We start from the raw sequence: 144,179 nt of genomic DNA, 5'->3' as shown, positions 1-144,179 counted from the left end.
CTAGAATCGGGACTGCAGTTTACCACTGAGGCAAGTGGTCGGACTAAGGATAGTTGGTCCCCTGGAATGGGGAAAAGGACTGACTGGGGCACAACCAGAGGGCTGTGTCCAGAAGAGGATGATGTGGTACAGGGAGCAACGTGGGTCCTGGAGGTGGGGACAGATGAGACACCACATGAGAAGGGTGTACTGGCAACAGCTGAGCTAATTCCTAGGGCAGCCAGCAGGAGGCACCATGGTGGTGAGTCAGATGCTCCATCACATGGAGTAACAGTAGTGAATCAGGCCCATTGTTTGAACAAATTCTTCAGTGTTCAAGTGGTACATAAATATCTCCATTGTGTCACATGGGCCCAGTCTCTTGTCATCTTAAGAGAATGTCCATCATGGGTTTGGGCCTTATAGTCACATAAAAACCTTAACTGTATATAGGGGACTACTGAGACAAGGTGTGGAATGCTCAGAGCCCGGGCATTATTTGGACATGAGGAAATAAAGAGAGAAGCAGCAAGTTATACCAAACTAATGAAAATTAGAGAAGGCAAAGCTCTATTTGCGCATCTTATACTGATCACAGTGCTGGGTTTACAGTGGTGCCATGGAGCCGGGCCCATGCTCAGAAGGGGCCCCGACCTGCTCCGCTTGCACTGTGCCCTGAAATCCCGCCAACCACTTGCTCCTCTCAGCCTGCCCACTGGCTTGCTGTGGGCTCCTCTCCATCCCTGCTCCCACCCCCCTGCTCCTCTCTGCCCCCTGGCTGGACCCCAGTGCACCTCTGGCTCCAGGCAGTCTCTGCTTCCCACCACCTGTGGGACCCCACCTGTCTCCCCAGAGCTGAACTGCCTGGGACTGGTGCAGAAGCTTAGCCAGTCTCAGGTCTCAGCCGATGGGGATGATAGTGGGGAGGGGGAGGAGGCTTGGCTGGGCCTCTCAAGGCAAGTGGGTCCTCAGAGAGCCCAGCTGGGGCAGGCCTGGGCCTGGCTGATTGCACCATTCCCAAGGGGCCAGAGCGATTCCCTGCCCCGGGACTAGCCCTGGCTGCGCTGCCAGCTCAGCCTGGCAGACAGTCGCCTCTCAGCAGGGCCGGTGAGTGTGGCCAGGAGGCAGGCTGTGGGGGAGTGGGTCTCTTAGGGATCTGGGTGGGTGCTGGGCTGTGAGGGGGTGGGGAAGATGTGTGTGTGTTGGGGCACTAGAGAGTGGGGGTTCTGTGGGGGGTGCTGGGCAGTTGTGGTGGGGTTGTGGGCAGAGGAGCACTGGGCAGGGTTGGTATTGTGCAGGGCGCTGTGCATTTGTGGAGGGGTCTGGGGTGGTGCTGGACATAAAGGGTCCGGGGGGCTCTGGCCATAGGGAGTTGGGGTGTTGGGCTGTGTGGCGCAACATGGGCCCACCCCCCCCCCCGAGGGGAAGGGGCATGCTGGCAGCACAGGGCCAGGCGGGCCATGGTGTGTCTGGCAACTGCCGATTTGTAAATAGTGGCCTCGCACTGGGCTGGGCGGAGTGGGACAGCCCCTGCCATGCCATGCCATGCCATGCCCCATTGCTCCTGGCTGGCCCCTTGCTCTGGGGACTGACCTCCCGTGCCATACTCCATTGCCTCCAGGGGGCCCACAAATATGCTTGGCGCTGAGCCCACAAAAGGTTAATCCGGCCCTGACTGATCATCCTGGATGATGGATAAGATTACTCCCTAGAGCAGTGGTTCTCAACCTCCGGCCCAATCAGCATAGAGCTGCGGCCCATGTGACATCCTCAGGGTCATAAGAACATAAGAAAGGCTGTACCGGGTCAGACCAAAGGTCCATCTAGCCCAGTATCCTGTCTACCGACAGTGGCCAATGCCAGGTGCCCCAGAGGGAGTGAACCTAACAGGCAATGATCAAGTGATCTCTCTCCTGCCATCCATCTCCATCCTCTGACAGACAGAGGCTAGGGACACCATTCCTTACCCGTCCTGGCTAATAGCCATTAATGGACTTAACCACCATGAATTTATCCAGTTCTCTTTTAAACTCTGTTATAGTCCTAGCTTTCACAACCTTCTCAGGTAAGGAGTTCCACAAGTTGACTGTGCGCTGCGTGAAGGAGAACTTCCTTTTATTTGTTTTAAACTTGCTGCCTATTAATTTCATTTGATGACCCGTAGTTCTTGTATTATGGGAATAAGTAAATAACTTTTCCTTATCCACTTTCTCCACATCACTCATGATTTTATATACCTCTATCATATCCCCCCTTAGTCTCCTCTTTTCCAAGCTGAAGAGTCCTAGCCTCTTTAATCTCTCCTCATATGGGACCCATTCCAAACCCTTAATCATTTTAGTTGCCCTTTTCTGAACATTTTCTAGTGCCAGTATATCTTTTTTGAGATGAGGAGACTACATCTGTACGCAGTATTCGAGATGAGGGCGTACCATTGATTTATATAAGGGCAATAATATATTCTCAGTCTTAGTCTCTATCCCCTTTTTAATGATTCCTAACATCCTGTTTGCTTTTTTGACCGCCTCTGCACACTGCGTGGACATTTTCAGAGACTTGTTGTAGCTAAATTAGCCCCCATCATATGGTATGTATAGTTGGGGTTATTTTTTCCAATGTGCATTACTTTACATTTATCCACATTAAATTTCATTTGCCATTTTGTTGCCCAATCACTTAGTTTTGTGAGATCTTTTTGAAGTTCTTCACAGTCTGCTTTGGTCTTAACTATCTTGAGCAGTTTAGTATCATCTGCAAACTTTGCCACCTCACTGTTTACCCCTTTCTCCAGATCATTTATGAATAAGTTGAATAGGATCGGTCCGAGGACTGACCCTTGGGGAACACCACTAGTTACCCCTCTCCATTCTGAGAATTTACCATTTATTCCTACCCTTTGTTCCCTCTCTTTTAACCAGTTCTCAATCCATGAAAGGACCTTCCCTTTTATCCCATGGCAGCTTAATTTACATAAGAGCCTTTGGTGAGGGACCTTGTCAAAGGCTTTCTGGAAATCTAAGTACACTGTGTCCACTGGATCCCCCTTGTCCACATGTTTGTTGACTCCTTCAAAGAATTCTAATAGATTAGTAAGACACGATTTCCCTTTACAGAAACCATGTTGACTATTGCTCAACAGTTTGTTTTTCTATGTGTCGGACAATTTTATTCTTAACTATTGTTTCGACTAATTTGCCCGTTAGACTTACCGGTCTGTAATTGCCGGGATCACCTCTAGAGCCCTTTTTAAATATTGTCGTTACGTTAGCTAACTTCCAGTCATTGGGTACAGAAGCCGATTTAAAGGACAGGTTACAAACCTTAGTTAACAGTTCCGCAACTTCACATTTGACTTCTTTCAGAACTCTTGGGTGAATGCCATCTGGTCCCGGTGACTTGTTAATGTTAAGTTTATCAATTAATTCCAAAACCTCCTCTCGTGACACTTCAATCCGTGACAGTTCCTCAGATTTGTCACCTACAAAAGCCAGCTCAGGTTTGGGAATCTCCCTAACATCCTCAGCCGTGAAGACTGAAGCAAAGAATCCATTTAGTTTCTCCGCAATGACTTTATCGTCTTTAAGCGCTCCTTTTGTATCTCGATCATCAAGGGGCCCCACTGGTTGTTTAGCAGGCTTCCTGCTTCTGATGTACTTAAACATTTTGTTATTACCTTTGGAGTTTTTGGCTAGCCGTTCTTCAAACTCCTCTTTGGCTTTTCTTATTACATTCTTGCACTTAATTTGGCAGCGTTTATGCTCCTTTCTATTTGTCTCACTAGGATTTGACTTCCACTTTTTAAAGGAAGTCTTTTTATCTCTCACTGCTTCTTTTACATAGTTGTTAAGCCACGGTGGCTCTCTTTTAGTTCTTTTACTGTGTTTCTTAATTTGGGAGATACATTGAAGTTGGGCCTCTATTATGGTGTCTTTAAAAAGCGCCCATGCAGCTTGCAGGGATTTCACTTTAGTCACTGTACCTTTTAACTTTTGTTTAACTAACCCCCTCATTTGCCAGACACCTGCAGGAATTAAATGCCACAGTGTTGGGCTGTTGAGATGGTCTTCCTACCACAGGGATGTTGAACGCTATTGTATTATGGTCACTATTTCCAAGCGGTCCTGCTATAGTTAGCTCTTGGACCAGCTCCTGCGCTCCACTCAGGACTAAATCTAGAGTTGCCTCTCCCCTTGTGGGTTCCCGTACCAGCTGCTCCATGAAGCAGTCATTTAAAGTATCGAGAAATTTTATCTCTGCATTTCGTCCTGAAGTGAAATGTTCCCAGTCAATATGGGGATAATTGAAATCCCCCACTATTATTGAGTTCTTAATTTTGATAGCCTCTCTAATTTCCCTTAGCATTTCATCATAGAGGTAGTATTGGATGCGGCCCACATAACACATTGTGCGCCACATATGTGGCCTACAATGGTAAATAGGTTGAGAACCACTGCCCTAGAGTGTATTCTCCAATGCTTGGGACTAGTATAATTGTACATGACCCAAGCAACGGAGAGTCTGTATTTCCCTTGGCCAATATATAATTCTTGTTGTCAAGAAGTTTCTTGACCTTCAGTCTAATTTTTTTGTTTTACTTATTATCCTAATACTCCTGCTAAAGAACCTGGGGTCACCACATTTCTCTGCGAATATGCTGCTAGATAAGTTAGTACACCATCCCCTTCCCTATCTTTGCCAGTGAATTCAGGGGACCCTCGGGTCACCCAGAAATCTAATGTGTGATTCCAAGTGTATGCACAGGATTATTCTGGCCAAACAAAGGAACTTGTGCATGGATCTCTTATAGACTAAGTATATGTGTGTTCAAAAATCCTGGCAGTAGTGAGGTGCTGTGCTTTGTCCTACTATAAGCAGTCATTGGGGATCAGAGAGACATGTGCCAGACACCTGCAGGAATTGGTAGAGATATAATTTAAATATCCCATTGATTTTCCTACCAATGGGATAGAACATGGAACCCCCACAATCTGCCTCTGAGGAAAGCACAACAGTCCCTTCTGTACATTGTGGCCTAATAGAATATACAGGGACTCTGACCTGTTACCAGGTTAACGCTATGCCTCTGGGCTGGTCAGTGGTAGTAGCAGGGACAGAACCCTGGACCTCTGCATCTTAGACGCACGCCCCTCTGCTACCTGAGGTAGGACACCCAGCTCTGAATCATGCTCCTCTATGTGGCCCAGCCACCATTAGCAGGGGCAAAGCACCACACTGTGGTAATCGGAGTATCTCTGAATTGTGTAACCTATGTTTGTATAGTTCCAGATAGACACTTCCTTCCTTTTAAAGAGCATGGCTAAATGGAGCAGAATAACTTATCTGTGTGAGGAATTGTAAGGGTATATTTTTAAATGTCTTCATAGGCTTTTCTATGGCATTCACTACTGTAGAATCCAAGAAGCTCACAAAAATTAATAATGTGCCCCCAACATCCCTGTGGAATGGGAAAGAGCATTACATCAGTACTTCTGGGAAACTGAGGCATCAAGGGACTCACCCAAGGTCATTCAGTGAAGCACAGACCTGAACAGAACACAGATTTCCTGAGTGTGTCTAGTGCAGGGTTCTCAAACTGGGGGTTGGGACCCCTCAGGGGGGTCATGAGGTTATTACATGGGGGGTTGTGAGCTGTCAGCCTCCACCCCAAACCCTGCTTTGCCTCCAGCATTTATAATGGGGTTAAATATGTAAAAGTGTTTGATGTATAAGGAGGGTCGCACACAGAGGCTTGCTATGTGAAAGGGGTCACTAGTACAAAAGTTTGAGAACTGCTGGTCTAGTGCTTGACCCACAAGACCATCCTGCCTATATCTTTATATAGAAGCTTATATTTAATTGTCTACACTAGCCTTAGCTTCATTTTTGAGCTAAGAAGGGAGCTTAGGACAATCCATGTTCCTGGTGGGCCACAACTCTGCTCCCATCGAAACAAAACTAATGGCCATAATTTAATCCCATTACTCCAGGCTATAAACCTTGGAGAGCCTACTCAGTCTCTGGATTTGCAGTTGTTGGGTATTTGGAAACCCCATGCATGTAGTTAAGAATACATGCAGGAGAAGGAGTGGATGGATGCCCTGATGATCTTGCACTGAAGGCAGTAGCATCACCTGGTTTTTAAACTCTTCTGGAGAAAAGTCTGTGTTGTTCCAACATACTGCGCTCCCCCAGAACTCTCCCTACCATGTAGCAAAGATAGACTGTGAATGCCTCCATGGTGCCCCCTCTGGCTCGTCCAGGCATCAATTACCCAGCAGCTGGTTTCTGCTGGCAGGTCGTCATCTCTTGCAAGGTCTGAGGTACAGTGCTTTAGCCATCAGTCAAGAGATGCTTCAGCCCTACCCCTTCCAGGGTGCGATGGTCCAAAAGAAACCAGGAACAGAACACCACAACTCACATGGTTGTCTGCTTAACCTTCAGTGGGACCTTGCCCTTCTGTTCAGCGCTTGTCTCTACATAGTCCATATTTCAGCCAGGCCCCCAGGGTCTGGTGTCCCTTCTAGCAGGAGACTAGTCTGACCGACAAGCCGGCTCTGTCTCTGGGCTGCAGCCAGGCGTCTCTCACATCAGGAGAAGCAGTGCTCCGTTTTCCTTCCTGGGATTCCCTGCACTGGGCTAGGTCTCCTTTTAACTTCTGTTTCCATGTCTGTGACCTGTAGCAGGACAAGACCAGTTGGGGCCACAGGCTCTCATTAACCCTCTAGTTGCCAATATGAGATCTGTCCAACCTATCACATGGGCATGCTCCAAGCCACTTCAATTCCTTCTCCCTGTAGTCCAAACCAGTCCACCTCTATCCATAATTAGGTGGCTCCTAGAATTTGAGAAACTTTTACCAAACTCTGAAGTGTTCCCTCTGCTTAGCTATGTACTCAGATGCTTGACAATGTTTGCAACCATAATTCTCTATCACTGCTTGCCACACTGAAAACCTCTTTGTATATGGGCCAGTTTCTAAACAAATTTAGGGCCTAGTCTTGCTCCAGTGAAGCCCATAGAATCATAGAATATCAGGGTTGGAAGGGACCTCATGAGGTCATCTAGTCCAATCCCCTGCTCAAAGCAGGACCAATTCCCAACTAAATCATCCCAGCCAGGGCTTTGTCAAGCCGGGCCTTAAAAATCTCCAAGGAAGGAGACTCCACCACCTCCCTAGGTAACGCATTCCAGTGTTTCACCACCCTCCTAGTGAAATAGTGTTTCCTAATATCCAACCTGGACCTCCCCCACTGCAACTTGAGACTATTGCTCCTTGTTCTGTCATCTGCCACCACTGAGAACAGCCGAGCTCCATCCTCTTTGGAACCCCTCTTCAGGTAGTTGAAGGCTGCTATCAAATCCCCACTCATTCTTCTCTTCTGGAAACTAAACAATCCTAGTTCTCTCAGCCTCTCCTCATAAGTCATGTGCTCCAGCCCCCTAATCATTTTTGTTGCCCTCCGTTGGACTCTTTCCAATTTTTCCACATCCTTCTTGTAATGTGGGGCCCAAAACTGGACACAGTATTCCAGATGAGGCCTCACCAATGTCGAATAAAGGGGAACGATCACGTTCCTCTATCTGCTGGCAATGCCCCTACTTATACAGCCCAAAATGCCAATAGCCTTCTTGGCAACAAGAGCACACTGTTGACTCATATCCAGCTTCTCGTCCACTGTGACCCCTAGGTCCTTTTCTGCAGAACTGCTACCTAGCCATTCGGTCCCTAGTCTGTAGCAGTGCATGGGATTCTTCCGTCCTAAGTGCAGGACTCTGCACTTGTCCTTGTTGAACCTCATCAGGTTTTTTTTGGCCCAATCCTCTAATATGTCTAGGTCCCTCTGCATCCGATCCCTACCCTCTAGTGTATCTACCACGCCTCCTAGTTTAGTGTCATCTGCAAACTTGCTGAGAGCGCAGTCCACACCCTCCTCCAGATCATTAATAAAGATATTAAACAAAACCGGCCCCAGGACCGACCCTTGGGGCACTCCGCTTGAAACCGGCTGCCAACTAGACATGGAGCCATTGATCACTACCCGTTGAGCCCGACGATCTAGACAGCTTTCTATCCACCTTACAGTCCATTCATCCAGCCCATACTTCTTTAACTTGGCGGCAAGAATACTGTGGGAGACCGTATCAAAAGCTTCGCTAAAGTCAAGGAATAACACATCCACTGCTTTTCCCTCATCCACAGAGCCAGTTATCTCATCATAGAAGGCAATTAGGTTAGTCAGGCACGACTTCCCCTTCGTGAATCCATGCTGACTGTTCCTGATCACTTTCCTCTCCTCTAAATGTTTCATAATTGATTCCTTGAGGACCTGCTCCATGATTTTTCCAGGGACTGAGGTGAGGCTGACTGGCCTGTAGTTCCCCGGATCCTCCTTCTTCCCTTTTTTAAAGATGGGCACTACATTAGCCTTTTTCCAGTCATCTGGGACCTCCCCCGATCGCCATGAGTTTTCAAAAATAATGGCTAATGGCTCTGCAATCTCACCCGCCAACTCCTTTAGCACCCTCGGATGCAGCGCATCTGGCCCCATGGACTTGTGCACGTCCAGTTTTTCTAAATAGTCCCGAACCACTTCTTTCTCCACAGAGGACTGGTCACCTTCTCCCCATATTGTGCTGCCCAGTGCAGCAATCTGGGAGCTGACCTTGTTCGTGAAGAGAGAGGCAAAAAAAATCATTGAGCACATTAGCTTTTTCCACATCCTCGGTCACTAGGTTGCCTCCCTCATTCAGTAAGGGGCCCACACTTTCCTTGATTTTCTTCTTGTTGCTAACATACCTGAAGAAACCCTTCTTTTTACTCTTAACATCTCTTGCTAGCTGCAACTCCAAGTGTGATTTGGCCTTCCTGATTTCACTCCTGCATGCCTGAGCAATATTTTTATACTCCTCCCCGGTCATTTGTCCAATCTTCCACTTCTTGTAAGCTTCTTTTTTTGCCTTTAAGATCAGCAAGGATTTCACTGTTTAGCCAAGCTGGTCGCCTGCCATATTTACTATTCTTTCTACACATCGGGATGGTTTGTTCCTGCAACCGCAATAAGGATTCTTTAAAATACAGCCAGCTCTCCTGGACCCCTTTGCCCTTCATGTTATTCTCCCAGGGGATCCTGCCCATCTGTTCCCTGAGGGAGTCAAAGTCTGCTTTTCTGAAGTCCAGGGTCCATATTCTGCTGCTCTCCTTTCTTCCTTGTGTCAGGATCCTGAACTTGACCATCTTATGGTCACTGCCTCCCAGGTTCCCATCCACTTTTGCTTCCCCTACTAATTCTTCCCTGTTTGTGAGCAGCAGGTCAAGAAAAGCTCTGCCCCTAGTTGATTCCTCCAGCACTTGCACCAGGAAATTGTCCCCTACACTTTCCAAAAACTTCCTGGATTGTCTGTGCACCGCTGTATTGCTCTCCCAGCAGATATCAGGGTGATTAAAGTCTCCCATGAGAACCAGGGCCTGCGATCTAGCAACTTCTGCTAGTTGCCAGAAGAAAGCCTCGTCCACCTCATCCCCCTGGTCTGGTGGTCTATAGCAGACTCCAACCACGACATCACCCTTGTTGCTCACACTTCTCAACTTTATCCAGAGACTCTCAGGTTTTTCTGCAGTTTCATACCGGAGCTCTGAGCAGTCATACTCCTCTCTTACATACAACGCAACTCCCCCACCTTTTCTGCCCTGCCTGTCCTTCCTGAACAGTTTATATCCATCCATGACAGTACTCCAGTCATGTGAGTTATCCCACCAAGTCTCTGTTATTCCAATCGCATCATAGTTCCCTGACTGTGCCAGGACTTCCAGTTCTCCCTGCTTGTTTCCCAGGCTTCTTGCATTTGTGTATAGGCACTTAAGATAACTCATCGATCGTCCCTCTTTCTCAGCATGAGACAGGAGTCCTCCCCTCTTGCGCTCTCCTGCTTGTGCTTCCTCCCAGGATCCCATTTCCCCACTTACTTCAGGGCTTTGGTCTCCTTCCCCCGGTGAACCTAGTTTAAAGCCCTCCTCACTAGGTTAGCCAGCCTGCTGGCGAAGATGCTCTTCCCTTTCTTCGTTAGGTGGAGCCAGTCTCTGCCTAGCACTCCTCCTTCTTGGAACACCATCCCATGGTCGAAGAATCCAAAGCCTTCTCTCCAACACCACCTGCGTAGCCATTCGTTGACTTCCACGATTGGACGGTCTCTACCCAGGCCTTTTCCTTGCACAGGGAGGATGGACGAGAACACCACTTGCGCCTCAAACTCCTTTATCCTTCTTCCCAGAGCCACGTAGTCTGCAGTGATCTGCTCAAGGTCATTCTTGGCAGTATCATTGGTGCCCACGTGGAGAAGCAGGAAGGGGTAGCGATCCGAGGGCTTGATGAGTCTCGGCAGTCTCTCCGTCACATCGTGTATCCTAGCTCCTGGCAAGCAGCAGACCTCTCGGTTTTCCCGGTCGGGGCGGCAGATAGATGAGTCAGTCCCCCTGAGGAGGGTTTCTCATGGACTTCAATGAGAGCAGGCCAAGCCCAACATGACTGATTCACAGGAGTAGCATTAAAGCCAAGTCATGCTTTGTCCAGGCTGAACTTGAAATCACGGGATCCATTATCACATGGGATTCACTCTGAAGAGAAGGTTTAGTCTTAAGGGGCCAATTTTGCTCCTGTCTAGATGTGTAAATTCAGACTAATTTCAGTGACTACACTGGAGTTACTCCAGATTTTCACTGATGTAACTGGGAGCAGAGTGAGGCCCACGGTTTATTGAAACTGAGTACTGAACCCTTTAATTAAAACCAATTCATGAAGCAGTGAATCAGAATAGGGTTTCCCATTTGTACTTGATTTTTAATTAGTTAATTATGAATGTATCAATTAAAGTCCAAGAAGTCACATAAATTGGCATAATTTACATGAGAAATAACCCTAACTAATTAGTTCTAATTGATAGCTATTTTTCCTGGATAATTAAAGCCTCTCTGTTATAGGGCAAGCCAGAAATTCTAGGCCACTTTGGTAAACTGCCTATAGGTTCTTATCAATTTTATCTCACTGAATAGCCCAAAACTTCCTATATGTAAATTCACAGCCCTTCAAACAGGTTCAAAACTAGGGCTGGTAGAAAAATGTAAAAAATGAAATTGTTTTTTTCTTCAAAATTTGGAGGGGTTGCAACAAAACCCCCAAAAATGTTGTATGGAAACAAGATCTGGAAATTTCCTCTATTCAAAATGCCAAAGCATTATGCATTTGATGAATGTTTTAGGCCCATGTCTTTTAACTATTATTTTGCACAGCACTACATGGCTTCTGTATTGTTGTAGCCACGTATTTTACTAGAATAAAGTATTTTTAGGTTTGAAAAACCTGGACTGGAGTGTGCAAGATATTTTCAACATTTAAAATGCTCAACAGTGAAGAATTTTCACCTTTCCTTGCAGATTCTAAACTGGTCCCATCTTAGTGATTTTGTGTGTGGGGGGAGGGGGGGAGGAATGTAACCTTTTTTCCCTAATAGAATGGGGCCTATTGCTAAGTGTATTCTTTTTCTTGCCACAGAAGTGTGACTATCTGCAAAAGGAAATGGTGGGAATATTCACCAAAAAATTGCAATTTTATCCCACCAGATGCTAGAATGTCTTGAGACAAGTTATGTTCCTAGCAAAGTCCACTCATCCTTTCATGTAGATTTTTTTTTTAAGACCATTTAAAGGACCATTATTTTTAGGCTCAGAATGATTCAATGATTGGGAAATGTCAATTTCACCATACGCACAAGCCAACCAAAAAACAAACAAAAAAAAGACTTTCACTGATAATTGTTTAGGCGAAGAAAGAAAAATGCTGCCTGAGAACTTAGAATCAAAATCCAGTGAATTACACTTTTTAATTAGGCTTGTTTTTACTATTCATTTACTAGTCCATTTGTAACAAGTATGGTTTGTTAATTTAAGTATATTTTCACATGAGGCTGACAATTTCCATTTAAAAAGCTATAAAGCTTTAATTTTGAAGCTCAGTGTCTACTGTCATTAAATAATTGTCTGCCATCCCCCTCATAATTCCCTGCAACTGTGAAAATTTAAATTGATACAAATCTTTAAAAAAAAAAAAAATCAGTATCCATCAAAATTATAAGAGGCCAAAATAGAATTCTGCCAAACCTAGTCACCTTTCCAATAAATTGAGGGCCAAGCAGTTTACTCTGTGGGTATGTTTTGTTGGAAATCTTAGGCCTTGTCTACACTACGAGAGTAGTTCGATTTTACTTGCATCGAATTTTTGTAATCGATATTGCAAAGTCGAACGTGTGTGTCCACACTAAGGACAGTAATTCGACTTTGTGCGTCCACACTAACGGTGAAAGCGTCGACATTCGAAGCGGTGCACTGTGGTCAGCTATCCCACAGTTCCCGCAGTCCCCTCTGCCCATTGGAATTCTGGGTGTAGCCGGCAATGCCTTCTGGGTAACAAAATGAGTCGAGGGTGCTTTTGGGAAACTGTCGTCATCCGTCCATCACTACCGCCCTCCCTCCCTGAAAGCGCCGGCGGGAAAACAGTTCGCGCGCTTTTCCAGTCATTGACAGCGCGGACGCCACTGTACTCCGAGCATGGAGCCCGCTGCGACCATCGCTGCAGTTGTGGCCGCTCTCAACATCTCGCAGCTTATCATAAAGGTTTCCCTGAGGCAGATGCAGAAAAGTCAGGCGAGGAGGCTACGGCACCGCGGTGATGTCCTGAAGTCTGAGAGTAGCACAGACCTGTCAGAAAGCAGGCGACCCAGCGCCGAGGACATCACAGTGGCAATGGGTCATGTTGATGCCGTGGAACGGCGATTCTGGGCACGGGAAACAAGCACTGAGTGGTGGGACCGCATAGTGCTGCAGGTCTGGGATGAATCCCAGTGGCTGCGAAACTTTCGCATGCGGAAGGGAACTTTCCTGGAACTTTGAGTTGCTGTCCCCTGCCCTGAAGCGCAGTGACACCCGGTTGCGAGCTGCACAGAGTGTACAGAAGCGAGTGGCCATAGCCCTCTGGAAGCTTGCAACGCCAGACAGCTACCAGTCAGTCGCGAACCAGTTTGGGGTGGGCAAATCTACCGTGGGGGTTGTTGTGATGCAAGTAGCGAAGGCAATCGTTGATGTACTGCTGCCAAAGGTAGTGACCCTGGGAAACGTGGAGGCGATCATAGATGGCTTCGCAGCGATGGGATTCCCAAACTGCGGTGGGGCCATAGATGGAACTCACATCCCTATCCTGGCACCGGACCACCAGGCCACCCAGTACATTAACCGAAAGGGCTACTTTTCCATGGTGCTGCAAGCACTGGTGGACCACAGGGGACGTTTTACCAACATCTACGTGGGATGGCCGGGCAAGATTCATGACGCTCGTGTTTTCAGGAACTCTGGTCTGTTTAGACGGCTGCAACAAGGTATTTACTTCCCGGACCACAAAATAACTGTTGGGGATGTGGAGATGCCTATAGTCATCCTCGGGGACCCAGCCTACCCGCTAATGCCCTGGCTCATGAAGCCCTATACTGGCGCCCTGGACACTGAAAAAGAACTCTTCAACTACCGGCTGAGCAAGTGCAGAATGGTGGTGGAGTGTGCTTTTGGCCGTCTCAAGGGGAGATGGAGAAGCTTACTGACTCGCTGTGATCTCAGCGAAACCAATATCCCCATTGTTATAGCAGCTTGCTGTGTGCTCCACAATCTCTGTGAGAGCAAGGGGGAGACCTTTATGGCGGGGTGGGAGGTTGAGGAAAATAGCCTGGCTGGTGATTACTCACAGCCAGACAGCCGGGCGATTAGAAGAGACCAGCGGGAAGCGCTGTGCATCCGGGAGGCTTTGAAAGCAAAGTTCCTGAGTGAGCAGGGTAACCTGTGATTTTATAGTTTGTGTACTGAGAAGCTAAACCTGCCCCCGTTTCTTCACCCAGGTAATGTTGACTATCCTATCCAGTTACATACCCCCTTCACCCCCCCTCCAACACACGTGTCGAAATAAAAATAGTTCTACTTTGTTAAAGCACACCGTTTTCTTTAATACTGTTTTCGCGGGAATTTTTTAAAACTGGGACGCAGACTGTGGTGCGGAGCGGGTGTAGTGTTGTAACGCGAATGCAGCTTCTAAACTCAAGGATTGACAGGCTCCGCTGCGGTGGGATGCTTGTTTCAACGGAGCCTGTCAACCCTCCTGATCGGGACTGTGTATATGGGGGGTCTATTTGACTTTGTGGCAGGGGGAGGACGGTTACAGATCCCATGCTGTGTGGCTCTGTGATCCTGTCTAAGGACCGGCGCTTAAGATCTGTAACTGCCCTCCCCCGCCACAAAGTCACAGAGCAACCCCCCCCCAACATTACATCAAAACAACCTCCCAGACTAACCGGGGTAACTAGTCACTGCATCACTGCACTGTGTATGTGCCCTGCTGCTGTGCCTGCCCCCGACTATGTACCCTGCCAAAGGAGACTGTCCTGTCCAATTACCAACCCCCTTTCCCCTCCTCCTCCAAAAGAACATGATTGAAACAGTAGTTAACAGAAACGAATTTTTTATTATCAACTACACATGGCATTGGGAGGTGAAACTTGGACATGGGCTTCTGTCAGGCGGGAAGGAAAGAACTTTTCAAATTTTGGGAAATGAGAGCCTTCTGCTACTAGAGCTCTCTGCAGGGGTGGAGTGAGACTTAGCAGGGACTCTGCCGCCTCTCCTTCTTTGCACTTTGGGTGAGGTGGGTATGGGAGTTGGTGGCGGGGGAGGGCGGTTAGAGATGGACTGCAGCGGGGCTCTGTCCTCCTGCCTCCGTTCCTGCAGAACATCCACAAGGCGCCGGAGCGTGTCCGTTTGCTCCCTCAGTAGTCCAAGCAGCGTTTGAGTCGCCTGCTGGTCTTCCTGCCGCCACCTCTCCTCCCGATCCATGTTGGCTTGGTGCATTCGGGTCAAGTTCTCCCGCCACTGGGTCTGCTGTGCTGCCTGGGCTTGGGAAGAGGCCATAAGCTCAGAGAACATGTCCTCCGTGTCCTCTTCTTCCTACGCCTAATCCGCGCTAGCCTCTGGGAGTGTGATTCCAGGCTAGGTTGTGAGACAGTCGCAGACGGGGCTGTGGAAATGGGAAAAAGGGAGTGAATTCCTCAGAAAGATAAATGTAGTTGTGAACAAAGAACATAGTCTTTCTCTGTGAACAAGACCATGCACAGCACCTTTCACATGCGCACTCAGCACAAGGTCGAATTCTCGGCCTTCGCATTCAGTGCCTGGGGTCTTGAACAGCACATTTGAGAAGCGAGGCAGCACAACGGAATTTCTGTTGCAGGCAGACATGGTAAGCCGTACACTTGTGGCAGTTTAAAACTTTTATATTACCACTGGCCTCATTTCACATTTAAATCAATGTCAGTCCCTGCTGCCAGCAATCCGGCAAGCGGGAACTCTGCCCCTGTCCCACCCCCTCGCGGCTGTCCCCGGGAACGATCCCTTTCGGCTGCCCCTCTCCCGCCTCCACCGCGTGGCTGCAAACCAGCGGTTACAGTTCTGTAAAGGAACGGGAAAGCAGTCCCAACACTAACATTCCCCTACCTAATTAAAAGCAGGTCACCATGGCCGACATCACCCTGATGAGGATCTCCGAGAGCGACAAAGAGAGAATGCTCCGGGAAAGCCTCCAAAGACCAGGGCCGTATGCCGCCCTGCTGTGCAGAGCAATGATCCCAGAGTACTTGATAATCTCGTGGCGCGGCAACGTGTCGTACTTCGGAGGACCCAATAAGGCCGCTCTCCCCAAGAACCTCATGCAACGGCTTTCAAGTTACCTCCAGGAGAGCTTCATCGAGATGTCCCAGGAGGATTACTGCTCTATCCCCGGACACATAGACCGCATTTTACTGTAGCTGCAGTAGCAGGGAATAAACAGTAGAGCGGCTTGTGCAGGACAATCACTGAAAACCGGACATTGCTAGATTTCTTTTCAAAACTTGCACTGCCCCTTACTAAACCGTTAAGCGCCTAGGGCACACTAATCATGAACAACCCATTCTTTTAATTGTTAATATTCCTGTTTTGTTAAAAATAAATGTTTAGATGTTTACAACACTTACTGGCTGATCCTTCACCAGATTCTGTGTCCGGGGTAACGGCTGGGGACGCTTCGTAGGGGATCTCTGTAAGGGTGATGAAGAGATCCTGGCTGTCGGGGAAATCAGCGTTGTGAGAGCTGCCGACTGCCTCGCCCTCCTCATCTCCTTCCTCATCTTCCCCGTCCCCTAACATGTCCGAGGAACCGGCCGTGGACAGTATCCCATCCTCAGAGTCCACGGTCACTGGTGGGGTAGTGGTGGCGGCAGCACCGAGGATGGAATGCAGTGCCTCGTAGAAACGGGATGTCTGGGGATGGGATCCGGAGCGTCCGTTTGCCTCTTTGGTCTTCTGGTAGCCTTGTCTCAGCTCCTTGATTTTCACGCGGCACTGCGTTGCATCCCGGCTGTATCCTCTCTCTGCCATGTCTTTAGAGATCTTCTCGTAGATCTTTGCATTCCTTCTTTTGGATCGCAGCTCGGAAAGCACGGACTCATCGCCCCACACAGCGATGAGATCCAAGACTTCACGATCAGTCCATGCTGGGGCTCTCTTTCTATTCACAGACTGCACGGCCATCACTGCTGGAGAGCTCTGCATCGTTGCCAGTGCTGCTGTGCTCGCCACGATGTCCAGACAGGAAATGAGATTCAAGCTACGAAAGTGAGATCTTGGAAGAGTGTTGCCGTTTTCATAATGCAATAAAAATACTGTAATGATAAATAATAATTAATAATAGTGTATAATAAGCATGTCATAAAAACAAAATTTTATATTTCCAAGATCACTGCTTTTATAATTTATACTCAGGTAAAGGAGAAAATCCCTGGAAATATTCATTTTTAGGAGGGGGTTCACGAGACTTGACATTTTAGTGAAAGGGGTTCGCAGGTTGTTAAAGTGTGGGAACCACTGCTCTAGTGGAAGCTTACTGGAGGCATTAAACCCTATAGACCATCTGACGTGCAACGTCAGGTTCATCCCTGGTGCAACTGTCTTGACGTGGGTGGCCTCAGCCCAGGGCTCAGCTTGGCTCATTGTGCCGTGGAGGGACCGCTTCAGGGCACGATTAGGTCATCAGTGAAGTCAGCAGCCAGGACACTTACTGTGCCCAAGATCCTGTTTCATGCTTCACTGTCAAGCCAAGATTAATGCAGGGGCTTCAGGGGCTGCAGCCCAGGGCCTTGGGCTAAGGGGGACCCCTCAAAAATAAATCCATAATTATATATAATTCAGTGGTCACCAACCCATTGATTGCAATCAACTGGTCGATCCTGGAGCCTCTGCCAGTCGATCACGATCTCCAGGCTGCTAAAATCTAATAGCCCCAGCCCCACAGGAGAGTTAATCCAGCCCTGTTCACTGGGCTCACAGCAGTAGAGGGAGCAGGAAGAAGTCCAGAGCTGAGCAGGGGCAGGAGGAGAGCCACAGAAAGAACGGCAGAGAGGCAAGAGGAGCAAGGAATCCAGGTTACATCAGAGAGAGAAGAGCTAGGAAAGTGGCCATAGAGAAATAAGGTGGAGGACGTTCACCCCTTATTTATAAAGCTGCTCTATCGGGCCCGTTCTATAATCTTAGGCCTGGTCTACACTAGGCGTTTATGTCGAAGTTAGCGCCGTTAAATCGAATTAACCCTGCACCCGTCCACACTGCGATGCTATTTAGTTCGACATAGAGGTCTCTTTAATTCGACTTCTGTACTCCTCCCCGACGAGGGGAGTAGCGCTAAATTCGACATGGCCATGTCGAATTAGGCTAGGTGTGGATGGAAATCGACGCTAATAGCTCCGGGAGCTATCCCACAGTGCACCACTCTGTTGACGCTCTGGACAGCAGTGCGAGCTCGGATGCTCTGACCAGCCACACAGGAAAAGCCCCGGGAAAATTTGAATTTGAATTCCTTTTCCTGTCTGGCCAGTTTGAATCTCATTTCCTGTCTGGACATCGTGGCGAGCACAGCAGCACTGGCAACGATGCAGAGCTCTCCAGCAGTGATGGCCGTGCAGTCTGGGAATAGAAAGAGAGCCCCAGCATGGACTGATCGTGAAGTCTTGGATCTCATCGCTGTGTGGGGCGATGAGTCCGTGCTTTCCGAGCTGCGATCCAAAAGAAGGAATGCAAAGATCTACGAGAAGATCTCTAAAGACATGGCAGAGAGAGGATACAGCCGGGATGCAACGCAGTGCCGCGTGAAAATCAAGGAGCTGAGACAAGGCTACCAGAAGACCAAAGAGGCAAACGGACGCTCCGGATCCCATCCCCAGACATCCCGTTTCTACGAGGCACTGCATTCCATCCTCGGTGCTGCCGCCACCACTACCCCACCAGTGACCGTGGACTCTGAGGATGGGATACTGTCCACGGCCGGTTCCTCAGACATGTTAGGGGACGGGGAAGATGAGGAAGGAGATGAGGAGGGCGAGGCAGTTGGCAGCTCTCACAACGCTGATTTCCCCGACAGCCAGGATCTCTTCATCACCCTTACAGAGATCCCCTACGAAGCGTCCCCAGCCATTACCCCGGACACAGAATCTGGTGAAGGATCAGCCAGTAAGTGTTGTAAACATCTAAACATTTATTTTTAACAAAACAGGAATATTAACAATTAAAAGAATGGGTTGTTCATGATTAGTGTGCCCTAGGCGCTTAACGGTTTAGTAAGGGGCAGTGCAAGTTTTGAAAAGAAATCTAGCAATGTCCGGTTTTCAGTGATTGTCCTGCACAAGCCGCTCTACTGTGTATTCCCTGCTACTGCAGCTACAGTAAAATGCGGTCTATATGTGCGGGGATAGAGCAGTAATCCTCCTGGGACATCTCGATGAAGCTCTCCTGGAGGTAACTTGAAAGCCGTTGCATGAGGTTCTTGGGGAGAGCGGCCTTATTGGGTCCTCCGAAGTACGACACGTTGCCGCGCCACGAGATTATCAGGTACTCGGGGATCATTGCTCTGCACAGCAGGGCGGCATACGGCCCTGGTCTTTGGAGGCTTTCCCGGAGCATTCTCTCTTTGTCGCTCTCGGAGATCCTCATCAGGGTGATGTCGGCCATGGTGACCTGCTTTTAATTAGGTAGGGGAATGTTAGTGTTGGGACTGCTTTCCCGTTCCTTTACAGAACTGTCACCGCTGGTTTGCAGCCACGCGGTGGAGGCGGGAGAGGGGCAGCCGAAAGGGATCATTCCCGGGGACAGCCGCGAGGGGGTGGGACAGGGGCAGAGTTCCCGCTTGCCGGATTGCTGGCAGCAGGGACTGACATTGATTTAAATGTGAAATGAGGCCAGTGGTAATATAAAAGTTTTAAACTGCCACAAGTGTACGGCTTACCATGTCTGCCTGCAACAGAAATTCCGTTGTGCTGCCTCGCTTCTCAAATGTGCTGTTCAAGACCCCAGGCACAGAATGCGAAGGCCGAGAATTCGACCTTGTGCTGAGTGCGCATGTGAAAGGTGCTGTGCATGGTCTTGTTCACAGAGAAAGACTATGTTCTTTGTTCACAACTACATTTATCTTTCAGAGGAATTCACTCCCTTTTTCCCATTTCCACAGCCCCGTCTGCGACTGTCTCACAACCTAGCCTGGAATCACACTCCCAGAGGCTAGCGCGGATTAGGCGTAGGAAGAAGAGGACACGGGAGGACATGTTCTCTGAGCTTATGGCCTCTTCCCAAGCCCAGGCAGCACAGCAGACCCAGTGGCGGGAGAACTTGACCCGAATGCACCAAGCCAACATGGATCGGGAGGAGAGGTGGCGGCAGGAAGACCAGCAGGCGACTCAAACGCTGCTTGGACTACTGAGGGAGCAAACGGACACGCTCCGGCGCCTTGTGGATGTTCTGCAGGAACGGAGGCAGGAGGACAGAGCCCCGCTGCAGTCCATCTCTAACCGCCCTCCCCCGCCACCAAGTCCCATACCCACCTCACCCAAAGTGCAAAGAAGGAGAGGCGGCAGAGTCCCTGCTAACTCTCACTCCACCCCTGCAGAGAGCTCTAGTAGCAGAAGGCTCTCATTTCCCAAAATTTGAAAAGTTCTTTCCTTCCCGCCTGACACAAGCCCACGTCCAAGTTTCACCTCCCAATGCCATGTGTAGTTGATAATAAAAAATTCGTTTCTGTTAACTACTGTTTCAATCATGTTCTTTTGGAGGAGGAGGGGAAAGGGGGTTGGAAATTGGACAGGACAGTCTCCTTTGGCAGGGTACATAGTCGGGGGCAGGCACAGCAGCAGGGCACATACACAGTGCAGTGATGCAGTGACTAGTTGCCCCGGTTAGTCTGGGAGGTTGTTTTGATGTAATGTTGGGGGGGGTGGGTTGCTCTGTGACTTTGTGGCGGGGGAGGGCAGTTACAGATCTTAAGCGCCGGTCCTTAGACAGGATCACAGAGCCACACAGCATGGGATCTGTAACCGTCCTCCCCCTGCCACAAAGTCAAATAGACCTCCCATACACACAGTCCCGATCAGGAGGGGTGACAGGCTCCGTTGAAACAAGCATCCCACCGCAGCGGAGCCTGTCAATCCTTGAGTTTAGAAGCTGCATTCGCATCACAACACTAGACCCGCCCCGCACCACAGTCTGCGTCCCAGTTTTAAAAAATTCCCGCTAAAACAGTATTAAAGAAAACGGTGTGCTTTAACAAAGTAGAACTATTTTTATTTCGACACGTGTGTTGGAGGGGGGGTGAAGGGGGTATGTAACTGGATAGGATAGTCAACATTACCTGGGTAAAGAAACGGGGGCAGGTTTAGCTTCTCAGTACACAAACTATAAAATCACAGGTTACCCTGCTCACTCAGGAACTTTGCTTTCAAAGCCTCCCGGATGCACAGCGCTTCCCGCTGGTCTCTTCTAATCGCCCGGCTGTCTGGCTGTGAGTAATCACCAGCCAGGCTATTTTCCTCAACCTCCCACCCCGCCATAAAGGTCTCCCCCTTGCTCTCACAGAGATTGTGGAGCACACAGCAAGCTGCTATAACAATGGGGATATTGGTTTCGCTGAGATCACAGCGAGTCAGTAAGCTTCTCCATCTCCCCTTGAGACGGCCAAAAGCACACTCCACCACCATTCTGCACTTGCTCAGCCGGTAGTTGAAGAGTTCTTTTTCAGTGTCCAGGGCGCCAGTATAGGGCTTCATGAGCCAGGGCATTAGCGGGTAGGCTGGGTCCCCGAGGATGACTATAGGCATCTCCACATCCCCAACAGTTATTTTGTGGTCCGGGAAGTAAATACCTTGTTGCAGCCGTCTAAACAGACCAGAGTTCCTGAAAACACGAGCGTCATGAACCTTGCCCGGCCATCCCACGTAGATGTTGGTAAAACGTCCCCTGTGGTCCACCAGTGCTTGCAGCACCATGGAAAAGTATCCCTTTCGGTTAATGTACTGGGTGGCCTGGTGGTCCGGTGCCAGGATAGGGATGTGAGTTCCATCTATGGCCCCACCGCAGTTTGGGAATCCCATCGCTGCGAAGCCATCTATGATCGCCTCCACGTTTCCCAGGGTCACTACCTTTGGCAGCAGTACATCAACGATTGCCTTCGCTACTTGCATCACAACAACCCCCACGGTAGATTTGCCCACCCCAAACTGGTTCGCGACTGACCGGTAGCTGTCTGGCGTTGCAAGCTTCCACAGGGCTATGGCCACTCGCTTCTGTACACTCAGTGCAGCTCGCAACCGGGTGTCACTGCGCTTCAGGGCAGGGGACAGCAACTCACAAAGTTCCAGGAAAGTTCCCTTCCGCATGCGAAAGTTTCGCAGCCACTGGGATTCATCCCAGACCTGCAGCACTATGCGGTCCCACCACTCAGTGCTTGTCTCCCGTGCCCAGAATCGCCGTTCCACGGCATCAACATGACCCATTGCCACTGTGATGTCCTCGGCGCTGGGTCGCCTGCTTTCTGACAGGTCTGTGCTACTCTCAGACTTCAGGACATCACCGCGGTGCCGTAGCCTCCTTGCCTGACTTTTCTGCATCTGCCTCAGGGAAACCTTTATGATAAGCTGCGAGACGTTGAGAGCGGCCACAACTGCAGCGATGGTCGCAGCGGGCTCCATGCTCGGAGTACAGTGGCGTCCGCGCTGTCAATGACTGGAAAAGCGCGCGAACTGTTTTCCCGCCGGCGCTTTCAGGGAGGGAGGGCGGGAGTGATGGACGGATGACGACAGTTTCCCAAAAGCACCCTCGACTCATTTTGTTACCCAGAAGGCATTGCCGGCTACACCCAGAATTCCAATGGGCAGAGGGGACTGCGGGAACTGTGGGATAGCTGACCACAGTGCACCGCTTCGAATGTCGACGCTATCACCGTTAGTGTGGACGCACAAAGTCGAATTACTGTCCTTAGTGTGGACACACACGTTCGACTTTGCAATATCGATTACAAAAATTCGATGCAAGTAAAATCGAACTACTCTCGTAGTGTAGACAAGGCCTTAGATTCTGTCTGGTTGCTCTCTGGTGATCTGACCTGACCTTCCTGAACCCTACCTCATGCATCTCAGGTCGTCTATGCAAAATAATGCTGCCATGATCAACTTCCGGACCCATCAGTCAACCATGTAGCCCTCTGCAACCTGAGCCAAAACATCAGGTTCAGATCAGAGTCAGGCTGTGGTTTCAAGTCCGAACCAGGGCTGGAGTTTAGTTCCAATTCAACAGCACTGAAATATAACAAGCCATGCTTGTAAGACTGTAGCCACATCTGCACCACACTCAGAAAACAGGCCCCTTCTTGATTTGGATTCACACAAAACCAAAATGTAAAAGGGTGTGGCAATGAGGGTCTGATTTTAACTCCTGTCTAATGAAAACCTAAAAATACGTTTGTGTCTTTACTCTTGTAAGCAGAGTCAGGATGAGCTCTACCCTGACATCTGGTGGTGAATTATGGCGAGTGGGGAAAAGAACTCCAGGGGCTGATCTTGTTTGCATAGGCACACCCACTCGCCTGGCAGGAAACAACAGCAACTCAAAGTGGTTACTTTGGCTGGTGTGGGATCCCCAGTTTCTCTGTTATTGGGGCAGGAAGAATAAAGTTTTGTTACCCTGATTCTGTGAATCAAGGCCAGTGAACCTGTTGTATGACAGAAGGACTGAGTGAGTCCTTCACCATTACCTAAGTAGCACTTGCTTGACAAGGGGCATGGGTTACAAAATCCAGTGAATAGAAAGAGGATGGGGACAGGTATTTGTACCTGATGGTATGGGCCCCTCTCTGAGGGGTTGAAACACCAATTGCACTACCTCCTCTCTCCACTGTTGAATATCAGAGCTAACTTTGATTCCATTAGAAGTCTACTTACAGACTGCTGAGCTGAATTCACTTTGGGCCAATGGTGCACTAGCACTGGGGCTCCCCTACTATGAGCTGAAATCACAAAAGAGCTGAAATCACTGAGGCTGTGTTAACTAGTGGGGGAGCCTGAAGCTATATTGCTGAGCGGCTGGCGGAGCAGCTAGCAGAGTGGAGCCTCACGGGGACGGTTGGAGTGGAGCTGAGCGACTCACAGGTCAGTGAGCAGGACGGAGCGGCTGGAGAAGCAGCGAGCAGAGTGGAGCCTTGTGGGAGCGGCCCAAGGAACGGCTGAAGTGGAGCAGAGCTGAGCGGCTCACAGGTTGGTGAGCAGAGCGGAGCAGCTGCCAGAGCAGTTCGTGGACGGCGGGAGCGGCTCGCAGGACAGCTGGTGGAGTGGAGCGGCTCATGGAGAAGGCTGAGGCGGAACCCCACAGAGAGGCAGCCGGTCGGCCTCGGATCACGTAAGGTGCCCCTTAACACCCTGCGTGCCTCCCCCCCCCCTTGAACTCTGGGGCTGCACTGACCAGGGACAGAGACTTCGGGGGGTTATTGGACTTTGGGGACTTTGGTGATCCTTGGGTTGCTGGACCCAAGAGACTTTGGGGGGTTGTTGGACTTTTGGGACTTTGGTGATCCTTGGGTTGCTGGTTTCAAGAACCAAAGGGAAAGGACACAGCCCAATTTGCTGGGGTGAGTTTTTTGCTCATGAAGCCTGTTTGTGGTGTTTTTCCAATTTAATGCTGATGTCGTTTACCTCATGTTATTAAACATTTTCTGTTACACTCAGACTCCGTGCTTGCGAGAGGGGAAGTATTGCCTCTTAGAGGCGCCCAGGGGGTGGTATGTAATTGTCCCAGGTCACTGGGTGGGGGCTCGAGCCGGTTTTGCATTGCGTTATTGAAACGGAACCCCTAGATACAGAACCCGGCCCTTGTTGCTGCCAACTTAGATGGGCAGAAGGGTTACACTCTGAACATAAGAGCGGGCGTACTGGGTGAGACCAAAGGTCCACCTAGCCCAGTATCCGGTCCTCCAACAGTGGTCAATGCCAGGTGCCCCAGAGGGAATGAACAGAACAGGTAACCATCCAGTGATCCATCCCCTGTCGCCCATTCCCAGCTTCTGGCAAACAGAGGCTAGGGACACCATCCCTGCCCATCCTGGCTAATAGCCATTGATGGACCTATCCTGCATGAACTTATCTAGTTCTTCTTTGAACCCTGTTATAGGTTTGGCCTTCACAACATTCTCTGGCAAAGAGTTCCACAGGTTGACTGTGTGTTGTATGAAGAAATACTTCCTTTTGTTTTAAACCTGCTGCCTATTAATTTCACGTGGTGACCCCTTGTTCTTGTGTTATGAGAAGGAGTAAATAACACTTCCTGATATACTTTCTCTACACAAGTCATGATTTTATAGACCTCTATCATATCATACTCTGGTTCACAAAAACCCTGATATATTTAAAAAAAAAAATCCACTCCCAAACTGCATAAGTTCAGGGGCCTCTGTTTTTGCAGCTCTGGCACTTCTGCTAAGACATCTCCTACTTCGTGACATTTTAATTATTCAGAGCACCAGGGCTCTGCAAGTGGAACATGCTGTGTATTCTCCATTCACTCATTCATTAGTTTTAATTAAACCCTTTAATTTTATTTATGCTGTCACGGACTGATTAACAATTTGCCAGCACGAACCAGGAAGTCTTAAACAGCACCTTGAGAAATCTTCCTTGCTCTAAACAGAGATGTGCTGTAATAATCACAGATCTGCAGGAATACAGCCCAAAATGCTGAAGGAACTGTATCAGCAGCTTCCCCAATGCAATTTTCGTTTAACAACACGTTTCAAAAGCCTTAGATGAGACTCAGGCATGATGAGGCATCCCAGGGACGCAATGGAATTAAACTGCAGACAGACACCGGGAAAGTTCTTTCATTAGAAGGAGAATATGACTGAGTGGGAACAGTCTGATGCATAAGGGACAGCAGGGTAAGTCCCATGTTAGCCAGGGTACCTCAGGACATTTCCAGTCTTGCCAGAAGGACTGGGCACTGCCTATAGCACATTAGGGGCTAAAATCAGGTAGGAGTCTCAGTGACTCTGGACAGTAACTTAGACATTAGATCTTTCTTCCTAATTTCTAGTAATACCTGCCAGCTTTCTGTATAAGTTTGAATAACTTATACTTTAGCCAAAGTGTCTCTCCAGCTTCTTATCAGGCCCCAGTATAGCAGTTTCAGAACAGCTGGGCTCCTCAGCATGCATGTTGCACCACACTTAGATTCCCTCTAGACTCTTAGACAGACACACACACCTGGAGCCCATTTCAAGTTGTACATAACACATGGACACGCACAGTCCAGTCTCCTGGGGTGCCTGCACTTCTCAGGCTACAGCAGACGTGGAGTAGTCACAAAGGAGCTGGTGTGACTTAGAGTAGCCCTGGCACCTGACAATTTTCCAGCTGTGGAAACCCTCAAAGGGGCATACCAGACTACAGCTCACTCCGGCCACAGCTTTCCCACTTAGCTCACTCTGATACACCCCTGGCGACACACAAGGATTCCCCCTCCCCCCAAGGAACCTCCACCTCACTTTTAAAACTATTTTATGTCCCTTTTGCGCTTCCTAGGAATAGCCTATTTACAGCAATGGCATACTAGTTTAATATCTGCAACTGGGAGAAAGAAGTTGTTAAACCACTGACCTGTCACCTCTTTGACCCTAGGTTCTATTCAGACAGAGGTCACAAAGGAAATCGGTTTAAGGTGTCAGTCAGTAGTGAACTAAGACACCCCAAGTCTATTGTTCAGCGGAGCTTTCAAAATCTGTTCATCGATTAACTCAGCAGCGAGCTATTTACAGGGAGTGAATTACCTCCAGCCCCACTCAAAAAGATCTCCCAGGAGAAGATGGCTGGGCCAAAGCAGAGCAGCTCAGACTGAATCTTCCTGTCTCATCATTAAGATTCAATTTCTGTCCACCCACTTGCAGTTTGAAGCAAAAATGAGGCCTCCAAAACATGCTCCAGTAAAAACAAAGGCTTTCAAGAGAAATTACTGTTTCATTCTCTTCCAAGACAGGACTATTTAAAACTGGAATCTATTCCAAAGGCTTTTGATTTCTTTTGGACAATCATGCCCACTGGTGTTAAAGCAGACAGGTGGCAGATATCAGGCTAACAGAGCCAGACTTATCTTTTTGGAAATGAGAAGTTTTGGGTATGTCTACTCTGCAATTAAAAACCCACAGCTGGCCCGTGCCAGCTGACTCAGGGCTCAGGCTAAGAGGTGATTTAATTGCAGCGTAGATGTTCTGGCTCAGGCTGAAGCCTAGGCTCTAGGATCCTGTGAAATGGGAGGGTCCTGATTCCCAGAGGTCAGGCTGCAGCCTGAGCCCAAATGTCTACACTGCGATGAAACAGCCCCCAGCCCGAGTCAGCTGGCATGGGCCAGCTGTGGATTTTTAATTGCAGGTTAGACATACCTATTGATTCCTTGATTTACATTGTTCCTTTCCCAGGGCCGGCGCAACCCATTAGGCGACCTAGGCGGTTGCCTAGGGCGCTACAATTTGGGGGGCGGCGATCGCGGCGGTATTTCGGTGGCGGGACCTTCCGCCGCCTCGGTGGGGGGCGGCATTTCGGGGCGGGACCTTTCACCACCTAGGGCAGCAGAAAAGCTGGCGGCGCTCCTGTCCTTTCCTAGCAAGTGGGAATTCATGTTATATAGACTAGAACTTCTGGGTTCTACACTGTGCGGTTAATCTAAGTCAGACTCAAATGTGGTGCCCTGGTGCTGTGGGTATCAAACCACAAGCATCATTTTACTTAACTTTTTCATTGCTGAGGCCTGGTCCCCACTAAGTCCCCACTTCGGACTAAGGTACGCAAATTCAGCTACGTTAATAACGTAGCTGAATTCGAAGTACCTTAGTCCGAACTTACCGCGGGTCCAGACGCGGCACGGAGGCTCCCCCGTCAATGCCGCGTACTCCTCTTGCTGAGCTGGAGTACCGACGTCGACGGCGAGCACTTCCGGGATCGATCCGGGATCGATTTATCGCGTCTTAACCAGACGCGATAAATCGATCCCAGAACATCGATTGCCTGCTGCCGGACCCTCCCGTAAGTGAAGACGTACCCTAAGTGTTAAACCAAATATGGGACCTGACCTTGCAAGCTGCTGAGCCCCCAAGCAGCTCTCAGGAGGCACTCGGCACCTGGTAGGATAGAAAAGCACATGGCAAAGTTGAGCCAACTTCCTCCCTTCTTCTGTACAGAATGGTCCATTTCCAAAGCAATGGAAAGAAATGTAACAAATTGGCTTGCTTGTGACTAATCTTCTGAGACAGGAGTCTCAGTTTCCTGGATTTGTGAGCTGCTTTCCATTTTATCATATTCTGTAGAATCTTAATGTAAAATCTCGATATTAAAATTAATAGAGGTTGTACACACCAAGGAGACCGAGGGATTTTAGGATGGTATAAGGATTAAGGCTCCAATTCAGAAAGGCATCCCTCTTCAAGACAATTCTGAAGCATGTGTTGAGCTTTGAAATCATAGGACTTAAGCATGTAGCTTCCAGGACGTGCTTAAGTACTTTTCCTGCTTATAAGTTACATGCTTAATTGCTTTCCTGAATTGTACTCATCGGAAGAAGCAATGGGATGAAAATTAGAGGGACACTAAAGTAATTTACTTTTTTTTAATATATAAACAACTATGAAGCCAAGTAGTGGAAGATTAAACAACATTTTCGTGCTTCCATCCCCATGTCCAGAAAATCCCTAAGGTTTGAGGAGGGGAGGGGTTGGCTGATGGGTAGGCAGTCCTCCTGCCCCCTCTCCTCACCCAGTTCAGCAGGTTCCCTCTCTTGCTGCTGGATTGGACTGAGAGCAGGTCTACAAAAGCACTAAATCAGCAGAGCTGTGCCACTGTAGCGCGTCTGGTGAAGACGCTCTGTGCCAACAGGAGAGCACTCTTCTGTCAGCATCATTATTCCCCCTCTGCGAGAGGCAGAAGCTACATCGGCGGGAGAGTATGTCGGCCGGTGTGGCCAGCGCTTAGGTCACTGTATCTTGCCTCACTCAAGGGGGTGTCTTTCACATCTCTGAGCGACCTACGCTAGCTTGACTTAAGTGGTAGTGTAGACCTGCCTTGAGATGCCTGACATTTCCATGCCTGTGATGCCTTTGTTTCTCTAGTTTTCACGTAGCACACTGAGTAATAGACCACTGTATATGCAAGGATTATTTGAATGCAGCCACCTCTGGAGGGGAACAAATTAGCTCACCGCAACACTACAGCTTAGGTGAAAAATTATCCTGTTTCAAATTTGAAGTGCAGAAAGAATTTAGGTGGGCAGAGTTTCTTGGAGCTGGAATTTGACCAGGATGCCAGAGGTTAGTAGTCCTACTCTTGTGCTTAAAAAAAAAAAAAAATGCTGGAAGATCACTACCTACTGCAATACAAATAATGATCAAGAAAGCAAGGCCTTGATTTTGTGTATTAACTGAAGGATGGAACTTGACAGTACTTGCTAGGCTGCATCATCACTACTGACTCAGAGGGAAGAGTAACTCCTACTGAATTGTCAGCATCTTTCCTTGTAGTCCTCTGGGCTTTCACTGGCGGTCTCATCCCAAGGCAGGGTACCCGACCAAACACCCGGTGTAGATGGCACTATATTGATGGGAGGGCTTCTCCCATCGACATAGCTACCACCTCTCAGGGAGATGTAGTAACTATGCCGACGGAAGAAACTATCCCATCAGTGTAGGTAGTGTCTGCACTGAGCGCTACAGCAGCACAACCCCTGCAGATCTGTAAGTGTAGAAAAGCCCTTAGCTCAGGAGTAATTATTTTCTATGTGGATAAGCCACTAGAGGGGGATTTGACACAGATGTCCAGTGAGTTGCAATCTGTTCGTTAGATAGCAGTAGAATACTGAAGCTCAGGAATGCTGGTTGCTCTCCCTGAAGGCTAGAAATGCGCGGATTGGCTATCCTATTTGACATATTAAAATTTAAAAGGCTGTGTGGATCAGATTTAGGTCTCCTGCGCTAAAGAGCTAGATTCTGCTCCCAACCATACTGACCAACATCAGATTACATGTCGGGGAGAGTTGTGGTATTAACAGAGCCCTCTTCACGAACTGCTGGCTCTGTCCCTGCCAGAGGATGGGATTTCTATGTAAGCCTAGCAGCAGTGTTTTATATTAACTAAATGGTAGCGTGACTGGCATCAAGGCAAGAGCAGGAGGATTTTAGTAGTGAAAGAGTTTGGCAGTCCGGAAGAGAAAAGGTCAAATCTTAGAAATACTAAGTTTGCTGTTGGCTTCAGTAATTCCTCAATTTTGGGCCCACTCCTAACTGCCACTGCCTCCAATTATCCCCGAAAGGGTGACACCCTTTTTGCCACATCACAAATAAGGACGTGTTGACCTGAGAGAGCTTGTGTCTTATTTGTAGCTTATTTCTTATTAAACTGTGTGACCCCAATAACCACCTGTCTTCAACTAACATTTACACACACATACACACACACACCCCCCCCAGAGTGGGGAGGCATTGAGGCCACTGGCTACATAGCCGATGGAAGTGCAACTGTAACCTATGTGGGGAGGGCTGAAGTAGAAGAAAAGGCCTAATAAAAAAGCTACATAGCTCACGATCACAAGTGGAGCAACTTACACACACCCCCCTCCATTAATTCCCTCGCCCTCTCTTCAGTCTGAGAGACAATCCCACATTAGATCAGCAGTGTCTCCACTTTGATCTGGGGAATCGCTGAAGTGAGGTGTTGGGGACAGGAGGGTTGCAGAAAGCAGGCTTGTGTCTGTATGATGCGCGTACCACCACATGCCTAGTCTGAGCGGCGGAACAGGGTGTTGATTGACTCTCTCACTACACTATGGGATGAGTCTCCACCAATCCCCTTCTGGGGGAAAGGAAGAGAAACATTCAACATCCCCTCCCTGCACTTCTCCTAAATGTCTGCCCTCAGAATTATAGGGGCTGTCCATAAATTACATAACACATCTGTCAATTTTTCAGGTAGTCCTTCTGGCTGTGGAGCCGCTAGGGTACCAGCAATAGGCACCCAGGGTGGGGAGAGACTGGGAACAGCTGCCAGACCCAGTGAGGTGAGCAGAGCTTTATCCCACCCACTGGGCTCTCGGTCTCCCTAGCCATCAGCTCAGCTAGTACAGCCTTCTCCCGCTCCTGCTGCCACTGGCATCAGCAGACTAGCGTGGCAGGGGAGCGGGCTGCCCAACCACCTGCCTTACCTCCTGATGCTGCTGGCTTAGGCTCTGCCTCCTTCCCCCTCCTCAACCAGGCCCTGCTGTAGGTGCTGCCACCCTGCGTGCTGCCATGTCACAATGCCACTCTCACAAATTTGGCCATCATGACAGGAGCAGACAGCCCAAACCTGAGGAGTGCTGCGACCCTATGCACCATGCAGACTGACCTAGTCTCACAGAGTGGCATTTTTATGCAGGAGACTTGCTTATTGTACCAGGAGCTGGAAGTACTTTGGTTACCAACAGGAGACTCCCTGACATACCAGGAGCTTGGTCTGTCTGCTCCCAACTGTACCTGAAGTGACTTTGCACAACCTCTGTGTCAACATATTTGTTGAATTGGCTCATACTTGACTTCCTTCTAGAGTTGAGGCCTTGGTAAATGATGAGGGTTAGGAAACGCACAAACATAAATGGCACTCAGCAGGACTAACGATCTAACGATCCCAGTTCAACAAACATTCTCCTGGACACCAGAACATTTGCCTAGTGAGTCAGGCATTGTCTACACTGACAAATTTCTGCGCAGTAAAGCAGCTTTCTGCTTTCTAATTCCTGAGGTGTACACACTGCCAAGCCACTTAGTGCGCAGAAACTGCACAGTTGCAGTGCTGTAAAAAAACACCCTGATGAGAGGCGTACAGCTTTCTGTGCCGGGGCTACAGCACCGTGGTGCCAGTGCAGACATCCTGGTCGATTACAATGCTGCAATTGGCCTCCTGGAGGTGTCCCACAATGCCTGTTCTCGCCTCTGGTCATCGGTTTGAACTCTACTGCCCTGCCCTCAGGTGACCAACCGTGAGCCCCACCCCTTAAATTCCTTGGGAATTTTGAAAGTCCCCTTTCTGTTTGCTCGGTGACGCGTTTATGGTCTCAGCGCATCTTTCCAGGTAACCATGCCTGCTCCACGCACCAGGCGATCCTTCGCTTGGAGCAATGCCAAGCTGCTGGACCTCATCAGCAATTGGGGAGAGGAGGCTGTCCAGTCCCCGCAGTTCTCCAGCCATAGGAATTATACCTACTATGACAGACTCAGACCAGTGGGGTACAGGAGTCTGGTAGAGAGCAAATATACTGGTCACTGGATGAGTAGTTTTCTGTTCCCTGAGTGACCAGAGAAGGGGCTGCACTAGAGTAATCAGGAACCTGCTAGAATCAATTAAGGCAGGCTAATCAGGGCACCTGTGTTTTAAAAGGAGCTCACTTCAGTTTGTGGTGGGAGTGTGAGGAGCTGGGAGCAAGAGGCTCAAGGAGCTGAGAGGGAGAGGGTGTGCTGCTGGAGGACTGAGGAGCACAAGCGTTATCAGACACCAGGAGGAAGGTCCTGTGGTCAGAATAAGGAAGGTGTTTGGAGGAGGCCATGGGGAAGTAGTCCAGGGAGTTGTAGCTGTCATGCAGCTGTTACAGGAGGCACTATAGACAGCTGCAGTCCACAGGGCTCTGGGCTGGAACCCGGAGTAGAGGGCGGGCCCGGGTTCCCCCCAAACCTCCCAATTGACCTGGACTGTGGGTTCTTCCAGAGGGGAAGGTCTCTGGGCTGTTCCCCAACCCACATGGTGAATCTCTGAGGCAAGAAAATCCACCAATAAGCACAGGACCCACCAAGATAGAGGAGGAACTTTGTCACACTGGTGTCAGGAGTGGGATCTTGGGGTGCACAGCGCAGCGGAAAAAGGAGGGTGATTAAAAAAAAAAAGGAGGGTTTATTTTTTTCACCACAATGGATGACGTAGTGCGGGCACTGATACAAGCTACGGCGGCCCAGCAGGAGGCTACCCATGTCCAGGCAGCCGCCCAACAGGAGGCAGTGCGGCTGCAGCAAGAGACTAATCGCCTGCTGATGGACCAGGCTGCTCAAGACTGAGCTATGTTGCGGGAACTGGTAAACCAGGTAAAGTCCCTTACAGAGCTGAATCACGGCCATGATGGGACACTGCAGAAAATGACACGGGAGGATAATGTAGAGGCATACCTTCTGGCCTTTGAGAGGACAGCCCTACGGGAGGCTTGGCCTCGAGATCAGTGGTCTGGCATCCTTGCCCCATTCCTGTGTGGGGAGGCCCAGAAGGCCTACCATGATCTGCCTGAAGAGGCTGCAGCAGACTACCCCCAGCTGAAAGCAGAGATCCTGGCCAGATCTGGGGTAACGACAGCAGTGCGGGCCGAGCAGTATCACGGTTGGAGGTACCAGGAAGACAAAACCCCGCGGTCCCAATTGTATGTCCTCATCCATCTCACACAAAAGCGGCTGCAAACAGAGTCCCGGAGTCCGGAAGAGATACTAGCGGTTCTGGTCATCGACCGATACATGAGGGGACTACCACCAGACCTTTGTGCCTGGGTAAGCCAGAACGAACCCTCCACCTATGACGAGGTTGTCGCCCTGGTAGAGAGGCGAAGGACAGCGAGAGAGCTGACCCGACCAGTTAAGGAAGAGGCACCCCAGGTTAAACCAGCAGCACTAAGCCCTAAAGTTCGGATGATTGGGCCACAAGGAGGGCCCAGGTGGAAAAAGAGAGAGGGTGAAGGCTCATCAGAGGCCACAAAGAGTCGGAGCACTGAGGGAGAAGAGGATCGTGATGTTAGACTGCCCAAACCAAGAGACCGGGGAACGCCTAGGGCTCCATACAGATGTTATGCCTGCGGGGAGTGGGGGAGGAGGAGTGGGGGAGGAGCTCCAGACTGCCGGAGGCGATCTGCGAATGCAGGGAGGGAGGGAGTGAGCTCTGCTGCAGGGGGGAGGAGAGGCTCTCTCTGGCTGTCGGAGCCCCATGTAAGTGGCACCATCCAGCCGGCTGCCCTGTTAGCCGTGCGCGCTCTGCATGTGGGGGGGGGGGGAAGGCCGGACATTTACAGATTCCCCCCGGACGCTATTTTTAGCTCAAAAATCTGGACATGTCCAGGGGAATCCGGACCAATGGTAACCCTAAATACGTGTGAAGTGGATTTCCTAGGAAATACCTTGGGGTGATGGGAACACAAGTTCTCCCCTCCCACGCCAACCTTTTGAAGATTCTGTCCTGAGGGTGTGATCCATTGTATACTAATAATCTGCTGCTGGAAACTCCAGATAAAAGAGTCCTCATCTGTATAAAGAGGATGGGCTAAATTTGTCATGGATGTGCTTGTTCTGAGCAGAAACTGTGATGAAAAGGGATCGTCTGGATAATGCTTAATCCTGCCTGTGTGTGCGGGACTGGACTAGATGACCTATCGAGGTCCTATCCAGTCCTACATTTTATGATTCTATGAACTTGTAACCACAAGGAAGCACCTAGCGTGGGTTGATTAAAGACTGCTCTTGCCAGAGCCCATCCAGAGTGGGGATGAACTCTGGTAAGCTTATTAGTGTCCACGTAGGGATTTTTATTTGTTTATAATATGTTTTCTCTGTAATGTTTTTTACCTTAAGAATAGAATAGCTTCCTTGGACAGAACTGTGTGGTAACTCACATCTGTAGCTGTCACTCTGATCAGTCTCTGAAAAGAGCACAAACACAGTGAAGGCAGGGAACTGTTCAACCTGGACATACCCCAGACAGCAGGGAATAAGACGCAGGTCTCCACCCAAGAAAGGCAATGGCTGGGGAGCTGGAAGCCAAGAGTGGGTGCCCTTACTGAACCACTGAGGCCAAATACACATGCGGTTGCCCTGAACTGTGACAAACGTACAGTCCTGTAGATATATAGGATATGTAATATAGCCAAGTTAGTGTGGGGAAAATCTTAGCTTCTTGAATTTGCTCACATCTAAATCCTTGGTCTTCCACACTTAATGTTGCATTAGCACTAGATTTTTGCATTTAATTTCTTAGCTTTATTGTGGCAGGGAAAACAATTCTATTCCTCAGCAATATCTGGAGTAAGACATGCTGTCGCCTGCCAACTATACAAATTGTGTTCACATAATTAGCATCTCTCTCAGATTGATTACCCTGGCATGGCTCTGAGAGCTACTTGCCACTCGACTTCCTGGTACAGAGAGATTGAGAAGCTTTATTACTGTGGATAGAATTCCCATTTCTGCCAATGGTGCCAACATTCTATGCCCTCTTGAGAAGTAATGCATCAGCCTAAATCATTTCTCTATTTTCATCATAACGCTCTAGTTCTGGTGTTTTGTTTTAAAAGTGTCACTGTGACTCAGGGGGTAGCACTTCCCCTGCTGGGCCAGGAGCCTGCCAGGACTTAAATAAGGTCAGACCTAATGCTGATACTGCAAGGATGATGAAAGCTGGAGATGCTATACTTAAACTAAAATTCCTTCTGCCCAGCTCTGGTGGGCTTTGCAGGCTGAAGATCCTTAAAGGGACTGTTGGGTACTCAGCGCTTCCCAAAAGTTAGGGCACTTACTTAAATGTCTAAATATGGATTTTAAGACCCTAACTTTAGGCTCCTGTTTTTCTGAAAGCTAGAGAAAAGGCACAGATTTTTAACAGTGAGGGTAGTTAACCACTGGAATGATTTACCAAGGGAAGTGGTGGGTTCTCCATCACTTGAGATCTTCAAGTTAAAATGAGAGCTCTTTCTAAAAAGAGAGGCTCTAGCTCAACCACAAGATATGGGCTTGATGCAGAAACTCAGAAATTCTCTAGCCTGTGCTATGAAGGTCAGACTAGATGATCTAATGGTTCCTTCTATGAATAAATGAAAATATTTGCCCAAGCTTTTTAGGGCAAGAAATGTCTTTAGATATTTAGTAAAATGCTGCATCCACTGAGAATGCTATATAAATAATAACTGTTCTTTAGTAACAATCCTCTGCCTATCTCAAGGCCACCTCAACACATGTGGGGAGTCCCCGGGTTGCTCATTTCAGAAGTGTAGTAGAAAAGGGGGCCATTTTCTTAGGGCATGATTCCACAGTATTCATGGATGGGACCCCTTTCCAATCAGTGGAAACTCGGGAGCAGAATAGCTGCAGGACTCAATCCATAGAGACAGATTCCTAGTAATAGACCAAGTCCTGAAGTCTTCATTTGGCCTTTACTCTGTCAAAATTCTTATTAAACTCAATGGGGATTGGGTCTCAGTAAAAACCAAGCAAGGAATTCAGGATTTGACTTAATGTAAACAGAACATGACCCTAACGGCACAACCAAGCCACAGTTAATAACTCTCACCCACTTCCAAATACCACCAGCCAATGGCACACATGCCTGAAATAAGTCACGTTGCTAGAGGTGCAAGCCCAGGAGTGGGAAATACCTCTTCTTTGCCCCTCACACCTTATCCTCGGTCTCAGTTTTAAGGACAATATTTTATTGTACGAAACAGAATAGAGAGGCTGCTGTCCCTTTAAGTCTTGTCACTGACAGGGAAGTCTAGTATCAGCCTTTTCATTAAAGATTTCAAAGGCAAAGCATCAAGTTGTTTCCTTTCCAAGTTATCTTATTTGAGCTTCCTCCTAGACCTCTGTTTGTGCAGTGCCTCCACAGCCATCCAGAATGCACAGCTGAGCTCCAAGCAGTTGCTTTAGACACTCTGCCAGTAATCCCACATGGAAGAGGGAATGGGAGGAAGCCCCCAGAATTTAATTTCCCAGTATCATTAGTTCAGATCAAAGAGCATAATTACTCTCGCAAAAGCTGCCTGGGTCATCTCCAGCAAGAATGAAGTGTCATCTTAAATGCTCACAGATTAGGGCAAGCCATGGGGAGAGCACTTCAGCTACATTGAAAAGACAACAATAAAAGACACAAACATAATCCACCCTGTCCAGAGAACTATTTTTTTCTGATTTAATAAACTAAACACACTGTAGGCAGCCTTGCCAACTAGCCATAAAGGTACTGACAGCAAAGATAGGGACACTGTATTTACCTTCACTTTCTATCCTCCAGCAATAGAATACCGATAGTTACACCCATGTAACACCACCACTGGCTCCAAAGAAATTGCATGAATGCCACTGTAACAGGGTCAGCCATCTCCTAAGCATCTCCTCACAGCCTGGGGATGTCTGCAGCACCTGCCTCAGTTTCCTCTTTTGCTCAGAGCCCTTTAAAAGCAGCCCACACAATCCGAATACTTAAAACGTTCCCCTTGCTGGAATCCAAAATAATCAAAACTTATCCAGAGTCTTTCAGAAACAGAACACAAGAAATAGAGTTTCCACCCCACTGCCAAGCTGGGCACAGCCACTCCTTCTTGAAGATTTCTCTTCCCTTCGGAGTTCACCTACTCTCCTCTCTTCTCGGTTCCCCTCCCACCACTGGGCTCAGTTCCCTTCCTTGCCGCAGGAGCTAGTCTTGCTCCTTACAGCACACACCTGCAGTTGCTTCCTCAGCACAGTTGTATCTTCTCAGACTTCTGTCCTATGTGGCACTCCTAGCCCTGCTTAGGTAAAGTTCAGCTTTCCCAAGGGGCTGTCCTTTCCTCCCTTATCTCTTCCCTGGCTGCCTGGTGTGAATTAATCACATGGTCTCATTACTTATTACCCACCTGGGAAGGTGAGTGGATCTTGTCACAAGTAGGCTTAGGCCCCATTTCTCCTTAATGGGGCCAGCCACCCTATGATGGTCACCGAGAGCAGAATTTGGCGCTAATGCCTCTACATCTTTAGATCTGGGGGTTGTGTGTGTGTGTGTGAAGGATATCAGTCTACCCCATGAAAACAACCACACGGGATGCAGCTTCAAACTGATTCTCTTGTACACCATAGACAATAACTAACGGTATTTCTACAGTCTCTGAAATGTGCAGTCCACGATTGTGGCATGCAATGGAAGCATGTTTAAACGATGATTAGGTCCCAGCTATTTACAAGACAGAACCATGTTTTAACCCCACGGAGGATAATGATGTTGTAAATTCACCCCTGGATAAGGCTGGGGATTTTGTACTGCAGATGGCTCACCTGTGAACAAGCTTTGGGTGGCAGGGGTCTTTTTTTTATAATCTATCTATAATACACTTCAGTGGAGCTACAGCAATTGCCGCCTCCCTTAGTAGTAATAATATTTAATATTTAATGTGGGGCCATGGCCCCTTACTGTTGGACTGACATCTGACCATCTTTCCAATAGTAGCCCTCCATTAACTCATTTTCTTCTCAAGCTTGTGAAGGAAGGATCTTTTCATTTGAAAGCTCCTCTTTTGGCAACTCATACAAAGCTCTGTATGTTTTTTCCAGGATATCTTTGCTTATAGTTTGCTCCTCATTAATCAGCTTCTGGAAAACAGAGACTGCCCCTCCGTGCAGCAGTTTAGCTTTGACAACAGCTTCATGCTGCTCTGTCTTTAAACGCTCCCTGGTCACACTCTTTCTCACTCTGCACAAAGGCTGTGTGCTCCACCCTTTAGATTTGTTGTAGCAATTATTAAAAAGCTTCATTCCTTGTACTTAGAAGATGGCAACATAGGTGAAAAGTAAGCACCTCCATCCTAGCCAGTGAGCAAAAGATATTTGTATTAGTAGCGAATCTTCTGAGCAAGAAAGACAGGCAAATGTACATCACACAGATGCTATACACTCTGCCCTGGTACCTCAGCCAATTTTGGATATATCTCAAGTTGCTAATATTTATGGCCCTTAAAGGGCTAGAAGCCAGGCAGTCTTGAGACTTCGGGGGGGCGGGGGGGAAAGAGTGTTCTCTGCACCATTGGTTGTTGATCAGAATAAGCTCAATCCTCATCATTTTCAGAGCTAGTCACAAAAGCCTTCCCCCAATGAGAGTTAAAGAAAACTCAGTATCATTTCTCATGGCCAGGTGACTATGAGGAGGAGATGGGAGAAGATAAAAATATCTCTAAGTAACAGCAGCTGGTCCTTGATGAACAAATGCACTGAAACTCTTAATAATATGTCTGGTACAGAAAGACCACAGTAGTGGGCATGTGAGAAATACTATAGATTAGGCAAAAGAATCACACCAATGTTTTAAATGCTTGGGGCATCACTAGAGCTCACTTAAGCTACTCTCTTGTTAACTGCAGCCCTGTGGGCTCTGTGGTCATGCCATAGAGACAACACTGAAAAGGGCTGTCAGATAAATTGCACTGGAGAGATTGTTGCAATCTGTATATTCCCAAGGCTGAGCTGGGGGCTACAAGAGTGAGGATGTGGGCGGGGCATACATAGCTTCACATCTGCATGAGAGCTGGGGGGAGCAGAAAGAAGCAGCTCTCAGATGGGATCAACTGGAGAAGGGTTTGACAGCTGATTGCCCCATTAAAACTCCATTTGTGGAGAAAGGGTGAGAGGCATGAAGATGAAAGACGTTATCTTTGGCTAGCATGAATAGGAAGACAGAGGATTAGTAGCCATATGCAAGCAAGTTAATTGCTTGAACTCTGCTATCCACCTACCACACATCTCTCTAATAGTGAACAAAATGTTCTGTATGCAGCCTGTCCAATCAGTAAAGTGATTTGGGATAAAGCGTGCACTATAAATGTGTCCTCATTATTAGAGATAATTTCTTCCTGTTTCTGTGGCACTTCACTGAAGCAAACTGTGGAACAGGCAGGCCCACTGACAGCAATTCCAGGCCCCAGGGCAGAACAGTCAATGGGCCCCAACGCACGCACAAGTTCCGCCCGCGTGGACGCAGTCCGCCTGACATTTGGGCGGTGCTGCGCCTGCGCTGGCTGGTGCCCAGCAAGCTGCTAGCACAGTCAGGGCTTCCACCTGCTCACCCGGTAGGGTTGCCGACTGTCTAATCGCGCAAACCCAAATACCTTTGCCCCGCCCCTTGTCCTGCCCCTTCCCTGAGTCCACGCCTCTGTCCCATCACTTCTACGAGGCCCTGCCCCCTGCTCACTCCATCCCCCCTCCCTCCGTCGCTGGTTCTCCCCCACCCTCACTCACTTTCACCAGGCTGGGGCAGGAGGTTGGGCTGCGGGAGTGGGTGCGGGGTGCAGGCTCTGGGAGGGAGTTTGGGTGTGGGAGGGGGTGAGGGGTGCAGGCTCTAGGAGGGTGTTTGGGTGCGGGTGGGGGTGTGGGGTTGGGCTCTGGGAGGGAGTTTGGTTGCGGGGTGTGGACTCTACACTGGGGCAGGGGATTGGGGTGAAGGAGGGAGTCAGGGGGTCGGCACTCACCTCGGGCGGCTCCCGAAAGCGACTGGCATACCCCTCTGGCAGTGACTCCTAGACGGGGACCCATGAGGTCTCCGCACGCCGCGGCCTGCAGGCATCATCCCTGCAGCTCCTATTGGCTGCAGTTCCTGGCCAATGGGAGCTGCGTAGTCGGTGCTTGGGGTGGGGGCAGCATGTGGAGACCCCCTCCCCAGGGGCCACAGGGACGTAACAGCAGCTTCCAGGTGCGGTGCGCAGCAGCAGAGCGAGGGCAAGCAGGAAGCCTGCCTTAGCTCCGCTGCGCTGCTGGCGGCGACGGCCGAGGGCCACCCCAGGCCTTTTTAAATCGTCTGGGCTCCTGGGCAATTGCCCCCTTTCCCGCCCCCTCCTCCCCCTGTCAGCAGGCCTGGGAATAGGTGAGATATTGTTACCTTGTTATAAGCAACAGAGGGTCCTGTGGCACCTCTGTTAGTCTTAAAGGTGCCACAGGACCCTCTGTTTCTTTTTACAGATTCAGACTAACACGGCTACCCCTCTGATACTTGTTACCTTGTTATATATACTTTATTTTCCATTATCCTCACTGATCAATAAAGTGCTTTAAAATAACCCATTTTTTAAAATCTGCAGCTAGTCTCAAAACACCCACACATTTTCCCCTACAAAACCATGTACAGCATGGGCAGAGAAAAATCTGTTCTACAAGGGAACAACTCTACAGTCTAAACTGGCTTTAAATATACAAACTCTCTAGAGTCAAAGGTTCAAAACCATCTATCTAAGATGGCCTCATCACTGTAGTATCTGAGCAACTCCCAATCTTTACTGTATTTATCCTCACAACATCCCTGCAGTAGGCCAGCACTATTATCCCCATTGTACAGGGGGAGAACCGGGGCACAGTCAGACTAAGGGATTTGCCTTAGGTCACACAGGGAGTCTGTGGCAGAGGTGGGAGCTGAAACAGATTTGCCAAGTCCCAGGCTATTAAGAAGTCCTCCTCAACTCTTTATGTTTCTGAAATAGATACACTGAGGGTACGTCTATACTAGGAATGCTACAGTGGCACAGCAGCAGCTGCGTCACTGTAGCATCCACACTTTCTACAGTGATGGAAGGGGTTCTTCTGTCGCTGTAGTAAATCCACCTCCCCAAGAGGCAGTAGCTAGGTCGATGGAAGAATTCTGTCGGCCAAGCAGTGTCTACACCAGGGTGGAGGTCAGCTTAATTACACTGCACAGGGCATGAGGGTTTTTTCATAGTGCTGATTGATGTAGGTAAGCCAATCTAACTTTCTAGTGTCGACCCAACCTGCTGAGTTCCATGCATGGTGGCTCTGTCTCAAATAACCCTTAGAAGCAATTCTGTCACTTCTCCAAGTGGCCAACAAAGACCCAGTGGCACTTTTTGCAGGAGCAGGCTTTTGCCCTAGGGTTCTTGGTCTACAATTAATTCCCTCCCCTCCTACAGCGTGCTCTGTTTGTGCAGTGGGCAGGTGCTTTCCACAGCGGCAGCTACATATATAACAAGTGGCGCACTCTGGGCGGCCCAAAAAGGAGCCATACAAGGTGTTTATCTAAAATATGTTTATATGTAAAACTGTTTTAAAGGATTGAAATGGAAACAAAACATTTCCACGGCCCTGTCTCTCATTTTTGGAGGGGAATTTCATCTCACACTTTTTTTTTTAATTTTGGCTCTTTGGTTCCGATCCCCGATTAATTTCAGTTGAACATCTCCACATTTTCCCTGTGACGGAAAATCCACGCTGTCCATGCTGGCTGGGGTACCCGTGGCGGTGGAGGACGGAGCAGACGCCGAGATCGAAAACGTGGCACATCATCCTGCTAGGGGCTTATAGTGAGCCAGGGGGAGGCACATGCGCAGCCCTACCCCTGTATCCAGGACAGCCAAGAGAAGGCAGCGCATGCGCTCTTGTCTCCTGCTCGGGAGGGAGGAGGGCGAGGTAGTGGCGCCTTGCGCGCTCTCTATGCGCCGAGCGCGTGCAGGGGAAGGGTTGTTTCTACGCATGCGCCACATGCGCAGTGTGTCATCCCGGTCGCGGCGAGTTCGTCGCGCTGAGGTGAGTGGGTCTCGGCGCTCGGGGCCGGCGGAGCTGAGGGGGGCGGACACCTCGGACTCGGCTGCCTCCGTCTCCGGGGCCCGCCCTGTCACTGCGGCGCGGCTCCCCAGCCTGGCCTGCCCTGGCGCCCTGCCTGCGAGAGCGCGGCTCCCGCTGGGCCCCGGCCCGCCCGCCTGGGCCCATCGCCCCGCGGGGCCGTGCTCGCGCCGAGGATGCCCACCGAGTCAGCGCGCCCGCCGGGCGGGTCCCACGAGCGGAGCCCTGGGGCCGCTGCGAGCGATCCGGGTCCGAACAGCGCTGGGGAAGCGGGGACTGCCCAAGGGACGGGCCTGTGTGACAGCGACCTGGAGGGCAGCCCTGGAGCGCCGGCCTCCGAGAATGGCCCCTGCGGCTCCCCCGGGGTTCCTCCGCGGGAGCCCCCCCGGACGGGACAGCCGCTGTTACACATTGACAGGCAGCAGATCCAGTCCGTGGCGCCCAGTGCCCAGATTGCTGAGCTGAAAGGTCTGGGGGTTGACGTGTACGACCAGGATGTGCTGGAGCAAGGAGTCCTCCAGCAGGTAGACAATGCAATCAATGACGCGAACAAGGCGACAAAATTAGCCAATGCAGAGGCAGAATACCAATCGGTGCTGGACGATTTAAGGTAAGTTTACTACTTTAAAACACATGTGGTACCCAGTAATAAAAATTTGTTGAATCATAGAAGTAAGAGATGGAAATGATTATGTATCGCTCACTTCACCATCAGATCTCAAAACAGTTGTTAGTTGAATCCTTATTTCCATTATACAGGTGGAGAACATGAAACACATACAGGTATATGTTAAATGATTTACCTGAGGTCGTCTACCTAATCAGTGGCAGAGTAAGGGAATAGAACCCTGGTTTCCTGATTTCAAATCTGGTGTCTTGTCCACTAGCCCATACTGCCTCCCACCAAGTCATCTTTTCCCTCTTCTGACGAGCCAGTGCAGGATTATCCTATGCAATATGTTGCAAGGTTTACTGTAAATCTAAGTGGAGTTATGCGTGGAGAAGTGACCCTGTAAAAACAGCACCATGTTATGAGCTTCATATGGTCTGTATGATCCCATAACTGGTGGATCACAGAACAAAGCATCTTGTCACAAGCTCTTGTAACAATATTTAGGAAATCCGCCCTATAAAAAACAGAAACTAAAGTGGTATGTAATCAGTAAGGTCTAGAGCAGTGGTTCTCAAAGCCGGTCCACCACTTGTTCAGGGAAAGTCCCTGGCGGGTCGGGCCGGTTTGTTTACCTGTCGCGTCCGCAGGTTCTGCCGATCGTGGCTCCCACTGGCCGCGGTTCGCCACTCCAGGGATGTGCTGGCCGCCCTTCCCGCAGCCCCCATTGGCCTATAGCGGCGAACTGTGGCCAGTGGGAGCCGCGATCGGCCAAACCTGCGGACGCGGCAGGTAAACAAACCGGCCCGGCCTGCCAGGGACTTTCCCTGAACAAGTGGTGGACTGGCTTTGAGAACCACTGATCTAGAGGAATGGCACTAAAGCTTGATATACATTAGCACTTTTGTTGGTCAGAGGTGTGGGAAAAAAACAAACCCTGACCAACATGAGTTTCCCCAACAAAAGTGCTGTAGTGGACAGCGCTGTGTCGGCAGGAGATGTTCTCCTGCCGATGTAGCTACCACCAGTCTTTTGGGGATGGTTTAATTATGCTGGCAGGAGAGATCTTTCCCGTCAGCATAGAGCGGCCACACAGGAGACCTTACAGCTGCGCGTACCACTGTAAGGTCTGTAGTGTAGACATGCCCTAAGAGGCATGAACTCCTGAACTTTAATCCTAGCTTGCTTCACGCTGTCCAACTCAGCCATTGACTTACTGCGTGATCTTGGACATCTCATTTAACCTCTTAATTCTTTAGTTTCTCTGTTTTTTGCATTGTTGTTGTTTTACAGTGCCCGAGAATTGTTCCTTTACAGTGCGTCACAATACGTATGAGACAGCTCTCAAAGAGCTTAGAAAACTTTATGCACCTGACTCATCCTTTTGACATCAGTGAATCTATTCATACATGAAGTTAAGAGGATGCATAAGAGTTCACTGAAATTAGGCCCTAATCTTTCAGTGATGGAGCAAAAGGTGGTAGTGGGTACATGGGGATTGACACAGGAAGAGTGAGGCAAAATCAATAAGATAATGCATTTACTCTTTCAAGTCTGGTGCACAGCATGGGGAATAAACTTTTCATAGAAATGTAGGGATGGAAGGAATTCGTTACGTCATCTAGTCCAGCCCCCTGTGCTGTGGCAGGACCTAGTATACCAACACCATCCCTGACAGGTGTTTGCTTAAACTGTTCTTAAAAACTCCAGTGATGGGAATTCTACAACCTCCCTTGGAAGCCTGTTCCAATGCTTAACTTTCCTCATAGTTGGGAAGTTTTTCCCAATATCTAACCATAATCTCCCTTGCTGCAGATTAAGCCCATTACTTCGTGTTCTACCTTCAGTGAACCTGGAGAACCACTGATCATTGTCTTTATAACAGTCCTTAACATATCTGAAGACTGTATCAGGTCTCCCCCCCCCCCCCCCCGGTCTTCTTTTCTCAAGACTAAACATGCCCACTTTTTTTTACCCATTCCTCATAGGTCAGGTTTTTTAAACCTTTTATCATTTTTATTGCTCTCCTCAAGACTCTCTCTATCCTATGTGTCCACGTTTCTTAAAGTGTGGTGGTGCCCAAAACTGGACACAGTACTACTACAGCTGAGGCCTCACTAATGCTGAGTAGAGCAGGACAGTAACTGTCTCCTGTAACCGTCTCCAGTTACACCCCAGAATATTAGTCTTTTTGCAATTGCATCACATTGATGACTCATTCAATTTGGGATCCACTATTTTTTCTTAGTTGCACGTGCATGTCACAGAAGAAATGGTCTTTAAGAGGGATTTAAATGAGGGAAGATGAGTAGTCTTTTCAGACTAGTTAACAAAGAGTGTTTTACATGTGTGAAGCAGCTTGCAAGACAATGTGATGATAGCTGTGGAGAAAGTAAGCAAATGGGACATGAAGTCTTGTACCACTGGCAAACTGGAAGGGTCAGGGACAATGAGAGACGAGATGCATGTAAGCAGAGAGGGAGAGAGTTGGTCAAGGTCCTGGAAAGTTAAAAAATAAATGTTAAACTTGGTGTGGTGGTGGAAGGGAGTGAATGAAAGATTCAAATAGTGAGATAACAGGATCAGAATGACAGAACCCAAGGATAATCTTAGTAGCTGCATTTTTGCATGAACTAGAAGGGGGTGATGCAGATATCGGGGAGGTCAGATAGTATGAGGTTCTTGTAAACAAGGTGAGAGGTGACCAGGGCCTCAAGGAGAGTTCTAGTTGTGTAGACAGAGAAAAAAGGGGGATTTAAGTGATGTTACAAAGGAAGCAGCAGCAAGATTTGGAGATGGCATATTTAAAATTTGGAGATTTCCTGAGATGGAGTTAGTAGATGTATGGGGCTGTGTATAGGAAAGAGTCAAAGATGACATGTGGGGTACAGACCTTAGTTATAGAGTATATGATAGTGTGTTCAACCAGGGTGGATAAAAATCAATTATTTTTTTTTTAATCAGATTTTTTTTATTTAAATTGGATTTTTTGATAAAAGTTTTTTCCTCAAAAAGCATATCTAAAGATAGTTTTAATTAAGATCCATGATGAAATATCTTTGAGCTACAATGTAATAGTGATTATAAATTCTAATTCTATAGTATAAGACAATATATTCATGCAATGTTTAAGAAAAGTTTTGTAGATGAATTCCAATAGTTCATGGATTAGGGACCCAATCTTATGGGGTTCCAGGGGCTTCTGTACAGATTATTTAGGTTAATCTTTCTATCTAACCAATGGGACTCAGTTCTCAGTCTAGAACAGGGGTGGACAAACTACGGCCTGTGGGCCGTATCTGGCTCCTCAGGGCTTTGGATCCGGCCCGCAGGATTGCCCCCCATGGCGCTGCGGGCCCCACGCCGCTCTCCGCAGCGGCCGGCCCAACGTCCCTGTGGCCGCCGGGCCCTTGCCTCCAGGCACCACCCCCCGCAGCTCCCATTGGCCAGGAACAGGGAACTGCGGCCAATGGGAGCTTCGGGGGAGGAACCTGGAGGCGCGGCAAGGGCAGCGCACGCGGAGCCCTTCGCTCCCCCTCCCCCAGGGACCGCAGCACTTCCTGGAGCAGGGCTGGAGACAGGGCAGGCGTGCAGGGAGCCTGCCCTGGCCCCGGTGCGCGCTGCTGCCACCCCGGAGCCTGAACCCCTCCTGTACCCCGCCCCCCAACTCCCTGCCCTAAGCCCCCTGTCTGCACCGCACACCCCTCCTGCACCCCAACTCCCTGCCCTGAGCCCCCTGCTACACCCTGCACCTCAACCCCCTGCCCTGAGCCCCCTCATACACCCCGCACCCCCTCCCACACCCCGCACTCCCTCCCGCACCCCAACCCCCTACCCCACCCCTGCATACAATTTCCCCACCCAGATATGGCCCTCGGCCCAGAAAGTTTGCCCACCCCTGGTCTAGAAGATTCCATCAGAGATGCTTAGTTTTGCAGTTCTCAAACTGTGGATTTGTGTCTCCAGAGGTAACATGCTTGTTAACAGCATAAATAAATAAATAAATAAATAATATATAGAGGTGAGAAATAACAGACCTTAACTCTATTGTCCCTCTGCAAATTTGTGTACACAGAGTCAATCCCTTACCTCCCTCTAAAAGTGCAAAGTTTCAAAAAGTTCAATGCATAGAAGATTGTTGGGGGCGGAATAGATCTGGACAAGGAGAAGAAGTCTGGAGATAAATGTGAGAAGTGAGGGACATATGTTTGTTTTGTTAAAATATTATATGTTTGCTGTTGAAGAAAAAAATCCAGAATACTTGACGTTTTGTTTTAGTTAAATAAAACAATTTAAATGTCTGTCTGATCATGTTCTCCTCCTAATACAGCATGGCAAGAAAATCCTCCAAATATTAATGATTAACCTGTTGAATTGGAGATAGTTCACCTCACAATGACTTCATAAATATCTGCTTCAATTACCTTTGGTAAATGAAATAACCAAACAATCATTCATTTTCTGATATAGCTGTAAAACTAATCTGAAAAGTTTTCAAAATAAATCACTGTTTAAAAATGTATAGTGTGTACCTTCTAAAAATGAAACCTACATCTATCTCTGAGTTGTGAAGCATATGTATATGCTTGTTGGTTATAACAACCAACAAGAATGCACTTTTATGTAGAAAACTATGATTAAATTGAGTCTTCCTGACTAGTGATTTAAATCATGAATTAAATCAATTTGATTTAAATCAAATCCACCCTGTGTTCAACAGTAACAGAAGAGAGGGAGTGGAGAGAGTTTTGGGAAAAAGACAAAGTTCAGTTGTGACCATGTTAAGTTTTTAAGTCAAAAGTGATAGAAAAGATATCCAGGAGGAGATGTCAAAGAGAGCATGCAGTGAGTGACTGGATGGCTTCAGACAAGTCAGGAGTAAGAGGCAGATGTTTGAGTTGTCAGCATTGCTGTCAGAGCTACAGTAGTTGAAGCTATTTGATCAGATGAGATCACACAAAGAAAAAGGTGTAGAAGGAAAAGAGGAAGTGACCAAGGTTATAGGACTGTAGAACTCCAGAAATGGGAGAGGGAAGCAGGAAGATTTGTAAAAAGACCTTGAAGGAATGGCCAAAAAAGTAGGAGGAGAACTAGGGGAAAGGACAGCTGCAAAATCAATAGGAGGACAACGTGATGAGAAGGGAGGCATGATCTAAAGTGTTTAAAAAAACAGCAGAGAAGTCAGGGATAGTGAGGATGGAGTAAAAGCCCTGAGACTTGGTGAGGCATAGGTCATAACTCAGTGGAGCAGCAGAGGATGGAATCTAAATTAGAGTAATATGTTCCAAGATCAAAAGGGATCATTGTGATCATCTAATCTGACCACTGAATAATGTAACGTATATAACTGTATAACTTACAACTTCCTCAAAATAATAAATAAGAAGGGAGCGGGGATGGGTTTGGAGGAGACAAATTCAAAGCAATGATTTTTAACTGCTTTCTTGATGACTTTGGAGTTGAAGGGAAAGGGAGATGTGGTTGAAGGCAGGTCTTTGGAGCGGAGCCTGGAGTTGAAGCGCGGAGTAGCTCCGGAGCAGTAGAGCTGCAGGTTTTTGCCTGGAGATGGAGCAGAGCTCCAAAGCCCTGGTTGAAGATGTGTTGGTTCTGAGAATAGAAAAGACTACACTGTGCTTAGCCATTATCCTCATTTTACGGATGAACATCTCCCAGTCACAGGGGTTGTGACTATTTCACATTTACATAGCACTTTTGAGATGCAAAGCTGTGCATCAGGATGATGTATTTATTCTACCATTAGAACTTGCAGATGTGACCGAGGCTAATACAGGACCCCCACATAAGGGTGGACATAGGAGGGGCACATTTAGTGGGAGTAGATATCCGTGAAGATGTTTTCACTAGTATGTTTCACCCCAAATCTAAGTAATAGGAGAAAATGTGATGGAAAAAGCATGGCTTTTCACAATGCATTTGCCACATGTACTGTGAATGGCAACAGCGAATTATGATTCTCCTTTAAAAACACATTGTAGCTCTCATTTCATTCAACAGAGACCACTTTGCAAGAGTAAATGTGAATTTATCCACAGTGTGTATGTCCTCAAAGAAACTCTTCTGGCCCCTTGCTATTTAGCTAGTAGGGCCTCGAACTGTGTGAGACTCGTTCTTCATTTGTGTGCACATTTGTTCATGTAATTTCTGATTACATTCCAAAGAGACCTCTGTTTGTTGCATCAGCGTCTGATGGTTTGATTTCTGTTTGGCCTAATATCAGCATCTAAAAATATCACTCGGTCTTGCATTGTTATATAAATGAGCTAGCTGGCAGACTAGTCATGCAGCAAGTTACAAGTGTGAAAATAGGGATAGGTAGAGAGAGAAGCTTGCTTCTTTAACGTATATTTAAAAGTCCATTCTCTCCACCACCATTTGTTTGGGCTGGTATGCTTTCCTTGGCATTTCTGATTGTTAATTTGAATGGTAATGTATTATCACATTCTGTAGTTGGTCCAAAGGTATCAGTGATATCATGTATTGATACAACAAGGAGTCTGGTGGCACCTTAAAGACTAACAGATTTATTTGGGCATAAGCTTTCGTGAGTTAAAACCTCACTTCTTCGGATGCATAGAGTGAAAGTTACAGATGCAGGCATTATATACTGACACATGGAGAGCAGGGAGTTACTTCACAAGTGGAGAACCAGTGTTGACAGGGCCAATTCAATCAGGGTGGATGTAGTCCACTCCCAATAATAGATGAGGAGGTGTCAATTCCAGGAGAGGAAAAGCTGCTTCTGTAGTGAACCAGTCACTCCCAGTCCCTATTCAAGCCCAGATTAATGGTGTTGAATTTGCAAATGAATTTTAGTTCTGCTGTTTCTCTTTGAAGTCTGTTTCTGAAGTTTTTTTGTTCAATGATAGTGACTTTTAAATCTGTAATAGAATGACCAGGGAGAGTGAAGTGTTCACTTACTGGCTTATGTATGTTACCATTCCTGATGTCTGATTTGTGTCCATGTATTCTTTTGCGGAGGGACTGTCCGGTTTGGCCAATGTACATGGCAGAGGGGCATTGCTGGCACATGATGGCATATATGACATTAGTGGATGTGCAGGTGAATGAGCCCCTGATGGTGTGGCTGATGTGGTTGGGTCCTCTGATGCTGTTGCCAGAGTAGATATGGGGACAGAGTAGGCAACGAGGTTTGCTACAGGGATAGGTTCCCGGGTTGGTGTTTCTGTGGTGTGGTGTGTAGTTGCTGGTGAGTATTTGCTTCAGGTTGGGGGGTTGTCTGTAAGCGAGGACTGGCCTGCCTCCCTAGGTGTGTGAGAGTGAGGGATCATTTTCCAGGATAGGTTGTAGATCGTGGATAATGCGCTGGAGAGGTTTTAGCTGAGGGCTGTATGTGATGGCCAGTGGTGTTCTGTTATTGTCCTTGTTGGGCCTGTCCTGTAGTAGGTGATTTCTGGGTACCCGTCTTGCTCTGTCAATCTGTTTCCTCATTTCCCCAGGTGGGTATTGTAGTTTTACGAATGCTTGATAAAGATCTTGTAGGTGTTTGTCTCTGTCTGAGGGGTTGGAGCAAATTCGGTTGTATCTTAGGGCTTGGCTGTAGACAATGGATCGTGTGATGTGTCTTGGATGGAAGCTGGAGGCATGTAGGTACGTATAGCGGTCAGTAGGTTTCCGGTATAGGGTGGTGTTTATGTGACCATCACTTATTTGTACTGTAGTGTCCAGGAAGTGGATCTCTTGTGTGGACTGGTCCAGGCTGAGGTTGATGGTGGGGTGGAAATTGTTGAAGTCCAGGTGGAATTCTTCAAGGGCCTCCTTTCCGTGGGTCCATATGATGAAGATGTCATCAATGTAGCGCAAGTAGAGGAGGGGCACTAGGGGACGAGAGCTGAGGAAGCGTTGTTCTAAGTCAGCCATAAAAATGTTGGCATACTGTGGGGCCATGCGGGTACCCATAGCAGTGCCACTGACTTGAAGGTATAAGTTGTCCCCAAATCTGAAGTGGTTGTTAGTCAATAAATCTGTTAGTCTTTAAGGTGCCACCAGACTCCTTGTTGTTTTTGTAGATACAGACTAACACGGCTACCCCCTGATACTTGACATCATGTATTGATGTTGTACACAATGGAGAAAAGAAGAACGCAGTATCTTATATTCAAAAAATGTTAGTTTTACCTCTTATCTGTAGCAAATCAGTACAGTTGGCTCTTTGTGCTGTCTTTTCTATTGATGAGGCATCCCTCCTCCCACCCTCCCCCAAATTTTGACAGATCATGCAACAGTCATTAAATGGTGACACTTTTTGGTTACTATTCGTCTGGGCTTTACGTGAGGCAGTGGCAGATTATATATAAGAATTTGAATAAATATAGTGGCCTAGGCATGAAAGGTTCAGTAGTACTGTACCTTTTTAAAATTATTTTACAGCACAATACAAAAATAATTTTATCTGTTAAATTAAAGGGACACTAAGGTTAAAATAAGATTTAAAATAAATGCCCATACAATGTAATTTCTTACTATAGATTATTAAAACAGATTTAAAAAAGAAACCCAACTCTTTCACCACTTAGACTTATTTCTTGCGCTTCTCTACCTTGGATAATAAAAGTAGGTTGGCCAGTTTCACTTCCTGGTAGAGCCCTGCACGGAACTATTCTTTAATCCCACTCCCGCTATTATGGCAGCAGGTCCTGCAGGACCTGTAGGATCCCAGTCCCACTGCAGGGCTCTACTTCCTGGTAGTCGTTCATTAGCAGAGTTGTAATTATTGAGTTCCAAATACTGCAATGGATTGCTTGTATTTGAACAGAACTGTTTGAATTTTACAAAGGCTAGTTTTTAAAATGTTAAAGGCCAAGAAAATCAGCATACTTATTTAGAAATCCAACTTTAGCCTTCTCTTTGTTAAAATCTTGGCTATAATTTTTAGGTTTAAACTATCTGAGTTGAAAATGTCATGTACTTACTCTTCTCATTATTACAACTGAGTACTAAATGAACATCTTTTTATTTTTCAGGTCCTGTACGACATCTCTGAAACAGATCAATACAATTATAGAGCAACTTACTCCTCAAGCTGTCAACAGCAAAGATATAAACAGAAAACTAGACTCTGTAAAACGACAAAAGTATAACAAGGTGACTGGAAAAAATTAACTTTGGATTGCTTAAGGCGCTGATCCTGTGTCAGGCTTCACACTTGAGGATCCTGATAAAGGGTCAGAGTCTAAACTTGCAGTTCCTTCACCATTTTAACAGTTTGTTTGTTTTTTACCAAAGGCTGTAAGAACTTAATCCAAAGCCCTCTGTAGCAGTGGGAGTTGTTCTATTGACTTGGGCTTTGGATCAGTCTCTAAAATAATAGTTATAGAGCTTGTTTGGATAATTGATTGTAATTAAATTCCTGCAGGGCCTCATGGTGGTGTTTCAGAGCGTTACCCATGTTATGTGACTTTTTCATCACACTTGTGTCCATGTTATCTGAAAATGAATTAATGATCAGCCAGTTGCAGGATAATAGCTAACTTGAATGAGGTGTCCTTTATTAGTCATTTCTAAAACTGCTGAAGACTTAGACCAGAGGTTCTCAAACTTTATTGTGCCATGACCCCTTTCTGACAACAAAAATTACTACAGGACCCCAGGATGGGGTACCGAAGCCTGAGCCCGCCAAAGCCCCGCCACCATGGAAGGGGGGAGGGCAAACCAAAGCCCCACCTCCCCAGGCTAGGTGGCTGAAGACCAAGAGCTTCAGCCCCAGGCAGGGGGCCTATGACCCGAGCCCTGCCACCTAGGGCTGAAGCCCTTGGGCTTCAACTTTGGCCCCAGGCCCCAGCAAGTCTAAGCCAGCCCTGGTGACCCCATTAAAATGGGTCCTGACCCACTTTGGGGTCTGACCTACAGTTTGAGAACAGCTGTCTTAGACTAAATCACTGTATAGAAAAACCTGAGCAACTTTTGTTTTTATGAGTCGTCTTATTGATCTTAAGAGACTAGTCAAATGAGTGAAGTTACGTGTATATGATGATTACAGATTCAGGCCCTAAATTACAAGTTGCACCCTATTTGTGTTGTCACTTGTGCGATTTCAGTGTTTTTAATAACACTTTGCCTTTTTGAGTAGTTAAAAAAAATCCTTAGTAGGTGAAAGCCAAACTTTTTTGATAGTGAGACAGAAATTTTAGTTGCCTTATAAACAGATAAGATGTGAAATTATCTCCTTAATATCTTAGTGCTGACATGTGGCAAATGTTTTATAATATGGGTATTATGACAGCAGGGATGTCAGTGCTTGTATAAGTATCTTTTGTAACTGCACACAGGTGCACTGGAGGATTTTCAGCAAATGACACTCTTAAGGAAACAAACAGCTCATTGAGGGTAGTTTTACTAAATTTAAAAAAATTAAAACTTGATCCTCAAATCAGGCGCCTCTGAGGGGAGGGGAAAAGATTTACAAAGAATGAAGTTTATAAGTAATAAAAACATTTACTGCTTTGTGTGTTTATTTAATAATTTGATCAGGAAATTCATAGATTCCAAATCCAGAAGGGACCATTATGATGATCTAGTCTGACCTCCTGTATAACACAGTCCATAACCCTTTTGGTCACCTTAGGAATTGTAACTTTGCCACATTATAACACTTATGAGGACAATAAAAGTGGATAAAAGATTGTAAAAGAAGTGTAAATAGTGGTGAGCTACAATTGTTACAGGCCTCGTAATTTTGAATTCTCTCACTCTTGTATGTTTACAAGCACTGTGGTGTTAGTTTTTTGCAAATAAATTAGTTGTCTTCTCTTGAGCTGACTTGGTATAATACCACCTGTTCATGCATGAAGAAGAACATTGACTGGTTTTGAGTTCTTTCAGTCTCTTTGTGGCAACACATCTCAAAACAAATGTGTTGGAGAGAAGATTTTTACTTAATTTTATGATTCTATTTAACACATATGAAAGTGAAGGATTAACAGAGCTCAAATATATGCTTAGTGCAATTTCATATGCTATATATGGGGCTTTTCTTCACTGGATCCTAGACCCAAGTTTAAAAAATGCATACCCAAGTGTATGTGAAAGTATCTGATGCCTATGAGATTTGTTTGTGTGCACAACCTTAACTTGTGCATGCCCATCTGGTGTTTGCATGTATATGCTGTGCATGTACACCTGAATTAGTGCACTTTAAAAAATTTATGCCACAGTCATGATGAACTGTGCCAAACTGGGAGTGTGGATGTGTATGTATTATGTAGAGAGGTATCCACCAGGTGCTGGGATGACACCTTCCACATACATTTTTATCACATGGAACCATATCAAAATTTGAACTTGTTTCAGATGCAAAAAGCTAACCTGCTACTTAACATATTAATAACAGCTTGAACCTTGTTTGTAAGAAAAGCAAGTCTGCTACCAAGAGTTTTAAATTTTGTACACTATTGTCATTCAAGGAACAACAGTTAAAAAAGATCAAAGCAAAACAAAAGCGTCTCCAAGCAGTTCTTGGTGGAGCAGAGACTCTCATTGGAACAAATGATGTTGAATTTCAGGATGATGAAGGTGAGGGAAAAAGCCATTTCAAATCTTTTTTTGTATTTCTGTCATTTCTATGTAATGCCTTTTGTTGTTTGAAGCTCATTGCCAAGATCTTTGCCAGTGAACATGAGTAAATAAATTTCAGTGGTTTGTTTTCAAAGAGTGATTTTAGGAACACTTAATTCTCTGCACCTGCAGAATTGCAGATCTCAGAGTATCCATATGGGGATTTTTAAAGACTGAAAGTAGATCTGTGCTTAGTTCAGTAGGGAGGACTGATGCACATTAGAGTATTGGGCTTAATAAATTGGAAATCTTAACATTTTTCACAGCTAATGTGATAAAGCTAGCGTAATGATTGAATTACATTTTATAATCAGCCATCAATCAGTACTCACAAAATTGGTTTTTCGTATCTGGTAAGAAACACTTGTTAGAAATTAAAAAAAAAAATTGTTGTATGAGCTGTACAGTGTGAGAACAACAGTTTCTTATGGAATACTATGATAATTGTCTCCATGTTTCCAAGATCAAATCTAACTGAGGATGTTTGTTTTTTTCTTACTGCCTTCTGCAAACCCAGCATGAGTTCTTAGAGTCAAGCTGGTATCTTTCTGTCTTGTACATCATCACTAGTAATCAAAATGCTAAAGGCCAAAATAGGTACCCATTGATATCTGTGCAACCCCATTAGAGTTCAGTGAGTTTGCACAGAGTAGATTATTGAAATTTATAATACTGTTCTGACACATGAGTTGAATAGGTTCCAGCTCTCTCACTCGTATCTGTGTTGGATCTGCAGGTCATAAGGAGTAAAAAGCAGCAAAGACTTATTTTTGACAGTAAAAGTGGTAGATTTGAGTTGGAATAGATCTGTGGAATAAGAACGTGCCACATTGACAGTCACTTTATTGAGTAGAAATACACCATAAGATCTTTCCTTTTACGCTCTGTGCATTAAAACTCGGGCATTTGGTACGAGGAAATGTAGCTTAGTCATGATGCGGTCTTTGCTTCCAATTTGTGTTCTTATTTCTGAACGCTTACAGTTACCTAATCTGGTAAATAATAAGTTTACAGAAATAGATACATATGTAATTACTGAATCCTTGTCTTCTGTAAATAAATATTTAGAAGGAAATAGTGTTCTGATGCTATGGTGATTAGCTTATAAATACCTAGATATAACATGCAAACATATAAAAAAGTTAACATAAAGCTGTAGCAGGGTATAGTTGATCTTCAAGAGCAATCATATCTATTCAAAGAACATTAAACTCAAGTTACTTGTACACCTGCTCATCACACTCAGGATGTGTAGCGGAAGAAACATAGTAATTTAAATAAATAGCTTTTTTTTTATTTTAATTAGGCATTAATTTTAAATTAGGTTCCCCTTGAGTACGATAAGTAAGTGTTCAATTGAATCGTTTTGGAATATGGTATGACTTAAAAAAAAAATGGACTACACAAATTAACTAAGTTTTTTATATTTGGCATTTACTAACATGGGTCTTTGATACAGAAATGTAGTTAGGTACATTTGTAATCTCACTAAATTTAGTGGGACTACTCATGCTTAAAGTTAAGCACAAGCTTAACTACTGTGCTGGTTCAGTGCCAGAGGCCCCAGTCCTACAATCTGATCCAGGTGTACCCTTAAGTACCTTACAGGATTGGAACTGTAATTTCTGTCCTTCTGGTGGGAAGGCTGAGGAAGAGGAAGAGTTGTATTGTGGAGATATTTAATTGTAGTCTCATCAAGAAACATTAATAAAGAGGATCTGGAGGAAATGAGCTTGTGGATGCAGTGTGAGTATCTGGGAAATTCTGGCAAGGACATGAATTGGGCACTGAATCGAAGAAACGGAGTTTAGAGATACCAGCATCTTGATGATCACTCAGTTTTTAAAGCATGAGTTGAAAGTGGTTTCAGATACTGCACCAGTATACCTGCCAACTTTTTGTTATGCATCATGTTGCGAATGCATATACATATATATATAGACCAGTGTGTGTGGTGTATAAACAATTCAGTAATTTTTGTGCAGTTTTGTATTGTGTTCTGTGTAGTTGCTGTTTTTTTTTAAGTCATAATCAGAAGGTAGATGGCAGTGATCTATAGTAGATGTTTGGTAGGGTATTTGATAAGGTAAGAAACTTTAAGTGTATAATCAGCTTTGTGTCCCTTCTCTGATGTATGGCGTGAAGAAATGCTAAGACTACAAGTTTTAGTATAATAGCCATTAAATTATTAATTGTAGTGTTGGAAGATCAAAGTTAAGGTGGTGTGTGGGATTTTCCGTTTTTTGACTTGTGGAAAGTCAGAATGTCAGAGAGGATGTTAATATGTTAGTGGTATTGAGTGTTGTGATGGCAGTGGGGTAATGCTTGGAGATTGATGATGTGGATATTGACTTAATTTCTGATTATCTTTGCAGATATGCTTCATGTCAGAAATGGCTGCATTTCAGTGGTGGGTGAAGTGATTGCATTGTGTGTATAGTTTGAGAAACACTTTGAGATTAAAAGGTGCTATATACTGTACATGTAAAATGTTATCTGACCATTTTGCCTTTCTGTGTCATTCTCTGCCTTTTTGGAACACTTTTTTCTCTTTTTACCTCCAATTTAGTTTGTATGGCTGTTTTCTCTAACCATTGAATTAGTTGGATGTAATTTTGGTTTATTCTGTACAGTGTATGAGGAAGGGTGCTAGTTTCAGGATTGATGCGTTATCTATTATTAAAACAAATAAATTTAAAGGTTAAAACAAACCTGCTTATCTGTTTGAACTGCGTGATATTACTTAGAGCACATTAATGAGTCTGCAGATAAGAAATGAATGTTTTGAGTCTCTTTGCAGAGCCTGGTCCATCGTCTCTTGGCAGTATGCTCATGCCAGTCCAGGAAACAGAATGGGAGGAACTCATTCGTACTGGTCAGATGACCCCTTTTGGAACTAAGGTCCCTCAGAAGATAGAAAAGAAGCCACGCAGGTTAATGCTAAATGAAGCATCTGATTTTGAGAAGTATTTGGCAGATCAAGCTAAGCTGTCGTCCGAAAGAAAGAGGTCAGCCCTTAAGAAGGGAGCAAAGAATAAAGCAGAGGCCAAGAACATTCAATGTGCAACTCCCACATTAGTCATAAAGAGAAAGAGTGGCAAAACCAGAACCCTGTCAAAAACAGACAAGCGCCTGAAAAAGCACATGAAGAAACTTCAGAACCATGCTCTTCAGATCCAATTTAAGATAGGAATTCCCAAAGAAAAGAGACTTCCTGAGGTCAAGGAGAAGCTGAGAGGTGAACAGGGGGATGACAGTGAAGAGTCAGAATATATGCCTGATGAGGAGCTTTTTAATCCAGAAGAGGAGGAGGAGGAGGCATTTTTTCATGCTGATGATAATTCTGATTATGAATTGAAGACTTTGCGAGGAGGAAGAAAACATTCAGGGAAGAGAAACCTTAAAGAAGAAGCTGAGGAGGATGAAGACTTCTTCCCAAGCTCTGAGGAAGAGGAAGAGAATACAGTAGGAAATCGTAGAGTAAAGAGATGCAGAGATGATGGAGATGAAGATTACTATAAACAAAGGCTAAGGTTAGTCCAAGAAGGCTTTATGTTAGTAACTTTTATAGGTGATATCACACACACAGTGGCTGAAATATACATCCAAGAATTCAGCTGAAGGGAGGGGGTTGTAAAATTAAACGTAGACTGAGCCAATAAAAATATCCACATGCAGACTTCTAAAAGGCTGTTAGGATATTGGGAATATTCTATAATTATAAGGACCCCAGTGTCTGATTTCCTGCTGTTAAAGAGCTTGCTTTGTGAAATAAACAATTTCTACTTCATTGTTTTTCAGTGTGGCCAAAAATCAATACATGAAAAATAAGGCAGTTTGGGGGATTGTGTGGTATTACTAAATAATAATTCTGTTTACTTCTGTAGCACTTTGTAAAGGATTTTGTATGCTTTACAGAGATGTGCAAGTATCATTCCTCCTATTGTACAGATAGGAATACTCAAGTACGGGGAGATTGTAACTTGCCCAATGTCTTGCGCATACAATCACTGATAGACCTGAGAATAAAAGCTAGGAGTTCTGAGTCCTAGTCTTCTGCTATAACCCATTGATTTTGCTGCGCAAGAGGAATTAACTCTTGAATTAGTGGTAGTTTTGTACAGTAGTATTTTTATATAGCCTGTTGAGTGTTTGGAGGCCTTTCAACAGGAGGTTCTGATGTCTGTAGCAGAGTTCCCATTCGCACTAAATGAAAATTAGTTTTAGACCAGACATGGGCAAACTACTATGGCCCGTGGGACTGTCCTGCCTGGCCCTTGAGCTCCCGGCCGGGGAGCCTAGTCCCCGGCCCCTCCCCCGCTGTACCCTTTTCCCCACCGCCGTGCAGACCGCGCTCTGGCCTGCCACTCCCGCTGGGCAGCGTGGGGAGCACAGCTGGCTGTGGCTGCGCGTCGTGGCTGCGAGCTCCTGCTGCTGGTAAGGGGGCAGGGAGCAGGGGGGTTGGGAAAGGGAGCGGGGGAATCCTGTGGGGCAGTCAGGGAGGAGGGGCGGAGGTCTGGGGGGGCAGCCAGGGGATGGGGAACAGGGAGGGTTGGGAGGGGGAGTCCAGGGGGGGCCTGTCAGGGGGTGGGGATGTGGATAGGGGTTGGGGGGGCAGTCAGGGGACAGGGAGTGGGGGGGGTTGGATAAGGGGATAGGATCCTGGGGGGCAGTTAGGGGCGGGGGGTCCTGGGAGAGGGTGCCTTTTTGTGTCATTCTCTTCCTTTTGGAACACTTCTTTCTCTTTTTACCTCCAGTTTAGTTTGTATGGCTGTTTTCTCTAACTCCTTGAAAAATTGCCAACTCTCATGAACTGTTTTTCTCATTAGACTTGCTTCCCATGGGATCTTACCTACGAACTCCTTGAGTTTGCTAAAGCTGCCTTCTTGAAATTCATTATCTTTATTGTGCTTTGTTCCCTTTTACCATTCCTTAGAATCATGAACTCTTTCATTTCATGATCACTTTCATCCAAGCTGCCTTCCACTTTCAAATTCTCAACCAGTTCCTCCCTATTTGTCAAAATCAAATCTATAACAGCCTCTCCTATAGTAGATTTCTCCACCTTCTGAAATAAAAAATTGTTTCCAATACATTCCAAGAACCTTTTGGATAATCTGTGCCCTACTCTGTTATATTCTCAACAGATGTCTGGGTAGTTGAAATCCCCCATCACCACCAAGTCCTGTGCTATGGCTGATTTTGTTAGTTGCTTAAAAAAAGCCTCATCCACCTTTTCTTCCTGGTTAGATGGTCTGTAGTAGGTAATGGAATAAGACAAATGTTTCAACCTTCCCATATACTTGACTCATTGAAAACTTGTATATAGGCTACTTTGACGCCTTTTTTTTTTTTTTTAAGATTAATGGTAATTTTTGCCATTATTTTTCTTAATTGAAAGTTTCTTCTGCTACAGAGAATTCCACTATGAATTTCCCTCTTTGAGAATGATGGCCATCTCCCATTGTTCTCAAAAGAAGTGAGGCTAAAAATGCCCTTAGTAAAGATGTCCTCTTTAAATTGGCCACTATGAAGGACATAGGGCTGATCTGTAATTTATGTGACCTGATTATTTAGATAGCTACTGTAAAAGTACTAGGTCAAAGCGCACCACGTAACCTTTAGTATCGGGTAGCCAGGTTCACCCTGTGCTCCAGCCTGCTGCAAACTACGCCACAGCTTGTTGTGCACTAACTCTGTATAGACATGCCCTTGCTCTCTCTAGAGTGATGGGGGAGAAGCAGTTGTCAGGGACTGTATGTGAGGAACCGGATGACATAATCAGGCCTTGCAGCAGGGTTCTGAAGTAGTTGGGCCTTCCAGGGGGATGGTAAGCATAAGGTGAGATCAGGGCTGGCTCTGGCTTTTTTGCCGTCCCAAGTAAAAAAAAAAATCATGGCAGACAAAACGGCAAAGCAAAAAAAACCCATGCAGCCGGAGTGGCAAAGCAGGGAAAAAAAACAACCTGCGGGGCGGTAGGAGCCAGGGTACAGGGGGACTCCCTGCACTGCAGATGTGCCCTGGCTAGAGGGGGGGAGAGAGAGAAGGGCAGCCAGCGCTTCAGCGGAGCACTCGCCACGCGGCCCCGACTGCTGCGCCGCCTGCCGGGAGGGCTCCGTACCGCTCCGGTCGGCGGGGAGGGAAGGACGCAGGCTGCCCAGCTGGGCTTGCTACAGACCTGGCACCGGCTCGGGCAGATGGAGCACGCAGCTCGCTGCCAGCAGAGCACTCCCCGCCTCTGCCCCCTACAGGGCGGCCGGATCGGCGAACCAAAAAAAAAAAAAAAGCCGCCGTGCCGCCCTAGGATTGGGCGGAATGCCGCCCCGTAGAATCTGCCGCCCCAAGCACGAGCTTGCTCGGTTGGTGCCTGGAGCCGGCCCTGGGTGAGATAGATACCTATTTAGACTGTTTTGTTGTTTTTAAATCCTTTTACTCTTCTGCTTTTCTGTGTTCCTACTGTTAAGATTAAACAGTACTTTAAGAAAGCTGCTTGGTCACTCTGCTGCTGTACACTGGTCACAGCTCCTGAAGGGAAAACTTGCAGGTGTCAAGTCCAGTTGGACTTACTGAGAAATTGTAGTTAGTACACAGGAAGCTTTAGCCTAAGACTCTAGGAGCAAGAGAATCATGAGATTCCAATACAAGGAGGTAAAGGTTGAGGTCTTGTCATCTGAGGTGGTGCACTGAGAGAGATCAGAGGTGTCAGGAGGTGCAGCTAGTCCTGTAACCTTGACAACCACTGCCTCTATTCCAGGGGTAAGTAACCTATGGCATGTGTGCCAAAGGTGGCATGCAAGCTGATTTTCAGTGGCACTCACACTGCCCAGGTCCTGGCCACCAGTCCAGGGGGCTCTGCATTTTAATTTAATTTTAAATGAAGCTTCTTAAACATTTAAAAAATCTTATTTACTTTACATACAACAATAGTTTAGTTATATTTCATAGACTTATGTGTATTAAATGTTAAAATGTATTACTGGCACGCGAAACCTTAAATTAGAGTGAATAAATGAAGACTTGGCACACCACTTCTGAAAAGTTGCCGACTCCTGCTCTCCTAATAGATGTGTAGCCTAGCTGACCTTAGGGAAGATTTTGGTCCAAGATAGCATATGTGAAAATGATTATTAACTGGAAAAAGTTCCAATTGCAGAATCCTTATTATTGGTGGGGATGCCTTGGCTAGAAAGAACTCAGTTTTACTTTCAGATCCCAGATTGAGAGAGCAGAGCTGGAATTGATAAGACAATAGGCATGGAATCACATAATGTCACTTTTTTCAAAGTAAAACCACATGTTAGTTATATAATTCTTCTGTATGGGGATTTCAATAGGGGATTAATCTGAACGATGTCCATAGGGCCAAAGACGTGCTTTTTGTAGGCTGTGCTAAAGTATTAATAAATGTATTAATCGGTAAAATATTTACTACTTTATTGAATGAAGCTGTACTCTTCCATTAAATTAGGTCAATATTAAATCATTTTTAATTCAGTGTTTTCATCAAGAGTAATTTATTTTGATTGAAAGTTTTAATATGATTCACAGTTTAAATTCATTCAAACAGATTTTTTTAATAATGTTAAGATTGTGACAATTTATCCTTAGCAAAGTCATATCATAGACTACATTTCTTTCAGTTGCTAAAGTTACAATAAAAGCTTAAATGAATTTTAGAAATATCAATAACTGTAATTGCCACCAAAACATTCCATCTCTTAAAAATTTCATAGCTACAGTTATTGTGGCTGTTAAACTGCAGCTGTCCACATTGACATTTTTACGTTGATACCCCCAGGTAATCTTCATTATGGGAAATGCTACTAGAAAATAAAATGCAATGAATTAAGAAGCATATTAAGAATGCCTTGTAAATGAGAGCAAATAACATTTCTGTCTAGTTCTATGTCAGTTTTTAGTTTTGGATACAAATGACTGGATGAGATTTCAGTAAATTTTACCCCTGAGAAAGGAGGGGAAAATCCTTTAGGAGTACTTAACGGAACTGTAGTTTAGGGCTAGATGCTGAGTAAAGTGCTGTGCTTTGTAAGGCAGAAAACAAGTCTTAAACGTAAAACTTTTTGAGGAGTGGGAGTTGAATGGATTGTCCTGCATCAGGGTGAAAGTATTGTGGTGTTGAAGTCTGATAATTAGCCAGGTGTAGTACTGCTATGACCTTCTAGATCAAGAGACCATTTCCAAAGTGGAAGTTTGGGTTCTTGCAATAAACAGGTCAAGTATGTGATAGTTCTGGGCTTTTTTTTCTTCAAAAGGTTACTTTGAGGAAGCAGGAGGCCTAATTCTATGAAGCAAGATGTAATCAGTAGCGAGGAAGAGAGGAAATGTAGTTACAGAATTGAGCATGCATGCCTCTGTGACTTTAAGTGTATTATCTTGTGTAAAAATACCAGCTTAGTTCGTATGATCATGTTCACTTCTAGTGGCTATAATTGAAGACTAGAACAGCTTGCAACCTACATCCACTCCAGTTTATTTTACAATAGCACCCAAAGCCCCCAGTCAGGGCTTGAGGCCTGTTGTGCAGACACATAGGGAAGTATTATCCCAGCCTGAGGCGGTTAAAATCTAATTTTTTAAGACAAGGCACAAGAAGTAAGAGTAACAAACAATAAGAGAGGATAAGGATAAGAGGCTGCTAATATCTATAACCTCCCAGTTCTGAATCCGCTCTAAGAGGTAGGTTTGTTTTTTTAAAGTAAAAATATAAATGTCGTCACTGCCCACTGACCCTCATTCTAATGATTATTGGCTAAAGAGTTTGTCAGTTTCTGTAGTAGAGTCCCATAGTTCTGGTGCTGAAGATCCTGGGTTCGATCCCTACTAACAGACAGGGTGTCTTTATGTTGTCGCAGTTCATTACACTTAAACTACAGCTCTCTTAAGGCAGAGATGCCTAAAGTTAGGCCTATGGAGTCCTAAAATGTTGTCTCCTTTTCCTTGTAACTGTAATTGTTCAGAAGATACAAATACAAATAAATATTGGTACTGTGCATTTTTATTTGTAAAGTTTATATACCTTTATATACAAAACTTGTTGGATCTGTCAAACTCTTGGCAAGTAAACATCTTTAGGTTTTCTTGTATCGTTCTCCTGAACAATCTGAAGCATCTTACAAAATGAAAAGATACCTCTCATCAACAGTCACTTTTTAAGGTTTTTTTTATTATGATGGGTTTCCCTTCAGAAATAAGTCCAGAGTGGCATGGTGGTGTTTTTAATTGAATTTAACTATAACTTGGGGATCTTTGCTTTTCTTCATTTATTGGGTTTAAATTACCAAGCACTTATGTTATGGAGTTTGTCACTATTACAGTATCTGTAGCTGGGGAAATTCATAGGGTACGTCTTCACTACCCGCCATACCGGCGGGTAGCAATTGATTTATCCAGGATCGATATATTGCGTCTCGTTAAGACGCGATATATCTATCCCCGAACGCGCTCACCGTCGACTCTGGAACTCCTCCAGAGCGAGCGGCGGTGGCGCAGTTGACGGGGGAGCCGCAGCCGTCGATCCCGTGCCGTGTGGACCCCAGGTAATTCGATCCAAGATACTTCGACTTCAGCTACGCTATTTGCGTATCTTGGATCGATCCCCCCTTAGTGTAGACCAGCCCATAGAGTCAGAGGTCATCTTTACAGAGATTTTTTGTTTCTACAGTGCTTCCTTGCCATCTGTGTCTCCATGGCAGCCACCAATGCTTTCTTTTCAGATGCTTCTGGGGGGTGGATTTCCATTCCATATTGTGCAAATTAATTAGGTGGTGCATTTCCCATAGATTTCCAGAGGACAACATGGGAGATAGGGACTGAACTCTGTGGGCAGAGAGCTATCAAGCACACATAGTGTATGTCTACACAGGGATAAATATTCCATGGTTGGCCTGGGTCAGCTGGCTCAGGCTCTGGGGCTGAAAAATTGCTGTGTAGACTTTCAGGCTCAGGCTGGAGCCTGAGCTCTGGGATCCTGCGAGGGTGGTTGGTCCCAGAGCTTGGGCTCCAGCCCGAACCCAGACATCTACATGGCAATGTTTAGCCCTGCAAGCCGAAGCCCTGTGCACCCGAGTCAGCTGACTTGGGCCAGTGGTGGCCATGCCTTGGGGCTTTTATCCCCATGTAGATGTGCCCATGGGCAGGTAGTCAGGGTTGGAAAGGCTTCCCTTTTCTACACCTCCCGACCTGTGTGTGTCTGATAGAGTTCCCTGAGTTCATGGAAGTGCAAATGGCTATTGGCCCCAAAGAATTCAGTCAAAAATATCAAGACATGAAAACTGAATTGCTTTTTTCCCTGGCCAGGTCAGCATTTACATACCATCTCTCTCCTACCCAGGGAGAGTCAGTGATTCAAACGCTTCATAATTTCAGAGGTGTAAATTAAGAAAAGAAAATGCTGAAACATTACCTTTCCATGAAGACCTTCTCTTAGACAGAGCATCCTGACTGCTCTTTAAAATGACAGTGCCAAGATGCAAATGAAGATGTATTCCGGTTCACTCTCTGAATACACCTTTCATTCCAAGCTCAAGTGCATAATTGTCTGCATCAGTCTTAATTTACTCTCTGAGGTTTGTGCTACTAACTGCATGTATTTCATCTGCTAGGACATACCAATTAAATCCACTCATATAGACATAAAAAGTCAGATCAGAAAAGTAGCACCAAATGTCTCTGTTTAGCAGATGAGAATAATCGGTAAGGGATTCTTAGCTGTCTAAAAAAGAGAACATATTGTGCTACAGAAGTGTAAACTATATTAAACACTCAGCTTGGTTCCTGAATATATTTTTTTAAAATCATCAACATTACTGTGCTTCTGTTGTGGAATTTCTTTCTTGGGTATTGAAATAAATGGAATATGAGCTTGCTATCTAAATTCACTCCTATATTAAGAATGATTTAACTGCATGATGTATGGTTTTTCCACTACTTTTGCAGACTGAGGCTGCTCCTCGGTCAGTGATAATTGATCATATGAAAAATAAAGAGATTTCTCAATAAGGTTGCTGAGAATTTCAAGCAGCATGTTATGTGATACATTAACATCTGTATTTCTTTTATTGCTCACTTATCCTAGTAAGGCCTAACATTGTACAATTGATTAGGTACAGTGAACTGCTTCTGGCTTGCATCAGATATTTGTCACTGCCGGGGAAAGGATACTGAACTGTATGGCCTGTCTGAGCTATTATGGCAAACCGTATGTTTCTATCCTTTCATTACAATTAAAACAAGTTGCTGCATAACTTCATTATTTACTTTTAAAGTATCATAGACTATTGTGTCTCAAATGTCCCTTAATACAATGTCTTAGCATTATGTTCACAGAGTTTCTTAATACATATGGTAACCTAATACCAAGCTTTGGAAAATGTTTGTAATATTGGAGACAGTTACAAAGTGCAGCCATTTCATATAAACTTGGTACTAATGAAAGCTACAATGACCTGTGGAGGAGATGTAGCACCAAATTCTTTTAATACTAGTTTCTTGTAGTGTAACACTTGAATAACATAACAGATACAAAGTTTGCAAAAGAGAAACATTCCCAAAGAAAAACAAACTGCATAATGCACCAACTCAGACTGTGGACATTAAATTATTTGGTACCTAGAAATTTAGCAGACTTAACCAATATAGTCCAGGCCTCTTTTACAAAATACATTTGTGTAATCTGAGACATCTGGCTTCCAAATATTCCATGGCCAAACATGACTCCTTGCACTGCTGAGCACTTGCAGCTTTCAGTGACTTCCATTGGATGTGGTATCCTTATGGCTGCTCCTTGATCACTTTCTCCAGTATGCATGAGAGGGTGCTATATTTCTTCCCAGAGGAGAATAAACTTTCATTACTTCTTAGTGGTGATTCATATTGGAAGGATAAAATTAGAGATTGGGTTCTTCCTTATTCAAATTACTGCCCAGTTTGCCAACTACATGAGACATTGATTTAAAAGACACTGAGATGCATTTCCCTTCTATTTGTGCCCCTGCAGTCAGTATTGAGACAATGTAAGGTATTTAGTATGATTATGACAGCGTTTCCTTCTCTGTTTGACTTTTCTTGGTGATATTTTTTTCTGGGTAGACTAATCTAATCAACAAATTCAGACCCATGTCTCCCTCCCAACAGGTCCCTTCCAGCCCTACATTCTTTGATTTGTCAGCATTTATCAAATTTTACCATCGATTAACCATTAATTTGGGGGTAATTGCATAAACTGTGAGTGGTAGCTCATCACTGTAGAAGGAAACAGAAAAATCCCGAATATATTCACTGTGTGATTATGAAATACAGCATTTCCTCAGCATTTTTAGATAGGGTGGGGGAAAGTACATTTGCTAGTGGCTGTAGAAAATACCTAAACGAGTCAGAGTTCATCTGTCATATGTGCATGACTATTTAAAGGAGTGCAGGGAAAGAATGTTACTTATTTTTTTTAAGTAACTTCTTCTGTGTCTTGCTTTTTAAACTAATCAGAGGTGTAAACACTTTATTTCATGGAATGTGGCCAAATGAGACTGTTTAGGAGCTTGCTTATAAATATTTGTAACCCACTTAATTTTTGGTTAGAAAACTGTTAATATGAAGACCTCAGCTATTCATTTCCTCCCATATTCTCATTGTTTTGCATATACCTCTTCATTTCTCATTTAATGTCTGTCTCTTCTCATAAGTTTTGTGCTTGCAGGCTTATAGCCTCTATACAGTGGAGCCAAAGTGCTTTACTAATGGAGCTGGCCTCAGCAAAACTGACCAGCATCATGTGGCACTGGTCAGTTTCACAATCCAGCCATCTCCCTAGGTAATTAATTGATGCATAGATGGCAGTAGTCATCCATGTTGTTGCTCTGCATAGTCGAAGTTACAGGTTTATTGCTGAGTTCCCTAAAAATAGGCTGAGAGTGAGTTCTGGGAAGGTAACAGTTTTCTAGTTGGAAAACTACTACAGAGCAATGTCCTTGTCGCTTAATTCAGACTGTTTAAAGTTCATTTGAGAGCATAGTGATTGTCTGGTTTAACCCACATAGTTGCTATTAGGGCTCTTGAATGAACTCTTGCAGAAAAATGATAAGACAAAAACACCATCTCACCTGTGGGTGAACACTTTTCACAAAGTGATCACTCTATAGCTGACTTCTCAGTCCTCATCCTCAAAAGAAACCTGCACAACACTTTCGAAAGACAAGCCATGGAGCTTAAATTCATAACTTTGCTAGACTAAAAATCATGGACTGAATAGAAACACTAGATTTATGGCTTATTAGAACAATCTATAACCCCTGACAACCTGTCCCCCTCCCCACCCAGCTTAGTTTCCCCCCCCTCTTCCTTTCCTCCCTATGACTGGAGGGGTGTTAACACACCACTTCACCTTGAGTGGTCCCTTGAAATGTATTAACTACTTATGCTAAACAATCTTTTCCACCTTGTATTTAGCTGTGAGACTCTGACGCCAGGTCTACACTACAGACTTTTCTATCGGTATAACTACATCATTCAGGGGTGTGAAAAATCCCTACCCCTGAGTGACATAATTATACCAACCTAACCCTCGTCAGTGTGGACAGTGCTGTCAATGGGAGAGCTTCTTCTATTGGCACAGCTACTTTCTTTGGGAGGTGGATTAACTTAGCCAACAGGAGAAGCTCTCCTGTTAAGGTGGTAGCGTCTTCACTAAAGCACTACAGCGGCACAGCTGCACCACTGTACATGTAGACCAAACCTTACGTTTCCCAAACCTAAAGAAGAGCTCTGTGGAAGCTCAAAAGCTTGTGGATCACCAATAGAAGTTGGTCCAATAAAAGATATTACCTCACCCACTTTGTCACACTTACGCTTGAGATACGATACACTTTGCATAATACTGTATAATAAGATGTTTAAGAGAAAAATTAAGCATTATAGTGAAGAAAGGAAGGATGAATTTCAGAAGAGGTGTGTAAATATCCTTCAGATTATCAATATCTCTTTAATCCATCACCCTGTTGTGATGAAAATGAAAATAAATAAACCCTGTTATTCCATTATCTTGCAGTAATTTTTTTCTGCTATTACAGCTGTCTAGTCAACAGAGGGAGCCTGAGCTAACTAAAAATTTACGTGTTAATATTCCCACTAGTAAACCTTAAGAGCTTAAATGTTAGTTGGGGGCAGAAATTGTTCAGCTGTAATGTTTATGCATCATAGAAAGCAGAGATGTAAAGATCTATTGGGTCCCATCTTGTCCATCCCCTATTGTGCCATTGTAGAATTGTTCTAGAGAGTATATTCTCCAGTACTTTCTCCAGTCTAGAGTTGAATGATTCAAGAGCTGAGACATCCAGCGCTTCACTGGGGAGACTGTTCCACAGCATAATAGCTCTCACTGTTAAGACGCTTATCCTAGTATTCAGCCTAAATTTTCCTTCACTCATTTTCATCCTTTTGCTACTATTTACAACCTCTTGGACCACCCTAAACAATTCATCTCTCTGCTTGTTTGCTTACATTTCTCAAATACTTGTAGGCTACTAGTATATCCACCTTCTCCCCCGAAGTCATCATTTAGCTCTACATATTTGGTTAGTTGAATCTATCCCTCCACCTCATAATAGTTTTTGCAGTGAGGTATATAGTTTCCTGTGTGATATATACTTAAGATGGGCAGTAGAGTATTTACATGTTTCAAAGGGGAAAAATTGGGGGTTGGGGGGGGGGGCGGGGGGGCAGAATTTCACCAGGCACAGACTTTCCTGCTAACCAGTTTTTCAAAAGGCTATAAGGAAATACTCATCTCGTTATCTGGTTCTTACAGTATGTGGTAACCTTTTATTAACTGAAATATTGATGACTGCTCTTGTGCTGTGCCTCCAGAGCAGCAGCATGATAGCACATTTTCCATCTGTCCCACAGCTATACCACCTTATGTGAAAATTCTCTGAATGTGCAAGCTTAGCACAGTTAGATCTGATAACACTTGGATGAGAGACTTCCCAGGACAGCCTAAAAGCTACATGAAGTGGTGTTAGTGTTTCAGTACTCTTCCTACTCAGTCAATAATGAATCAGTTTCTCCCAGCCTGGAGATTGGGGAACACTGTGCTATTGGAAGTGCATATTTTGAATAAGACAAAATCCCAAGATGCTAACTACTTTGGGTATTAAAGATCTTTTCTCGCTTTTCATAAGAGAAGTGAGAACCCCAGTGACTTCTCCAAGTTCCGGCTTGGATAATTACACTGCCTACCTGAAATTTCTCTGTAATTTCAAATTACTATGATCATTTCCTGCCTTAAACTGTAAGTGTTGAACAGCTAAAGGGTGGATAGCATATAAGGTGACATGGGCTTTTTCTGGGTAAAAGGAGCTATGTAAATAATATTTAGCGTAAAACTTTCAAAAGCACGTAAGATTCATTTTTAAAAGTGACTTTGGCTCTGAAGTGCCTAAATCCTGTTGACTTTCACTGAGACTTAGGCTTCTAAATTGCTCAGGCTCTTCTGAAAATGTTATCCTTAGATATATGGAAAGAATGGAGTCAAAATTTATAGAAAACTGAAATTAAACACTTCAGTAACATTGAAGACAATAGTGAAATGCATGAACACATGGAGACAATTAAGATGTCCACATGCAATTTTTGGTATTTCCTAATTTTTGTGCGCTTAACCATGTAATCTTAACATTCTCTTAGGTGGATTATTATTTAATCCTGTAAAGAGATTTCATGATATAGTTTGTGTGAACGACACTATACAAAAGCTGTATTTTCTGTTGGGAGCAGAAACACTAAAGACATTTTTCCATTTTCTAATTTATCTTGGGTTTTCCACTTGCTGCATGGATCAGTTTAATTTCATGTTGTTTTTTGTAATCACAGTAATTGAATGGTGAATCTTAATGTCATTATAGGAGATGGCATAAACAACGATTGAAGGACAAAGAGAAATGTCGAATGGCAGAAGAAGATTCTGATGAAAGTGATGCTGAATTTGATGAGGGTTTCAGAGTACCAGGATTTCTCTTCAGAAAGCTTTTTAAGTAGGTATCATATACTTCTAAAATACAGTACAGACTGTTTATGCAAATAAATAGTTTTTAGCTGTCATTTCCAAGAACCCTATCCTGTACTCAGATGAGTAATCCCTGTGGCTTCTATTAAAAAATAGATGGATAATAAATGATTAAGTGACTATGGGGAATATCTATATATCAGCTAATCTAGTGGTAAAAGAAAGATTTAAGAACTGATTTTCGTTGTAAAGAACACTTTCTGTTCTTGGCAATGCTAATGTTTACCTGGGGTATGGAGTAGAAGGAAACTTTATTTTTTTAAACTTGAAGATTAGCATACAGTGGCTGCAGCTGCTTTAGTTGTGGTGCATAAAAATTAGGAAAATGTTCACTTGTGTGATGGGAAGAGAGAGAGTTAAATACTTGGCAAAAACTGTGGGCAAGTCTCATCTTGAGAAGACTATTTTATAATCTATGTTAATTTTATTTAAACTGCTATTTAATCTTAGACTAGACAAAATGCTCAGACATGTTAAGGTTGCAGTCTTGTACCCTACGTGAGGTGTAGACCTGCTACAGGATTAATAGTACCCTCTGTATGTTAGAACATTTTGTCCAGTCTGATTTTAAATAATCAGACTGGACATGACTGTCCATCTTTCATTTCTGTGATAACCATGATGCTGAATGTAAATGTTGAGGGACACTTACAAATCATTCAGCCTGGGCTCTTCTGAATAAGCCAATTTGTGTATCATAGAATATCAGGGTTGGAAGGGACCTCAGGAGGTCATCTAGTCCAACCCCCTTCTCAAAGCAGGATCAATCCCCAGACAGATTTTTGCCCCAAATTGCCCCCTCAAGGATTGAGCTCACAATCCTGGGTTTAGCAGGCCAATGCGCAAACCACTGAGCTATCCCTCCCCCTAAAGGCAATGCAAATAAGGCAGCTGACGAGTCAACTCATTACATAACTTCACTTTGACTTTCATGCAATATTGATTTGAGTGTAGCTGTGACTGGTGGTATTCTGCACAGTAGGAAGACCATCTCCTCCCTGGAAAGATTAACTTTAAATCCTAGTAATTAATTAAAAAAATTGTTTAGCTCTATAGATGGCTATTCTTTGTAATAGACATTGCATGGTATCCATTTAATCAGGAACAGTTAGTTTTATAACCTCAAAGAAATTACTACTTTTGTCCCACAGTTCCTCAGAATTAAAGAGCCAGCTCTGAAAGAGTAAGTGAATAAATATCTGGTTGACAAGACCCTGGTCAACCAATGTATCATCTCCAATTGTTTATACAAAGAAACCTCCTAAAAACAGATCCAGTTGAGGCAGGCAACCAAAAATTAATCTTAGCGATATAAGCCTCACTAATGAAGGGTATCCCCTGCAAGCATGAGTCAGTTGGCAAAACTTCCTAAGTGGTTAAAAAGATCAATTGAGTTGAATGATTTGTCTGACTTGTAAGTTAAATGTTCAAGTCTCCTATGTATGAAGGCTCTCAGTCAATAGGCATTAAACTTTGAGTTCTGACCAAATTTGAGTACGAAGATGGCTGAATATTGACCTAAGGAAGCCTACAGTTGTAAATTCTACATGATGCTTTCTGACACTGTTTAATCGAATCTAAAACACATTTGCTCCCTTTGGTAGTAATATCTGATCTTTTAACTTTTTCAGTAAACTGTTTAAGCAATATAATGCTTCCTCACCATCTATTACTGTCTGCTCTTCAGAAGGTGTAGTTAGATGAACTGTGTTCCTGCTGCTTAATATAGTGATGGAACCAGGTTTCAGGAATGCCAGTATAAGAACAAAACAAAAACTGGTGAGCAGGATTGCTTTTAATAAAGGCTAAGATTTTGACATGGATATTTTTATTAAAAGTCACGAACAGGATGCGGGCAATAAACAAAATCACGGAAATGTACACAAGGCCCCATGCCACAGGGAGCCCTGTGAAGCTATATTACGGGTCGTGGGGCTCCAGCTGAAGCCCTAGACAGTGGGGTTCGGGCTTTGGCTGAACCCCAAGCCCTGCCTCCCGGGGCTGAATTACTGGAATTTTGAGGAAATTGCAGCGGTCTTGTAAAATCTCAGATCTGTGACTGACTCGTAGCCTTTAATAAAGCTATGTGACGCAGTGTACTGGCCATTTGAGGCCCCCTGCTGGTGGCCTTATGGTTCTACCACTCCCTGCCCCTGAAAAGGAGCAGTGAAGGTGGGTCCTCAAGGCATGCCTAGAAAGGCTGCAGGGAAGCAGACAATTAGAGCACAGCAAGCCCAGTTAAAAGGAGCAACAGGACCTGCTGCCTAGGCATATCAGTTCTTGGCTGGGACCAGAAGTGGGAGGAAGTCTGGGGAAATGGAGAAAGTCTCTGGGCAAGGAGGCGTGGGGGAGGACCTGCTCAAGCAGGGATAATCTGGAAAAACTCTCCAGGCCAGGAGGGCTCGGGGAGACCTTGTGCAGGCAGGGAACAAGACAAATAGAACCTAAGGAGTGTAACCTAAGGTAACGGGTGAAAGTGAGGGGACCAAGTGGCAAGTGGCCTGGGGAATAGCAGCAGCAACCAAGTAAATGAGGGCAACAGTGAACAGGGGGCACCGTGTGTGAGAGAGTGAGTAGGTTCACACCAACTGACAGGGAGCGCTTACGAGAGGTGAGTGTGCCCCGTCACAAGCCATAAATGTACATTTACTCTGCTGTCTATGCTTCTACCTGAGAGAAGTCCTGTCTACACTGTGAGAAGTATTGTGTTGTGATACCCAATCACAACACAGTTCTTTCCAAATGCAAATAAAACATACCTCTGTCCCACCCTGAAGATGAAAGTAAAATGTATAACTGAATCCATGCTGTAGCTGTGAAATTACAGGGCTTTGCATAATATGGTTAAAACACAATTCAATCATAGTTATACTGGGAAGACCAAAAAGTATTTTAACTGGGTTCCCAACATGTTTTCATAATGAAGACCAGAACTTAGAAAACTAGTGCATTGAAAGCTGTCAGGATATGAGGAATTAGAATTAGGTTAGGATGATTGTATCTCACTAGAAGAGTATTAACTTGTCTCATCTCTTCCCTGTGCTGTCACTTCAGTTCTGTTTTCTCTGTTCCTGTATAAACTCTCCACTGTGTCCTATAGTCATTAAAAGTGCTCTTCCTACTGGGGGAGGGAAACTAGTGTAAAAAATATGAGCATTTGGGAATAGTTAATATTTTTAACTAACATTTGTATGGTCACAATCATTGAATGCAGACAGAGTCAATATAAAAAATCACCACAATGCTCGTGAATCTGATAAGCAAAGGTAGAAAATAAGTTGTGAAGGAAAGCATTTTGACCTCTCTTTTACAGGGTCATATTTAACTAAAAAACCCTCATATTCCTGAAAATGTTTTACTTATTGTTTTACAATAATTCCTAAGATAACATAACAGAGTAAAAAGAGACAGTATTTTGTGTACAGTTTTTTCCCTGTATAATGGCAAATACAAAAAAAAAAAAAAAAAAAAAAAGAAGCTTGTGACAATGTTTTTAGCGTGGACACCTACTACAGTAGGATCATGTTAGCAAGAAATGTTTAAAAACTGTACTTGCTAGACAAGTGCTAATGCTGTGAATCTCCAGTATAGATGGGGCTTGATTATGTTATAAAACCATTTACAAAACCATATAGGCAGGCCCTGTGGGCTTTGAAACCATATTTGCATCTTTGTAGTGGGAATCTTAAAACATTGTTCAGATTTAACATGGTGTGAGTTCTACTGTAATCACACCGTGACTGGCTAGCACTATGCCATTGCAGTAGGATTCTGAGATAATATCACACATCAGATGTCATGAAGGTGATCCAATACCCCAGTTGTGGGTGTAGAATGAAAACCTAGGTAAGAAGATAAAGTACCTATCTAAATACAGGCTTTGAAATCATTGTGAAGTGTTTTTCGTTCCTGCCTGTGGAATGGCTGTGCATGTTGGGGGTGTCATGCAGATTAATAGTTTACCTCCTTAATGATAAGTAACATTCCAAGTATGCTTGGGAAACAACTGTTATGCTAATTGGTCTTAATTGAAAACTGCTGTTAAGAACTACTTCTGATCTAAAATCAGTGAAAGGGGCAAAGGTATTTAACTATTTGAATCGACATTCCTTGGTAGTGTTTACATTTCAATACTCTTAAATGGCTGTCGTATCTCATTAAGATGTTAGACCATAACACCTCTGCTATTGCTCTTGGAGAGGTTCCTAACTCCAGTTATAATTAGTAATACTGTAATTCTGCAAACCTTTCTTTCTTCATTTTTAGCTTTTTCCTTCCTGAAAAATGTTGGGTCCGTTCACACTACAAATCTTATGTTTGGGGGGGATCCTTTTGTAATGCATTTGGGTCATCATCATGCTATGATGTGACCCCCTCAAGTGATAACATTTGTGGTGTTAGATGATTTTTTGATCTTCTCCCATCTTCTCAAATCCTTTTTTTCATTCTTATCTCATTTAGCCTTCCATCTAAATAACTAAATTAAGAACCTCATCCCAAATTTGTGTAATGATCAGTAAAACCATAGTAGTCATTTATAAGGAGTTTGTAGACCTGAGTGTCAGTAGGCCAGAGTGTTCCAAAATATTCTTCATTCAAGGAAGGAAAACAGAATTACAAAAGGAAGTGTAAGAGAGTGCCCTGTATGAACTGTCCCCATGCTATCAGTAGCTACATTTCTATACTCAACCTCTGCTCCACTCAACACTCATGTTACGGGGCTGGGGGCGGGAATCAGTAATGTTGGTCCTCCCTTGAATAACTAGTACACAAATGCTTCAACCTCCTTGGTATTTCCCTTTAAATGACTTATGTTTTTAAGTCTATCTTGCTTCATTTCTTTCACCCTCATGGCCTTTCAGTTTAAACTGTGTTTGTTTTAATTCAGTATAATTCCTGCTTGCACTATTAGATATTGTTATAAAAAAGCATGTCCTAAAATCAATCTCAATCTGGCCTCCCAACTCCGACCTTCTTGATTTTTCATTTTATATTCTTTCGTTAATCTGTGTTTAAATTGGGACGTATTCTACATGACTGTTCGTTCTGTTTCCAGTCTTTCACTTTGAATTGTAACTGCACTGGTATCCTCTTCTAGTAACACACTGCTACGTCCTACTCTCTGAGACAGATCTTGTTTCTTTGCCTTCCTTTTTTTGACGTCTGTCAGCTTTTTTTCTTATTTAAAGAGGATGAATTCTGTTAAATGAATTTCTGGTTGTATATAAAGTAAACAAGCTTTAACAGACCTAACTGTTCATCTCTTGTAGTGGAGCATAAATCCCATGCATCATCAATTACAAGCCTAACCTTCCAGTTAAGTTCAAATGGTATACCTTACTAGATGCCTACCTGTTAGAGTTCCCCCTTTCTGAAGGGATAATAAATATTTGAATGTTAGAGCAGCTTCCCAAGTTATTTCTAACAGTATTTTTAAAAATACATGAAATAAAATACCCTGTAATTACCATGTCTATCAGTTTAATTAGAAATGCTTTAGCATTGCATAAAGAATGAATTTGTCACATATAATGTCTAAGTGCATCAAAAATGCATGACCTTGTAAATACAGCACTCATGTAAAACACACATGCAGCATGTTACTGTAACTAGTATTAGAACCTTGCCAAATGATTATTTCATGAGTACTTTCTGTTATGATCTGTATTATCAAACATTTGCCATGTTTTTTTCCTTGTTGTTGTAGGTACCAGCAGACAGGTGTTAGGTGGCTCTGGGAATTGCACTGCCAGCAGGCAGGAGGAATTCTGGGAGATGAGATGGGATTGGGCAAGACCATCCAGATAATTGCCTTCTTGGCAGGTCTGAGCTACAGCAAGATCAGGACTCGTGGTTCAAATTACAGGCAAGTGCTCCTCTGCAGACTGTCAGTCTGTGGAGCTCAATTAATATTTCATCAGATGTATTGCTGGTGGAGGAGGGTCCTGTGAATTATTAATGACATTTCAATTACATTATTCCTTTAATTCTTTTAGTGGGGGACATCAAAGGAAATTTTTTACGAGACAATGGAGCTGTAGGGCAGGAAAAATTAAACATGTAACACTTTTAATGAATTCCAGGCATTGATGCTTCATTTTGCAGATGAGCCACACTAGCTATTTTGGGTCAATACAATGTCTAAGGTTAGCTTACACAAATGGATTGTTTACAAACTCAATTACGTTAATATCAATAGTTTACACAATATGGAATTTTAAATTAGATGTAATACCTTTAGTTCCATTTATTAAATTTTACATTAAAATATTTGTTCTGGCAAGACACCAGGTGAATGCTTTACAGGAAGTAACAAGCATATTCGGGATGAAAGTCAGAGCTTCTGATGGGTAATGGAGCATCCTTGCAGAATCTTTTTTAAGACCAGAACAGATAAATCTACATCTGTGTTTTCTTCTGAAAGCCATTCTTTAGGTTGACCAGACTTCCATATCACACCCCTTATTACTCCTTCCATGTATCACTGAGTAGTACCTAAAGAAGGAATTTACTCTTATCTGTGGATAAGACAGCTTACCAGAAGAAGATTCTTCTAAATCCTGGAATACCAAGTGCATGCATAATACTACTAATACTTTGTAGTTCTATAGCACCTTCTATCTTAGGATCTCAAATTACTAAATAGGATTTACTAAGAGAAGAAAATAAGTAATGAAAAGTGATTTTCAAACTGAACTAAATCTTTTTTGTTTAAAGAATACTTAACATGGACATAAATACTGTTAAAATGACTTACAAAATATAGCATCTTTCTAGAACGATCTTACCCGCAAGTAGCTTTACTAGCTGGGAAGAGGACACAAGTATAGAAAACATTGCTACTCTCCCCCACCTAGAGCTGGGCAAATAACTAATTTTTTTTGGTTCACTGGGATTTCCAAAAAATCAAAAAAAATTCACTACAACCAGAACCAAAGCCAAAAATTGTGGTAAATGTCAGCAACTCAAAAGTCAATTTTAAGTTAAATTTTAAGCATGTCATTTGACTTGAACCACTTTGTTTCTGGGCCTTTTTAAAAGTCTAGATTCACAAAACAGGAGGAGGTGGTGGTGTCCGTCCCTTCCTTTATAACTTTTTAGCCCAGTGTTTAGAGCATTCACTTGGGATATGGGAGATTCTGGTTCAAATTCCCCATCTGCCCGATGTGGAGCAGGGATTTGAGCTTGGGTCTCCTACTCACAGCAGAGTGCCCTAATTTCTGGGCTGTAGAGTAATCTAGGGCAGGTGTCTTCTCAATCTCTTCCATTGAGGCTGTTCTACTAGGTGAGCATTCTAATCACCAGGCTATAGTCATTTTTTCTCTCTCTCCCCTCCCTTCCTCCTTGCCCCCACCCACTAGTTACTATTCAAGTAATTTATACAGAGTGGAACAGCTTCAACAGGAGAGATTGAGAGAGACCTTCCCCAGAGGAACTTTGCCATCAGGTTATACAATTGGTGAAGCCCTGTAGTTATTTATTTTCCTGTGCCCTTCCGGACAATGTCAATGGACACGTTAAATTCTGTTGAGATAGGAGTGCTTCTGTTTCGTACATGTGGCAATTTCCTAATATCGTATCCACAAAAATATGTTTACCCAATTGTCTTCAGTGCTGTCTAGTTCATGCCCCAATTTCTTTTTGAAAACAGTTTGCCTTTGCTGAGCAGTAAATACTGATATCTGCAGCTAATACCTGGAGTGCTCATGCTTCTATCACATTTCAGATGCTGTAGAGATGATCTGACCACAATTTTCTCATTGACCTGTGTAGTTGGCGGCAGTGGTAGAGCTGCAAGTACCATAGGAGCATAATTGCTGAAACATCGGCATGGGTTTATTGGCAAAGCATGCTACTAGGAGTCAGGAAACACCCCATCCCTCTCCCCCCCCCCCCCCCTTACACACACAACCCCCTGCCTCAAATTCTAATCCCAGCCAGGCCACTTACTCACTGTCTCTCTTTGAGTAATTACTTAAACTTTGTAGCCCAGGGTAATTTTGCAAAATGTTTTAAACAGTTGCTAATAGTAGTTCAGTTGCAGTAGGGTTGACAACTAAGGGAGTACAAGTGTAGACAAGTACCAGCCTTGCTTGTCCTACTTCTTTGTTATTTCATATTGCAGTCATTAGTGAGCATAGTGCTTTACAGGCAAATAAAAAGACAAAGTACACACTGAAGCTTAGTCGGCATTATTAGTTGGCTGAAGCTATGGCGAGTGTGGGAATGGTGACAGAAGTCAGGGGGAGATACTGCCTTTCTCAAGAAGAGCAAGATATAAAAGGTGCCATGACAGTGTGGGTTACTTGTTAGTAGTGTCCTTTTATTAAAAAGGTAATTACGTGTGTTTCATTTCATTGAGGGAACTGGAGTTGATAGACTTTGCAAAAATGAGTTTTGAGGAGAACTTTGAATGAGGACACGGTGAACATTAGATCTGGGAAACGTAGTTAAGCTTTTCTTCCCCCTTGCTACAGTAATCGATTCCAAGGCCAGGAGAGATCATTGTGATGATATAGTCTGATCTCCTCTGTAACACAGGCAATAGAACATCCCCAAAATAATTCCTAGAGCAGATCTTTAGAGAAACATCCAGTCTTGATTTAAAAAATTGCTAATGATGGCGAATCCACCATGACACGTGATAAATTGTACCAATGGTTAATTAGTCTCACTGTTTAAAAATTTGCAATTAATTTCCAGTCTGAATGTGTCTGGCTTCAACTTCAAGCCATTGAATGGTGTTATACCTTTCTCTGCTCAATTGAAGAGCCCATTATCAAATGTTGTTCCCCATGGTAGGTACTTATAGACTATGATCAAGTCACCCTTAACTTTCTCTTTATTAAGCTACATAGTTAGAACTCCTTGAGTCTGTCACTATCAGGTGTGTTTTCTAATATTTAAATCATTCTTGTGGCTTTTCTCTGAACCCTCTCCAATTTATCAACATCCTTCTTGAATTGTGGACACTAGAACTGGAGACCGTATCCCAGCAGTGGTTACACCAGTGCCAAATACAGAGGTAAAATACCCTCTCTATACCTCCTCAGGATTCCCCTGTTTATTCATCCAAGGATTTTATTAGCCCTTCTGGCCACAGCATTGCACTGGAAGCTCATGTTCAGCTGATTCTCCACCATGACCCACAAATCTTTTTCAGAGTTGATGTGGCCCAGGATTGAGTCCCCTATCCTGTAAGTATGAAGTATATACTTGGCATGACAGATTTGACAGAGAGATCAGGTTTCAATAAAGACAATAATGGCTGGACCAATGTTCCTGGTAAATGAGGCCCCTACATGAGTCACCTCTATAAACCCTGGAGGCCTCATGGCTACAGGCAAGACAGATTCACGATATCCATGTGACAAGCTCCCTCTGAGATTGCACTGCTTGAGGGAAGTCTATAGAGAATTTACAATGCAGAAAGGACTTTCAGATATCTGATTCCAATCATGGGAGGGGAAGCCCACAGAGAGGGACATTGTAATGAGGGTACTAGAAGCAAAATTTTCCAAATTGGGTGTCTTAGGTTGTGCCCTAAATAGAAGTTGCCTCATTTTCAGAGGTGCAGAGCAACCCCAGCTTCCACGAAGTAAAGATTCAAGAACCTAACTATAGACGCCAAGGGTTGAAAATGCTGGCATAAGTCTCTTCAGGAATCCACACTTCACATAAATGGCCTGGAGATGAGTGCAGCGTTATATGGTGTTTGGGGTTTTGAAGATCTACAATGAAATCTTGGCCCCATTTAAATCAGTGGGAGTTTTGCCATTGACATCAATGGGACCAGGATTTCACCCCTTAGTATATCAAGAGGTGCATCTGATTCAGACTGACAGTCAGAACGCTGATGAGAATATGATAGGGGAGGACGGTGTCTCACTTCCTGTGTTGGAAAGCCCTGCAGGGTGGAATTGGAAACTGTCCCTAAAAGACACTCCTGCGTGTCACTTATTTGATAAGGATGGGCAAAACTATTGCAGACAGACTGAGCCTACCATAATACACCATCAAGAGTGGTCCTGGATAAAAGGCTGGGGAAGTATCTCTGTCACATCTCTGAATACAAAGTTACTAATTTACTACATAAGAAACCAGACTCGGAGACTCATACCATAGTGGCCATAAATGTCTTCCCTTGTCTGTGTACTTGGACCATCACATAAGCCATACCCTCCCTCTGCTTCCCTACTTCCTCTGGCCTATTAGTTACTGACTGACACAGAATTAGTTCTTACTTGGCAGTTGCTGATTGCATCAAAATGAGGACCTCAGCATGCACGAGCAGACAAACATGTTCCTTCTCTCCATGATACCCTGGGATCTTATAAGCATGGCTCCTGATAGGGTAGACATTGAAGAGGTTGCTGTTTCTGAGCAGGTGTCCAAGTGATTCTAGCTGCCCAGAAGGCATCTATTGGAAGGGCATATAATTTCAACTGGAAAAGGTTTGTGAACTGGAGTGAAAAGACCTAGGGGTGGATCATTTTATTTATCTCCCAAAAAACTTTACCAGCCTTCTTTGCCCTTCTCAGTCTTGGTTACAGATCCCACCCATCAGAGTTTATTTGGCTGCTGTTTCATTTGCTGCAGGTAGATACATTTCGCTGTTTTCTGTGCAGATTCTGGCAAGACTTCACAAACTCTTTGTTAAAAGGACCCTTGTCCTTCATCTGGAGTGTACTGAGATCCTTAGAACATCCTCCAGATTTTTCTCTCACTTCTGTCAGATGCATTAAGTCAAACTGTCTCCAGGAGAGCCATGTCTAAATGGTCAGCTGTTTGGCTGACTGCATTCTTTGTTGCTTTTCCTCGGCAGGCCTGCTAAGGCACAGTTATATTAATCACATGAGTCTTGAATATCATTTTGATGCATTTCACTTTCTCTCTGAAGCTGTCTCTGCACTTTGAGGAGGAGGTGTAATTCCCAGCTCAAGAAGATGTACTCTCACTAGCTTTGATTGAGCCAGTGTGTTAAAAATAGAGTGTATCTCTGGTGGCTGGAAGGGCTAGCCATCTGAGTGCCTCTCTATCATCTTAGAGAGGTATTTACTCAAGAAGGCTAGCGGTTTATAGTGCCATGGTTACACTATTGTATTCCCTTGACATGGGAATCACACCTCCAGCTCAAAGTCTAGACAACCTGAGAGGCAGGGAAGGGCCTACTGTACCCTTTCAGCTGGGGCACCCACTGCCTGCCAGTGAAGAAAGTGAGTAACTTTGCAAGTCTAGTAATTCACTGGGAGGTGGATTCAAGAGTTAAGAATCTCTTATAATTACAGCCCTCTGAGTACAAGATTTACAGGTCAGTAGTTTTCCTTTTTTCCCCTCCAAACCTCTTCAGATAGCTAGAATGGATTTTCTCCAAACCGCCAAAACAGTCCATCTCGATTGAAACCAAGCATGAGAAACTAGCTGCTGTGGTAATTTTCAGAGAGTGATAATCCACTGAATATGAATGTTTAAAGGCAAAGTTCCTTCTCAGTACTGTCGGTAGTGTCCTAACAGCACTGAAGATCTTCAGTAGTTTTATATTAACTAGGCATCTGATAACTACTTTGGCTTGTATTACAAGTCTTGCTTTTTATGCTACGGTTGAACAAATCAGAAAAAGTAAGATTTCATTAGATCATTGATGAGCAGTTTAATTTCTGTTTGAAGTTTACAAAGCAGAATGCCACATTGAGCCTAGGGAAACAAAAAGCCAGCCCTGAAATTTGGGGCTAGAAATGAAAACCTGCCTGCCTTCAGTAGGAATCCTTTGAGTGCTGCAGCCAGTGCTGATAATAAGCAGCAGACTCAAATCAATTAACCATCAATATTCATATCCTGTGATCCATAATGAAAGAGTATGGTATATTGCATTATAGCTCAGATCTCTCATTAATATCGTATTGTAGGGAAAAGGCTTCAATAAAAGAATGTGTGGTATATTAACCCAAGAAGTAAATCAATTGTGAATGAAAGTGCCCACAAGAACATAGTATCTCTTGACATTAAAACAGTCGTCTTTTGAGAGCCAAAGAACAAGCCAGGTTGCACTTCTCTCCCTCTCTCTTCATTGGAAGCTGTTTGTGAGTTCTGATTCAGTTTGTTTCCATAGTTTTAGCTCTTTTTGTTTTTAAACTGTGTTTGAACTCTTTGAAAACTTGAAATTGGGTGAAACTTGCTTGGGTTTGGGTTATATCAGGCCTCCAAACTTTGCCCAGGTTTGTGAACCCAGTGAACAAACCCAAACTGATTTTTTTTTAAATGAACCCCCTTTTTTCATGCGAGTTCTAGGGAGGGATTCAGTTTCAACTCATTGTTTTACATGTTTTTGATCAGAAGCTTTCTTGCCTGTGTGTTACTTTGAAATGAACTTCCAGGGAAGGGTGGGTGGGTCGCAAACATCTGTGAAGTGGAACAGATTACAAAACCCCTGCAAACCAAAACTGACAAACTTTACACAGCTTGGGAGATTTTTGGTTTGGAGTTTTGAGTTTGCAGCACTGGTAGAGAGGAGTTATGCCAATGCTACCCAAGTGCTATACCTTGTTTTCTGAATGCATTTTAAATACCATTTCAGCTGCTCAAGTCGAGCTGTCTACTTCAATTGTCAAACATGCTCTTTGGGCCTATTTGCACTGGTTAGCTAAACCCATGCGGTTTTAAAGAAACTGCTGAAGTATGAGTGTAAAGGGGGACAAAGGATTATCAGTGTCCAAAAGGGATTATGGGGTTACAGAGCGATATAAATGTCAGAGAATTACATTAATTAGGGATTATTCTAAACTAGTTGAGTCTGGTTGTTTATAATGAGGAGGCCTGTGTTATTTCTGCTGTTTTTTGAGTAAACATTTGAATAGCCTGTCACTTTATTTACTTTGCATGGAGCTTTTCAGATTTAAGGGGAAAAAAGCCATGGTCCCTGCCTGAAGAGTTTAAAGTCTGAAGAAGGATTGTCCAGTGGTTAGGGCAGTAGATTAAGATGTGGTCAGCCTGGGTTCAGGTCCCAACTCTGCTACAGACTTCCTGTCTGACCTTAGGCAAGTCACTTAGTCTCTCTGTGCCTCCATTCCCCATCTTTATTCCTCACTGTGGGGAATAATAGCCTTTCCCTAACTCACTGTGGTGTAGTGAGCATAATTAGGAGATTGTGATGTACTCAGACACCACAAGCTAGGGCCATGAAAGTACCTAAAACAGACTAATTAGATATAGAGAGAGCCTGAAGATAGCAAAGAATGAGGGTAGGGAGAAGGGGCACAGGAATTAAAACAAATAGGTGTATTGTAGCAGGTGAATCTCATACATTCTGCTTTTTTTTTTTTTTTCATAGACTGAGGTGGGGAAGGAGGAGAAAGAAACATCACAGTAATGGAAGCTGGTGATGGAGAGCAAGGAGGGGAGCAAGGGCTATTAGTGCACAGACATTTTTCCACATAGAGGGAGCTGAGGCTGGGGGAAGAATGAAGTGGAGAAATGAGGCTAGAATGAGCAGGATCTCTTGTCATTCTGGAAACCTATACGTTAAATAACCAGAATCCTTCATAAAATGTCCCCAGTCTCTGCAACACTGTTATCCTTTTTTTGTGGCTATTCTAGTTTATTTCCTTCCTGGCTATTTATCAGTAATCTAGAGGTGTTTAGTGATTTCTCTTTAGTCTCTCACAGATAATACCTCTTGAAATGCACATGATTTTCCACAACAGTTTTGCATGACTTGAAAATACAGATGTATGTGATTATGGTAAAGATGACTTATGTATGTACGTACGTATATGTGTATGTATGTTGATGTTTCAAGGTAGAGAATATTTTAACAGTAAAACAGTATCATTTTGGGTTGAGATTTTTCCTGCTGTTGTATCTTCTCTATGATAGTCTGTCAGTGTTTCTACCTGGACTAACCCTGTGTGTCTCTTGTTTAAAAAAAAAAAAAAATAGAGAGAGAGAGAGAAAGTATTTTCCTTCTGAAGAGCAGGATAGCTATGAATTCAACTATATCTTCCTGGAGTTTGTTCCTAACTGTGTGTGTGTGTGTGTGTGTGTGTGTGTGTGTGTGTGTGTGTGTGTGTGTGTGTAGTCAGATGTGAACAAAAGAAATGGGAGCCAGGGAAGTTCTAATCCTAGCTCTGACACTGACTTCATCTGTAGATTTTCGCAGATCATTTTGCCTGTCTGCCTCAGTATCCCCACTTCTAAAATGGGGATCTGATACTACCTCATAGGGTGTTGAGGTAGTTTCTTATAAAGAGCTTGAATATGAAATGTGCTCTAATTGTGTGCCTTTAATAAAAAGGATACAAGACAGAGCCCAAAAGTAGTCAGAACTCCCAAGTATTTTTGGTTTTAAAGTTGTATATTCTTTATTACCAACATAATGCAAAATGTTAGTGTATAATGATGTGGGCAAACTCTTTTTTCACGAAATGATCACTTTCATATCTGACCTCTCAGTCCTTTTTCTGAAAGGAAACCTGCATAACCCCTTCAAAAGACGAGCCTGGGAGCTTAAATTCATAACTGTGCCAGACACTAAAAATCATATAATAGAGATACTTTTTATGTCTCATTGCACCAATCTGTAACCCTCTAACTCTCCTTTGCCCTATGACTGCAGTGCTGTTAATTGTCCACTTCATCTTGAATGGTCTCTTGCAACATGTGTTACCTCCTTATCTTGTATTTAGCTGTGTCACTGTTTACCTTCCCAGACCTGAAGAAGAGTTCCCTGGAGCTTGAAAGGTTGTTTTTTCACTAACGGAAGTTGGTGCAATAAAAGTCCTTACCTCATCCACACTGTGTATAATAAGATGCTTGAGAGAATGTAAGCCCCCATTTGTTTTTAGCCAGCATGCAAGTAAAAAATGTTGGCAGTTGATAATTTCGGTTCTTTTAAAGAGACATTGTGCATCCTAAATCTGATTTGCATTACCACAGTACTCTTTTACCGTTCTGTTTGGAGCTTTTCTATTTCTGTATTTATATGGATAAATGCATCCATTAACTGTTCAACTGTTGTAGCTGTACCCTTTACCCCTTTCATCATGCTTTAAAAAAAAATGCCAATCAATTTCCTTAGCTTGCGTATTCTACTTGAACTATTGAGTGTCTGTTGGTTACTTTAATGAGTCACTTAATATAGCGTATTTATTTCACATTAATGTTTTCTTCCTGAATGTTTTATTTTAGGTTTAAAGGTTTGGGCCCAACGGTGATTGTGTGTCCAACCACAGTGATGCATCAGTGGGTGAAAGAATTCCACAGTTGGTGGCCTCCCTTTAGAGTTGCAGTTCTACATGAAACTGGCTCTTACACCAACAAAAAGGTAGCATTTGAAAAGTGTGTGTGTGTGTGTGTACTTTGTGTTATCTCAGTATATAGGGTTGTATATCCATTATTCCTGAAGATTTGTGTGTTTGCTTCTTTTTTTTTTTTTTTTAATTGTTTTATCCTTTAAAACATTCTCAGTGATGTGCATATATTCTCTGGGAAACGCAACGAAAAAAAGTGATGACTAAACCGTAATGTAACCAAGAACTTTGTATTGGTCTTAACATTAACGCATGCTTCCATAGTAAGCAGTGCTCTTGCACAGAATTTATTGTTCGCCGTGCCATAGCTCACAATTCTCCGACATACTAAAAACCATCCCAGACCCCTTCCAGTGTACCCTGGGGGAAGGGAATCCTTCTTGACCCCCATGTCTGAGGACTAGTTTAACCATGTGCATGTGAGTAAGAATTCCCATACCATGTCATCTAACCCTGTTCACACCCTACTGTGTTGATGGACATGTAATATTCAACATGTCTTTCTTGAATCTTGTCACATTGGATTCTTCTACCTCCAGAGGCAAAAAATTCCAAACACAGCTCATGCTCTTGACGGAGGGAGAGAGTTGTCCTTGCATCAGTTTAACCTAAACTTTTGTCATCTGAGTTTAATTCCCAGGAGTCCACATTTTCCTTTTGCTCTCTTCTAAATCAATGCAGTCCTCTCTAGGTACTTTTGCCGTGTAATACAAGCCCACATGCACATGGTGAGCACAAATAAATTCCTCTTCTTCAAATTTTAGAGTCTGAAGGCTCAATCCAGAAAGGTGCTGAGCATTGTCAACTCCCTCTGAGTTAAGTGTAGTCTTGATCATTTAAGTAACTCTTTTCTGTATATTCCCGTAGAGGTAAGGTGCTCTCAAGTAAGTGTTCACCATTGTGCAAGGCCATGGTGTAATTGTTTCCTTTGCCTTGTATATAATTAGAAAACAGCGTATGAAATTATTAGCCTTCTTTTCTGCGAATGATCAATGTATCTAAGAACCTATTTGTGTACAGACTACTGGTACTGGAGAATTCTTTCATTGTGCTATCCTGCATCAGAAAAGCCTTGATCCAATCTTTAATTCATTCCACCTTACACACACACACGTCCACTTTTTTTTATTTATTTGGTCATTATCTCAGTTTAAATCAATGAGTCCCACTCCCTTAGAGCAGTGACAGTGTAACTTTTTTCTCTGACAATGTCTCTGCTACTCTTTCACTTCTGGAGTAACCTTTAATTTTATAAAATTGTATTCCATTTCTCAAACTGATGAAATCCGTTTCACATGAAGTTTCAATATTTGGTACTTGTTGGAAAGAAAATGAGAAGAATATTTAGATTTGTTTTCGGCTTCAGTTTCAGGCGCTTAAGTGAGTTTGCAGAATTCAGTAAACGATTTTAAAATTTCTCTTTAAATATTTATTGAATTTCTTGTAATAATATTACAGTGGTATGGCTCTTAATTGCATTTGATTAAATGTATTATGAAATAATCGATACAATTACAGTACACAGCAAAAAATGAACAGCTCACTGAGAAATGTGCTAATAGCTTCCTGTTGCTCAATTAACTCAGTGTCTTCATTCAAGCCCTAAAAGTCTACTGACCACAGTAATATGCTTGCATGTTTTCCTAAATTAAATCATGCATACTTATTTTAGTGTTTTTGTTAATTAATGAACCTGTCTAACTTACACAGAATTTCCACTAGTAGGGAGAGAGGTACACTGAAGACTTCAGGACTCCCAACTCTGTCCCACCATCTAAATAATCAACAGTTCAAATACCTTCTGCTGATGTCTCTTTAAATATTTTTATTTATGTTACCGTAGCACCTGGAGCCTTAGGTATGGACAGGCACCCCATTGTGATAGGTGCTATACAAACACAAAACAAAAAGACACTCCCTGCTCCAAGAAACTTACAGTCTAAGGGCTAGTCTACACTGGCAACGCTTGTGGTTTGTGTGGTCGTGGCTCTAAAAAACCCATCTCCACGAGGGACGTAGTAGTTCCCAGCGCTGGTGCACTGTCTACATTGATGCTTTACAGCGCTGAAACTTGCTGCGCTCAGGGGGGTGTTTTTTCACACCCCTGAGCGAGAAAGTTGCAGCGCTGTAAATTGCCAGTGTAGACAAGCATAAGTATAAGACAAGAAACAACAGATGGATACAGACAGATGGGGGGCAAGGGGAGATAGTGATCAGCAGGTTTGGCAGTGGCTTCTGTACAACAAAAGCAATAATGGCACTCTGCACCTTGGAGCCCTGAAAGAGAATGTCTTACGCTAGGGTGTCAAGGAAAATCAGCATGGTCTAAAACTCATACATTGCTCATGGCTATGGCTAGGTCTACACTACGGGGTGGGGGCGGTCGACCTAAGATACGCAACTTCAGCTATGTGAATAGCGTAGCTGAAGTTGCGTATTTTAGGTCAACTTACCTGGCTGTGAGAACGGCGGCGAGTTGACCGCTGCTGCGCCGCCGTCGACTCCGCTTCCGCCTCTTCCCGCGGTGAATTTCCGAAGTCGACGGCAGAGCCATCGGGGATTGATTTTATCACTTCTTCAGTAGACGCGATAAGTCGATCCCCAATACATCGATTGCTACCCGCCAATCCGGCGGGTAGTGAAGACGTGCCCTATATGCCACAGTTTTTCCTACTCACTCCATAGCCAAAAAAGGGTCAGTTTATGTGTCTAATTAAATTAAATCCCTTCATAAAATCTGTGTTGGCACTTCATTGGCCTTGGAGTGAAGGAGTCTGTTACTGTTACGATTTCATTAAAACAAATACAATTTACAACATCGTGAAATCTGATCCTGCAAAATAAGTAGTTCTTTAGGCTTGTTCTTTCCTATTTCAAATTCTTCCTCAATACACACTTACTCTGAAGCCTGTCTGTGCTGACCTACCACCTACAGAAGGTTTACACAACAGTAATGCAGTGATTCCATCTCCAGATCACCTGTGACCTTAAATATAGTTTGCTGTTCATCTGTTCAGATTGTATAGTGTTTGATTCAAGGACCTTGCTGCCCCTTTGTTCTGGCAATACTGAGTTCAGTAAATAAATATGAATATTGTGATGAGAGATAAGCAGGTTTGCTTACTTAAAGATGAAATTGAAGTGATAAAAAGTAAAATCAGAGTTCTGTTCTCTCAGTACAACCCAGAGGTGTTTGATTCTTAAATGACAGTTCTAGGACTGGCTTATTAATCTAGCGGTATATCATAATGTGTTACCATGTGACACGTGAGTTCTGAGCTTGATACTTTTGCTTTTCAGACAAACAGAATCTGGGAGCCCTGCAGTGGTAGCATACTCTGCTCCTGATCGGGAGGGGACCAGTGGTGGGCCACCTGTGGCCCATCAGGGTAATCCGCTGTCAGGCTGCCAGACCATTTGTTTTAAGTTTGCACGGCTGCCCACAGCTCCCAGTGGTTTGCCGTTCCTGCCCAATGGGGGCTGCGGGAAGCGGTGTGGGTACAAATGTAAACAAACGGTCTGCCAGCGGATTACCCTGACGGGCCACAGGTTGCCCACCATTGGGAGGGACCCTTCACTCCCTAAGCTGGCAGAGATGAGAATGCTGTGGGTCCGTGCAGAGTGATTAATGGCTCCTCTGAATTAACCAGAGGTTACAGGAAAAGTGTTAACAAGTTCCAAGGGACGCTGCAGTCAGATGCCCTTGGCCAGAAGAACATTCACAACAGTAGTCTTATAAGAGGCGCTCTGGGATGCATGAGAGGGCAAATGACTCCCAAGAAGCCAAAAATATTCAGCTCCTACAGCTGATGAATAAAATTTAGCTATATGGCAAAAAAAAATTGAATAGGAATTGACATATGGCCTTTTGGACATGGTAGTAACTGTGAAGTATACCTAAGAGGCAACAGGACAAGAGTTTTATAAATCTTCAAATGAACCTTGAATTCTTTAACTAGAAGTTGAGAAAATATCTAGATCTACTGTACTATTACTGTTGTACTGCCTTGCATCCTGGGATCTCCAAGCGTTTTACAAACATTAACCCTACTAAACATTTTATTCACTTTACATCTAGTTATACTGTGCCTTTGTAGTTGTCGTCCCCATCCTGGACAATGATCCCTCACTTTCACAGACCTTGGGAGACAGGCCAGTCCTCATCCACAGACAACCCGCCAACCTTAAGCATATTCTCACCAGCAACCACGCACCGCACCATAACAACTCTAACTCAGGAACCAACCCATGCAACAAACCTCGATGCCAACTCTGCCCACATATTTACACCAGCAACACCATCACAGGACCTAAGCAGATCAGCTACAACATCACCGGCTCATTCACCTGCACGTCCACCAATGTTATATATGCCAGCAGTGCCCCTCTGCTATGTACATTGGCCAAACTGGACAGTCACTACGCAAGAGGATAAATGGACACAAGTCAGATATCAGGAATGGCAATATACAAAAACCTGTAGGAGAACACTTCAACCTCCCTGACCACACAATAGCAGATGTTAAGGTAGCCATCTGACAGCAAAAAACTTCAGGACCAGACTCCAAAGAGAAACTGCTGAGCTCCAGTTCATTTGCAAATTTGACACCATCAGATCAAGATTAAACAAAGACTATGAATGGCTTTCAAACTACAGAAGCAGTTTCTCCTCCCTTGGTATTCACACCTCAGCTGCTAGCAGAGCACCTCACCCTCCCTGATTGAACTAACCTCGTTATCTCCATACTGATTTATACCTGCCTCTGGAGATTTCCATTACTTGCATCTGAAGAAGTGAGGTTCTTACCCACGAAAGCTTATGCTCCCAATACTTCTGTTAGTCTTAAAGGTGCCACAGGACCCTCTGTTGCTTTTCCATTATCCAAGTCATTAATGCAAATATTGACTATTATCAGACCTAGAACTGATCCCCGGTGGGACCCCACTGGATATGCCCTCCCATTTTCACAGCAAGCCCATTGATAACTATTCTGAGTGTAGTCTTTCAACTAATTATGTACCCACTTTATAGTTTTCACCTAGACTGCAAATCATGTGGAACTGTATCAAAAGCCTTACTAAAATCAAGATATATTACATTTACTGCTTTCCCCCTATGCAGTAGCCCAGGAACCCTGTCAAAGGAGGAAATGTAGGTTATTTGGCATGATTTGTTCTTGACAAATCCAGGCTGGGTACTCTTTATAACCCTATTATCCTTTAGATGCTTACAAACTTGTTTAATAATTTGTTTATTTGGGGGCAAAATGAGCCAAGTCATGTGCAAGACTTAACAGATAATACAAGAGAAAGTTTAGTTAACTAAGCAAATCACTAAAATGTACAAACGAGGTTTTGCAGCACAACGATTCTTACTACATGACCAAAGAAGCTGTAAAGTCAAAATGGTCCAATTCATATCACTCCAACCGTCAAACTTTAAAAACTGAATAACAGACATTTCCTATTGAGAATTTTTATGTGGCATTACAAGACAAGAATTTGAAGTTCGGGAGAAGAAAAAAAAGCTGTAGTGCTGGTGGCTAAGTTTTGAACTGTATCAGTCAGTCTTGCAAATCTGCTATACTCCTCCTCTCACCCAGGGATAATGTATGTATTTGAAGATATGGGAGGTTAACTTGTTTTTTCTTTACCACCAACACCATTATAAAAGTGGAGCATATAGCTTTCCAGTAGTGCGCTTCGTCACTGGGAAAAGAAGAGGGTTGGAAAGACCTCCCTCACCCAACAAAATTCTGAGTGTATGTCTACACTACACTCAGTAATTACTGCGGTGATGCATGTCCGCACTACTCTCCTTGGGTCAGTGGTGCACGTCCTCACCAGGATCGTTTCCACCAACCTAAGAAGGGCAATGTGGGAAGCTGTTAAAGCCTCTCAGCTCTGCTAGCAGCTCCCTGCCAGGAGCCCAGCTACCCCCCAGGCTCCCAACAGGCTGCCCCATTCTCTGCCAGAAGCCAGGGGAAGCTGCCTGGGGCTTCCTGCCTCCCCATTCCCCGCTGGGAGTGGGGGGGAAGATTCCCGGGGCTTCTTGGCCCTGGGGAATGGGGTCCAGCTGCCCCAGCTCCCGACAGGGAGTGGGAGCGTGGAAGTGTACCCAGGCTTCTTGCCCCGACTCCCAGCTGGGAGCGGGGTCCAGCCATCCAGCTCTCCAGTAGAGTGGGGGCAGCTGGGCTCTAGCTGCCTAGCTTTCTTATCAGTTTCATGGCACCTGCTGTGAAATTGACAGGACAGCAAACTGTGGATGTAAGTAACGGAGTATCTACACAGATACTGCCTTGCCCTAACTACGCCAACATAAGCCCTGCGCCTCTTGTGGAGGTGGAGTAGGGCGCTTACATCGGCAGAAGCAAGGTTGTAGTGTAGACACTGACATAATTAGGTCGACATAAGCTACCTTACGTCAACCTAATTGTGTAATGTAGACCAATCTGAGTAACTAAAGCACCCACGCACAGCTTGAAGCACAACCTATTGTTAAAGTTGCAGAGTCATCTTTGTATGTCTAGTCAGTTTGAGGCAGTTGAAGAGCAGAATAGCCCAGATATAAGTGCACAGGAGCATGGCTACATGCCCTCCAAGACAGAAAGGCATGCAGATACTGACATGACAGTTTACCATGCAGTGCCAGACTTTGAAATCAAAGTACTGCTAATGTCTCTCTGCAGTGTACCCATAGGCAATTTTTGCTCTATTTATAAATAAATATTTCTTCAGGAAAAAAAAAGCCAAAGGCACCTTGTACTGCAAAGGAAAATGACGTAATCCATAGAAATGGCTAACTGCAATATAGTTTCACTCTTTTAAAAAATTGTCTCTTCAAAAAAGAAATACCTTTCTCTCCACCAGGCTCAATATTTACTGGTCTGGTTTCCTACATAGAGAGCCTGTTTAAAATCTAATATACATGTATGTGACACTGTCTAGAATCTGTACAAGCACCTTCCCACCTGAGAATCTCTAAGTGCTTTGCGAATGTTAATTAATCCTTGTTCTACTACTGTAACATAGGTATTTTCCTATTGTACAGATAGGGAAACTGAAGTACAGAGGTCACAGAGTCAGTGGCAGAACCAGCTGTAAAATCTCAGTTCAAAGGTAGCCAAGGCCTGGAACTAAATCCCTTTCTCAATATGGAAATAAACTTAAAGTGAAGCAACAACAAACAGTGTCCTTTTAAATATGTAATAAGCTCTCTAACTATTTTAATTGCAACTTTTACATTTATTAAAGATTTGTAATGTGTTGTTGAAGCCTTTTCATAGTGCCATTTAGATTGTTTTGGGGGGCACATAGCAAAGAGAGGTTTTATAGGTTGAATTTATGGATCTCTTCTTAATGGTTAGTTATGAGATAGTGAAAAGAGTGCTGGAGAAGGCAGTTTTGATTGACAATAATACATGGTTGAGTAAGCGATTCTATATTTATTGTCCTGGTAGGTTCACACTTGTTTTTTAAATACATATTGAAATCTTGGGGAAATAGTAGCACAGCTTGTTCATGGTCTGTTTTTGTTCAGATTTTTTTCATTCACATACATAAGTTGTATCACAACAAAATCATGCAATATAACACTTAAATATTCAGCAGGAAGAAGAATGTGTTTAGTTAGAGGCATTTCTCCGGTGTGCATCATCAGAAATAGGATACGGCCAAAAAAATCATTGGTTGCTGCTTGTCAAAATGCTGTCCTGTGTTGGACACTAGACACATCTTAATTGGGAGGCCCTAGATAATCAGTCTATCACCCTGATTTAGGAAGAAAGATCATTGTTTCAAGTCTGATAGCAAAAAATACTGTTTTGTATAAAAATGCAAAATTTAAAGGGAAAAAAAGTTTTCTCATTTTGTCATTGTTTCTTGTAGTCTGTGACACCGTCTCTTTTAATACCAGAACTTAGAATTTCAAGCCTAATTAACCACCGCTTAACCCTTAGGCATTGGATGAATTTGTCCCCATTAAGCAAAACTTATTCTAATGCTGTCCCAGTTAAGCAGCAGTCATTGCCATGCACTATCATTAGGCTAAATTGGTTCCCTGAGACATCCCAGTAAAGCTAACATTGCTATTAAGTACATCTTAATTTAAGCAAAATAAAGAGTATTATGAGCAGATTGCAAACTAAAGACTATAAATACACCAGCTGATAAAGTAGCATGAATTCTGAAATGCTACAGTATCAGAACAGGATACATCAAAATTTAACACTGAAACCTCTGAAAACCCTCTTCCTTTTATATTATGTTAAGAACTGTAACTTACGCCGTACACCCTCAAGTATCCGCTAGATACACCAAAATGATAGGTAATAAATGTTGTTGTATGCATTGTTAAAATTGTGTTTGCTGTGTTTTTCTTCTTTGTCAGCACAAATCCTTGTTTATTAAAGATTTAGCTTGAAGGAAATTTTAATTAATTACAGGTTCAGTAAATCCTGACTAGGAATCTGCTGTGCTGTTTACAGTGAATGGCCTTCATGTGCCTATGTTTCACTCCTGTTCTCTCTGCTATCTGACAATGTGATTTATGGCTGTTGTTTTTCTACCAGTCCACTGTTTGCCCTCTAGGAGGGATTGGTCTCCTGAGCCTCCATAATAACAGCAGCACTTTCACAAAACATCTTTTAATGACAACAGTGTAGCATTCTGTAAGTCAGGCTAATTGCAGACATACCCTATTAATTGCAAAAACTAGGAGAGGTTACATATTTTACAAGCTTTTAATTTGAAATCGCCCGAGATGATTTGTCTTAAGTGTTTGGGTAGAGATGTCTACAATATTCTGCGATAGGCCATTACTGAGAATCTAGAACACACAGTTACAGAATACTAGGAATGAATCAGGTGAAGTTAAGTTGTGTGGGCGAATCTGCCTAGGAATACTACTGCTTCTGTAATACAGAATGTTATAAAAAGAGTTCATGTTATGGGAATTAAGGAGCTAATTTCTACTTTTATTTTAACAATTGCATATGTTACACTTATTTCAGTCGATAACATTCAAAGAGTAGAAAATCTAAGGTTGAACTGGAAGAGGTTGGGGGGGGCGTTATGTCATGTCTTCAGCTATATAGGGATCAGTTACAATTTTTTTTTTTTTTTTTTTTTTTTTTACAGAAAGTGATTGGTGGCTTATCAGATGTTCATCTGAGTCATTAGGGAGGAAAGCAGTGTGTTTTAAAAAAAAAATAAAAAAATTCTGATTTTTAAAAATCACACCTTTGTTTATAAGCTCAAAATCTGCTAGATACATGATCGTTTTTGTTACGTACCAGTTCTGGCCATTGTTTGGCAAACATTTTCATGTTTTCTCCTTGGGAATTTAAAAAATCAGAAGACCCCCTGGCTGTCATCTTTTTTTCTTTTCTGTTTTTGTGCTGGTGTCCAAATCTTGCTTCTATTAACATCATTGGGGGAAACTCCCATTTATTTCACTATTGTAGGATTAAGTCCCAAGTCAGCAGTGAATTTGCACAGCTCTTGAAATAGTGTTGACTAGTTACTACAAGCCAGTAAGAGAGCTCTCCATAAAAAGACACTCAGTTACGTGTTAAGATATAATTGGCCAAATGCTGCCACAGATCTGTGGGTGTGTCACCCTGAATTTTCCAAGTCCTGGAGGGCTGAGGCTCACGTATGACTAATTTCTCTTGACTTCCTGAATGCAGATTAAATTGAGAGAAGGTTTAGAAGTTCCAGTTACTTGCTCGTAATTCTTTTCTCAAACTTTCCCCTTACCTTTTTTCTTGATTTTCTTATTTATTGTTAGTCTTCATTTGCCAGACTTTGATCTTCCAATATTTAAAACATCCAACAAAATGGTAATTGGTGGATTTCTTCTTTTTGTTATATTATTTTATTTATTTTGATGTTAATGCCCAAAAGCCAGCTGAGACAGGAGGCCCTATTTTGCTAGGAAGTATACAGACAAAGAATAATAGAGGAAGGAATGCCCAGCAGATAGGGCACTAGCCTGTCACTCAAGAGACCTGAGTTCAGTTCCCTGCTCCACCACAGACTTCCTTGGGCAATCTATTAGTCTCCTTGGGCATTAGTTCTGCATCTGTAAAAAGGGGATGATAGCACTGCCCTACCTCACGGAGATGTTGAGAAGATAAATGCACCAAAAGCATAGGTGCTCAGCTCCTATAGTCTTGAAAGTTTATAGAAGTGGCCAAGAAAGGTAAGATCGACAGTCTCTGCCATAAAGACCTTACCATCTAAACAGACAAGACACATAGGGTAGGGGAAAGGGATGTTACAAGCAAGCAGAATGAAGAGTGTGATAAATGTCATGTTAGTTCTATGGTTTTCTTCAAAATTCTTTGGGTGGGATTTAGCCAAATGGAAAGACTTTGTTGGCTGTAAAATATACATCTTCATTAACTAATTTTTTCCTTTTTTTTTTATTATTGCATCTTAGTTGCAATGCCAAAGTTAAGGTTGAGCAATAGAGAGGAGGGCTTGAGGAAATTAGTTATGCAGGCAAAACTTAACTTCAGTAGGTCCCAAACAGGTCTTGAATTTTAATGTAAGAGATAATAGTGTTTCTTCTGAAAGGGCAGTGGACCAAATTCTGATCAATTACACATGCTAATGCTGAGTAATTCCATTTTAAGTCATTGGAATTACTTAAGATTTGCACCATTGTATCTAAACAGAATTTGTTCCTTCATATGTATTTGTTAGCTCTTTTGGGATGAGATAGTACTAGTCTCGGCCATAGTTATTTTATTTACAAAGAATACTTAGTTATTTCAGATGCTTTTTAACACAACCAGGATAACAAATGCACAGTTCAGTTGGTCTTAATTTGGCATCTTAATGCTAAATTATTGACAACAAATCATTCTTTTTACAGGTGAAACTAATTCGTGAAATTGCAGCATGCCATGGCATTCTAATTACTTCCTATTCATACATTCGATTGATGCAGGATAATATCAACAGCTATGACTGGCATTATGTGATTTTAGATGAGGGTCATAAAATCCGGAATCCACATGCTGCAGTTACACTTGCATGCAAACAGGTACGGTACCAGAAAACAAACCAAATATCTTCATTTGTAATAGTTTTTTAAAATAATTTGAAAAAATAAGCTCAGAATCTGATAGTAACCGTGGATTGGTGAATCATAAAGTCATAGATTGAAATCTTAGCGAAGAATAAAGGCATATGTCATGAGGCTTTCTTTTAAAATCTTGCTTGGATACTTAATTTATTTGGCATTTTTAAAATTGTTTACAATGGTCACTAAAAATCAATAGTGTTATCATAATAGGATAAATTCAAAGTTTTATTAGAATTTGCTGTAAATTAGTGCTAAATGTGGGTTTAAATCATATATATCCAAAACAGATTATGTTCATTTTAGTTTGTGGAGTATTAATGGTAAGTCCTGTTTGAGCTATCCGTTTGGTAGACAGCATTGCACAAGAAGCTTATATTCATTTCAGAGAAAATATGCTATATATTTTAAAATGTGACAACTCATTGATGTGAAATTGGATAGCCTCTGCGTTAGGAATCTGTATTACAAGCCAACTCTTGTCCCTGCCAGCAGGTAGGGGATCTTGGGGGACAACTACTGCACTGGTGGGGTGCAAAATAAACTTTATTAAGAAAATGCAAAAACGGGGAAAATTCAATAGTGAGGGGTATGGGGTTTGTTAAGGTAGACAGTTGGGGAGGGGTTTCTTTTAGTAAATAGGATAGGGGGTTTCAATAGTGGGGTACAATACAGTGGGGTACAATACAGTTGGTAACCAATTAACACTGAAGTATAAATGTAACAGGTAGCTAACAATTTCTATGTAAAGAGTGTGTCACAGCAGCATATAACCAACTAACAGTATGGGTAAAATGTGTTAAATAACCAACAACTTTAGGTAAAAAATGTGTCACAGTGGTGTAAATGTAAAATGTGAGGTATGTTAGAGAGAAAAGGGGTAACCAATGGGGTTTTATGCTAGACTTCAGTAATACAATTGAGGTTTGGCAGCAGTGGGAACGGGGTGAGCACGTGGGGGAAGGGATTGAGAGAGAGAGAAAGAGAGAGCAGACAGGCTGCAAGTTTAAACAGCAGAGAGAAAGAGAGAAAGTGGTAGAGAAGTGAGGTTGGGGGATGGGGGAAGAGGAGCACGTGGTGGAGGGAGATTTAAACTCAGGGAGACACAGAGAGCAGACAGGCTGCAAGTTTAAACAGCAGAGAGACAATTATACAGAACATAGTAAAATCTTATCTATGATTTAACTTAACCAAGACTACACAAATTAGCAAGTAACAAAACACAATGCAACAATTCTTTAAGCCTAACTTACAGAGTACAATGCAAGCAATTTCCTAAACCTAACTTAACCACAGCTATGCAAAATGAAATTACAACTTATCTAGACTAAAAGCTAAATCTAACCTAATGGGTGCACCTTATACTAGGGGTAGTTCCAGAGGGCAGACTGGTGTGTGCCCAGGATACAGCTCCAAAGGGGAGGGTGGGGGGAGTGTTTAACTAGTGGTGGCTGCAGCAGTGGGGTGGCTGCAAGCTGGTAGCCCAGAATACAGTCCAGGAAGGCACAGGCTTATTTCTAGCAGCATAGGCACTGCAGAGCAAGAAACAGATTACAGATACAGACCAAGGAGTTAGCTTGGGTCTGCCTGCTGGGGGAAAGAAAGCCAGCAGGTAAAACAAGGGGGGTGTGCAAGAGGTTTTTCTTTACCAATCCCCAAAGCAGCAGCAGGAACAATAGTTTCAGCATCAGAGGACGCAGAGAGGACTCGATTCGCTTACAATAATCAGGAGATCTCCAGGCACAAATTCGTTCTTCGTGGGAGGGGAGTTTAAAAATGGCGGTACGCTCCAAAACAAACAAGAGCGGGGAGAGGGCCCCCCAAAGACCCCTAGCTGATCAGACCAGGTGGCAAAGCAAGGACCTTCTCCGGGGGTCTGATCAGAAAATGTCTGTTTTTAAGAGCAAACTCAGGCAGTTTCCCGCCAGTAACTTTGATTGGCTCCTCTTGATACAGGGGAGGAGAGAAGGCAGGGAAAGGTTGCAGGTAAGCATAGGCAGGCCTGGGCATATTCTGAGCCACAGGTATGACTCATATGCTTAGCTATGTGGCCACTTTAGGTCTTGCATACCTGGGCAGAGCACCCTACACCGAGCCGGGTCCAAACAAAGAAGCTAGACAAAGGAGCGAAAGCCCCCCCCCCCCCCCAGCAGAGCAATGGCTCCAGTCAGTCTGCACAAGCCATTTTCATGAACAGGGCCAGGCTGTGCCTTTGGTTAGTTCCATGGCTGGGGGGGTGGGGGGCGGCCACACAGCACAAACAGAACAGCAGGGGGACAGCTGTAACAGACAGATAAATTCAAAGTTTTATTAGAATTTGCTGTAAATTAGTGCTAAATGTGGGTTTAAATCATATATATCCAAAACAGATTATGTTCATTTTAGTTTGTGGAGTATTAATGGTAAGTCCTGTTTGAGCTATCCATTTGGTAGACAGCATTTCACAAGAAGCTTGTATTCATTTCAGAGAAAATATGCTATATATTTTAAAATGTGACAACTCATTGATGTGAAATTGGATAGCCTCTGCGGTAGGCATCTGTATTACAAGCCAACTCATGAAATTGTCTTACTACTAAGTTGTTTTGTTTTATATTTATAGTTCCGCACTCCCCATCGAATCATCTTATCTGGCTCCCCTATGCAGAATAACCTAAAGGAGCTCTGGTCCCTCTTTGACTTTGTATTCCCAGGGAAATTGGGAACACTGCCTGTCTTCATGGAGCAATTCTCTGTTCCAATAACCATGGGAGGATATTCCAATGCCTCTCCCGTGCAGGTAAAGATACAGCAAAATATTACTAATTGATGGTCATTAATTTGAAGGAAATGGTTTGCTGTGTTGTTTCAAAACTCACTTAAAAATTTATATTATATTGGATGTCTTATGCCCTGATCGAGTAAACACATTTACATACGTTTTATATATACATATATAATATATATTTTTTTCACTGTTTGGGTTTAAAACATTAGCAAAATGCTGTAATATTTGAATTTCAGACACTGTAGAGAAATGTTTAAATCCATACTGAAAATGGTTTTCATTTAAAAACAATTAAATTATTCCCATCCTATTAATAGCAGGTTTTGTGAACGTATTTTTAAACTAAATCTAATTTTGGAGCATAAACTGCCTCGGATTATTCTTTTAAACATGAGTATATCTGTTAATCTTTGCAGTTGTTGCAGTTATGGCAAGTATTTTATTTAGCTGACTTTTAAACATTTACCTGCATTTGCATTTATTAAATTAGTTATTAGATTGTTTGTAAAGTTATCTGAAGATTAAAAGTTCTATATAAATGCTTAGAATATAAATTATTTCTACTATAACATTTCTGGTAATGTTTTATGCACACATTTTTCTATAATTTTATCTTCATTCTGAGTTTAAGTGCTTCCCTTGTCTGAGGCTTGGTAATTTACTAAATTGAATGGCCAGTTGGATTTTTATGTATCAATAATTTATTATATTCTTTGTTTTGCTTTAAGAGAATTGAGGGTATTTTTAGCCATTATGTACAGTTAATACCCATCTCACACATCCATTACCCATTACAGAACCATATGCTCCATTTAAGGCCAGAATGACCTTTAGTTTCTGTGATCATAGGGATTTTCTTATACCGATTTTTTTAATAGTCTCAAGTGGGCACTAATCTTCACTTATTGTCTGCTACCCACCATTGCTTCAGGCTTCGTTTTGATCTTCAGTCTGTAGATGAGCAGTTCTGTGTGTGGCTTTTGGTTTATGCAAGCTTACACACACGGATTCATTGATAAAAGGGACTTGCCTAGGGGGAAGTGTGTCTTACTAGCCAATACATCTATAATTTCTGGTCTCCTTTCAGTGGAATAACTTTCACCAAATTAAGCCAAAATAAATTAATGGTATCTGATATGAGAGAGTCTATTTATTAAATATTATTGTTGGCTAACATGAATTCATTACAAATCACATTATATTGGGTACTAAAAAAACATTACTGTAACTTCATATATCTATTAAAGGGTAGAAAATTTAAATAATGTGTCTGCTTGTGCCATCTAGTCTTGTTTTTTTTTTTTACTTTTTGCTACTCCTAGGTAATGAATCTCATTTAAATAAAAACAAAAAAAACTCTACCTTAAGAACTCCCTTAAATGCTGTTTTTTTTTCCCTTCTAAAGGTAAAAACTGCCTACAAGTGTGCATGTGTTTTACGGGACACCATAAATCCCTACTTGCTGCGGAGAATGAAGGCTGATGTGAAAATGAGCCTGTCACTGCCAGATAAAAATGAACAGGTTTGTTTAAAATATATATAGTGTTTGATCCTTTGCCTCCTGAAGTCCATAGCAAAACTTCAGTTGATTTTGTTGAGAGCAAGTGTGGAAAAAGAGCATAGAGAAGTTAAAGCTACACATTTTAACTTCTCAGTAGTGGCATAAGGCTAATGAGCTGGGGAAGCCAAAGTGTGTCTAGCAGCTTGAATATCAACGGAGATATTTTATTTTGTAGGTATTTATAAATCACCTGATTACCATATCATCTGGGCACAAAAGTCTGATGGAATTCTGTAATGTGGAAAGTATCTGTTTTCATCTTAAATAAGGAATTGTAGCCCCACAAATCCTACAGTTTACAGCCTCCTCTATGATCCAGCATGCAATGCTTCATCTTGACCTTGTATTCTCCGCACAGCTATGCATCTATGTTAAAGCAAAGGGCATGTAAGGTGCATTCTAATCTATTTTATGCAAATTGGTTTCAGCCCTTGGGCTCCTGGAGAGTGATCAGTGCAGCCCTCAAATGGCCAGACTTTTGCATCCTAAGAACAGTGCCTGTAGGGTACCTCTTGTGGTATGTTCATTATCAGAGTTATCATAAAAAATGTTGTTCCTGCTGTTATGAGGTTCATTTGGCCAACAAATTATTACAGGGAAATGTGTAGTGTGACAGTAGTAGTTCAGGTTGCAAACTTGTTTCCGTTCTGACCCCCTGTTTGTACATGCTAATAACCTTCCAAAATCTTCCCTTCTGGGACTGAAATTTTCCATGCTTGTTCTGTGCCTGAAGGTGAATGTTTTTGGAAAGGTCTTGAGCTAAATTCCTTCAGCCATTCTTGTGTTAATGAAAGGGTTGTGTTTTTTTAACAAAAAAAATAGACATCTGTGACTCCCAGGAGCCACTGTTTCTAGTGTGGGTTAGGGTTTACTTCCTCCCTGCATCAGGCTTTGTTTCTCTACCGCACCCCTTTTTCTTCCTTCTCCCCTTCTTGCTCCCCTCACAACTGCTCCTTGATATGCTTCTCCCTTCAATTTCTACCACCTTTAGGCATCTAAGACAAGTAGTCATACTAGTGATTCCACATTGGGACAGTGTCATGGAGTGGTCAGTGAGTTAACAGGGGAGATCGTTGTGTCTGCTGTGAAGTCTCATGCTCTCTGTTCAGTCAAACTCTGGAACATGGTTTCAGTACACTTTAAAGAATATAGGCTGCTTCCCCCTAAAGAACACATTCCAAAGTGAATTAAAATCATTTGATTTTTCTTGTCAGTCACAGACTCATGTGTACATGAGTTTGACTTACAGCATAATGTTTGTTGCCTTGCAGGATGTGAGTGAGTGATTTTGTTCCATTTTAGCCCATCAGGCAATGTGAAAAATCATTATATGATCACGTTCAAAGATTAATGACAGAACAGATTACATATGCTAACCTATTGTTTACCCATGAGATCATAAGGGGATTGCAGGTTTTAAGGGACATAACAGATACACTGTACAAAGTGCTTCCAATACTTAGTATTCTATACATTCTACTTTAAAAAACCCTTTCATTAAGGGGATGTTAAGATTGCACAGTTAAGCAATGAAGTCAGGAAATCGGAAAGTGAAGCTTGCATAAATAAATGCAGTTGGAGAAAATTATGAACAACTGAGAAGGACACAGAATGGATGCTGAAACTCATCCCTAACTATAGCATTTGCCCCCTACAGATACTGTACCTTTTTCTAAATGTTTTAACTTCTGATGGGCTCTTATTCTTAATTTTGCACTTTTGATGGATCAAGAGTTCCTCAGTGAAGCTTTATTCTTTTTTGTTTGTTGCACATTTCATATCTCATGAAGTTGAATGGTAACTGGATAAGTGCACAATATTATTATTTTATTTTTTTAGGTTCTGTTTTGCCGTTTGACAGATGAACAACGGCAAGTCTACCAAAACTTCATTGACTCCAAAGAAGTTTACCAGATTCTCAGTGGAGAAATGCAGGTTGGCATTAATTAAGGTAGATGATGACATGTAAGAGTTTAAAGATAGCCATCTGGATAAAGGTGCTGACTGCCCTTTGGCATTTTTCTAGCTGGACTCTGAGCAGGATCTTAGAGGGGAAACAAAACAAAAACCTTTATACCCAAGATGTCCCCAGAACCCTTTACATAGTAATAAATTAGAGGCTAGTAGTAGAGTGACTGAGGAAGACATTATGTGTTGAACAATAGTATGCACACACAACTGGATATTAGAACCAGTTTTACTGAACGAGGGAATGCTGGCCAAGGAGGTGGGTTGCCATTTCTAAAAATCACTAGGATCTTCATCTTCCACCCAAATACAAATCATAGGTAAAAGGACTTCCTAACTTTGCAGCTTTTGCCTTAGTACGTGCCCTGAAGTGTAAACAACCTAAATCCTGGTGTTGGCTTTCAACTTATGACCCTCTGTTCTAGAAGTGAAAATGCTGTCTATAATGCATAGTGGTATCCACAGAAGGAATGTAGCCTATAGATTATACTTCAGACATTGAAAAAATTATGAATGATGATGAATATCCACTATGAATGACAATGAATTGTTATTGGGCCAGAAAATGAGAGTGAGTGTCACTCTCTACAGCCTGGGAGTTTGTGCACTTACCTAGGATGTGGGAGATCCAGGTTCAAATTGTTGTTGTAGTAAGACTTCAATTATTTTATTAAAAGTAAAACTGTTTAAGAGGAGAGATTGAAAACCACACAAAAGAATATCCCATTGCCCAGTGGCCAGGGCACTCTCCTCTATTGGGGGAGATCCAAGTCCAAATCCCTTCTCTACATCTGGCAGATGGCAGAGTTGAACCCACATCTCTGACATCCCAGGTGAATGCATTAACCGTATGTAGAGCTTCTGGTTTGGGGGATTTATTTATTTCATTTTTCCAGGTTTATTTTTTAACAATTTTTCAGTTCTCTGTAGATGTCCAAAAATTGGGGGGGTTGGGCCTTTCTCTTTGTTTATACAGTAATGAGTAATTTCTACACAGTAGAGCTCTTTAGAAATTACACACACACACACCCATAGTCTGCCTTACTGCTCAGTATAGACAAATCAGTAGGTACAATTAACCAGTCCCAGTGGTTTTCCAGTGTTTTGTTTTTGTTTGTTTGTAGCAGGGGTGTTTTATCAGTTAAAACCAAAAATCAGAAGTCCTATTTATAAGGGGGTACCACCACCTCTGCCTCTTCTGGCCATTTTGTGAGTCCTTTAATTACTTTTGTCAAAATGCCTGAAAATGTAAATGAAATTTTTTAGGTAGAAACAAAATATTTTGTTTTGATATTACTGAAACATTTAGCCTTCTTTAGCTTGGTTGGAAGTATTTGAAAAATGTGATACAAATTCACGAATAGTTTCAACCTGAAACTGAATTTTTCTGCAAATAAACTATTTAATCTGAAAAATTTACCTGCATCGTATCTTAATATTTACCTAGAAGTTGTCCTTTACTATCTAAATGTTTGCACATTGATGTAGTGTTTAACACTTCATTGGGCCTTTAACAGATTGGTTTGGTGCTCTGAATCACTCAATTCTACAATGCTGGGGCAGTTGCTTTTGCAACTACAGTTTTCTCAGTGGGGAGAGAAGGGATTATACTTATGGTATTTAAAATGTCTAATGAATAATAGAAAAGAATCCATCTAATGCAGTGATGTAAGCAGTGGTCATTATCAGCCTCCTACACGTGTTCTGTTGAAACATGTTGAGACAACCCACTCTTAAGTAAGTGTGGATTCTAGAGGTTGTACTTGCCAACATGGGAAACTTCCTTTTCATCTTCAAATTCTCTCCCAGCATTTGTGCATTTTTGTCTCGAATAGATTTTCATGATCTTGTCTGTCACAATTTTCCTATTTTCAGAAGAAAAAAAGAAAATTGTGACAGTGTTTTTTACTGAAAATATAGCATCACTTATGAATTTGCACCACTTTTGCGGGAGAGAAATTCATTTTATGAATAAAGAAAAATGAACCAATTCAATAATACGTTTAACTTTTTTCCCTGGGTTCTTTATTATTTTTATTTTTATTTTTTCCATCTTGGCTCAGTTAGTGCAAACAAATCAGTTAGGACCCAACCTATGCACAGAAACAATTTGTACTTGCTTTATAAGTCCAGCTGCATATATAGCAGCTTTTAGCAGGTGATATATTTTGAATATCTTTACTGGAAGACCATGTAATGTGCAGTTGGATGGAACTTCTTAGCTTCTGAAGCGCTAGAAAAACTATGACTAATACGGATTACATGAATGCAGAAACTGTTTTAGAATGTTTGTAACATCACCAAAATGGGTTCTCATATAACACAGTATTTCATTTGGCAACTGTATAATACTTTTTACTGAAATGGGAACAAAAGTATTCTGGTGTAAAAACCAGAGCACCAATATTCACCTGCTCAGTGACTATCAGTTTGGTCCATTATTGTCTCTTCTTAAATGTAACCCATGGTAGAATGAAAAATTTGCAAGAAAAAGACATTTCTCTCCTGTATTCTGTAGGTTTTCTCTGGACTTGTAGCCTTGAGAAAAATATGCAACCACCCTGACCTCTTTTCTGGTGGTCCCAAGATTTTGAAAGGTGTGCCAGATGATGAGTTAGAAGAAGCAGATCAGTTTGGATACTGGAAACGTTCTGGAAAAATGATAGTGGTAGAGTCCTTACTGAAAATATGGCACAAGCAGGGTCACAGGGTGCTGCTATTTACCCAGTCGAGACAGGTAAGAACATCTAACAAACTTATTACAGTTATGCAGTAACTGCAGTAAAAAAAAACAGAAACAAAAAACACCTCCACCAGATTAGATGTGTGTGTGATCTAAAAAGACCTATAACTAGAAGCTAGGATATTTTGTGGATTCCTCAAAAAAACAAAATTCCAATTATCCTGAAAAGTGTCAAAGTGGGAAATTTCTTTGATTCTTAGATGTAGAAATAACTGGAGGGTAGACTTCTATACACTTCAGTTCCATAAACTTTATTAGCATGATAGTGTATACCAAGTATTGCCCAAGTAAAATATGTGGAGCCAAATATTGCTGTCACTTACATGAGTGTAAATGAAAACAAGTCCTTTTGAAACCAGTGGAGTAACTCTGGATTTACACTGGTGTAACTAGGAGTGGAGTTTGGCACAGTACTACAGTACAAATAACTGTCTATGATAGGGCTTCACATGCCCTGTGCCATGAGTCTTTTTCTGATTCAGTAATAGCTGGTTACACATCATTAGGTATTCCTGCCATGTCTTTAATTCTCTCAGAATTGTACTGAGTTTTTTGCTGTTCAAGGGGAGTTCTTACAATTTGGAAGTTTGAAGTAATATCTTTCTTGCACTTCATATTTTGGTCGGAGTGGTAAATGCAAATTGCAGCTTCCATTTTGCCTATCACTTCTTTTATAAAGTTGTTCTTGGCTCGACACTATATTTTTTTAATGAGATCACAAGTTTGATTGATAAAAGTAATAGTGTTGACATAATATACTTAGACTTCTGTAAGACGTTTGACTTGGTACCACATGACATTTTGATAAATTGCTAATACTATATAAAATTACCATGGAACACATAAAATGGATTAAAAACTGACTAACTGATAGGTGTCAAAATGTAAGTATAAATGAGGAATTATCATTGAACAGTGTGTTTCCAGTGGAGTCCTCTAGGCATTGGTTTTTGGACCTATGCTATTTAACTTTTTTTTTTTTTTTCCAATGACCAGGAAGAAAACATAAAATCATCACTGATAAAGTTTGTAGCTGACTATAAAAAAAAAATTGGGAGAGTAGTAAATAATGAAGAGGACAGGTCACTGATTCAGAGCAATCTAGATCACTTGATAAACTGGCTGCAAGCAAACAGCGTTCATTTAAATACAGCTAAATGTAAATGTAGACATCTAGGAATAAAGAATGTAGGGCATACTCTATCCTGGGAAGTAGTGACTCTGAAAAAGATTTGGAGGTCATGGTGGATAATCAGCTGAACATGAGTTCCTAGTGTGACTTTGGCCAAAAGAGTTAGTGCAATCCTGGGATGTATAAATAGGAATCTCAGGTACGAGTAGAGAGGTTTTTTATTGTGCTCTGTATTGTGCTGCTGGAATACCGTCTCCTGTTTTGGGTCCAGAATTCAAGAAGGATATTGATAAGTTGGAGATGGTTCAGAGAAGAGCCAAGAGAATAATTAAAGGATTAGGAAACATGTCTTATAGCAGTAGACTCAGAGCTCAATCTATTTAGCTTAACAAAGAGTTTATGGGGTGACTTGATTATATTCTATAATTGGGGAACAAATATTTAATAATGGGCTCTTCAATCTATTAGCGAAAGGTATAACATGGACCAATGGCTGAAAGTTGAAGTTAGACAAATTCAGACTGGAAATAAGGCATACATTTATAACAGTGAGAGTAATTAACCATTGGAACAATTTACCATGGGTCGTGATGGATTCTCCATCACTGATCATTTTAAAATCAAGATCAGATGTTTTTCTAAAAGAGCTGCTGTAGGTATTATTTTGGAGAAGTTCTGTGGTCAGGCCAGAAGTCAGAGGGGTCAGGAGGTCATACTAGATTATCTTAATGGTCCCTTCTGGCTTTTGAATCTACGAATCCCGAGTAACAAAGAATGGTATAAATTACCTTGTATAGATGTATGAGTGTTTTTCTGATTTTTCTTGTCTTGTTCTCCTTACTGAATGTTCCAAAGGCAAAGGCTACTGTCCTGCTTCTTTTTTGGGTGATGTGATGTTAGCATCTCTCCCTCCTCTGTCTCTGTTAGTGTATTAGTGTCTCCATTTTAGATCTACAGTGTTGTGGAAATGAAAACATAGTTTAAAATAAAAAAATCTCTAGCCTTAAGTTTGGATGGTAATGAATGCTGTGGTCTCTACTATTCTTGTACTTTCCAAAAACTGGGTTCCTTAAGAGGAAGGAGTAATGTTTGAATTGGAAAGGGTATTAAAGCATGTGCAGCATGGCTGTTTTCTGGGGCACATTTGTAAATCTTCAGCCATGTACAGTATACGTCACTACCTTCGTAAGGGCAGAGGGGATAAAAAAGGTCCACCCAGATGACCAGCAGTTTGTCCAAGCAAGATGGGAAGTTGAGCCTCATCAGCATCTACTCTCCTGGGCCAAAAAAGTCACTTGGAAGCCTCTCCATGTGATATGGCCAGTTAGGGGAGAACCATTCTCTGGCATGGTCCCCCTGCAGAGTAGCAGAAATAGGCTGAAATGTTTAATGCTGACAATTCGGCATTGATGTTTTCTGTCCTCCATTACATGGCTGCCTGGCAGCTTTGGTAACCTATGTGGAGTGTCTGCTGTAGGCACTTGTATAGGCAGAGCCCATAAAACTGTTCCATCCCACAAGTTCAAAGTGTATACGTGGCTTTCCCTTCTTCCTTGTTCCAGAAATGCATGACTTCACCTTGCCTCTGCGGGTTCCCTGGAGTGTTCCGCCCCCTCCCTGGTAATTGGTCTTTTGAGGCCATGCCCCTTGCTGCATTCTGACAGGGCAAACACCCTCCTTCCCAACAAGAGGATACGTCACATATGTTTTACAGCTTCATATACACCTCTACCTCGATATAACGCTGTCCTCGGGAGCCAAAAAAATCTTACCGCGTTATAGGTGAAACCATGTTATATTGAACTTGCTTTGATCCACCGGAGTGCGCAGCCCCCCCCCCCCCCCCCCCCGGAGCACTGCTTTACCGCGTTATATCCAAATTTGTGTTATATCGGGTGGCGTCATATCGAGGTAGCAGTGTAATTCGTGAATTTTCTGTTCTTTAGCCTTCATAAGTCTCCCCCCCCATTCCCACCCAGGAAAGCATGATCTATCCCTTCAGTTGCAATTGCTGTTAATACCAGAAATAGTTTTGACTTGATCAAATAGTCAGTTAATCTTCATACCTGGATTTCATTTAAATCCTTTCCATCACAATAGATGCTGAAGATCCTTGAAGTATTTCTGAGAGACAGAAACTATTCCTACCTCAAGATGGATGGTACCACGACAATTGCATCCAGACAGCCACTTATAACAAGATACAATGAGGTGAGAAATTGCAACCTGTCCATAAATTCATATTGATAATTGATGCCTGAGTAGACTACGTTGGGCATTCACTCTGGTCAATCTGGTCTAAGGAAGCAAGCTTTTGGCATTTGAGTTGATTCAGAACTGCTTATCTTAGTGTGAAGGGAAAGAAATCACCATTTTTCTCAAACTGAAGTTTGGTTCTCTGTTAAAACAAAGCCCAAGACTGAACAAGAAAGAGAACTTCATTGTGAAAGAACAAATCAAGTTTAGACGGTTTAAAGTGTGATTATGGTCAGAAAAGTGAGTGAGCAAGCAAGGCAATGCACTCCAAGTATCTACTCCCCCTACATCTTTGTCATATCTCCTGACTTACCTGACAAAATCAAGCTTTTACACTTGTTAGCATAGCAGAGCCAATACACCCATGGAAAATCAAGCTAGATTCTTTTCTGTCTCATGCATTGCCAACAGAAGGAGTAGCTATGGTCTAATTATAGAATCACTGTTACTTGGGATGAAGAGGCAGAGAGATCCCAGGAGTTTGTAACACCAACATATGTCATTCTCCACTGAGGCAACCACTGCCATTATTATGATGTCAGAATGCCTGCAAGAGATCAGCTCCTGGATGAAGAGCAGCTGGCTCAAACTCAACCCAGGCAATACTGAAGTGATACTGGTTGGAGGGGGGAAATGTTTCAAAGAACTAACTGTAACACTGTTTCTCCACATTCTACTGAAGGTGTATAGCCCCTATTTGTCAAAGTGAGGCGAAGCTTCTGCATCTACTTTGACTCCTCACCTAAGTTCCCTGTAAGCTGCATGGCCACGCAGCAGCCTATTTAACACCGCGCAGGCGCTCAGGAACCCACCCAGGGACCTACCAGGGGAGGGGCACCCGGCCCCAGCCTAGCCCAGCCCCCAACCTGCCACAGCCGGGACAGCCTCCCCGGCCCCAACTATGCCACAGCCCAAACCTGCCGGGGCATCCCTGCTCCAGCCTGAACCCAGCCACGGCTGGGGCAGCGTGGCCTGGCCAGAACGCGGCCAGGGCAGTGCGGTGCAAACCCAGGCGGCCCGGGCCCAGCCCCAGCCCAGACCTTTCGTGGCTGGGATGCCCCTCCCTGAACCTAGCCCCGGCCAGACATGCAGGAGCCAGGGGAGGGTGCCTATCCTGCGGCCCCAGCCCCAGAGCTGCCGTGTCAGGGAGAGGCACCTCTCCCCCCACCCCACCCCACACACAGCCCGGGTGCTGCTGTGGGGAGAGAGGGCTGGGGGGAGTCCTCTCTCCCCGCCGTAGCCCCAGAGCACCCTCCTACACCCCAAACCCCTCATCCCTGGCCCCACCCCAGAGCCTGCACCACCAGCCGGAACACTCTCACCCCTGCACCCCAACCCTCTGCCCCAGCCCTGAGCCCCCTCCCAAACTCCAAACCCCTTGTCCCCACCCTCCACATGAATTTTATGTGCACCGATGTGAAGGTGATGTGTCACATATCACTTCCATGTTGGTGCACATAATAAAATTCATTCCACACATGGGAGGGAAAAGTTAGAACACTGCTCCTCACTAAGGTATGTCTACACTTTGAGCTTGGGGGGGTGATTCCCAGCTCGAGGAGACATACTCACGCTGGCTCAATTAGAGCTAGCATGCTAAAAATAGAATATAGCCATAGTAGCACAAGCAGCAGAAGGAGGCAGCCGCTTCAGGTATGTATCTAGTGACCAATGGGCATGTACTCAGTCCGAGTGTGATCATCTTTAGTAAACATTGCAAAACCTTCCTTTCCTTTAAAAAAAAAAAAAAAAGAGTACACAGATACCCCCTTCCAGCTGCCCTTCCCCCTGCAAAAAATTAATTAAAAGGCCTGAAACAAACCAACAGACAATAAAGCCAACTGGAGGTTGAGATTTTTAACCTTAAAATAGGAAAAGTCCATTAAGGGCTTCAATATTGCCCATCCATTTTACATGGAAGGTGCTCAGATGCAATGGTGATGAATGATATTATAACACCCTAAGACAGATAGGTAACCATTTGAAAAAATAATAATTTGACTTGTAAACTGGATCCAGAAGTCCTGGAGAGGAAATATTTCCTGCTTCCATAGCACCTTTAATTTAGGAACATAGGAACTGGCAGACTGGATCAGCTCCATGAGCAATCTAATCCAATATCCTTTCTCCAGTAGGGACCAGCACCAGCCACTTCAGAGGAAGGTGCAGTAAACCCTGTGGTGGGCAATTATGGAATAACTTGTCTGTTGTGATTGGATTCTGGGTCTCTGGATTATTAATGGTGGTCTTCACTTCTATAGTACATGTTGAAACTAAATTAACCCCCTTTTCTTTACATAAAAAAGTGCATAATACATCCAAGAAAATAACGTGACAAGAGCATCACTACTTCAGACATTCTAGCTGGGGGTGTTTGCTAAATCCTATCTTGTGTTGCTTGTATTACAGGATACGTCCATCTTTGTTTTTCTTCTTACAACACGAGTAGGTGGTATTGGCGTCAATCTGACAGGTGCTGACAGAGTTATCATCTATGACCCTGATTGGAATCCCAGTACAGACACACAGGTATTTTTGGCTCAGAATGTATCATTTAACAGCTAAGTTTAAAATAAAAATGAGGATTGAAAGAGGTAATCTAAATTATTTTAAATAACTGGTGAGAGATCAGTGTTATGCTGCTTCTATTTCAGCATTGCAGGTGTTTGAAAGATTTCAGTGTTCTTTTCTGTAGCTTTCACAATCTCGCATGGCAGGGGAACTGCTATGTCCCTTTTTTCCCTTTAAATATAAACTGCAGTACCTAACCAGAACACCTTAGAAATTTATTTAATAAGCAGAATGAATGAACGATAAATGTTCAGAACAGCACCGACTGCTATCTGAATCTCTCTCTAGCTGGGAATGGTCTCTCAGTGGAAGTTGCCATTATGCCATGTACATCTGAGGAAGTTCTCTTATCTAATGATATGCAGTAGGTCTTTGGGAATTCTGGTCCCATTTCAATGCGTGAAGCTGCAGGGACTTTAACATTGTTTTAAAAGGTAAATTCTACTTTTTATTAATCTGAACATGGTTTTTGGCCAAATATTAAGGTAGCCCACACATCCAAAACTACCGTATATACTCTATCATAAGCCAGTTCGTTTATAAGCCAAACCCTGCAAGATGGATAAGTAAAAATGGAAACATTTTATGACCCGTTCATAAGCCAACCCTATAATTCAGGGGTCAGCAAACTTTGGCTCACGGGCCATCAGGATAAGCCGCTGGTGGGCCGAGATGGTTTGTTTACCTCGCCTCCGCAGGCACAGAGGTAAACCTAAGTAAACAAAAGTGTCCCGGCGCGCCAGCTGCTTACCCTGACGGGCTGGGACAGCAACTGGTGAGGAAATTTGGTGGGGGAGGGGAAGAAGCTGGGAGTCAGGGGAGTAACCCCCTGTGACCACCCCCACCTGACCCCACCCCTAGCCCGGGACCCCCACCCTCTCATCATCCCATCCCTTCCCACCTTATCTGGGGAGGGCTAGGGGAGGATGTCTCTGGCCTGGGTGGAGCTGCTCCAGCAGGCTGGGCAGCGTGGCCACAGCCTGCTCCGGCGGGCCAGACCCGGGTGGCACGGCCACAGCATGTTCCAGCGGGCTGGGCCAGGCAGCACAGCTGCAGCGTGCTCTGGCCGGGTGGCTGGGGGGCGCGGCCACAACCTGCTCTGGGGGACGGGGCCGAGCAGCACGGCTGCAGCCTGCCAGCCCTGGAGCTGGAGCTGCTTTGGAGGCTGGGGGAAGAGCAGCGTGGCCAGAAGTGGAGACACTCTGGCTCCGCCTCTTCCCTTCTGGCTCTGCTGGCTGTGCTGCCTCTGTTGGGGGGAGGGGCTGTGTCCCACCTCTCCCTCTCTATACCCGTTCATAACCCGTTCATAACCCAACCCCCTTCTCTGGTGCTTCCCTTTTTTACTAAAAATATTCGGCTTATGAACGAGTATATACGGTACTTTGAAATTCCTCTGCTTTCTCATGTGTTCTGATGGGGGCTGCATTCCCTAAATTCATCATTTAAAAACATCCATGTCAGCATGGTAGTTTCCTATTTGATTGTAAATTAAGCCATGTAAAGCCATTAGATGTTGAGATTATATTTTATACACTGCAACTTTCTTTCTGAAAGAGTTGGGCTTTGTGTAAAATAGCCACATTTCTAAATAAAATTACTCTGCAGTACTTTTGTTCTCAGAATGCATGCATGTTCATATGGTGTGGGGGAAATACATTCAATCTCTCTGTGGATATCTTTAAATGCAAGTTAGGGACTTACCCCTCTGAAAAAGGAGAAAAAATGTAGCTCCACTAGACCATCAGCACAGCCCTATGAAACTCCCTTCACAGATGGTCTGGGTGACCTGAGTTGTTCTGTATAGGATATATTTTGTAAGACCTTCAAGTTTCAAGGTAAATTGTGGAGGAGGAAAAAACTGTTGGGATGCACATGTATAAAGAACAATTGATTTCTGAAATGGATCTTTCTTGGGGATAAGTTTATCCATGGGAAAACATGGTTAGATCACATGCTGGTTCCTTTCTTGTTGAAATTTTACATAGATTTGTAGATATGGTTACTAGAGTCTTATCTTTCTAGGAAGCTGGCCCATATGGAATTGTTTTCATTTCCTATCAGTGTAGAAATGTGATCATTATAATCTCTTGAACTATTTGTTAAATTTTCAAAGTAGATTTAAAATACATAGTAGTATCAATAGCTCCCTGTGAATACAACCCTTTGCTTCCAGAGGGTGGGTCTGCTTAACACATCTTTATGCTGTAGGCTCGAGAGCGTGCTTGGAGAATAGGCCAGAAGAAACAGGTGACTGTTTACAGGCTCCTTACTGCAGGTACTATTGAAGAGAAGATTTACCACAGGTCAGTAGGACCAATATTCATTGATAACTGAACTGTGCTGGAGGAGGAACGGTTGGAGTGACTTGTCCTATCCTGCAAAAATGTAATCATGACTGCAACTTTACTCAAATGAGTAGCAATAATAGTAGTAATAATAATACCTATCTCTTCCAGAGTGTGTTTATCTGTAGTTCTCATAGCAATTTAAAGGAGGTCGGTATGATTATCTCTACTTTATAGATAGAGAAACTGAGGAACAGAGGTGAATGACTTCCCCCAAGGTCACCCAGTAGGCCAATGGCAGAGCAAATAATAGAACACAGGAGTCCTGAGTCCTAATCCAGGACACATTGCGCTGGGCCACACCTATGCAATTAATTTCTATGGGATTATCCACGTAAGCAAAATTAAGCACATGCTTAAATCATTCTTCATTTTTGCCCCTTATAGCAAGCCCCTTGTATATTTAGTAAATCATAACGAGTTACACCATTTAGTATTCTAAATAGGACTCTGCAAGTATTTTCTTATTCTAAACAAGGAGAATGCTGTAGAAAAATTGAAATGGACCTTAAGCATAAGTAAATAACCCACTGCTATTAAAAATAATCTCTTAACAGATCTATTCCCTATGTTTATTCAGTCAGATCAGATTACTTTCATTACAAAAGGAAGGCTACTGCTTTTTTTATTTCTCTTAGCCGTGCGTAGCCATTGCAGCCATAAACAAGTGAGCTGGAGTATACTAATTCTGATGCATTGTCAACAGAGTTGTGTACTGACACTGAGGTAGTTGAATGAGTACAAGTTTACAGAATGCAGTGGTACACCACACAGCTGTCAGCATAGAACCAATTTCAATGTTATAAAATAAATGCGTTTTAAATTATTTTCTTTTCCATTACCTGCCAAAACCTGATATTTACCTGGGAGTGCTATTGCAGGTATATAGTCTGAAATCAATAAGATTTCTAGTATTATGCGTGATATGTGATACATAGTATAAAAAACAGAATAACTACTCACCAGACTTTATAGTTTTGCTTCTATCCCCAAATTATTAATTTTACAAATATCAAAATGAATAAGTCCCCATGAAGAACTGGTTAATATTAGATGTATGTTTAAAATGCATACAAACCCCTTAAAACGTATACACTTCTAAATCAAAACTACTTTTTAGTTTGCTTCACCATTCAGTTATTGTAATCACTCCATTAATGTGAACTCCAAATGAGTGTACTTAGGTACTTTGACGTCATTTGGATGTACATTTCTCTTCACAATGGGAACATCCTCTTTCAAAAGGCAGATAAATGAAAAGCTCTAAATAATCCAATACCTCACTTATGGAGAGCATTTGCTATTTGCCTCACCACACAGACACAAGGCTTCCGCTGCTATTTGGCTCGCTTCCCACTGACAAACATTGGTTCAGTTTGACTAACCCTGACCACACAAAGGAAGTGGGGTCTGATCTAAGGGTTAGAACAGCCATCAGAAATTCAGTTCTTTTCAGAGAGCTGTGATGGACTCACTCTGAGCCTTGAGCAAGCAACTTTATTTCTCTTTGCCTCTGTTTCCCCATCTGTGAAATGGCAGTAATACTGACCAATCTCATAGGGGTTTTTGAAGCTTAATCGATTATTGTAAATGCCTTTGAAATCCTCTGCTAAATAAGAATTATTATAATTATTATTACATTATGCTATAGTTCAAAACCATGTTAATGAGATCTGTCTTTGAACACAGATTTTGCTAACAGGGCTGTAACACAGTTTCCCTGCACAGTGTTGACAAGGGACTAACTATGTTGAAAACTTTGGTGTGGACAAGGGGGAATGGTTTTGAGAACTATTTTACAATCCTATTAGGCCATGCCTACTGTGGACGGGAAAAGAGTATTAATAGCTTGCCATTGAATACAGTAGTACAAACAGGGCCTAACTGCAGGGGTGGACTAATGCTAAACAGAAGCCTAGATCTACCATACTGAATGGAGTGTTCTGGCAGCTTAGTTCCCGCAGACTCTGTTCCTCCCAGTCCCTCTGGATGGGCTCTTCGTCTTCCTCCAGCCCTGTGGGGTAGTCCAGCCCACACCAGCAGACAGTCGGGCTCTGTGCTGCTGCACTGCCTATGTGATTTGTGGCCTCTCTAACCAACATCATACCATTTAAACTTCATCACTTCGACAATCTCGCCCTCTTCTTTCACATTGCTTCCTGATGGTTGTGTGGTATACATATGCTGGGTTTCCAGTTTTAATGTACAAAAAACCCTCTAGCTGTGAAGTTATTTACTACTTAGAATAAATGAAGTCTCATAGGACACTTCAGGATGGTGGGTACCTCGTGTGCTATGGGATTGCTGAAATGCAATAAATTCTTATGGTTAACAATTTAGTGGGTTGTTTAAAAGTTACTAACTCAGATTGTCTTTGTAAAACAAACATCATCTTCCCACCACTTAATTGTTCTGCAGGGTAAAATTCATGATGATAAAGTTTTCTGCTTGAGCACTGTATTCAGTACTTAAACATAGCTAGACATTGTTTCATGCCAGCAATACAATTTTATTTAATATTTTTCCAGACAAATCTTCAAACAGTTTTTAACAAACAGAGTGTTGAAAGACCCAAAACAAAGGCGCTTTTTCAAATCCAACGATCTTTACGAACTTTTCACTCTGACCAGCCCAGATGGGTCTCAAGGGACAGAAACTAGTGCTATTTTTGCAGGTACATGAAATCGTTTTACCTAAACTGTTTTGTACAAGAGTATGCAAAATGTTTATTATTATTTAACTTCATACCTATATCAGGTACTGGTTCAGATGTTCAAGCCCCGAAACGCCAATTAAAACGGAAACTTAAAAAGCCAGCTGATGGTGCTTCCAAAGGTGAACTGCATCTTAAGGAGCACAACTTGCCTAAATATGACAAGCCAACACGTTCTTCCTCGACAGGCCATTTAATGAATTCTTCTAAAACAATAGAGCCAGTTAGAGAAACCAAAGGAAACTTGGAAACTTTCAACCAAAACGGTTCTGCGAAAGATGGTACACAAGCTACAAATAACATAGCTTCACTGATTAAAGATGAGGAGAAAAGTTTGAAAACAGCTGAGGGGTCTGTATTCCAAGCACTGCCAAGGAATGCATGGACTTCAGAGAATGTGGAATGTTCAAACTCTGCATCATTTGATGAAATGCGTGGGGCATCTACTGTAAGTATTGAGAGCGGACATGGTCTCAAATGTGAGACAGAGAGCTCCCAGCGGAAACAGAATGGTAACTTTGAAGATGGACAACTAGGTAATAATCCTCACAAACGCACCTCAAAAACTAAACACAGTATGGATATGCTGACACTTGAGGGCCACAAGAGTAACTCTAAAAAGCCAAAACATCGCAAAGGTGCCAGATTTGAAGGGGAGCGCATCCCATATTTGGTGAAACAAAAGCAATACAGAAAGGACAACCAAGAGGAGGAGGAAGAACAAAAGAAGAATGATGATTATGTCTTGGAGAGACTTTTCAAAAAATCAGGTAACCTTTTTATTGATTTGCGCAACAATGCCAGGCTAGGAAAAAGTATAGAAAAATCTGCACAAGTGGGTTTCCATTATTGTAATTGCTAGCAGCTACAATACGATAGATGACTTTTAAACATTTTCTTTAATGTAAATGATTTGTTGAAAATATTTGTAATTTAATCTTCATATAGTGAAAACAGCCACAGGTCTCTTTGGCCAAAGGTAATAAGTGGACAGCAGTATGGTGGGGAACACTGGTGCCGAGGGAGGTAACTGAGTTTCACTTAACTAGGAGTTTCACTGAAGATAAAGTTGCCCAAATGGATTTAGCCTACATCTAGCAATACAATGGAACCTTACTAATTTGCACTGACAACTGGGAGTTCCAGTATGAATGAATGAATTTTGACGCTCTAACGGCAATAGAAGTGGTTTATTATATTGCAAGTTAGTTCGGTTCACTTGATATAATAGGAATCTCTGTTATAAATGGATGTATTGAAATGTTGACTGTTTCCACTGTCAGTGTAAAAATGAATTAAGGTTTTTTTAAAAGTTCACTGCTTAATTCTTACACATTCTTTCCTCCTCCTCCTCCCCGTTGTACGTACTCTGCTAGGAGTACACAGTGTGATGAAGCATGATGCTATTATGGAGGCTTCAAATCCAGATTATGTGCTAGTGGAAGCAGAGGCAACCCGAGTGGCCCAGGATGCTTTGAGAGCCTTAAAGATCTCCCGACAGCGATGTTTAGGAGCAGCTTCTGGTGTGCCAACCTGGACAGGCAACAGTGGTCTGACTGGGGCACCATCCGGACTAAAGTAAGATGAGTACCCACATGGCTTCTCCAGAGAGGGAGCCTTTAACATCGTCTGCTTTTTGTGCTGGTTATTTGCTCTGGATTTACTTCAAAAACTATAAATGAGATACAGGGCTGGTTACAGGAATTGTATTGAAATATTCGCTCTCGGATAAAATTTTCAAAAGCACTTAAGTCCCATTTTCCCATATTAGCTTACTTAGGTGCCTAAGACACTTTTGAAAATGGGAGTTAAACCCCTAAGTCCCTTAGACACTTTTGAAAATGTTACCTCTCATCACATATAGTTGAGAAGATATGAAGATATAATTAGAATGAATGAAGGGTCCATATTAACCAAAGTACCATTTTGGGGTTGTGATCGTTCAAACTAAGCCAGCTTCAAGCTGGATCAGTACCTGGATGGGAAACCTGCAAGGTGCTACAGATGCTGTGCTGTCCGAGTTACTGGATGAGATCCCTAGGTGTGCCTTGGCTAGCTCTGCACACCTCGGAAGGGGAACATATGTGTACCTTTCCTAGGTACAGCTGGGGCAAATTCGGCAACCAGCACAAGTCAGAGCAGCCTTCTAGGGGCCATTCTGCCATTCCGGGGAGGAGGGCAGTGCTCTCTGGCCATGCCCCCCTTCCAGAATACTTATTGCATTGCAGTGGGTGGGAAGGTGTCAGGTACAAGTAACCTATTGGCTGACTTTGTAACTTAATTTCCTGTGCCCTTTGCACCACTAGAATGGCATAGAGGGGATGGAGTGGGTGCCAGGATCTGCCCCACCATCTTCCAATGGGACATAAAACCAAGGTCCTGAGCTCTCATAGCCTTAGGATCCTGTGTCACATTCCATGTTAGCCTGGGTGTCAGATCCTAGAGTGAATGTCAGATTATATGGTGCTATCTAAAAGTCCCCTTGCAGTTTCAATTGAATACAGGAAGTCTTCACTTCCCATCTCAACCTCATGTGTGGTGTTGCCATGTTAAACTGCTGCTACATTTTACACTAGAGGTGGGTGAAGTTGTAGACTACTTTGGAATGAAAGGCGTATATAAATGTAAATTGTCTTGTGTACTAGTATACAGCTTCCTACTGCTCTTGGGCCTCTGATAGTGACAATTGCATCCTGTATATGAGAACCCCTCGGTCTGTAAATTCTAAGAAATTCTTATCATTGATCACTAAAGGGGTGATAAGATCCCACGATACTTGGAGAGGGTTACAACAGTAATTCAACCAAAGTATCCTACAAAGTGTCACAATGTATATTTAGGAGAGATATTGTAATAAATTACTCCTCTTGCATGTTTTTTAGGAGTAGGTTTGGTCAGAAAAGGAACCCTACTTTGCTTGTCCCAAATTCCTGCACTACATCTCCTGGAAAGAGATGCAAGGTAAAGCACAAGAACTGGTACTACTTTATTTTTTCCATGAGTATTCGCTGATTTAGTTGAAACATTGTAGCTTGACTTTTGCTATTTAGGATATATGTCTCATAAATAATTACCATACTCTGTATGTAGAATTCCAAAAGTTTTAGGATTTGATCTTGCAGTTTGAAAAAGAATCAAGTTCAATTTAATCAGTTGCACCAGTCTTTCATTTCATCTTGCTGTGCTCACTCTGGTTCAAGAGTAGAGGTTTTTATTTTTAGCTTCCCAACAACTGAAATACGTATTCAAGTTGTGAAGTTAGCACACATTGACTCTGACATGTTTTAATTTACATAATTAACTCCTACAGTTTGTTGAGGTTGGTTAGTTTTGTTTTTGTGTAAGCCTGAATAGCAGGCAAATTCACTAAGAATAGGTTCCATGGATCTCAGACTCCAACTTTTCCTATAGTGTCTGTGTTTATTTGCAGGATGCTGATATAATAAGGAAAGAGAAGGTAAAGAAAAATGTTTCCAGTGTACATTTTGACGGGAAACTCGAAGCAGGAGAATCATCATCCAGTGCACTAGATTCATCATCTTTGTTAGCTAAGATGAGGGCCAGAAACCACCTTATTTTACCGCAGAGGATGGAGAATGACAGTGATGAGAATCTTCAGGCTTCTGCTCCACTCCCAACTTCGACGGAACATGACGAATTGCTAGTGGATGTACGAAACTTTATAGCATTCCAGGCTCATGTGGACGGAGAGGCTAGTACTCAGGAGATACTGCAGGAGTTTGAATCCAAGCTGTCAGCAGCACAGTCTTGTGTGTTCAGAGAACTTCTGAGAAATCTTTGTACTTTCCATAGAAGCCCAAATGGTGAAGGTGTCTGGAAACTAAAGCCAGAATTCCGTTGACCCTTTGACTAGGAGTGCATCTGTGTGTGCTTGGCCAAAACTCTGCTCCATAAGACTTTCTATTCATCTTTTAAACTGGAGGGTTCTGTTTCATTTTGTGTAAATATTTTAATCACTGACTTGTACTGTACCTGGTGCAGCACTTAAGAATGTTTCACTGGAGACATAACTGACCAACTTCCTATTTACTCTATTTATATATAAAAAGTGGCATCTACCTCACAATTGAAACAATACAAAATAGCAGCACCTTTTCTTTTAAAAAAATCTTAATGTAGATGGGCTGTGGAACAGGTGTATTAACGTTTTATTGCAATAAGAGCCATGGATTTTGTCATGTTTTCAGATTTTCATCCAATTTCTGTGAAGTTCATTTTTTTTCTAATTTTCTGTATGTTACTTGACTGGTCACAATGGGGTGCACATTACACCAATGAACAGAAGCATTAATAATGAACAGTTTAGGTGGGTATAAAAAGGTAACTTGTACCAACACAGTATCAAGAATCATTGTGAGAGACTTTCATCAGTGTTGAAAATTTGTTTGTAGAGTTGCAAAAATAGAGAGCCAGGCAGAGCATCTGGATGTCAGCAGATTGGTAACAGGTTATAGAATACTTTTACCTTTAAATCACCAATTCAAATCCTGCCAAGTCCCAAAGCACTTGCCTGGTGTAATACTTACTACCATGAAGAGTCCCATTGAAACCAAGGTGATAGTAACAAGTAAGTCTAGTAGTGGGTAATTGGTAGTTGCCATCTATGGCCTCTGTAACATCACAAACAATCTCACCAAAATTGGTTCTAATTGTGACCTGTTTTCAGTCTTGACCAAGAACTGAACTAGCCATGGAGAATGAACTGCCCTCACACTGCTGGCATGGTCCTTTTGGGTCAGGGCTGAGGCACATTTGTGGTGTATGGGGAAGATTTCCTTGTTGTACCTGTTCTGTGGATAAAAAGAAAACTTCAATCTCCATAGCTTCCAAACCAGCACTAAATGAACATGAATTTCCTTTAGAGGAAGAAAGAACTGGATTCACTGTAGTCAACCTGACTTTTATTTCCACCACTGCCACCTTGAGTCTCTCTGCAAGATGCCAGTATGCTACAGAGATAGATTTTAATGGAAAAGTGATACAGCTCAATGCCAAAATGAGAAAATTGCATTCCTTTGCAGCACAGCTAAAACATTATTGTATAATTTAAACTAGGAATAACCAAATGTAGTCAGTGGCTCCCCTTATAGGGAGAGGGGCAAAGATGATCAGCTGCAGAGTTTTATCTGAGTACATTAGTAATAAGCAATTTCTATTAACTAACGATTAAGCTGCAAGTACAAGCAAAACTTAAAGGTGAATGGTGAAGCAAGAATAAAGTGTTTTACTTTCCTGCTCCAGTGTGATTTAGAAAGACGGCTCTTGAGTTTATTCCAAACAGGCTTTCCTCTGCTTGTGTATTAGCCTAGAAATACTGGGTTCTTGCTTCCCTCTCTTTGTTGAAAGATCCTTAGTGGAACTCCATTACCTGAATAGTGATGCCACGCTTGAGTTTCAGCACAAAGGAATGAGAGAGGCTGCTGAGTCCGACTGGCCAAGAACTGGCATCCCCTCCACACTCAGTTTGGAGGAGGGATTGCCGCAGTTCAGGTTGCAGGCTATTATGACAGTCTCTAAACTTGCCAAGGACTTCCAGTGAAGAGAGGGAACCAAAGAGCTGATATTTCAAAATGTTGAGTCTGACTTCATGCACCATGAAAGAACGGTAAAAGGACAAAACCAAACATTTTTTTCCAGTTCCCTTTCAAGTTGTTTGTACACTGATTTTGATTGAAACTGCAGGAATTAAGTGTTTATCTCTGGTGCTTAACAAAGGGTTTGAGTGCCCTATATCACATACTGCTTTCATTCTTAAAGGCATATTTCCTATATTAGAGGGAGGAAAGTTTATAGCTCTCTCCTCTGATGTGTTCATGATGTAAAAGGAGCTGTACATGCTTTTATAATTCCTCAACTTTTATGAATTTAATAAAATGTCAGTAGTAAAAACAAACTTTTTCTAAGAGACTTCCAGTTTTTTGGGGTTGAGTTATATAAGGCTTTCTGGTTGGGTAAAGATGGGAAGACTCCACTGGAAACTCCAGCAGAAATCATTGTGATCATCTATTGAGAGGTCCATCAGACCTTAGAATATCTTTGCGGATGTGAGTATAACTGTAGTCTTAGTTGTTGCATGGGTTTTTGCAGGATTTCTATATGCATGGGTAAGTCTAACTTTACTTATTGTGTTGTTAAAACTTGTAGTACAGATAAGACTTTGTACTTATGATTGTGTCTGTAGTCACTGTCCTTGGACTTTGTGTGTTTGAGAGAACCACCAAAAATGATTTTCACTCAGTTGAACTTGAAACTCTAGCAACAGGAGCTGAATACATGGTAGTTTAATACAAAGTTATTAAAATCAATTTAAATTAAAAAAGGCTTCAAGCGCCACTCTGGTTTGGAGCTTGAGGGGCGGATGGATCAAACCTGAATGGTGCTGTGACCTTGCACACTGGGTTGCAACACCCAGAATGGGCAGTCAGACCCAGCCCAGTGGGACAGGAGCTGCTGCTGCAGTGTGACCTTTTGATGACTGTTTTTTTTCCCCCCTCTGCACCTCTTCTGTGAAGTTGTCTAAAAATTGGCATGACAAAATGATAGCCTTACTCATAGGTAAGGCTGTGAGTCTTTCATGGATTCCATGACTTTCTGGGACCTCCGTGACTTCTACAGCTGCAGTGGCTGACCCCAGGGCCACCTGAGCAGCTGTGGCGGCCCTGGGCAACTAGTCCTGGTCGCTACCCCAGAGCAGCAGCGGTGCCCTGGGCCATCCCCACCCAGAGGAGCAGAGGCAGCAGTGGGGCCCTGGGCTGCCCTTGCCCAGAGCAGCGGGGGCAGGGCCCTGGGCTACCCCCTACCCGGAGCAGCAGCGGCGGTGGGGCCACAGGCCATTACCCCCACCCCAGGAGCAGCAGCGACCGCCGGAGCACCCCCCTTTGAGCAGCAGCGTCCGCTGGAGCACTTCCCCCAGCACCTAAGGTTTAGTTAGGGGTATTTTTAGTAAAACTCACGGACAGGTCACGGACAATTAAAAGTCATGGACAGAGACCTTACTAAAAATACCCGTGACTAAATCATAGCCTTACTCATAGATCACCTCCATTTGTCTGCTATAATCCCAAGACTACTTGGTTGTGACTGGTTTTAACCAGTCTTATTAGTGGAATTCCTTGCATAAGGGGGGAAGATTTTTCAAAAGCATCTAACAAGACTTGTGCTCCTCAATCCCTTTGGCACTTCTGAAAAATCTTCCGCTAAATCATTACGGCTACAAAGCTTGCTATGCAGTGGGCCAGATCCTCAGCTGGTGCAAATCAGCACTGTTCCATTGAAGTTAATGGAGCTATGCCAGTTTACATTACCTGAGGATATGGCCCATGGGGTCCACCGTATCAATTACTGGCATTCGCTCTTCCCAGAATATGCAATATAATCCCTTTAAGCAGGTGCATACTAAAATCCTAGACAAGTCCAACAATTTCTCCGATTTCCATGGGTATGTTTTGGATCTGAGACTGTAATTGTCCATTTCCCAACACAATAAATAATTAAGCAGTTGTGTTACTGACAGCTCTGGCTCATTAAACATTTGGGAAATGTCTTTTATGCCTGCTTCCGGTCGGGTTTTCTCTTGCCGATTAAAATGCTTTTTACACAGGATGACCTTGTTGGGGTTTTTTGGTCAGCTGGACTCCATATACTGTATAGCTTCTGTGATGTACTTTCAGAAACCTTGAGGAGAGGTGATATTGACCATTGTCCTCATTCTACTGCCCAATTCATAACACGTTGGTTTTTGGCTACTTCTGATACCCAGTGTCTGATAATTGCAGTATATAGATAACTGAGTCAGAAACTGCTCTTAGATACACTGGTACTCTGTGCAATGTTCTCTCTGTGTGTGTATATATATCTTCCTACTGTATTTTCCACTGCATGCATCCAATGAAGTGGGTTTTAGCCCACGAAAGCTTATGCCCAAATAAATTTGTTAGTCTCTAAGGTGCCACAAGTACTCCTCGTTCTTTTTTATGGAAAGAGATTTTCTGGCTTTTTCTTGAGACTGAGCATAAAGGAAACCCATTCCTTAAAGAGAGATGCTATCAAATGTCTGTGAGGAAATACCACAGAGGAATCCCTGTTGGTAGCACCATGTTGTGAACATTCTCCAACAGATTGAAAATGCAGAGCCTGAAAGCTGCAAGAAACAAAGGCAAGATACAGTGCCGTAAGAAGAATATTGTGTATTTCTCAGTTGGATTCTCAGGAGAAATCTGCTGCCTCTTAAGGAAGCTTTCAGAGAGAAAAACATCTTGGCAGCCATCGCATATCCAGCAAAGCTGCATCTTCTGGGGGAAAGTTATGAAAAGGATTGACAGATTGTCAAAATGAAATTGTTAAAACGGGATGGGCTTAAAAACAAGGACATAGAAAACGCGGAGTAAATAGGGAACGCAGACAAAGATCTTCCAAAGAAAGGGCAGGGCCGGCTTTAGGTAGATTCCCCCGAATCGGGCCCTGCGCCCTAAAGAAGAGCGCCTATCTTTTTAATTTTTACTCACCCAGCGGCAGCTTGGGTCTTTGGCAGCATTTGGGCAGCGGGTCCTTCAGTGTCGCAGAAGACCCGGAGCGAGTGAAGGACCCGCTGCCGGGTATTCGAATCGGGCTCTGCACTTCCTAAAGCCGGCCCTGAGAAAAGGTAATACCTTGCTCTAATAGAGGAGGCTGGCATTAGTGTTAAGGGGAAGAACTGGGTATATGAATAAATAGCACCAAAGGGAGATAATGTGTTAAGTCTTGCAGTCCCCTTGTGTACAGAGCTGATTCCTTGTGGAATCTATTTAATGTTCCAGCTTGGACTGTGGATCTGTCACATCCTCAAAGTGAAGAAGACTTAGGCTGGGAGGCTTCGCAGGAACAGCCAGCTGCTGCAGGCAGTAGTGTTAGTGATTCAGTAGGAAGCACTTTTTCTTCTGTCAGCAGTGAGCCAATGCCCCCGCATGGTGTTAGGGGACGCCTGGGCTGCTGGCTGTGTTGTCAGATACGATGTAAAAGGAGCTACCATTAAAGATCCCATGTCAGTTTTATCCCTAGACTAGGAGTTGACCCCAAATTCCAGCTCAAGTAATTATGTTCTGCCTTCCTAAATTTCCCTGAAGTTTCAATTGGATACACTGTTGTTCACTGCCTACCTTACACTGTCACTGTGAGCTGTTAAAAAGCCACAGCAGTCTACTCCAGAGTTGGTGGGTTTCTTTGACGAATAAATTTCTATCCATTGGCCTAGGGGACAGAGCACTGAACTTGGAAGACCTGAGTTCTGCTCCTGGCTCCACCACTGGCCTGCTGGATGACCTTGGGCAAGTCATTTCACCCCTCGTGCCTTAGTTTCCCCATCTGTACAATGGGGATAATAATGCTGACCTCCTTTGTAAAGCACTTGGAGACCTGTGAATCCATTATAGGGGTGTTTACAGACTTAATTGATTCTTCTAAAGTTCTTTTAAAAACCCTAGTGAAGCACCAGGATGTGCTGGCAAACCTAGAGCTGGGAGAAAATCTCCATGGGGAAGGGTAGCAGATGTGGTAAAAACACTCATTTAGGGCCCCTTATTCTCTTATCCATTTCCATTCAAACTAAATACTGAATTTACTCTTCTTAACTCACCAGTTCTCTCCACCTACTACCCACTCAGGGGTTGCTGTTCTAGGGATTGGGGTGATGTCAGCACTTCTGCCTCATTCTAAATTGCCGATGTGGTGTGAGTTTTGCTCTTGCAGCCATGCCTTTATAGATTTGTGCTTCTGGAGGACTCTGAACAAAGTGCTTTTATTAAGCAGAGAGGAGATTAGTCTAACCTCCTCCCTGCTGGGGGAGCTGTTGGGCTGAAGAGAGCCTGACAGGCCAGTGCCTGTCTCCCTCTGGGGTGAAGTGTCAAGCTATGGTTGGAAGAGCTGATGGTGTTTGTACTGTGCCCTGGCTGCACCAGCCACAAGGGAAGCTGCCCCTTATCCCCCACAGAAGAAGTCAAGTGAACTGCTCAAGCAGACAATTGCTCTCCTTGGTGAGAGGAGAATGCATCATGGGCTAGCAAAGAGTCAGGGCTATGCAGCAGAGACAGAGGGGCGAATGGGGATGGCTGCTGGGAGGCCCAGAGAGAGGAAAGCAAGTTGCACCCTTCTTTTTTCCTAGACAACACACTATGCAAAAATGAAATTAAGGTTGAAAATATGTAACTAACTTAAGGGTAAAAATCATTACAGAAATGTTGTAATTACATCAGAACCAAGCACTACAAACTCAGAACTTAGAATCAACATTACCCTTACAGGAAACCCAAACGAGCTGTGGGATGAAAATGCACAGCTAAGGCATTCGAACAACCTTAACTCTGCCCTGTGTGAACTTCTTGGCTACCACCTCTAATAGTGGTGTGACAGCGCCATCATGGTCAACACCAGAGATTGAACCAGTAATCCTCATGAGTTACTATGGGTTGAGCTAAATAGACAGGTTCTATAGTTGGGGCTATAACAGACTTATCCTCTGTAGATCGGGCACTGAGCGGGCCATATACACACATTGACCAGTGGGTTACACTTACACTGGGAATTTCATATTCAGTGTAATGGGGGGAAGTTACAGGGTCTGTATCTCACATTCATTTTGGGTTTCCCCAGAAGACAGGACTCTTGGCCATGACAGGAAATGTCTAGCAGCACCTGGCCCAGGACCTTGTGGAAACTGGAACAATGGTAACCTTTCCACAGCACCTTGGAAATGCTGAGCTGCCACAACGCCCAGGGAAATCAATGGCAACTACCGGTGCTCCAGCAAAATTGATCCTAATGCTAACTGAAGTCAAAAAGGCCTTCTCAAAAACTTAGCTGTTGCCAGCTTGCTAAATACAAAAAATAAATCTACAAGGAAATACACATCAAGCTTTTCTCAGGCCACAGGAGAAAGCGTCTTGTTTCAAATAGGCCTCACAATGTACAATCCCAAAGAGCTCTGGGAAATTGCATGGCGTTATAGAACATTAACTAATCTAATAAACCACTCCGTGCAGCTCCTGAGCTGCTATAAACCATTGACACCAATGGAGCGACCCCAGTTTTCACCAACTGAGGGTCTGTCCCTCAGCATAGACAAGAACTGTTGTGTTTCTAATCTAGCTGGTTGTGGTTAACAAGTGGGCCCACAAGCGGATGGCAGAACGCTGAGCATGACAGACCTTGTCTACATTGACGGCTGCGTTGTGTTTAACACTGTTAGTGTTACTTGTATTCTAACACGATGTAATCTCCCAGGGTAGACAAGTCCCAAGAGGGCAGTGCATCCCTGGATGGAGAGGTTGGCAGAGTTTCCATCTCTCGGTGGGAGCCGGGAAGAGACCAGCTATCAGAAGCAGGCACCTGAGGAAGGTGGGATATTTCACGGGAGAAAGAGGAGAGAATAGCCAGTAATATTTGGTGAAATCACAAGGACAGACGTAGCATCCAGTTTCTGTTCTGAAGGCTAACTTCACAACAAAGAGGTCAGAGCTACAGTCCAGCCAATGGCATAGAAAGCAGCTTGATCTCTTCAGCTGGGAATTCCCCTGGAGGAGGAGTCCCACAAGTGGTTGTAGAGTGGGCATAGGTAGCTCTTACACCAGCCCCCACTGCAAAATTTGGCTCTGGAGCCACATGCTAAAGCCTGCGATATTCAGTGGTGCTCAGAGCCTGGGATTCGGTTCAGATCAAAAGCCAAAAGGGAGCCAGTCAGCCGTGAGATCTGGAGCCAGAGCTGGGTTTGTGTTCTGAAGTTTCCTGGTATTCTGATCCAGGCATTTACATGGTTTACAGCCATCCATAATGTATAGTTCCTTTTAGCCATGTTTGTGGCCTCAAAATCCTCCAATTACCAAAAAAGGCAGGCAATCTCCATAGAACTCCCTGCTCAGATTCCACCCCTGCCATGCCTATGCAAATACCCCCACCCAGCGATAGTACTATGCACTTAAATTGCACCTTTCATCTGACTCTCAAAGTACTTGACTTATATCACCTAGTGAAAACTCATATCACCCTAACTGCAGTGAGCAGATATTATTTTACAGGCAAGCTCTCTTCCCACAGATGCATCTTTTAGACCTATGCAACCGCTCCTTACCCATCACAAGCGGTTCATTACAATAAGCAGCATATTAATGAAATTCAGAGGTGATACGACATCAGGAGGAATTACAAACAATATTGAGGACGAAGAAATAGTACAAAAGGACCAAGAGAGGTTAGAAACATGGGCAGGACACACCACACGTAAGTAATATGTGATAAAAATGGCTTGTTGTCTAGTTGGCAGCCGGTATCAAGTGGAGTATCCCAGGGGTCAGTCCTGGAACTGGTTTTGTTCAACATCTTCATTAATAATCTGTAGGATGCGATGGATTGCACCCTCAGCAAGTTCGCGGATGACACTAAGCTGGGGGGAGAGGTAGATACCCTGGAAGGTAGGGATTGGGCAAAAAGTGACAGGATTGGGCAAAAAGAAATTGGATGAGGTTCAACAAGGACAAGTGCAGAGTCCTGCATTTAGGACAGAAGAATCCCAGGCATTGCTACAGGCTGGGGAGCGGCTGGCTAAGTGGCAGTTATGCGGAAAAGGACCTGGGGATTACTGTGAACGAGAAGCTGGATATGAGTCAACAGTGTTCCCTTGTTGCCATAAAGGCAAATGGCATATTGGGCTGCATTAGTAGGAGCATTGCCAGTAGATCGAGGGAAATTATTATTCCCCTCTATTCGGCACTGGTGAGGCCACATCTGGAGTATTGTGTCCAATTTTGGTCCCCCCACTACAGAAGGGATGTGGACAAATTGGAGAGAGTTCAGTGGAGGCCAACAAAAATGATTAGGGGGCTGTGGCACATGGTTTATGAGGAGAGGCTGAGGGAACTGGGCTTGTTTAGTCTGCAGAAGAGAAGAGTGGGGGGAGTTGATAGCAGCTTTCAACCACCTGAAGGGGGGTTCCAAAGAGGATGGAGCTCGGCTGTTCTCAGTGGTGGCAGATGACAGAACAAGGAGCAATGGTCTCAAGTTGCAGTGTGGGAGGTCTAGGTTGGATATTAGGAAACACTATTTCACTAGGATGGTGGTGAAGTACTGGAATGGGTTACCTAGGGAGGTGGTGGAATCTCCATCCTTAGAGGCTTTTAAAGCCCGGCTTGACAAAGCCCTGGCTGGGATGATTTAGTTGGTGTTGGTCCTGCTTTGAGCAGGGGGTTGGACTAGATGACCTCCTGAGGTCTTTTCCAACCCTAATCTTCTATGATTCTATGAATACGGGCTAGCTTTGTACTGGCATGTGCTAAGTGATACACAGCATGTGATGCCATGCTAAGAAGGATCTCCCCTAAGACAACATGGTTTTAGATTGTCCTTTCAACATAGACATTAATGATCCCATGACTCTTCTCACAAAAGCAGGGATTTGCCTCTGCAACTTTGGCCAAAAAGATCATTCCCATCTACACCAGTGTTATACACTGCGGTGTTCCCTGTCTGGCTGCCAAACTCCATCCAAGAAGTGGTTGCATTTCAGTGCTGTTGTACATGTATGATTTCTCGTCCCTGAGAACTGTCAGGCTGAGTGGTGCTATGCGACTGTGAGATGTTGTTGTTATCATCAATATTTTCTTTTTCTTGGCTTTGTTTTAATGTGACTGACAATTAGCTGTGACGGATTAGTGAACAGTGTTTCTGAAGCGCATGGATTCATATGCAACCTTCTCAAATGCAACCCTGCTCCCAGTGCACACCCATTTGCTATAAACGGGCGCACAGCTTTGCAACTCAAGTTTATGATTTTATGGTAAATATGAGTGAGGTTGAGTGACTGTGTGTATTGTGCTGGGACAGTTGTGATGATTTGTGTGGGTGGCAAATAAAGGGTGTGTGCTGCAGCAATGTGTGTTTGGGGGTCATTGTGTGCTGACTGTGTTGTTGTGTGGGGGATTGTGTTGGTTTGTGTCATAGGGGTTATGCTGGGAGATTTGTGTTGACTTGTGCAGGTGGCAATTGGGAGCACGGGTGTGGCCATTGAGCCAAGTAATTCATGATCTGTGCAGTCTCTCGCTCAAATAACCAATGAAATCTTTGCATTCAAATTAGCTGTAGAGTAAGGGTGATGACTGGTTGAGTCAACTCTGATATCAGAATGGTCTAGGACTCTTGGCATGGCATAGAGTCACACCTTACTGCAGCTGTGCACTATGTAGGTGGAATGTATAAAGTCAAAATGGCTCAGATCTTAACAATTGAATGGTAACAGACCATGACACCCAGTAATGATTCACCTTGCTGATATACTGAACACAAAGAACTCTCAGCCACACTTGAAGTTGCTTCCATCGTGTTATACTGACTTACCAGACATTTTAGGCTTCATGTGACACACACAGTGACATTCCTGAATTCTGAATAGATTTATCTATCTTTCTAATAAGAGTGTGCGTTAGTAAAATGCTCAGTTTGTAGAGTTGCCTTATTTTAAAATCAAAATAATTTATACTTCACACTTAGTTTTCACACCAATGTTTTTATAAGCAATGTGTTAAGCCATACGATAAGCATGCTGTGCCCAGGTATGAAGGATAGTCTGCTAATAATTAGGACTCCAGAGATCTGGGTCGTTTGCCTGACTGTGCTGCAGACTTCCTGTGTGACCCCGGCAAATCATTCAGCCTTTCTTGCCTCAGTTTCCCCATCTGCAAAATGAGGCTGATAATACTATAAGGAACTGGCTAGTGAGGAGGTGTACCACGGCCCTCTACTGGATGGATTTCTAAGTGCTCAGTTGTGTATCACAAGCCCTATTCTGCTAGCAGCTAGTAGGTATTCTCTTCCTCCGAGTGGTAGTGGCTTGTGCTTTTAGAGCAGGAAAATCTCTATTGGTTGTTACCCTGAAGTGACAAGGGGCCGCAGTGTGCAGCACAGTGACCACCATGAAGTCCCAGGGAGCAACAGATTTGTTACTTGATACAAATGGATCATGGCACTAAACGAAACAAGTTCTGTAAAATCCTTTCATTCCCTCATATGGAAAGCACCAAAGAGAGGCCCAGTTTCATTATTATTAGATCCATTTTACAGATGGGGAAAAATGATATGCAGAGCAATGAAGTGACTTGTCCTAGGGGCAGAGCTGAGAATGCACGAGTTCTGGCCACCACTACACAACATGTCCTGGAAAACACTACAAATGTTCTATTAGATGCAACTCCACTGATATTTCACCTAGTTCCTGAGAGGGGATGGGTTGCAGGCAGCTGGTTCTATGCAGTTTTATTTACTGAGGTCTCGTCTACTTGAGAACACTGCATTGCTTTGACTCAAGGTGTGGTTTAGTTAAACTGGTGCAGACCCCTGTGTGAATGCTCTTATTTCCATGTAAGAAGGACTTATTGCAGTTTAACATAAATCAATTAGAAATTGGTTTTAGCGCTCTCACAGTAAGCCACTTAAACCAATATAAGAGCATCCACACTAGAGCCTACACCAGCTTAACTAAATTGGTTTAGACACTGATTTAAATTACATGTTCATGTAGACAAAGCCTAAGAGACATCTGCATGGAGACAGAGGATCTGCCCCAGGGTCCTTCGTTGCTTAGTTCATCTGCTTCTGCTGCTCATGTTCCACCTGGGGTCATCTTCTTATGTAATACCATGCTTAGCTGCCAGGGAGAGGTGGATGTCACCTGCATGGGATCCTACAGAGCTGAGGACCGCCAAAGCTGCTAGGCTCCTGTTGTCATGCTGCGTCTTTAAAACTTACAACAGCACAAGGGAAACAGAAAGGACAATAGCAAAACTCTCCGTGCCATGTTGCTCAATTGCATTTCCATTAAATGTTAAGCATGAGGTACAGAGGGGCAATGGGCTCCTTTGCTCTTCCCAAAAGGCAGAGAGAGACCTGGACAGTGTCAATTCCAGATCCAAATTTTGCATGTATGAAGCTCAAATTCTGGGAGTGCCTGGCCCAGGGGGATTGGCTCAGATCCAGCTGTTCTTCTGTATTTATTTATTTATTTATTTGTATTATGGTAGCATTGAGTCCCCAGCTCCATTGTGCTAGGCACTGTACATGCACATAATGATTCTTTCAATTGTTTCCGGACTCAACTGGTAGTTGTCCTTCACCTAGTGAGGAAGGGCTGATATCAGGGAACAATAACACGATTAGGCTCCTGGGGTAGAGCGATCTGGCAGCTTAGTTGGCCTAAGACAGGGGTCGGCAACCTTTCAGAAGTGGTGTGCCGAGTCTTCATTTATTCACTCTGATTTAAGGTTTCGCGAGCCAGTAATACATTTTAACGGTTTTAGAAGGTCTCTGTCTATAAGTCTATAATATATAACCAAACTATTGTTGTATGTAAAGTAAATAAGGTTTTTAAAATGTTTAAGAAGCTTCATTTAAAATTAAATTAAAATGCAGAGCCCCTCGGACCGGTGGGCAGGACCCAGGCAGTGTGAGTGCCACTGAAAATCAGCTTGTGTGCTGCCTTTGGCACGTGTGCCATAGGTTACCTGCCTCTGGCCTAAGATTTGGGTTTATTTCTCACTCCAGTCCGATACTGCATTTTAGTGCCACATCCATTCCTGCCTCTGTGAATTGCATTTTATAAGGCCAAGATGAAAATGAAGGGAATTTGCTGCTGCTTCTGTTCACCCTCCTTGTGTGCCTTTTAAACCAGGCATTCTCAACCTTTTTCTTTCTGAGGCCCACCCCCAACGGCCTGGCAGTGCCACAACTGTTTTTCTGCATATAAAAGCCATGGCCAGCATTAGGCGGTAGCAATCAGGGCAATTGCCCAGGGACCAACGCCACAGGGGGCCCTACAAAGCTAAGTTGCTCAGGCTTTGGCGTCAGCCCTAGGTGGCAGGGGTCCCATACGGCAGGGCTTCATCTTTCTGCCCTGGGCCCCAGCAAGTCTAATGCCGGCCCTGCTTGGCGGACCCCCTGAAACCAGCTCGCGACCCCGCAGTGGGCCCTGGACTCCTGGTTGAGAACTACTGCTTTAAACCACTGGGTGGTTCATACACAGCCAACTTCTGCCTTTTCTTCTCTGAGGCTGGGAACTGACCATAGATCTCCTGAGCCCCACTCCAGTGCCTTAACCACAAGCCTATCCTTCCTTCCTGCTCTAACGAATAGTGCATGAGGGGTACAGAAGGACAAAGAAGAGAAGCAGCTGGAGGAACAGAAACTGATCTCTCCTATCACTGAAGGTATTGCACATTCAGGGAACTACAAACAAATGGCTTCTTTGATGCTTACAAGAGTGGAAATGACACTCCCCTAGTTGAGACTGAATCCCTGTATGTGTACTTTCACAGTCCTTAAGCTTCAATAATGGGGGTAGGGTGTGGGTCTCATTACAACCCAGCTGGCCAGGGAAAGCACTATCCAATTGGGTGTTTGATTAGGGAAAGCAGTGAATGCTTAGCACAGTTATCAGGTTTAAGGCCAAGGACTGAAAAGGGGGACTGTATCTTAGACCTAGAAAGAACAGAAAAGTCCATCTTTCCCACCCTCTTCTGGTGACTGGAGGGTGGCTAGCTGCAGCAGGGATGCTGACAAAGGCCTGGAATAAAGCAATAAGTCAGAGGTGTTGATTCAGGCTGTTTAGCCAGCTAGTTGTGTTGCTTGTCCACTTTGTCACTTGCAGGAACTCCGCCCATGACCACACCACCACCAAGTGGGTGCTCAGATTTGTCATGCAAAACCTTATAGAGCTGGTGGGGTGGATTTCTCAGCCCATTTGGGAGGCTTGGCTGCCAGTGACAAGTACCTGCTGGAGCTCTGCACTCCTCAAAGACTCCAGACCAGAGCACACCTGAGCTGCAGCTGCACTTCTCCTCCTGTAACAGCCGAAGAGGATCCAGTTGACATGGCGGCATCCCAGGCCTGGCGCTGCCTCGCATTGCTGCTCCTGCTGCTCTGTGACCCCACTCGCTTGTCCAGGGTGCCCGTGCGGACGCAGAGGAAAGGGATTCTTGCCGAAGCCATGCGGAGACTGCAGGAGGTCTTTGACATTGAGGCCTTGCCCCATGATGTCCTGCCTCACAGGAAGCCACCCCAGTTTATGGTAGATCTTTTCAATAAGGTGGCAGATTCCAACGGGATCACGAAGGCCCCAGGGCTGCTGGAAGGCAACGTGGTGCGGAGCCTTGAAGACCGAGGTAAGCCACAGAGAAGGAGGCTGGGTTAGGATAAGTGGGACAAGACAAAGCTAGGGAGGCAAATTCACCCCTGGTGTAACTCCACTGAAGCTAATGGGTTTGTGGGGAGAGCAGGGCTGTATGGGGGGGGGGGGGGAATGAAGAGTATGCTGGTGTGTACGTGTGTAGGAATGTGGAAGGGTGTTGGGTGATGTAAAGTGTTTTGTGTATACATGACCCCTGTAGATTAAACTTTTATATGGAAGCCTTTGATACAAACTCATTGCTACTTAGTGAATGCAGGGGGAGGTGGGGCATCCCGAATTCAGAATAAACACAGGTCTGATTATTTTTTAAAAATTCTTTTAAAATATCCTGTGCACAGAAAATTCAATTTGGTCCATTTTATTAGCAGCCTGGCTCTTGCATGGTTATATGCTTTTGGTTTGCTGTGAAGATCTATTTTTAATTCTATTTTCACTTCATTGTCTTAAGTCTATCACTATTTTAACACACACATTTGAATAGTTCTTCCTGTTACTGCAGGTGACATATTGCCATTTCTTGGAAAATCAGAGTATTCTTTCTGTGTCTTGCATGTTGGACTGGTTATTAATAGTCCTGGTTTTTTTCCAGATTATTTTGATCAGTCTTATTTCTACTTCAACATCTCTTCGGTTGGGAGGAATGAACAAATGCTAAAAGCTGAGCTCAGAGTTTTCAAGCTAAATAAAAACCATGTGCCTCAAAAATCTTTTTGGCAACATTTTCTCAAAGTAAGTGGGCGATTATATTATTAACAATAATAACAAATGACTAATCAACAGACAGTGTCTTTAAGCTAACAAAGTTAAAAAAATCAAGCATGAAAAAAATGAGACTGAAACCAACTACCCCATGAAACTATCCTGTGTTTTATGTGATTACTGCCAGCAATTTAGAAGTTTGACTTCAACAAGCAAAGCAATACAGCCAGGTTTTTGGTTTTGTTGCTATGCTGTTTCTTTTTTTCCTTTGAGTTTTTTTCAATGAAACATTCATGCGGCCAAACAATCTACTGGTTTATCTGTGCAAAAGCAAACAGGACAGTTCAGTGATCCCTGAAGGTGAGCTCAAACCACAGCCAAGCTATCCCGGATTTTGAGACATTTGCATTCCAGATCCAAATTCTGCAGCTCCCTCCAGTCCATATCTACGGAATCAGGTGGCCTGCGAACCCAATGGGCAAATATGTGGGGCAACAGGAAACTTGGGACAATATCAAGTAGTCAAAAGAGACAAAAAATAGATGGCCAGGTGATTTTTCCATTTGCAGATATTTCTTTTTGTGTGGCTCTTAGTACATGAGATAATATCCAAGTGCTGAGAGAATATTCACTGTTTTTTTGTTTTGTTTTTTGTTTCATTATGATTACCAGATATACAGGTTCTTATTTATTACTTACCCCTAAAAAAATACTGAGGATTAGGGGTATATATATATCTATGGTTAGGGATCTAGATAGACCTATCTGTAAGTATAGTAGATTTACATTACTTCCTGCCCTTATGGGAAGCTGACCAGAAGCAACTTTTTAGTTTCAGTCTAGGTCAACAGACAAGGTGAATCCACGCTGGAAGTGGAAGAAATGTGTTTCTTTGATGGTGACCTCTTTGCTGGAGACCATCAATTGTTCCCCATTTAATTTTGTTTTGTTGTATTACCATATTCAAGGTGGATGTGTATGAGCTTTTGGACAGGGGAAGTAAGCCGCAGAGAAGAAATCTCATTTCATCCAGATTACTGTCTTTGTATACCGAAGGCTGGGAGGTGTTCAATGTCACGCAGACAGTAAGCAGAGAATTCTTAATTCCGTTGTTTTTTATGCTAAAGATATTGTAACAAATTCATGGCCATGGGCTAGGAACTTCATGCTGGATACCAAAACTTCAGGGCACTAGCAGAGACAGAACCTTAAATTCTCTAGCTCCAAAGCCACAAGTCCGATAACCTGAGCTGATTAACTGGTATCAGCATACGGCCTGCGACAGCCAAATGACCTTAATTCTGCTCATAGTAACATCATACAATAACTACATAATTATGATTAAAGCATTTTAATGTTTGCGGTCCCAGGGTAGATGTCATTGATTTCTTCGGAGAAATTGGTTTTTCATTTTCTTTTTATGCTCATGGCATCACTGTAGGGCAGAGTTAAGATTATTTGGGTGCTTTAGCTTTGTATTTTCCATACCTTAATATCTCTAGATCCTTATAAATGTAACCTTAACTCTAAATCTCTTTGGTTTGTAATACATGTTTTGGAGATGCCCTTACATTATTGATATGTACTCTCAACCTTATCTCCAGCTGAACCTGTTTTTTTGGTGTGGGGAATTTCACTTAAAAAACAAAACTAACCATCTGATATCAGTAATGAGTTGAAAATCTGTACTATCAGCCTTATCTAATTATTTTATTCTATGTTTAAGATCAGATTCACAAGCATGCTGTGGATGACTGGTTGAATTGCCTCTGATGTTACAATGGCTTCAGCCAAGAGTGACCTGAGCCAGTGACTTAGCCTTACCTGTTAATCCACAATCATAATAGTCAGATTCAGCTATTGTTAATAATTTAGCTTGATTGCTAATTTCTTCAGATGTAGCCTGCGTGTGAGATTTAACAATATGGAAAGTCTGGAGTCTGTATTATTCCATTATTAAGATTACTTGGGAAAAGAGAGGTCTGAAAAAGGATTCTAAATTCCTGGCAAGGATCAATTTTAAAATTAATTTTAACTCATAGATTAATCAATCAATGTATTAGTAAATTCTCCAAAAAATAATTCTGTATTTAAAGGCAAGGGCTGTGGTTTTGGGGAAGTTACACTGTATGCTTCATACAACACAAAGATGGTGAGTCCCTGGTTTAAGTACTAAACTCAATTTAACCTTAACTAGGCAGTCACAACTGTTGTCTTCATAATAATATACATATCTCCTGACAATCCTTTAGCCTCTTTCTTCTTCCCCCATATAAATATTACTTAGACTTATTCAAATGATCTTTTCCACTTTTCTTTTTTGTTCCGAGGTTTCCAAATGGTTTGGAAACAGCAGCACTAACCATGGCTTTTTGATCACTACAACTCATCTATCTAAAACCAAAATGGAATCCAACTTCGTCAAGTTTGCCAAGAGCCGGCACAATATGCGAGACAGTAGGAATGCTTTCTTGGTCCTCTTCACCAATAATGACAGACAGAAATCTTCCAGCTTCCTGCCCTCTTCCACTGGTAAGACAATGCAACAGTAACTCTTTGAACAGACGCTCCCTTTAATTAGTTCTGTTACTTCCTCATGCATTTTCTGCAGATAGTTTCATTAGTCACATGCAGTTTCTGACACTGAAACTGATTCTGGTTTGCCACTGTCAAAAGCTTGCTTTGATATAATCCTTTTATTATTTCCCTCCTGTAGTGGGTCACCAGACATTTTAGGCCAGGTCTTATTAGGAGCGCTTTGCTAGTATAGTTATACTAGTGTTTTATACAGGCAAAGCACTCCTAGTTTGGAGGCAGTTTAGACCAGCAAAACTGAAGCTTATTCGAGCCTCACCGTGAGCAAAACAAGTTATATTGACAAAAGTGCAGTTTTGCCTGGTATAACTGCATCTACACTAGGTGCTTTTACCAGCACAGCTATGTCAGTCCCAAAACATAACTCATCGCATCCCTGACCAACATAGCTATGCTATGCCAACAAAAGTTTGTAATCTTCAGTCTACAGACCCGGGCTAAGTATGTCTTCTCTTCATGCCCACCATTCTAGTCAAAGGTGTAGAACCAGTGACTCCCAGCCTCTGAGCATGCAATGTCAATTCCACCAATATGTGCAGTTCAGGACCTCATGGGGATGCAAGGTAGTGCTGGGGAAGAGGCACAAAATGCTAGGGAGGGTAGCAAGCAGAAGGAGGGAAAAGGAGATACATTGGAGGAAGGGAGAGAAGAGGGCCAGAAGGGAAGACAGGCTGGAAGTGTCACTCAGATTGTGTGTTTGTGTGTGTGTGTGCGCATGTGTCCACCATGCAACGTTTTAGTAAGTTAAAGAAAAATATTGGAATTTATACTACAAAGGTTTCCTATTTATTCAATTTATCTCCCACAAAAAATGTGATGGCTATGAAGCTAAGGTTGCAGGCTCATATTGGGCTTTAGTGCATATTACCTTTCAAGCAGGTAAACAACAAACAGAATAACACACACAAAAATGAGAATCCAGGAATGCAGAGGTAAGACTGCACTTCTCAAATGAGGCACTCAAGCCACCTTAACTCAGCCCCTGTAGAGAGATGTTCATACCATCTATCCTTCTTTCCCTGTAGACTATTGAAAGCATGCTTGAGAGAATGTTGGTTTTTATCTTTTGTTTCCCACAATCATGTCTTTAATACTAAGTGTGATGATTTGTCACTTCTTATGTATCTAACATCCTGACAGGGCCATAAGCAGTTAGAAAATGGAGTTATGCAGTATCTGTATTCTCTACTTGACAAACCTCCTAGGGTACCTCAGAGGGGAATGCTATTGCTGCAAGCTACAAATCATCTCAGGAGGTCTACAGAGAGGAGGGACTCGGTGAGCACTAAGCTTGGGGAACAGAAGATCAGGAAGGCAACCCCTTCATTCCTGTGGACCTTCTGAGGTCTGCAAAAGCCCTCGGAGAAATTAAGGAGGCTTCTTGGTCCCTCACTCAGGAGGCTGGCCAGGATTTCCTTAGAGGCTGAGTTACAATTTTAAGTCTAACTGTGCAAGGAAAAGGAGTAGAAAACTTTTAGTTATTTTATTTAGGTAAGAAAGTGACCTGCCAAGGAAAAATATATTGTGTTTATATCTACTTTTGCTTCTTTATGACTCATAATAAAAGCCAAAAGGGTGTTTTGTTTTGTTTGTTTAAAAAGGAGGAAGGGTTCTGCTTCTTCTTTATTTACATTAGACTTGCAGGTCCTGTCTAGGCTAGAAGATTCTACATGACTGGAGAGCTTATGCAAATGGTGATATCACAATATGGAAGCTCAGCTGTCCAGAGGGGAAGGGGTTTTTAGTCGGGGAGTTTAAAACTTTTTTTGCTTTTGCTTTTGGTTTGCATTCTAAAATGTTGATTTAACTGCAATGACTAACTGACACTTTGAATAAGGGAAGTCTTTGTTGACTGTTCAATACTTCACCTCTTAAATTACAACAAACATCCCTTACACCTCCCACTGATCCTCTACCAAAGCTAAGAGAGATTAGTCTTTACAGTCCTGATACGTCCAAATAAATAAAACTTAAAAATAAACTTTCCAGCCTTATTTGTACATCAGAAAGGACCCAAACAAGACAACATTGTGCTGGCTCATGAGAACCAGACAGTGAAACTGACTAGAAAAACAGTGAAACAGACCTGCCTAGTGTCAAGTTTACAGTGAAATTCTGGCTCCCTGTCCAGTAAAAGGACTTTATGTTGTGGCTTGGAGACAGAATCCTGCTTCTCAGCGTAGGGAACCTTTGCCCCATCTACAATTTGTGGTCAATAAATCTGGGCAGTCCATGTTTCTCTGGTTCTCTCCGTTTCTTTCCCCTCCGCCTTATTATACAGAGACATAACCAGATTTGGCTCCGTAGTGCAGGGAGCTGTGCAGTCTCCAACTGTTTCATGATTTCCTGACCCTTTGCTTTGTATTTTCACTGCTTTTTGGGTCTTGCATGCCAAGTTGAAGCTATACATATTCAGACTGGAAATAAGGCGTGCATTTTGAACATAGGATCAGGATGAGGATAATGAATCATTGGAACATCACTGGCAATTTTTAAATCAATATTGGATTTTTACTTTTTTTAAAGCTAGGCTGTAGTTCCAAAGGGATCCTTCTGGAGGAGTTCTCTGGCCTGTGTTACACAGGAGATCAGACTAGATGATCACAATGTACCTTCTGGCCTTGGAATCTAGGACTCTACGAAGAAGACTTCAGGATTTGGTCCTGAGGGAAGTGCAGCCTAATGTATAAGTATTTAAGATTTATAATACTGTCATTGTCTAAGGCTATGTCTACACTCCGAGCTGGGAATGTGATCCCCCTGCCTTTGTATACATACTCACACTATCTTTGAGTAGCAGTGTAGCCACGGAAGCACGGATAGCACAGTGGAGACATGACTAAGCCATGGGTAGCATGCACATGGCGAAGCCGGGCCTCCACTGCAACTGCCTGCACTATTGTGGCTGCGCTGCTATTTGTATTCGTGTTAGCTCAATGAAAGCTATGTGTAGCCTATGTGTATACGGACAAGAGCAACCACAACCCTTACTCATGGTATAGATGAAGCATAAGTGTCATGGTCGTTACCCAGTTTTGTTTAAATCTATGTGTTTCATGGGGACTGTCTCCTTTGAGAGCAATAAACTCCTCCCACCGTATAGACAGAAATACTGTGTTCTTCATGACAAAGAACTTACCCCTGTCATGTCCTTTTGCTTTCAGAATTCCAGCCATCCTTGCCTGAAGACGATACTTCATCACACCTACCTCACCAAAACGAGGTCTTTGCAAACATCAGAGTGAACAAAAGCAGAAGAATTCGGGATACCTCCTTCTTCTCCCCCAAAGGCCAAATTGTGCCATGCCAGCTCAATGATCTCTTCGTCGACTTCCATGAAATTGGTTGGGCGGGGTGGATCATTTCCCCACGTGGCTACAAGGCTTATTATTGCAAAGGGGCCTGCCTGTTCCCCTTAGGGGAAAGTCTAAGAGCGACCAACCATGCTACCGTCCAGTCCATAGTGCATACGCTGAAACTGTCCAAAGACGTCAGCACGCCGTGCTGTGTCCCAGACAAACTGAGTTCCATCAGCATTATGTACTTTGACGACAGTGAGAATGTTGTCCTTAAGAATTATAAAGACATGGTGGCCACGAGCTGTGGTTGTCACTAACAAGAGCTCTTTCTGCCTGCAACTGACTTGCATCTGGACTCGGTGCACCCGTTCTCCACAGCCCCAGTGGTGCTGGAACAACTTTTATAGTGAGGGTGCTGAAGGCGGATACCATGTATTTGGGTTGTTATTTCTACGTCAAGCCGGGGGGTGCGGTAGCACCCCTAGTTCCAGCACCTATGCACAGCTCTTGTGATGTTCAGTTTAATAACATGTCAGATAAGGGGGGAGCCAGGCAGTCAGCTTTGAAATGGCTCCACCTCCAGGCTCCACCCATGGGACTGCAGCAGAGAGGAGAATGCTACCAAACTCTACAGACTTGCTGACTTTTCAAAGGGTCCCATGCCGCCCGGCCTGTGGTGACAATGCAGGGAAGGTGTGGGGGATGCTTCTGTATATACAAACCAGTGGGACCGAGCAGAACTTGGCTTAAGCAGGGCTATAACATAAAATCCTGAGCATTTTAGGCAGAACCATTTTTAGAAAACACCTCTGTTTGGTTAGAGTCTAGTTGTTGGAGCAGGGAGTCAGGACTCCTGCATTCTATCCCTGGCTGTGGGAGGGGAGTAGGATCTAGTAGTTAGAACGGGGGAGGGGGGAGTCTGAGAGTCAGGACTTCAGGGTTCTGTTCCATGCTTGGAGGGGGGTGGAGGGGGCATCCTCTGCAGCTGGTTCCCAGGCCAGGCCCGCTCCCGATCTGCGTATCCATCTAGTGCCCCTTTCCATGCACCTGGTCTCTGTAGACTGCTCCTCTATGGTTAGTGTCGTTCTTAGCCACTACGACACTAAACTATAGAGACCCCCCAAAAGTCCTCCAGGACAGTAAGAGCACATTCCTCCCCGAGCCCAGGAGATCAGGTGGGAGCTGGGGACTACACTTTAGGCAGGGGCTGTATGGTCAAGCATGTCTGTGGGTGGATTCAGAGAGGGGGCTGGAACCTGGAGGGGGCGGGGGGGAAGGGAAAGGAGAGGAGCTGGGGCAAGGGAACCTGGAATGGGGGTGGACAGAGAAAGATGTTATGCAAATGAACTAATACATATTTATCAAATATGCAAATATGGCATTGCTCTATTTGCATGGGCTCCAGATTTGCAGGCCTACAGCCCTAAAGGTCAGGTCCCACCCCAGTACCAAGGGGGCCCCAACAGTGCTGGGCACATAGTGGCAGAGTTGTTCCTCAGCCTTGATCCAACACCTGCCTGGCACACCATCTCCTGCATGGGCAGTTGCCCAGCATGGGCCATTACACTCCCCTGCCCCCTACTCTTTCTAAAGCGAGAGGGAGACCATGCTGCCCAGGCTGCAGGAACAGCTCTTTCTGCTGTGCGTACATGGCAAATGCCTGCCATGTCTTGATGCCTTTTTCCACTTTGTCACATGCTCTGGACCTGTGTGTGATAAAGGTTAACGATGCAGGATAGACATTAGAAATAGCAAAACACATTGCTAAACAAATATTGTAGTTTCTTCAAGTTCAACAGTAACTTTCTGGAGACATGGCGGCTGCAGAGAGCTGGAGAAAATATTTATACTGTAGGGAGCTATCTTTGTTTCTGTAAATAGCAACTTCTGTAATTAGCAAATTGCCATATTGTTTTTACTGTATTAAATAAATGTGTGGAATATTTTTAATTAATCTGTAATAGAGTTATTTAATTTTCCAATAAAATTATGAAATACGTCTTCAATGTATGTTATTGCAATGTTATTACATTGGTCAGTTTCCCTTCTAAGGCCTGGTCCAATGCTCATTGAAAACAACGGACACATTTCCATTGCCTTCAGTGGGTGCTGAATCAGTCCCTAAACTCCCATGGCAAAATTGAAAAAACAAAACAAAATATCTATCCCTATGCGCTTGATCCTGTAGTCGTCATTCAAATAAAACTCACACTAAAGCCTTCTAGGATTTTTGCCTGAGTATCAACAGCAAACTCAGATCCACTGGGATTAGCCCCAGTCACTTTTTTTGCCAATGCCCAAGTAATTTGAGTCCCAAGCTACACTTTTTGAAAGACTGTTTCAGTTTGTTGGCATATAAAGTTCTTAAGGGCAAAAAAGCCCAGTTGTGTTCCTATATTATACACTCCCATGAATATAGAGAGTTGTATGAAGCTATTGCAATTATATTAACAGATCCAAATTATAAAGATTAATGCTTTTTAGAGCCATAGAGTTAAGAGACTACAAGGGTCATCTAGTCTAACCCCCAAATGTGGCTCAAACTCAAACCCATTGAATAATTTATTCTGTCATAAATCTAGAAGGCCAATGTGCTACTCATTAAACCGTAGAGCCTGGCGATAAAGTGTATACACTTCAGAGCATAAACTGATCCCCACCTTGGGTCAGGAAGGTATCTGCTCCCATGGTACAGTGACACATGATTAGATGGCCAATTCAGCCCTTGTGTAATTCCACTGAGGACAGTAAAAGCCAGATTTCCAAAGGTGAGCTGCCTAACTCATTGAAATCAATGGGAGTTAGGCACTTCAGATGCTTTTGAAAATAATACCTCTGATAATCTGGCCC

The 144,179-nt window shown here is 43.6% G+C and overlaps 4 protein-coding genes across 7 annotated transcripts; 3 read left to right on the top strand and 1 right to left on the bottom strand.

Moving 5' to 3' along the window:
- Positions 1–14,535: 14,535 nt before the first annotated feature.
- Positions 14,536–16,700, bottom strand: LOC135972697 (myb/SANT-like DNA-binding domain-containing protein 2). The gene is made up of 2 exons (XM_065551626.1): positions 16,075–16,700; positions 14,536–15,080 (listed from the first exon to the last, which is right to left on the bottom strand). The coding sequence occupies exons 1-2, from the start codon at positions 16,649–16,651 to the stop codon at positions 14,920–14,922; spliced, it is 738 nt and encodes a 245-aa protein (XP_065407698.1). The 5' UTR covers positions 16,652–16,700; the 3' UTR covers positions 14,536–14,919.
- A 920-nt stretch (positions 16,701–17,620) lies between these two features.
- On the top strand, positions 17,621–20,165 carry LOC135972696 (uncharacterized). Its single transcript, XM_065551625.1, has 2 exons — positions 17,621–18,601; positions 19,596–20,165. Exons 1-2 carry the CDS (start codon positions 18,025–18,027, stop codon positions 20,069–20,071), a joined length of 1,053 nt encoding a protein of 350 aa, XP_065407697.1. The 5' UTR covers positions 17,621–18,024; the 3' UTR covers positions 20,072–20,165.
- Positions 20,166–41,758: 21,593 nt separating this feature from the next.
- ERCC6 (ERCC excision repair 6, chromatin remodeling factor) lies at positions 41,759–134,349 on the top strand. Of its 4 annotated transcripts, none has more exons than XM_008173062.4 (20): positions 41,759–42,399; positions 51,402–51,522; positions 53,841–53,949; positions 56,792–57,524; positions 69,906–70,034; positions 75,774–75,932; positions 85,250–85,385; positions 96,254–96,424; positions 99,066–99,242; positions 100,636–100,752; positions 102,631–102,726; positions 105,278–105,496; positions 108,735–108,845; positions 111,300–111,419; positions 113,670–113,764; positions 116,335–116,480; positions 116,564–117,289; positions 117,896–118,097; positions 119,402–119,480; positions 119,950–122,433. In XM_008173062.4, exons 1-20 carry the CDS (start codon positions 41,966–41,968, stop codon positions 120,379–120,381), a joined length of 4,512 nt encoding a protein of 1,503 aa, XP_008171284.2. In that variant the 5' UTR covers positions 41,759–41,965; the 3' UTR covers positions 120,382–122,433. The 4 variants fall into 4 exon arrangements, with proteins under 4 accessions (XP_008171284.2, XP_065407696.1, XP_042712051.2 ...); XM_065551624.1 differs by lacking the exon at positions 119,950–122,433 and adding an exon at positions 134,197–134,349 and having other exon boundaries at positions 41,815–42,399; XM_042856117.2 differs by lacking the exon at positions 96,254–96,424 and having other exon boundaries at positions 41,815–42,399.
- LOC101935968 (bone morphogenetic protein 2-like) lies at positions 134,279–143,330 on the top strand. The gene is made up of 5 exons (XM_008173064.3): positions 134,279–134,710; positions 135,326–135,465; positions 136,404–136,520; positions 137,766–137,967; positions 141,195–143,330. Exons 1-5 carry the CDS (start codon positions 134,419–134,421, stop codon positions 141,644–141,646), a joined length of 1,203 nt encoding a protein of 400 aa, XP_008171286.2. The 5' UTR covers positions 134,279–134,418; the 3' UTR covers positions 141,647–143,330.
- Positions 143,331–144,179: the final 849 nt, after the last annotated feature.

Source organism: Chrysemys picta, chromosome 7 (assembly GCF_011386835.1).
Source record: "Chrysemys picta bellii isolate R12L10 chromosome 7, ASM1138683v2, whole genome shotgun sequence".
NCBI classification, from domain to species: domain Eukaryota; kingdom Metazoa; phylum Chordata; order Testudines; family Emydidae; genus Chrysemys; species Chrysemys picta.
Note: the sequence above shows the minus strand (reverse complement) of the source record. Positions and strands in the feature narration are given on the sequence as shown.

What these genes read in the sequence shown, in the direction of transcription:
- LOC135972697 (XM_065551626.1), bottom strand. Translation starts at nt 16,651, where the DNA reads ATGCAGAGCTCTCCAGCAGTGATGGCCGTGCAGTCTGTGAATAGAAAG. An exon ending in ATCTGGTGAAGGATCAGCCA is followed by an intron (nt 15,081 to 16,074) that starts GTAAGTGTTGTA and finishes CCATTTCCACAG; the next exon opens with CCCCGTCTGCGACTGTCTCA.
- LOC135972696 (XM_065551625.1), top strand. Translation starts at nt 18,025, where the DNA reads ATGCAGAGCTCTCCAGCAGTGATGGCCGTGCAGTCTGGGAATAGAAAG. An exon ending in ATCTGGTGAAGGATCAGCCA is followed by an intron (nt 18,602 to 19,595) that starts GTAAGTGTTGTA and finishes CCATTTCCACAG; the next exon opens with CCCCGTCTGCGACTGTCTCA.
- ERCC6 (XM_008173062.4), top strand. Translation starts at nt 41,966, where the DNA reads ATGCCCACCGAGTCAGCGCGCCCGCCGGGCGGGTCCCACGAGCGGAGC. An exon ending in GGGGCACCATCCGGACTAAA is followed by an intron (nt 118,098 to 119,401) that starts GTAAGATGAGTA and finishes CATGTTTTTTAG; the next exon opens with GAGTAGGTTTGGTCAGAAAA. An exon ending in CTCCTGGAAAGAGATGCAAG is followed by an intron (nt 119,481 to 119,949) that starts GTAAAGCACAAG and finishes GTTTATTTGCAG; the next exon opens with GATGCTGATATAATAAGGAA.
- LOC101935968 (XM_008173064.3), top strand. Translation starts at nt 134,419, where the DNA reads ATGGCGGCATCCCAGGCCTGGCGCTGCCTCGCATTGCTGCTCCTGCTG. An exon ending in TTTGGCAACATTTTCTCAAA is followed by an intron (nt 135,466 to 136,403) that starts GTAAGTGGGCGA and finishes ACCATATTCAAG; the next exon opens with GTGGATGTGTATGAGCTTTT. An exon ending in CTTCCTGCCCTCTTCCACTG is followed by an intron (nt 137,968 to 141,194) that starts GTAAGACAATGC and finishes TTTTGCTTTCAG; the next exon opens with AATTCCAGCCATCCTTGCCT.